Below are 142,778 nucleotides of genomic sequence, written 5' to 3' on the forward strand. Positions count from 1 at the left end.
TTCACTTGGAGGGATACAGTAAAATAGAGTCAAAAGTGGTATCTTCAATTCGATTAACGACAGTGAGGGAAAGAGTTACCTCATTTGTGAAACTATCAGTCAATAAATCAAACAAAGTAAACGGACTGATTATTTCTTTCAAAGTTCAAATCTGTATGTCTCTACTTTCACTTCTGTTGACTTTCAAGTAAGAAGAAACTCAAAGATAAGCAACGAATAAGAATTTCATTGGATTTTGCTTTACATCAAAAGTGAATGTATGTATGTTTTTTTTATAATCTATTCAGAAGTTATAGATTACCTGTTTCACACGAAGCGCCAGAATAGCCGGGATCACAAACGCACGTTACGGCGGTTGTTCCAGGAGTACAAGTTCCTCTATTCGTACACGACGAAGCGGGAACACAGTCAGCTACACATGTAAAAATTGATTTCCGAAGGCAATGAATTTGATAAAGATGACGAGAAGAAAAGAATACCCGTTTGAAAAGATTAATCTTCACTTGGAGGGATACAGTAAAATAGAGTCAAAAGTGGTATCTTCAATTCGATTAACGACAGTGAGGGAAAGAGTTACCTCATTTGTGAAACTATCAGTCAATAAATCAAACAAAGTAAACGGACTGATTATTTCTTTCAAAGTTCAAATCTGTATGTCTCTACTTTCACTTCTGTTGACTTTCAAGTAAGAAGAAACTCAAAGATAAGCAACGAATAAGAATTTCATTGGATTTTGCTTTACATCAAAAGTGAATGTATGTATGTTTTTTTTATAATCTATTCAGAAGTTATAGATTACCTGTTTCACACGAAGCGCCAGAATAGCCGGGATCACAAACGCACGTTACGGCGGTTGTTCCAGGAGTACAAGTTCCTCTATTCGTACACGACGAAGCGGGAACACAGTCAGCTACACATGTAAAAATTGATTTCCGAAGGCAATGAATTTGATAAAGATGACGAGAAGAAAAGAATACCCGTTTGAAAAGATTAATCTTCACTTGGAGGGATACAGTAAAATAGAGTCAAAAGTGGTATCTTCAATTCGATTAACGACAGTGAGGGAAAGAGTTACCTCATTTGTGAAACTATCAGTCAATAAATCAAACAAAGTAAACGGACTGATTATTTCTTTCAAAGTTCAAATCTGTATGTCTCTACTTTCACTTCTGTTGACTTTCAAGTAAGAAGAAACTCAAAGATAAGCAACGAATAAGAATTTCATTGGATTTTGCTTTACATCAAAAGTGAATGTATGTATGTTTTTTTTATAATCTATTCAGAAGTTATAGATTACCTGTTTCACACGAAGCGCCAGAATAGCCGGGATCACAAACGCACGTTACGGCGGTTGTTCCAGGAGTACAAGTTCCTCTATTCGTACACGACGAAGCGGGAACACAGTCAGCTACACATGTAAAAATTGATTTCCGAAGGCAATGAATTTGATAAAGATGACGAGAAGAAAAGAATACCCGTTTGAAAAGATTAATCTTCACTTGGAGGGATACAGTAAAATAGAGTCAAAAGTGGTATCTTCAATTCGATTAACGACAGTGAGGGAAAGAGTTACCTCATTTGTGAAACTATCAGTCAATAAATCAAACAAAGTAAACGGACTGATTATTTCTTTCAAAGTTCAAATCTGTATGTCTCTACTTTCACTTCTGTTGACTTTCAAGTAAGAAGAAACTCAAAGATAAGCAACGAATAAGAATTTCATTGGATTTTGCTTTACATCAAAAGTGAATGTATGTATGTTTTTTTTATAATCTATTCAGAAGTTATAGATTACCTGTTTCACACGAAGCGCCAGAATAGCCGGGATCACAAACGCACGTTACGGCGGTTGTTCCAGGAGTACAAGTTCCTCTATTCGTACACGACGAAGCGGGAACACAGTCAGCTACACATGTAAAAATTGATTTCCGAAGGCAATGAATTTGATAAAGATGACGAGAAGAAAAGAATACCCGTTTGAAAAGATTAATCTTCACTTGGAGGGATACAGTAAAATAGAGTCAAAAGTGGTATCTTCAATTCGATTAACGACAGTGAGGGAAAGAGTTACCTCATTTGTGAAACTATCAGTCAATAAATCAAACAAAGTAAACGGACTGATTATTTCTTTCAAAGTTCAAATCTGTATGTCTCTACTTTCACTTCTGTTGACTTTCAAGTAAGAAGAAACTCAAAGATAAGCAACGAATAAGAATTTCATTGGATTTTGCTTTACATCAAAAGTGAATGTATGTATGTTTTTTTTTATAATCTATTCAGAAGTTATAGATTACCTGTTTCACACGAAGCGCCAGAATAGCCGGGATCACAAACGCACGTTACGGCGGTTGTTCCAGGAGTACAAGTTCCTCTATTCGTACACGACGAAGCGGGAACACAGTCAGCTACACATGTAAAAATTGATTTCCGAAGGCAATGAATTTGATAAAGATGACGAGAAGAAAAGAATACCCGTTTGAAAAGATTAATCTTCACTTGGAGGGATACAGTAAAATAGAGTCAAAAGTGGTATCTTCAATTCGATTAACGACAGTGAGGGAAAGAGTTACCTCATTTGTGAAACTATCAGTCAATAAATCAAACAAAGTAAACGGACTGATTATTTCTTTCAAAGTTCAAATCTGTATGTCTCTACTTTCACTTCTGTTGACTTTCAAGTAAGAAGAAACTCAAAGATAAGCAACGAATAAGAATTTCATTGGATTTTGCTTTACATCAAAAGTGAATGTATGTATGTTTTTTTTATAATCTATTCAGAAGTTATAGATTACCTGTTTCACACGAAGCGCCAGAATAGCCGGGATCACAAACGCACGTTACGGCGGTTGTTCCAGGAGTACAAGTTCCTCTATTCGTACACGACGAAGCGGGAACACAGTCAGCTACACATGTAAAAATTGATTTCCGAAGGCAATGAATTTGATAAAGATGACGAGAAGAAAAGAATACCCGTTTGAAAAGATTAATCTTCACTTGGAGGGATACAGTAAAATAGAGTCAAAAGTGGTATCTTCAATTCGATTAACGACAGTGAGGGAAAGAGTTACCTCATTTGTGAAACTATCAGTCAATAAATCAAACAAAGTAAACGGACTGATTATTTCTTTCAAAGTTCAAATCTGTATGTCTCTACTTTCACTTCTGTTGACTTTCAAGTAAGAAGAAACTCAAAGATAAGCAACGAATAAGAATTTCATTGGATTTTGCTTTACATCAAAAGTGAATGTATGTATGTTTTTTTTATAATCTATTCAGAAGTTATAGATTACCTGTTTCACACGAAGCGCCAGAATAGCCGGGATCACAAACGCACGTTACGGCGGTTGTTCCAGGAGTACAAGTTCCTCTATTCGTACACGACGAAGCGGGAACACAGTCAGCTACACATGTAAAAATTGATTTCCGAAGGCAATGAATTTGATAAAGATGACGAGAAGAAAAGAATACCCGTTTGAAAAGATTAATCTTCACTTGGAGGGATACAGTAAAATAGAGTCAAAAGTGGTATCTTCAATTCGATTAACGACAGTGAGGGAAAGAGTTACCTCATTTGTGAAACTATCAGTCAATAAATCAAACAAAGTAAACGGACTGATTATTTCTTTCAAAGTTCAAATCTGTATGTCTCTACTTTCACTTCTGTTGACTTTCAAGTAAGAAGAAACTCAAAGATAAGCAACGAATAAGAATTTCATTGGATTTTGCTTTACATCAAAAGTGAATGTATGTATGTTTTTTTTATAATCTATTCAGAAGTTATAGATTACCTGTTTCACACGAAGCGCCAGAATAGCCGGGATCACAAACGCACGTTACGGCGGTTGTTCCAGGAGTACAAGTTCCTCTATTCGTACACGACGAAGCGGGAACACAGTCAGCTACACATGTAAAAATTGATTTCCGAAGGCAATGAATTTGATAAAGATGACGAGAAGAAAAGAATACCCGTTTGAAAAGATTAATCTTCACTTGGAGGGATACAGTAAAATAGAGTCAAAAGTGGTATCTTCAATTCGATTAACGACAGTGAGGGAAAGAGTTACCTCATTTGTGAAACTATCAGTCAATAAATCAAACAAAGTAAACGGACTGATTATTTCTTTCAAAGTTCAAATCTGTATGTCTCTACTTTCACTTCTGTTGACTTTCAAGTAAGAAGAAACTCAAAGATAAGCAACGAATAAGAATTTCATTGGATTTTGCTTTACATCAAAAGTGAATGTATGTATGTTTTTTTTATAATCTATTCAGAAGTTATAGATTACCTGTTTCACACGAAGCGCCAGAATAGCCGGGATCACAAACGCACGTTACGGCGGTTGTTCCAGGAGTACAAGTTCCTCTATTCGTACACGACGAAGCGGGAACACAGTCAGCTACACATGTAAAAATTGATTTCCGAAGGCAATGAATTTGATAAAGATGACGAGAAGAAAAGAATACCCGTTTGAAAAGATTAATCTTCACTTGGAGGGATACAGTAAAATAGAGTCAAAAGTGGTATCTTCAATTCGATTAACGACAGTGAGGGAAAGAGTTACCTCATTTGTGAAACTATCAGTCAATAAATCAAACAAAGTAAACGGACTGATTATTTCTTTCAAAGTTCAAATCTGTATGTCTCTACTTTCACTTCTGTTGACTTTCAAGTAAGAAGAAACTCAAAGATAAGCAACGAATAAGAATTTCATTGGATTTTGCTTTACATCAAAAGTGAATGTATGTATGTTTTTTTTTATAATCTATTCAGAAGTTATAGATTACCTGTTTCACACGAAGCGCCAGAATAGCCGGGATCACAAACGCACGTTACGGCGGTTGTTCCAGGAGTACAAGTTCCTCTATTCGTACACGACGAAGCGGGAACACAGTCAGCTACACATGTAAAAATTGATTTCCGAAGGCAATGAATTTGATAAAGATGACGAGAAGAAAAGAATACCCGTTTGAAAAGATTAATCTTCACTTGGAGGGATACAGTAAAATAGAGTCAAAAGTGGTATCTTCAATTCGATTAACGACAGTGAGGGAAAGAGTTACCTCATTTGTGAAACTATCAGTCAATAAATCAAACAAAGTAAACGGACTGATTATTTCTTTCAAAGTTCAAATCTGTATGTCTCTACTTTCACTTCTGTTGACTTTCAAGTAAGAAGAAACTCAAAGATAAGCAACGAATAAGAATTTCATTGGATTTTGCTTTACATCAAAAGTGAATGTATGTATGTTTTTTTTATAATCTATTCAGAAGTTATAGATTACCTGTTTCACACGAAGCGCCAGAATAGCCGGGATCACAAACGCACGTTACGGCGGTTGTTCCAGGAGTACAAGTTCCTCTATTCGTACACGACGAAGCGGGAACACAGTCAGCTACACATGTAAAAATTGATTTCCGAAGGCAATGAATTTGATAAAGATGACGAGAAGAAAAGAATACCCGTTTGAAAAGATTAATCTTCACTTGGAGGGATACAGTAAAATAGAGTCAAAAGTGGTATCTTCAATTCGATTAACGACAGTGAGGGAAAGAGTTACCTCATTTGTGAAACTATCAGTCAATAAATCAAACAAAGTAAACGGACTGATTATTTCTTTCAAAGTTCAAATCTGTATGTCTCTACTTTCACTTCTGTTGACTTTCAAGTAAGAAGAAACTCAAAGATAAGCAACGAATAAGAATTTCATTGGATTTTGCTTTACATCAAAAGTGAATGTATGTATGTTTTTTTTTATAATCTATTCAGAAGTTATAGATTACCTGTTTCACACGAAGCGCCAGAATAGCCGGGATCACAAACGCACGTTACGGCGGTTGTTCCAGGAGTACAAGTTCCTCTATTCGTACACGACGAAGCGGGAACACAGTCAGCTACACATGTAAAAATTGATTTCCGAAGGCAATGAATTTGATAAAGATGACGAGAAGAAAAGAATACCCGTTTGAAAAGATTAATCTTCACTTGGAGGGATACAGTAAAATAGAGTCAAAAGTGGTATCTTCAATTCGATTAACGACAGTGAGGGAAAGAGTTACCTCATTTGTGAAACTATCAGTCAATAAATCAAACAAAGTAAACGGACTGATTATTTCTTTCAAAGTTCAAATCTGTATGTCTCTACTTTCACTTCTGTTGACTTTCAAGTAAGAAGAAACTCAAAGATAAGCAACGAATAAGAATTTCATTGGATTTTGCTTTACATCAAAAGTGAATGTATGTATGTTTTTTTTTATAATCTATTCAGAAGTTATAGATTACCTGTTTCACACGAAGCGCCAGAATAGCCGGGATCACAAACGCACGTTACGGCGGTTGTTCCAGGAGTACAAGTTCCTCTATTCGTACACGACGAAGCGGGAACACAGTCAGCTACACATGTAAAAATTGATTTCCGAAGGCAATGAATTTGATAAAGATGACGAGAAGAAAAGAATACCCGTTTGAAAAGATTAATCTTCACTTGGAGGGATACAGTAAAATAGAGTCAAAAGTGGTATCTTCAATTCGATTAACGACAGTGAGGGAAAGAGTTACCTCATTTGTGAAACTATCAGTCAACAAATCAAACAAAGTAAACGGACTGATTATTTCTTTCAAAGTTCAAATCTGTATGTCTCTACTTTCACTTCTGTTGACTTTCAAGTAAGAAGAAACTCAAAGATAAGCAACGAATAAGAATTTCATTGGATTTTGCTTTACATCAAAAGTGAATGTATGTATGTTTTTTTTTATAATCTATTCAGAAGTTATAGATTACCTGTTTCACACGAAGCGCCAGAATAGCCGGGATCACAAACGCACGTTACGGCGGTTGTTCCAGGAGTACAAGTTCCTCTATTCGTACACGACGAAGCGGGAACACAGTCAGCTACACATGTAAAAATTGATTTCCGAAGGCAATGAATTTGATAAAGATGACGAGAAGAAAAGAATACCCGTTTGAAAAGATTAATCTTCACTTGGAGGGATACAGTAAAATAGAGTCAAAAGTGGTATCTTCAATTCGATTAACGACAGTGAGGGAAAGAGTTACCTCATTTGTGAAACTATCAGTCAATAAATCAAACAAAGTAAACGGACTGATTATTTCTTTCAAAGTTCAAATCTGTATGTCTCTACTTTCACTTCTGTTGACTTTCAAGTAAGAAGAAACTCAAAGATAAGCAACGAATAAGAATTTCATTGGATTTTGCTTTACATCAAAAGTGAATGTATGTATGTTTTTTTTATAATCTATTCAGAAGTTATAGATTACCTGTTTCACACGAAGCGCCAGAATAGCCGGGATCACAAACGCACGTTACGGCGGTTGTTCCAGGAGTACAAGTTCCTCTATTCGTACACGACGAAGCGGGAACACAGTCAGCTACACATGTAAAAATTGATTTCCGAAGGCAATGAATTTGATAAAGATGACGAGAAGAAAAGAATACCCGTTTGAAAAGATTAATCTTCAATTGGAGGGATACAGTAAAATAGAGTCAAAAGTGGTATCTTCAATTCGATTAACGACAGTGAGGGAAAGAGTTACCTCATTTGTGAAACTATCAGTCAATAAATCAAACAAAGTAAACGGACTGATTATTTCTTTCAAAGTTCAAATCTGTATGTCTCTACTTTCACTTCTGTTGACTTTCAAGTAAGAAGAAACTCAAAGATAAGCAACGAATAAGAATTTCATTGGATTTTGCTTTACATCAAAAGTGAATGTATGTATGTTTTTTTTTTATAATCTATTCAGAAGTTATAGATTACCTGTTTCACACGAAGCGCCAGAATAGCCGGGATCACAAACGCACGTTACGGCGGTTGTTCCAGGAGTACAAGTTCCTCTATTCGTACACGACGAAGCGGGAACACAGTCAGCTACACATGTAAAAATTGATTTCCGAAGGCAATGAATTTGATAAAGATGACGAGAAGAAAAGAATACCCGTTTGAAAAGATTAATCTTCACTTGGAGGGATACAGTAAAATAGAGTCAAAAGTGGTATCTTCAATTCGATTGAACGACAGTGAGGGAAAGAGTTACCTCATTTGTGAAACTATCAGTCAATAAATCAAACAAAGTAAACGGACTGATTATTTCTTTCAAAGTTCAAATCTGTATGTCTCTACTTTCACTTCTGTTGACTTTCAAGTAAGAAGAAACTCAAAGATAAGCAACGAATAAGAATTTCATTGGATTTTGCTTTACATCAAAAGTGAATGTATGTATGTTTTTTTTTATAATCTATTCAGAAGTTATAGATTACCTGTTTCACACGAAGCGCCAGAATAGCCGGGATCACAAACGCACGTTACGGCGGTTGTTCCAGGAGTACAAGTTCCTCTATTCGTACACGACGAAGCGGGAACACAGTCAGCTACACATGTAAAAATTGATTTCCGAAGGCAATGAATTTGATAAAGATGACGAGAAGAAAAGAATACCCGTTTGAAAAGATTAATCTTCACTTGGAGGGATACAGTAAAATAGAGTCAAAAGTGGTATCTTCAATTCGATTAACGACAGTGAGGGAAAGAGTTACCTCATTTGTGAAACTATCAGTCAATAAATCAAACAAAGTAAACGGACTGATTATTTCTTTCAAAGTTCAAATCTGTATGTCTCTACTTTCACTTCTGTTGACTCTCAAGTAAGAAGAAACTCAAAGAGTTTCCTTAACAATCACGTGTAATTTCTCTCTTTCTGTTCCCCTGTTCGCTCTGTATCTTTAATTTCTTGATAAGCAACGAATAAGAATTTCATTGAATTTTGCTTTACATCAAAAGTGAATGTATGTATGTTTTTTGTATAATCTATTCAGAAGTTATAGATTACCTGTTTCACATGAATCGCCAGAATAGCCGGAATTACACACGCACGTTACGGCGGCTGATCCAGGAGAACAAGTTCCTCTACTCGTACATGAATCGGCAAGACAATCAGCTAAACATGTAAAAAAAAAAAAAACATTTCCGAAGGCAATGAATTTGATGAAGATGACGAGAAGAGAAAAATACCCGTTTGAAAAGATTAATCTTTACTTGGAGGGATACGGTAAAATAGAGTCAAAAGTGGTATCTTCAATTCGATTAACGACAGTGAGGGAAAGAGTTAGCTCATTTGTGAAACTTTCAGTCAATAAATCAAACAAAGTAAACGGACTGATTATTTCTTTCAAAGTTCAAATCTGTATGTTTGTACTTTAACTTCTGTTGACTCTCAAGTAAGAAGAAACTCAAAGAGTTTCCTCAACAACTACTGTAATTTTCTCTCTTTCTGTTCCCCTGTTCGCTCTGTATCTTTAATTTCTTGATAAGCAACGAATAAGAATGTCATTGGATTTTGCTTTACATCAAAAGTGAATGTATGTATGTCTTTTGTATAATCTATTCAGAAGTTATAGATTACCTGTTTCACATGAATCGCCAGAATATCCGGAATTACACACGCACGTTACGGCGGCTGATCCAGGAGAACAAGTTCCTCTACTCGTACATGAATCGGCAAGACAATTAGCTAAACATGTAAAAAAAAAAAAAAATGATTTCCGAAGGCAATGAATTTAATAAAGATGACGAAAAGAGAAAAATATCCGTTTTAAAAGAATAATCTTCACTTGGAGGGAAACAGTAAAATAGAGTCAAAAGTGGTATCTTCAATTCGATTAACGACATTGAGGGAAAGAGTTAGCTCATTTGTGAAACTATCAGTCAATAAATCAAACAAAGTAAACGGACTGATTATTTCTTTCAAAGTTCAAATCTGTATGTCTGTACTTTCACTTCTGTTGACTCTCAAGTAAGAAGAAACTTAAAGAGTTATCTTAAGAATCACGTGTAATTTCAACCTTTCTGTTCCCCTGTTCGCTCTGTATCTTTAATTTCTTGATAAGCAACGAATAAGAATTTCATTGGATTTTTCTTTGCATCAAAAGTGAATGTATGTATGTTTTTTGTATAATCTATTCAGAAGTTATAGATTACCTGTTTCACATGAATCGCCAGAATAGCCGGAATTACACACGCACGTTACGGCGGCTGATCCAGGAGAACAAGTTCCTCTACTCGTACATGAATCGGCAAGACAATCAGCTAAACATGTAAAAAAAAAAAAATGATTTCCGAAGGCAATGAATTTGATAAAGATGACGAGAAGAGAAAAATACCCGTTTGAAAAGATCAATATTCACTTGGAGGGATACAGTAAAATAGAGTCAAAAGTGGTATCTTTAATTCAATTAACGACAGTGAGGGAAACAGTTAGCTCATTTGTAAAACTATCAGTCAATAAATCAAACAAAGTAAACGAACTGATTATTTCTTTCAAAGTTCAAATCTGTATGTCTGTACTTTCATTTCTGTTGACTCTCAAGTAAGAAGAAACTCAAAGAGTTTCCTCAACAATCATCTGTAATTTCAACCTTTCTGTTCCCCTGTTCGCTCTGTATCTTTAATTTCTTGATAAGCAACGAATAAGAATTTCCATAGATTTTGCTTTACATCAAAAGTGAATGTATGTATGTTTTTTGTATAATCTATTCAGAAGTTATAGATTACCTGTTTCACATGAATCGCCAGAATAGCCGGAATTACACACGCACGTTACGGCGGCTGATCCAGGAGAACAAGTTCCTCTACTCGTACATGAATCGGCAAGACAATCAGCTAAACATGTAAAAAAAAAAATGATTTCCGAAGGCAATGAATTTAAAAAAGATGACGAAAAGAGAAAAATACCCGTTTTAAAAGATTAATCTTCACTTGGAGGGAAACAGTAAAATATAGTCAAAAGTGGTATCTTCAATTCGATTAACGACATTGAGGGAAAGAGTTAGCTCATTTGTGAAACTATCAGTCAATAAATCAAACAAAGTAAACGGACTGATTATTTCTTTCAAAGTTCAAATCTGTATGTCTGTACTTTCACTTCTGTTGACTCTCAAGTAAGAAGAAACTCAAAGAGTTTCCTTAACAATCACGTGTAATTTCTCTCTTTCTGTTCCCCTGTTCGCTCTGTATCTTTAATTTCTTGATAAGCAACGAATAAGAATTTCATTGAATTTTGCTTTACATCAAAAGTGAATGTATGTATGTTTTTTGTATAATCTATTCAGAAGTTATAGATTACCTGTTTCACATGAATCGCCAGAATAGCCGGAATTACACACGCACGTTACGGCGGCTGATCCAGGAGAACAAGTTCCTCTACTCGTACATGAATCGGCAAGACAATCAGCTAAACATGTAACAAAACAAAAAAATGATTTCCGAAGGCAATGAATATGATAAAGATGACGAGAAGAGAAAAATACCCGTTTGAAAAGATCAATCTTCGCTTGGAGGGATACAGTAAAATAGAGTCAAAAGTGGTATCTTAAATTCGATTAACGACAGTGAGGGAAAGAGTTAGCTCATTTATGAAACTATTAGTCAATAAATCAAACAAAGTAAACGGACTGATTATTTCTTTCAAAGTTCAGATCTGTATATCTGTACTTTCACTTCTGTTGACTCTCAAGTAAGAAGAAACTCAAAGAGTTTCCTTAACAATCACGTGTAATTTCTTTCTTTCTATTCCCCTGTTCGCTCTGTATCTTTAATTTCGTGATAAGCAACGAATAAGAATTTCATTGGATTTTGCTTTACATCAAAAGTGAATGTATGTATGTTTTTTGTATAATCTATTCAGAAGTTATAGATTACCTGTTTCACATGAATCGCCAGAATAGCCGGAATTACACACGCACGTTACGGCGGCTGATCCAGGAGAACAAGTTCCTCTACTCGTACATGAATCGGCAAGACAATCAGCTAAACATGTAAAAAAAAAAATGATTTCCGAAGGCAATGAATTTAAAAAAGATGACGAAAAGAGAAAAATACCCGTTTTAAAAGATTAATCTTCACTTGGAGGGAAACAGTAAAATATAGTCAAAAGTGGTATCTTCAATTCGATTAACGACATTGAGGGAAAGAGTTAGCTCATTTGTGAAACTATCAGTCAATAAATCAAACAAAGTAAACGGACTGATTATTTCTTTCAAAGTTCAAATCTGTATGTCTGTACTTTCACTTCTGTTGACTCTCAAGTAAGAAGAAACTCAAAGAGTTTCCTTAACAATCACAAAATGGCGCCTGGATGACGTCATGATAACCTGATGACCTTGAAAAGGTTACTGTCACGTCTCATGACAATGACCTATGACTGTGTCAAAATTGAAAGAAATTGACACAACCGATCTTGAGTTAACCGATGAACAAAAAACGGGGAGAAATAAAAATAAATAATAACTAGAAATTTAATTCGTCACGAAGACGAATAAGGTGGTCTGTCTTCAAGTCTTATAATAGATTACAATATTTACTATATTGAAAAAGGGAGAAGTTATATAGACATGTAAACAATGATGATTATGATGATGATGATCTTGATAGTAATGATTATGATGATGATCATGATGATGTTGATGAGGATGATTATCATCATTATGATAATGATGATCATGAGCATCAGCATGATCCTGAAATCTGATTGAAAAAATGAGGAAATATTTAGATAGCAAATAGTCTCAGCTACAACATACTAAAATTTGGGAGAAAACTGTTGAATAATAACCGAGATACTGGTCAAAACACATTGTCATGCAGATTCATGTTTTGAAAAAAGTGACCTCCCATAGACATAACACGCAAATATGACAAATTATGCATTGTCGCCTTTAATCGAATATTTTTACTATGATGACGTCAGATAAATGAAAAATAAATAACATATTTCTGATAGAGAATTATCTCAGCTACAACATATCAAAATCTGGTAGAAAATTGATCCCTAATAAGTGAGATAATTCCAATTAAACAAAGACAAAAATGACGTCATCAACAAAATACATTTGTTTGAGTTTAGATGCCAATATGATGACTTTATTTCACTTTGTACGAGTCAGGGTGGTATGAAATCATATTTCCAACTCATGCTTTTTCCAACCATAATATAAAAATTGGGGGTCAATGGACTATCTGAAGAGCTATTTCGATTTTTAAAATGGCATGTTTTTGATCAAATTTGCATTATATTGCCCATAGCAGCACGCGCAGAATTTGAACTTTGACGCGCGCTCACGGCCTTATGAAAGGTCAAGAGTGACTGAAATTAATGTAAATTGTCATTTACGGTAAGAGGAATCTAAATCATGTAACAAAATTGAATTTGACCTTTTCCGCACGTTATGAGCGCGCGCAACGCGCCCGGTGACACGTACGGACGGAAAATTTTGAAATGCTTAAAATGACCTGATTCGTACTCTCGTTTAATAGTTAAGTGATTTTGAGCATTTTAAAATTTTGACGCGCGCGTACGTGCGCGTCATGACCTTTATGTGACCTTTGATGACATGACTTGTTGACCCTTGACCTGAAGTATATGTGATATGAATATGAATGACCTTTGCTCATGCATCATGAAGATATGATGGATAACGTGATTTAACAAAATGGCGCCTGGATGACGTCACGATGACCTGATGACCTTGAAAAGGTTACTGTCACGTCTCATGACAATGACCTATGACTGTGTCAAAATTGAAAGAAATTGACACAACCGATCTTGAGTTAACCGATGAACAAAAAACGAGGAGAAATAAAAATAAATAATAATAATAATAAATAAATAAAGAAAGAAAATTCTGACGAAAACAATAGGTGATCTGTCGAAAACGACAGACCACCTAACTAGAAATTTAATTCGTCACGAAGACGAATAAGGTGGTCTGTCTAAGTCTCATGATAGATTTGAGAATGGGAGAAATTATATATGACATGTAAACAATGATGATCATGATGAACATGATGATGATCATGATAGTAAAGGTGATGATGATAATGATAATGTTATATGATGATAAAAACGATAATGTTAATGATGATGATAATGATCATGATCATGATGATGTTGATGATGATCATCTTTAGACCATGATGATGATGATGATGATGATCATATTGATGATGATGATGACGATGATGAGTATGAGCATGATCCTGACATCTGATTGAAAAAATGAGGAAATATTTAGATAGCATAAAGTCTCAGCTACAACATATTAAGATTTGGTTGAAAACTATTTTGAATAACAACCGAGACGCTGGTCAAAACACATTGTCATGCAGATTCATGTTTTGAAAAAAGTGACCTCCCATAGACATAACACGCAAATATGACAAATTATGCATTGTCGCCTTTAATGGAATATTTAACTATGATGACGTCATCAAAATGAAAAATGAATGGCATATTTTTGATAGAGAATTATCTCAGCTACAACATATCAAAATCTGAGAGAAAAGTGATCACAGAAAAGTGAGATAATCTCAATTGAACAAAGACAAAAATGACGTCATCAACAAAATACATTTGTTTGAGTTTAGATGCCAATATGATGACTTTGTTTCACTTTGTACGAGTCAGGGTGGTATGAAATCATATCTCCAACTCATGCTTTTTCCAACCATGATATAAAAATTGGGGGTCGATGGACTATCTGAAGAGCTATTTCGATTTTTAAAATGGCATGTTTTTGATGAAATTTGCATTATATTGCCCATAGCAGCACGCGCGGATTTTGAACTTTGACGCACGCTCACGGCCTTATGAAATATGAAGAGTGACTGAAATTAATGTAATTTGTCAATTACGTTAAGAGGAATCTAAATCATGTAAACAATTTGAATTTGACCTTTTCCGCGCGTTATGAGCGCGCGCAACGCGCCCGGTGACACGTACGGACGGAAAATTTTGAAATGCTTAAAATGACCTGATTCGCACTCTCGTTTAATAGTTAAGTGATTTTGAGCATTTTAAAATTTTGACGCGCGTGTACGTAAGCGTCATGACCTTTATGTGACCTGTGATGACATGACTTGTTGACCCTTGACCTGAAGTATATGTGATATGAATATGAATGACCTTTGCTTAGGCATCATGAAGATATGATAGATAACGTGATTTCACAAAATGGCGCCTGGATGACGTCACGATGACCTGATGACCTTGAAAAGGTTACTGTCACGTCTCATGACAATGACCTATGACTGTGTCAAAATTGAAAGAAATTAACACAATCGATCTTGAGTTAACCGATGAACAAAAAACGGGGAGAAATAAAAATAAATAATAATAAATAAATAAATAAATAAAGAAAGAAAGAAAATTCTGACGAAAACAATAGGTGATCTGTCGAAAACGACAGACCACCTAATAAAGAAAGAAAATTCTGACGAAAACAATAGGTGATCTGTCGTTGACAGACCACCTAATAAATAAATAAAGAAAGAAAATTCTGACGAAAACAATAGGTGATCTGTCGAAAACGACAGACCACCTAATAATAAATAAATAAAAAAAGAAAGAAAATTCTGACGAAAACAATAGGTGATCTGTCGAAAACGACAGACCACCTAATAAAGAATAAATAATAAAGAAGAAAGAAAATTCTGACGAAAACAATAGGTGATCTGTCGAAAACGACAGACCACCTAATAAAGAATAAATAATAAAGAAGAAAGAAAATTCTGACGAAAACAATAGGTGATCTGTCGAAAACGACAGACCACCTAATAAAGAATAAATAATAAAGAAGAAAGAAAATTCTGACGAAAACAATAGGTGATCTGTCTACGACAGACCACCTAACTAGACATATAATACTTGTTTGGAACAAGTATAGGTGGGCTGGTCAACTAAAATTTGAGACAAAATAGAGCAAATATAAGCCAGATACTGCTAAAAAGACAAGGTCATGTAGATTCATGATGTGAACGGAATTGCTGATCATGATAATGATCATGATCATGATGATATCGATGATGATTATCATCATTATGATAATGATGATCATGATGATAATGATGATCATGATGATAATGATCATGATCATGATCATTAGCGTGATCCTGACATCTTATTGAAAAATGAGGGATGATTAAGATAGCATATAGTCTCAGCTACAACATACTCAAAAATCAACAAAATCCAAGCTGAAAGTATATTTTAATTCGTCACTTTGACGAATAAGGTGGTCTGTCTTCAATCTTTTAGATTTGAATATTTACTATAATAAAACAAAATGGAGAAGTTATATAGACATGTAAACAATGATGATCAAGATGATGGTGATGATGAACATGATGATGATCATGATAGTTAATGGTGATGATGATGATGATGATAATGTTAGATGGTGATATTAATGATAATGTTAATGAAGATGATAATAATGATGATCATGATCATGATCATAATGATAATGTTAATGATAATGATGATGATCATGATCATGATGATCATGATGATCATGATGATCATGATCATGATCATGATGATCATGATGATGTTGATGATGATCATGATCATCATGATGTTAATTGATGATGATGATCATCAGACCATGATGATGATCACATCATCAGACCATAATGATGATATTGATGATCATCACGATGATCATGATCATGAGCGTGATCCTGACATCTGATTGAAAAAATGAGAGAATAGTTAGATAGCATATAGTCTCAGCTACAACATACTTAAAAATCAACAAAACTCAAGCTGAAATAACGGCGATATTGCTCGCAAAAGACAGGAAGGTAGAATCTAGATTTGAGAAAATGTCATCTCCCATAGGGATTACACGCCAAAAGTAATGGATCAAGTCATAATAGGGTAAGTAAATATAGTTGTTTATTACATTATTTGCGATTATACCTGTTTTGATAATCAAAGAAGACGGTTGAGTGAAAGGTCAAAAAGACCAAAAAAAAATAAAGAAAAAAATTGTTGGAGACACCCGGACTCGAACCAGGGGTCTCGAGGACGGAAGTCAAGTGCGTTACCGATATACCAAAACATTTCCCATAGCGATTACACGTAAAGGGAAATTAGAATTCTCAAATCCCACCTTGCAAGTGAAATATGAGCATGATTCCGGCATCTGGGCATATAAGTGTTAGATTTTTGTCTCAGCTACAACATACTCGAAGTTCAGCGTAAACAAAGATAAAACGACGGAGATATTGCTCGCGATATACGGGAATGTAGAATCCAGTTTTGAGAAAAAGTCATGTCCCATAGAGAATACACGCAAAATGTGAAAAAATTGACATGCCTCCTTTAATCGCAAAAATACGCCATGATGCCAACGTCAAAATGAAAAGTAATTGTCTCAGCTAGAACATATACAAATTTGGAAGAAAATCGATCAATATATACAGAGATACAATCAATTTTCCAAAAATCTGCTGACGTCATAATATGCAAATTGAAATTTTGAGTTCGGAGGCCATTATGATGGCGTCATGAGTTAATTGAGGGTCGAATGAGACATGAAATCATTTCTCTGACTCATAATCTATCTAAATATGAAGAAAAAAATGGGGGTATTCATCTATTCTGAAGAGTTATAATGAATTTTGTATAGGCATGTTTTTGCCCATATATGATATGTACTACAAGAGCTCCGTTATTAATGGTCAGAGAAAGGTGAACAAGGTATCAAAATGCTTGAAAAAATGTGCCAAATGTGATGGCAGAAAAAAATTGGCGATTATTTGTTGCAAAAAATCAGTACGCACGAAAACGCGCGCGCGTTTTATGACTTGAAATTGACCGGACGGATATTAACCTTGACCATGATAAATATGAATAAAAAATGCCTTTCCGTTATGAAGATATGATCCTGAGTAAAAAGTACCAGAATAAAAACACAAAATGGCGCCTGGATGACGTCATGAAGACCCGATGACCTTGAAAATGTTCCTGTCACGTCTTATGACAATGACCTATAACTGTGCTAAAATTTAACGAAATTGACTAGACCGACCTTGAGTTATCCTGTAAACAAAAAAGGGGGTACAATAAATAAAAATAAAGAAATAAAGAAATAAACTAGACATGTAATACTTGTTTGGAACAAGTATAGGTGGGCTGGTCAACTAAAATTTGAGACAAAATAGAACAAAAAGAAGCGAGATACTGCTTACAAATTCTTAGAAAACAATGACCTGAACGAAATTCATCTTCTATGGGCATAACACGCACATTCTGAAATTTCTGATATGTGCCCTTTAATCAAATTTTTCACCATGATGACGTCATCAAAATGAAAAATGGTGAAACTGAGATTGTAGAAAATTGTCTGAGCTACAACATATCAAAATTCGGAAGAAAATCAATCAATATTAACAGAGATACAATCCATTTTTCATAAATATGCTGACGTCATGATATGCAAATTTGTATTTTTAGTTCCAAGGCCATTATGATGATGTCATGATACACTCAATGGCCAAATGAGACATGAAATCATATGTCCAACTCATACTCTATCTAAATATGAAACAAAATTGGGGTTCAGGTGCATCCCAAAGAGCTATTATTGATTTTGTATAGGCATGTTTTTTCCCATATATGGTATGTATTACAAGAGCTCGCGCGCACAGATATTTATCTTGAATGGATTCTCATCTTGTTATTAATGATCATAAAGAGATAAAAATGGAGTCAAATTGTTTGAAAAATATGAGAAATATCATGAAAGAAAAAAAAATGGCGATTCTATGTTGTGTAATGGTGTTACGTGCAAAAACGAGCGCGCATGCGCGTGTGCGCGATTTTTTATAAAATGATTAAAATGACCTGAAACGTATGTAAAATATATTTGAGACGATTTTGAGCATTTAAAAATTTTGCGCGCGCACTAACGCGCGGACGTACGCGCACGCGCGCGTTTTTTTACCTGAAATTTACTGGACTGATATTGACCTTGATCATGATAAATATGAATGAGAAATAACTTTTGGTTAGGACGATATGATCATGAGTTAATTTTCACAAAATGGCGCCTAGATGACGTCATCAGTCAAGGTCAAGTTTGAAAACCTTAACGTGTTTTATCCATATGCATATACATATGTGTGTCAAATTTCAAAGCATTTGATTAAACCGTTTTAAAGTAATCTTGCTAACAAAAAAGTGGGTGGAAATAAGAAAAATAAAGAAATAATAGAGGCAATTTTAACAAAATTATAAGGTGGTCTGTATTAGATACAGCCCACCTAATAAATAATAAACTAGAATTTAATTCGTCACGAGGACGAATAAGGTGGTCTGCCTTCAAGTTATATAGACATGTAAACAATGATGATGATGATCTTGATAGTAATGGTGATGACGATGATGATGATGATCATGATCATGATGATGTTGATGATCATCATCAACATACCATGATGACATCTGATTGAAAAAAATGGGACAACATTTAGATAGCATATTGTCTCAGCTACAACATACTCGAAAATCAACATAATCCAAATAGAAATAATGCCGATATTGCTCGCAGAAGATAGGAATGTAGATTCCAGATTTGAGAAAAGTCATCCCCCTTAGGAATTACACGCAAAAAGTAATGGAACAAGTGAAAATAGGGTTATAATAAAGTAAATATGGCTGTTTATTACGCGATTTGCGATTATACGTATTTTAGTATTCAAAGGAGATGGTACAGTGAAAGGTCAAAAAGAAAAAAAAGATTGTTGGAGACGCCCGGACTCGAACCAGTGACCTCGAGGTTGGAAGTCAAGTGGGTTACCGATATACCAAAACATTTCCCATAGCGATTACACGTAAACGAAAAATAAAATTCTCAAATCCCACTTTGCAAGTGAAATATGAGCATGATCCCGGCTCAGCGAAAACAAAGCTAAGACGACGGAGATATTGCTCGTGAAAGACGGAAATGTAGAATCCAGTTTTCAGAAAAAGTCATGTCCCATAGAGAATACACGCAAAATGTAAACAATTGACACGCCTCCTTTAATCGCCAAATCACGCCATGATGCTTTCGTCAAAATGAAATTCGTGGTAGCTGCATCTGTAGAGAATTGTCTTAGCTAAAACATATCAAAATTTGGATGAAAATTGATCAATATTTACAGAGATACAATCAATTTTCTAAAAATATGATGACGTCATAATATGCAAATAGAAATTTTGAGTTCGGAGGCCATTATGATGACGTCATGAGTTAATTGAGGTTCAAATAAGACACGAAATCATATTTCCGACTCATACTTTATCAAGATATGAAAAAAAATTGGGGTCATCTTGCATCCTAAAGAGCTACAAAGGATTTTGTATAGGTATGTTTTTGCCCATATATGCTATGTATTACAAGAGCTCGCACGCATGGACATTTACCTTGAACGGAGGCCATCATGATGACGTCATGAGTTAATTGAGTGTTACTTGTTACTTGTAGAGATAATCCCGATGGCAGCTATCATACAGCTAAACTGGGATGTCCGTGCAACGTGCTGGCATAGTGACAGTGCATGAAGTAATTCAAAACAGTGAATGATGTCTATTATTTACAATAAAACGGTGGACGTGCAAGTAAAAACCGAGACGTGGAGTCTACAGTAGCTTGGACCCAACAGGAGGAGGCAACGCTCTGATGATAGGTAGAGCAGCCTCCTGGAAGATGGTCACTGTTGGAGATGTTACTGCAGCAGCTGATAGGTGGTTCCACGTCCAGATGGTGCGAGGATAGAAGGAGTACTTAAAGCTATCAATGGAAGCTGGGGGTACTGCATACTTCAGAGGGTGATCATTTCTGCCCAGATATGTAGCTGGGATAATGTGAGTGGGAAAAGGCATGTTGAGTTGGTGATGGTGCATCTTGTAAAACAAAGTGGACTGTGCAAGAAGCCTGCGGTTGTGAAGGGTATCCCATCCCAGTTTGTTGACAAGTGCTGTGACTGATGTTATTCTCCGGTAGTCTTGGTATACAAAACGGGCGGCAGCTCGCTGTACTTTCTCAAGACTTTGTATTGATGTCAGAGTCCGAGGGTTCCAAGCTTCACTGCCATACTCAAGTTGAGGACGAACAAGCATTGTGTAGGCTTTGGATTTGATGTTCTTGGTGCACGGTGATAGAGTTCTGCGTAGGAGGCCAAGGGTTCTATTGCCTTTCTGGGTGGCGAGTTTACATTGGGTGTTCCATTTAAGGTCATGGGTAATCGTGACACCAAGATACTTGTATTGTTTTACTCGAGGAATTGACTCATTTAGTAGGGTGTAGTCCACTGTGACGGGGTGCTTCTTGTTTGTGATTGACAATGTAGCACACTTCTTGATGTTGAATCCCATCAGCCATTTAGTGGACCAGTCTGCAAGAACATGGAGATCTTCTTGCAGTATATGAGTGTCAGAGGGAGAGTCGATACGCCGATAGATGACACTGTCATCTGCAAATAGACGCATTGTGGACTTGATGTTGAGTTTGATGTCATTGATGTACAGGAGGAAAAGTACGGGGCCAATGACAGAACCCTGCGGTACTCCTGAAGTAACAGGCATCCATGCTGAGCGAGCACCATTGACGACGACAGCTTGATGTCTATTCGCTAGGAGTGACATAGTCCAGCGGAGAGAGTCTCCCCTGATTCCGTAGTAATGTAGTTTGGATCTAAGGTGTGGATGTGGTACGCGATCAAACGCTTTTTGGAAGTCGAGATTGATGGTATCAGTTTGGCCTCTAGATTGAAGAGAGGATGACCAATCATCGGTAGCTGTGACAAGTTGTGTTGTTGTCGAAAGATTCTGTCTGAAACCATGCTGTTCATCAATGAGTATGTTGTTAGCTGCAAGATGTTTAGAAATGTGGCTAAGCATAATATGTTCCATCACCTTACTGCAGATACACGTCAGCGATATAGGTCTGTAGTTACCTGGGCAACATTTATCTCCTGCCTTATAAATAGGGGCTACAAGTGCACGTTTCCAGTCTAAAGGCACTTCTCCGGTATTGTAACTCTGTTGAAACAGAAATGACAATGCAGGGGCTATTTCGTGTGCTAGCATCTTCAGAATTCTTGGATGTATCTCATCTGGGCCACTGGCTTTGGATGGATTCAGTTGAAGCAGTTGCTTAACTACACCAGACCGGTGGATGTGGAGATGCCCTATGTCATTGTATAGGGAAGGCCGGTTTATGCAAACTTGATCCACGTTGCTCTTGGTGAAGGTAGAATGAAAGTAATTATTCAAACATTCAGCCTTGTCCTTGTTTGTGATATGGAGCTTGTTATCATTTCTCAAGGGTGGTATACCAAAGTTTTCAGATCTACGCTGTTTTACATATGACCAGAAGGCCTTGGGGTTCGCATATAGGCTCTCACCTATTATGTTGCAGACGTAATTGTGATGAGCTTGGCGGACACGTTTGGTCAGTTCGTTTCGAAGCTGCCTGTAGGCCTTCCAATTGGATGCACTAGGCTGACTACGTGCCTTCTTGAACAAACGATCCCGCTTCCTCATTTGCCTTTTGAGGGAAATGGTGATCCATGGCAAGTTGCGTCTGGCTCTTGACATCTTGGATGGGATGAATTCATCCTTGCACTTGTTGATGAGTGATGTGATACGGGTCCAGTTTTCATCAACTGACTTCAGCTCTGGTGAAGATGATAGAAAATCCATTGAGAATTTCGCAACAGCCTTGCGGAGTTTCTGAAGATCAGCTTTGTGGAATTGGTAGATTTTTCTTGGCGGAATGCGGCAAGTTCTTGGATTCCCCGAGATCGAAAAAGCAACAATGTTATGGTCCGATATTCCTGGATGGACACAGACATCGGACACCAGTGTTGGATTTGACGCAAAAAGAAGATCAAGTGTATTCTCAGATACAGGGCGGGTAACTTCATTAACAAACTGGAGAAGAGAGTTCTCTAGCAGGATATCAAGGAGGAGTTGGTGGATGCTAGTGCGATTGCTGTTTTTAACAATGCATTCCTTCCAATCGATATCTGGTAGGTTAAAGTCCCCGCCAATAATAATATTTGGATGATTGCGTCGGTGTCTAGACATCAATGTGGCAATTGAGTTCCGTAGTTCTTCGAGTCCTTGTTCTCGGCCAGAAGGAGGGCGGTAATAGCTTGCAATGAAGAGAGGCTTGGCATTTGTGAATTGAAGGTAACACCATACTAGCTCGCAGTCTGTGTCAAACTCTGGACAATTTGACACGATGAGGGAGTTGTGAACAGCTACAAAAACTCCTCCGCCATGTTCATTTCTGTCCTTTCGAAAAACATTGTAAGAGCTAGGAAAGACGCTATATGTCGGGCAGGTGCCGTCTAGCTTCGATTCACAACCAAGTATGATATCAGGTCTGTGGTGATCGATCAGAGCCTGAAATTGGGACTGTTTCGTAAAACTCTTAAGGCCATTGCAGTTAATTATGACTGCTTTCAATGCCTTCCTTCTATTTTTCCTTGGTGAAGAGAACTGTAGGGGTGGTGCCTTGTCAGTGGGAGTGGAGGCTTGAGGACCACTTGCAACATCAACATCAACCTCGCTTGCATCGTCATGGAGAGCTGAGTAGCGGTTAGGACTAGTGAAATCAGCATCCAGAAGGGAAGATGATAATTCTGCATTGATGCTGTTACACTTACAGCATATCCACGAAAAACTGTTAAGACGGGTGAGAACACTGTACGAAGAAGCCGAGATGCCTACACATGAGATGTGACACCAGGCATCACAATTGTCACACAATATTGCTTTATCATTGACAGAGACATCCGACTTGCAAATAGCGCATGTAGGAGTGTCTGGACCTGGGTTGGGCTCAACTTGCCCACTGAGAAGTAGTAAGATGGCCAGGTGGCTGGTGGAACGAATGTTGAGGACACATGAAGAGTTACTGCGCTTCTGCTGGAATCTGAGAAAAAGGCAGAGGCTGCGTACACCTGCATGACTAAAATCACGAGAGCTGAAGTTAGGCAATATCAAAAGATGTTCCTGCTGATCTAGAAATCGTGTAGCACTTTCTTCAATGACGTATGTCTTCACAAGCACGTGCATAGAAGACATAAGGACAAGTAAGCTGATGAAGAGGTGATGTTCCTGCATGATGTAGGAAGGAAGCTAGGTTTCAGAGACACACAGCTCGATTTTGATGGACTATAGATTGGTGCAAATTTCGATAAAATGCTAGAGACTATAAAACAGGATTACAACTGAGAAAAAGTTGGTTTGGTCTCACTTGAATTGAGTTGAATTTGTGAGTGTAGCTTTTACAAAGTCCAGCAAAAATAACTGGAAAATAACTGGAAATAAAATAACTGGATTGGTCTTACTTTATCTTGGATGGTTAAGAAATCTAGATGCTTGTAATAAAATATCCACAGATCATGATGAGTGATAGGGAAAAGTTGACTAGAAGACTGACTTGATGTGTGTGTGTAGTTGTTCCTAAGTCCAGCAAGAATCTCAATGCATGGGACCACACTGTAGAACTTGTGCTGGGCCCCCCAGACCAAGCTTGAAAACTGATGAAAATATCACTTGAAGTAGGGTGTTACATGAAGATCAAAATGGTCTGGAAGGATCTAGAAGGCTGTTTGAAGATGATGATAGGGCGCGCATGACAAATAACTTAAAGATTATAGTAAAAAGTGAGATTTAATTTGGTAATGACAGGAGTACATGCACCACACTATGCCAACACTATGCCGTGTTCGAACGGACTTTACCTTGAACGGACGCTCATTTCGTTATTAATGGTCATAAAGATATAAACATGTTATCAAATTGTTCGGAATAAAATGGGCAATACTATGATAGACAAAAAAAAGGAGATTCTAGGTTGCGTACGACCATTACGAACACAAACGTGCGCGTAAACGGAAAATGGAATTCTCAAATCCCACTTTGTAAGTGAAATGTGATCATGATCCCGGCTTCTGATCGAAAAATAAAAGTCACACTTGTGATAGCTCATTGTCTCAGCTACAACATACTCAAAGCTCAGCGTAAACAAAGATAAAACGACGGAGATATTGCTCGCGAAAAACGAGAATGTAGAATCCAGTTTTGAGAAAAAGTCATGTCCCATAGAGAATACACGCAAAATGTAAAAAATTGACATGCCTCCTTTAATCGCAAAAATACGCCATGATACCATTGTCAAAATGAAATATCGTGGGCACTACATTTGTAGAAAATATTATCAGGTAGAACATATCAAAATTTGGAAGAAAATTGGTCAATATTTACAGAGATACAATCAATTTTCCAAAAATCTGCTGACGTCATAATATGCAAATTGAAATTTTGAGTTCGGAGGCCATTATGATGACGTAATGAGTTAATTGAGGGTCAAATGAGACATGAAATCATATCTCCAACTCATATTCTATCCAAATATGAGAACAATTTGGGGTTTCTGTGGACTTCCTAAAGAGCTATAATGGATTTTGTATAGGCATGTTTTTGCCCATATATGCTACGTATTACAAGATCTCGCGCGTACGGACGTGTATTTTAAACGGACGCTAATTCCGTCAATAATGGTCATGAAAAGATGAACATGGTATCAAATTGTTCGGAAAAAGTTAAGAAATATCCTGTCAAAAATTCGGGTAGGGAATTATTTTTCGTTTGGCCGCTACGATAGATAGTAATGGTGATGACGATGATGATGATCATCATCATCATGATGATATTGATGATCATCATCAACAGACCATGATGACATCTGATTGAAAAAAATGAGGGGACATTTAAATAGCATATAGTCTCAGCTACAACATACTCAAAAATCAACAAAAACCAAGCAGAAATAACGGCGACATTGCTCGCAAAAGAGAGGAATGTAGAATCCAGATTTGAGAAAAAGTCATCTCCCATAGGGACTACACGCAAAAAGTAATGGATCAAGTGATAATAGGGGAATAATAAAGTAATTATGGTTGTTTATTACATTATTTGCGATTCTACGTGTTTTAATATTCAAAGGAGATGGTACAGTGAAAGGTCAAAAAGAAAAAAAAGATTGTTGGAGACGCCCGGACTCGAACCAGGGACCTCGAGGTTGGAAGTCAAGTGCGTTACCGATATACCAAAACATGTCCCATAGCGATTACACGTAAACGGAAAATGAAATTCTCAAATCCCACTTTGCAAGTGAAATATGAGCATGATCCCGGCATCTGATTGAGAAATAAATATCACATTTGGGATAGCTTATTGTCTCAGCTACAACATACTCGATGCTCAGCGAAAATTGACATGCCTCCTTTAATCGCAAAAATACGCCATGATGCCATTGTCAAAATGAAATATTGTGTACACTGCATTTGTAGAGAATATCCTAAGGTAGAACATATCAAAATTTGAAAGAAAATTGATCAATATTTACAGAGATACAATCAATTTTCTAAAAATCTGCTGACGTCATAATATGCAAATTGAAATTTTGAGTTCGGAGGCCATTATGATGACGTCATGAGTTAATTGAGGGTCAAATGAGACATGAAATCATATCTCCAACTCATAATCTATTTAAATATGAAAGAAATTGGGGGGTATCTATCCATTCTGAAGAGTTAAAATGAATTTTGTATAGGCATGTTTTTGCCCATGTATTGTGGATACAGATAGCGCAGGTCGGCGCGTGCGTTCAACTTTGACAGCCGCTAATTTCGTTATTACTGGTCGGAAAAAGGTAATTAAGGTATCCAAATGCTTGGAAAAATGTAATAAAAATGATAACAGAGAAAATTTGGCGATTCTATGTTGCAAAATTCCAGGACGCGCAGATACGCGCGGAAACGCGCGCGCAAATTTTAAAAATGCTTACAATGGCCTGAAACGTGTGCAAAAAAAATTTGAAACGAATTAGAGCATTTAATATTTTTGCGCGCACACCGACGCGCGGACATACGCGCACACGCGCGTTTTTTGACCTGAAATTGACCTTGATCATGATAAATATGAATGAAAAATGACTTTGGGTTATGAAGATATGATCAAGAGCTTATTTTCGGAAAATTTCACAAAATGGCGCCTAGATGACGTCATCAGTCAAGGTCAAGGTTGAAAACATTACAGTGCTTTGTCCATATGCCTATACATACGTGTGCCAAATTTCAAGGCATTTGATTGAGCCATTTTCAAGTTATCTTGTTAACAAAAAAGTGGTTAGAAATAAAATAAAGAAACTAGATTTGTAATACTAGTTTGGAACAAGTATAGGTGGGCTGGTCCAACAAAAACTTAAGACAAAATGAAGGCCACATTTGAGATAGCGTATTGTCTCAGCTACAACATACTCGAAGTTCAACGTAAACGAAGCTAAAACAACGGAGATATTGCTCGCGAAAGACGGGAATGTAGAATCAAGTTTTGAGAAAAAATCATGTCCCATAGAGAATACACGCAAAATGTAAAAATTGACATGCCTCCTTTAATCGCAAAAATACGCCATAATGCTTTTGTCAAAATGAAGGATAATAGGAACTGCATTTGTAGAAAATTGTCTCAGCTAGAAAATATCGAAATTTGGAAGAAAATCGATCAATGTTTGGAGAGATACAATCAATTTTCCATAAATATGCAGACGTCATAATATGCAAATTGGAATTTTGAGTTCGGAGGCCATTATGATGACGTCATTAATTAATTGAGGGTTAAATGAGACATGAAACAATATCTCCAAATCATACTCTATTAACATATGAAAAAAATAGGGGTCACCTTGCATCCTAAAGAGCTACAATGGATTTTGTATAGGCATGTTTTTGCCCATATATGCTATGTATTACAAGAGCTCGCGCGCACGGAAATTTATGTTAAACGGGTGATCATTCCGTTATTAATAGTCATAAAGAGATAAACAGGATATCAATTTGTTTGTAAAAATATTTGCAATATTATGAAAGAAAAAAAATGGCGATTCTATGTTGTGTAAAAGTTTTACGCGCGAAAACGCGCGCGCATGCGCGCGTGCGCGATTTTTTATAAAATGCTTAGAATGGCCTAAAACATATGCAAAATGATTTTGAGACGATTTTGAGCATTTTAAAATTTTGCGCGCGCATTGACGCGCGGACGTACGCGCACGCGCGCGTTCTTTGACCTGAAATTGACCGGACGGATATTGACCTCAATCATGATAAATTTGAATGAGAAATAGCTTTTGGTTATGAAGATATGATCATGGTTGATTTTTACAAAATGGCGCCTAGATGACGTCATCAGTGAAGGTCAATGTTGAAAACGTTATTGTGCTTTGTACATATGCCTATACATATGTGTGCTAAATTTCAAGGTATTTGATCGAGCCATTTTTAAGTTATTTTGCTAACAAAAAAGTGGTTAGAAATAAGAAAAATATTTAATAAATAAAGGCAATTCTAACGAAATTATAAGGTGGTCTGTACGTTATACAGCCCACCTGATAAATAAACTAGACATATAATACTTGTTTGGAACAAGTATAGGTGGGCTGGTCAACTAAAACTTGAGACAAAATAGAGCAAAAATAAGCGAGATACTGCTTACAAATTCTTAAAAAACAATATCATGTAGATTCATGACTTCACCTTCTATAGTCATAACGCAAATTATGAAATTTCTGACAAGAGGCCTTTAATCAAAATTTTCACTCTGATGACGTCATCAAAATGAAAAATGTAGAGAAACTTGTAGAGAATTGACTTAGCTACAACATATCGAAATATGGAAGAAAATCGATCAATATTTACAGAGATACATTCAATTTTACATAAATATGCTGACGTCATAATATGCAAATTCGTATTTTGAGTTCCAAGGCCATTATTACGATGTCATGATACACTTAATGGCCAAATGAGACATGGAATCATATCTCTGACTCATACTTTATCTAAATATGAAAAAAAAGTGAAGGTCACGGTTCATTCCAAAGAGCTATAATGGATTTTGTATAGGCCTGTTTTTGCCCATATATGCTATATATTAAAAGAGCTCGCACGCACGGACATTTATCTTGAATGGACGCTCATCATGTTATTAATGGTCATAAAGAGATAAACATGGTTTCAAATTGTTCGAAAATATATGAGAAATATCATAAAATAAAAACAAATTGCAATTCTATGTTGTGTAATGTTGTAACGCGCGAAAACGCGCGCGCATGCTCATGTGCGCGATTTTTTATAAAATGCTTAAAATGAGCTAAAACGTATTCAAAAAAAATTTGAGACGATTTTGAGCATTTAAAAATTTTGCGCGCGCATTGACGCGCGGAAGTTCGCGCACGCGCGCGTTTTTTACATGAAATTAATTGGACTAATATTGACCTTAATCATGGAAAATATGAATGAAAAATGACTTACCGTTATGAAAATATGATCATAAGTAAATTTTCAGAAAATTTCACAAAATGGCGCCTAGATGACGTCATCAGTCAAGGTCAAAGTTGAAAACCTAACTTTGTTTTTTCCATATGGCTATACATATGTGTGCCAAATTTCAAGATATTTGGTCGAACCATTTCAAAGTTATCTTGTTAACAAAAAAGTGGTTCAAAATCAGAAAAATAAATAAATAATAAATAATAATAAAGGCAATTTTAACAAAATTATAAGGTGGTCTGTATTAGATACAGACCACCTGATAATAACTAGACATATAATACTTGTTTGGAACAAGTATAGGTGGGCTGGTCAACTAAAATTTGAAAACAAAATAGAGAAAAAATAAGCGAGAAACTGCTTAAAAATTCTTAATAAACAATATCGTGTAGATTCATTCAAATTGTGAAATTTCTGACATGAGGCCTTTAATCAAAATTTTCACTCTGATGACGTCATCAAAATGAAAAATGGTTAACATTATACTTGTAGAGAATTATCTTAGCTACAACATATCGAAATTTTGAAGAAAATTGATCAATATATACAGAGATACAATTAATTTTACATAAATATGCTGACTACATAATATGCAAATTCGTATTTTGAGTTCCAAGGCCATTATGATGATGTCACGATACACCTAATGGCCAAATGAGACATGGAATCATATCTCCGACTCATACTTTATCTAAATATGAAAAAAAAGTGAAGGTCACGGTTCATTCCAAAGAGCTATAATGGGTTTTGTATAGGCATGTTCTTGCCCATATATGCTATGTATTAAAAGAGCTCGCGCGCACGGTCATTTATCTTGAATTACGCTCATCTTGTTATTAATGGTCATAAAGAGATAAACATGGTATCAAATTCCTCGAAAAAATATGAGAAATATGATAAAAGAAAAAAAAATGGCGATTCTATGTTTTGTAATGGTGTTACGCGCGAAAACGCGCGCGTATGTGCGTGTGCGCGATTTTTTATACAATGCTTAAAATGACATGAAACGTATGCAAAATAAATTTGAGACGATTTAGAGCATTTAAAAATTTTGCGCGCGCACTGACGCGCGGACGTACGCGCACGCGCGCGTTTTTTGACCTGCAATTGACCGGACTGATATTGACCTTGATCATGATAAATATGAATGAGAAATAATTTTTGGTTATGAAGATATGATCATGAGTTGATTTTCAGAAAATTTCACAAAATGGCGCCTAGATGACGTCATCAGTCAAGGTCAAGGTTGAAAACCTCACCTTGTTTTGTCCATATTCCTTTACATATGTGTGTTAAATTTCAAGATATTTGGTTGAACCATTTTAAAGTTATCTTGTTAACAAAAGAGTGGTTCAAAATAAGAAAAATAAACTAGACATAATACTTGTTTGGAACAAGTATAGGTGGGCTGGTCAACTAAAATTTGAGACAAAATAGAGCAAAAATAAGCGAGATACTGCTAAAAAAACAATGTCATGTAGATTAATGATGTGAACGAAATTCACCTTCCATAGGCATAACACGCAACTTAACAAATTTCTGATATGTGCCCTTTAATCATAATTTTCACTATTCTGACGTGATCAAAATGAAAAATGGTGATTATTGAGCTTGTAGAGAATTGTCTTAGCTACAACATATCGAAATTTGGAAGAAAATCGATCAATATTTACATAGATACGATCAATTTTCAATAAATATGCTGACGTCATAATATGCAAATTCGTATTTTGAGTTCCAAGGCCATTATGATGATGTCACGATACACTTAATGGCCAAATGAGACATGGAATCATATCTCCGACTCATACTCTATCTAAATATGAACACAAATTGAAGGCCACGGCTCATTCCAAAGAGCTATAATGGATTTTGTATAGGCATGTTTTTTCCCATATATGCTATGTATTACAAGAGATCGCGCGCATGGACATTTATCTTGAATGGACGCTCATCTTGTTATTAATGGTCATAAAGAGATAAACATGGTATCAAATTGTTCGAAAAAATATGAGAAATATCATGACAAAAAAAATGGCGCTTCTATGTTGTGTAATGGTGTTACGCGCGAAAACGCGCACGCATGCGCGTGTGCGCGATTTTTTATAAAATGCTTAAAATGACTTGAAACCTATGCAAAATAAATTTGAGACGATTTTGAGCATTTTTAAATTTTGCGCGCGCACTGACGCGCGGACGTACGCGCACGCGCGCGTTTTTTGACCTGAAATTGACCGGACTGATATTGACCTTGATCATGATAAATATGAATGAGATATAACCTTTGGTTATGAAGATATGATCATGAGTTGATTTTCAGAAAATTTCACAAAATGGCGCCTAGATGACGTCATCAGTCAAGGTCAAGGTTAAAAACCTTACCTTGCTTTTTTCATATGCCTATACATATGTGTGCCAAATTTCAAGGTATTTGGTTGAACCATTTCAAAGTAATCTTGTTAACAAAAAAGTGATTCAAAATAAAAAATAAAAATAAATAATAAATAATAAAGGCAATTTTAACAAAATTATAGATACAGCCCACCTGATAAATAATAAATAATAAATAATAAAGGCGATTTTACCAAAAATATAAGGTGGTCTGTATTAGATACAGCCCACCTGATAATAATAAACAATAATAAAGGCAATTTTAACAAAAATATAAGGTGGTTTGTATTAGATACAGCCCACCTGATAAATAATAATAATAAAGGCAATTTTAACAAAAATATAAGGTGGTCTGTATTAGATACAGCCCACCTGATAAATAAATAACTAGACATATAATACTTGTTTGAAACAAGTATAGGTGGGCTGGTCAACTAAAATTTGAGACAAAATAGAGCAAAAATAAACGATATACTGCTTAAAAATTCTTAAAAAACAATATCATGTAGATTCATTACGTGAACGAAATTCACCTTCTATAGTCATAACACGCAAATTATGACATTTCTGACATGAGGCCTTTAATCGAAATTTTCACTATGATGACGTCATCAAAATGAAAAATAGTGATTATTGAGCTTGTAGAAAATTATCTTAGCTACAACATTTCAAAATTTGAGAGAAAATCGATCAATATTTACAGAGATACAATCAATTTTCCATAAATATGCTGACGTCATAATATGCAAATACGTATTTTGAGTTCCAAGGCCGTTATGATGACGTTACAATATTTGTAATAGCCAAATGAGACATGATATCATATCTCCAACTCATACTCTATCAAAATATGAAAAAATATTGGGGGTCCAGCTCCATCCCAAAGAGCTATAATGGAATTTGTATAGGCATGTTTTTGCCCATATAATGCTATGTATTAAAAGAGCTCGCGCGCACGGATAGTTATCTTGAATGGACGCTCATCTTGTTATTAATGGTCATAAAGAGATAAACATGGTATAAAATTGTTCGAAAAAATATGAGAAATATCATGAAAGAAAAAAAATGGCGATTCTATGTTGTGTAATGGTGTTACGCGCGAAATCGCGCGCGCATGCGCGTGTGCGCGATTTTATTATAAAATGCTTAAATGGCCTGAAACGTATGCAAAATAAATTTAAGACGATTTTGAGCATTTTAAAATTGTGTGCGCGCACTGACGCGCGGACGTACGCGCACCCGCGCGTTTTTTGACCTGAAATTGACCGGACTGATATTGACCTTGATCATGATAAATATGAATGAGAAATAGCTTTTGGTTATGAAGATATGATCATGAGTTTATTTTCACAAAATTTCACAAAATGGCGCCTAGATGAAGTCATCAGTCAAGGTCAAGGTTGAAAACCTCACCGTGCTTTGTCCATATGCCAATACATATGTGTGCCAAATTTCAAATTATTTGATTAAGCCATTTTTAAGTTATCTTGCTAACAAAAAAGTGGTAAGAATTAAGAAAAATAAATAATAAAGAATAAACTAGATTTGTAATACTTGTTTGGAACAAGTATAGGTGGGCTGGTCCAACTAAAACTTAAGACAAAATGAATGGCACATTTGAGATAGCTAATTGTCTCAGCTACAACATACTCGAAGTTCAGCGTAAACGAAGCTAAAACGACGGAGATATTGCTCGCAAAAGACGGAAATGTAGAATCCAGTTCTGAGAAAAACTCATGTCCCATAGAGAATACACGCAAAATGTGAAAAATTGACATTCCTCCTTTAATCGCAAAATTACGCCATGATGCTTTTTTCAAAATTAAAAACTGTGAACAGTGCATTTGTAGAACATTGTCTCAGCTAAAACATATACAATTTTGGAAGAAAATTGATCAATATTAAGAGAGATACTATCAATTTTCCAAAAATACGATGACAACATAATATGCAAATTGAAATTTTGAGTTCGGAGGCCATTATGATGACGTCATGTGTTAATTGAGGGTAAAATAAGACATGAAATCATATCTCCAATTTATATTCTATCACAATTTGAAAAAAGAATTAGGGTGACCTTGCATCCTAAAGAGCTACAATGGATTTTGTGTAGGCATGTTTTTGTCCATATATTCTATGTAATACAAGAGCTCGCACGCACAGAAATTTATGTTAAAAGGTCAATCATTCCGTTATTAATAGTCATAAAGAGACAAACATGGTATTAAATTGTTTGTAAAAATATGTGGAATATTATGAAAGAAAAAAATTGCGATTCTATGTTGTGTAATAGTTTTACGCGCGAAAACGCGCGCGCATGCGCGTGTGCGCGATTTTTTATAAAATGCTTAGAATGGCCTAAAACGTATGCAAAATGATTTTGAGACGATTTTGAGCATTTTAATATTTTGCGCGCGTATTGACGCGCGGAGGTACGCGCACGCGCGCGTTTTTTGACCTGCAATTGACCGGACGGATATTGACCTTGATCATGATAAATATGAATATGAAATAACTTTTGGTTATGAAGATATGGTCATGAGTTGATTTTCGTAAAATTTTACAAAATGGCGCCTAGATGACGTCATCAGTGAAGGTCAATGTTGAAAACGTTATTGTGCTTTGTACATATGCCTATACATATGTGTGCCAAATTTCAAATTATTTGATTGAGCCATTTCCAAGTTATCTTGCCAACAAAAAAGTGGTTAGAAATAAGAAAAATATATAAATAATAAATAATAAACTAGAAATTTAATTCGTCATGGGGACGAATTAGGTGGTCTGTTTTCAATTTTATGATCATTAAAAAGTCAACAACAAAAAAGTGGGAAACAAAATTGTTGGAGACTCCCGGACTCGAACCAGGGACCTCGAGGTCGGAAGTCAAGTGCGTTACCGATATACCAAAACATTTCCCATAGAGATTACACGTAAACGGAAAATGGAATTCTCAAATCCCACATTGTAAGTGAAATATGAGCATGATCCCGGCATTTGATCGACAAATAAAGGGCATTTTATGAAAGCTTATTTTCTAAGCTACAACATACTCAAGGTTCAGCGTAAACAAAGATAAAACGACGGAGATATTGCTCGCGAAAGACGAGAATGTAGAATCCAGTTTTGAGAAAAAGTCATGTCCCATAGAGAATACACGCAAAATGTGAAAAATTGACATGCCTCCATTAATCGCAAAAATACGCCATGATATTATTGTCAAAATGAATTATTGTGGAGACTGCATTTGTAGAGAATATTCTAAGGTAGAACATATCAAAATTTGAAAGAAAATTGATTAATATTTACAGAGATACAATCAATTTTCCAAAAATCTGCTGACGTCATAATATGCAAATTGATATTTTGAGTTCGGAGGCCATTATGATGACGTCATGAGTTAATTGAGGGTCGAATGAGACATGAAATCATATCTCCAACTCATGTTTTCTCTAACCATGATATAAAAGTTGGGGTCAATGGACTATCTGAAGAGCTATTTTGATTTTTAAAATGGCATGTTTTTGATCAAATTTGCATAATATTGCCCATAGCAGCACGCGCGGATTTTGAACTTTGACGCGCGCTCACGGCCTTATGAAAAGTCAAGAGTAACTGAAATTATTGTAAATTGTCATTTACGGTAGGAGGAATCTAAATCATGTAAAAAAATTGAATTTGACCTTTTCCGCGCGCCGTGCGCGCGCGCAACGCGCGCGGGGACACGTACGGACGGAAAATTTTGAAATGCTTAAAATGACCTGATTCGTACTCTCGTTTAAAAGTTTAGTGATTTTGAGCATTTTAAAATTTTGACGCGCGCGTACGTGCGCGTCATGACCTTAATGTGACCTTTGATGACATGACTTGTTGACCCTTGACCTGAAGTATATATGATATGAATATGAATGACCTTTGATAATGCATCATGAAGATATGATGGATAATGTGATTCCACAAAATGGCGCCTGGATGACGTCACGATGACTTGATGACCTTGAAAATGTTCCTGTCACGTCTCATGACAATGACCTATCACTGTGTTAAAATTGAAATAAATTAATATAACCAATCTTGAGTTATCCTATGAACAAAAAAGTGTAGGAAATAAATAAAAATAAAGAATAAATAAATAAATAATAATAAAGAAAATTCTGACGAAAACAATAGGTGATCTGTTTTCAACAGACCACCTAATAAAGAAATAAAGAAAGAAAATTCTGACGAAAACAATAGGTAGTCTGTCGAAGACAGACCACCTAATAATAATAAAGAAAATCCTTCAAAGTTCTAGAAAATGTGCAATTTCAACTTTCAATTGAAAATTCTGACATGATCCCAACATCTGATCAAAAAACAAAGTACACCAGTTTTGTAGCCCATGGTCTCAGCTATAACATACCAAAATTTGGGATAAAATGGAGCACGAATAAGCGAGATAGTGCTCAAAGATTAATGCCATGTAGATTCACGATGTGAACGAAATTCACCTTCCATAGACAATACACGCAAATGAAGAAAATTCTGACATGTCGCCTTTAATTGACATTTTCACCATGATGACGTCATCAAAATGAATAACAATGGACACTGATCTTGTAGAGAATTGTCTCAGCTACAACATATCTAATTTTGGAAGTACATTATTTAAAATTTACAGAGATACAATCAATTTTCCATATATATATGATGACGTCATCACATGCAGATTCGCTTTTTGAGTTCCAAGGCCATTATGATGATGTCACGATATATATAATGGCCAAATGAGACCTAAAATCATATTTCCAACTCATATTCTATCCAAATATGAGAAAAAATTGGGGGTTTTGTGGACTTCCTAAAGAGCTATAATGGATTTTGTATAGGCATGTTTTTGCCCATATATGCTATGTATTACAAGATCACGCGCGTACGGACATGTATTTTAAACGGACGCTAATTCCGTCAATAATGGTCATGAAAAGCTAAACATGGTATCAAATTGTTCGGAAAAAGATAAGGAATACCCTCGTCAAAAAGACGTACTAGAAAATTATGCTTCGTTTGGCCGCTACGAACGAAAACGCGCAAAAATGCGTGTTTTGCGTGATTTTTATGAAATGCTTAAAATGGCCTGAAACGTATCCAAAATGAATTTGAGGCGATTTGGAGCATTTTGAAATTTGCGCGCGCACTGACGCGCGGACGTACGCGCACACGCGCGTTTTTTGACCTGAAATTGACCGGACTGATATTGACCTTGATCATGGTAAATATGAATGAGAAATGACTTTCAGTTATGAAGTTATGATCATTTGAGATTTTCCAAAAAAAACACAAAATGGCGCCTGGATGACGTCATGAAGACTTGATGACCTTGAAAAGGTTGCTGTCACGTCTTATGGCAATGACCTATGACTGTGCCAAAATTGAAAGAAATTGACTGGACGGATCTTAAGTTATCCTGTGAACAAAAAAGTGGAAGAAATAAAAATAAAGAAATAAAGAAAGAAAATTCTGACGAAAACAATAGGTAGTCTGTCGAAGACAGACCACCTAATAATAATAAAGAAAATCCTTCAAAGTTCTAGAAAATGTGCAATTTCAACTTTCAATTGAAAATTCTGACATGATCCCAACATCTGATCAAAAAACAAAGTACACCGGTTTTGTAGCCCATGGTCTCAGCTATAACATACCAAAATTTGGGATAAAATGGAGCACGAATAAGCGAGATAGTGCTCAAAGATTAATGCCATGTAGATTCACGATGTGAACGAAATTCACCTTCCATAGACAATACACGCAAATGAAGAAAATTCTGACATGTCGCCTTTAATTGACATTTTCACCATGATGACGTCATCAAAATGAATAACAATGGACACTGATCTTGTAGAGAATTGTCTCAGCTACAACATATCTAATTTTGGAAGTACATTATTTAAAATTTACAGAGATACAATCAATTTTCCATATATATATGATGACGTCATCACATGCAGATTCGCTTTTTGAGTTCCAAGGCCATTATGATGATGTCACGATATATATAATGGCCAAATGAGACCTAAAATCATATTTCCAACTCATATTCTATCCAAATATGAGAAAAAATTGGGGGTTTTGTGGACTTCCTAAAGAGCTATAATGGATTTTGTATAGGCATGTTTTTGCCCATATATGCTATGTATTACAAGATCACGCGCGTACGGACATGTATTTTAAACGGACGCTAATTCCGTCAATAATGGTCATGAAAAGCTAAACATGGTATCAAATTGTTCGGAAAAAGATAAGGAATACCCTCGTCAAAAAGACGTACTAGAAAATTATGCTTCGTTTGGCCGCTACGAACGAAAACGCGCAAAAATGCGTGTTTTGCGTGATGTTTATGAAATGCTTAAAATGGCCTGAAACGTATCCAAAATGAATTTGAGGCGATTTGGAGCATTTTGAAATTTGCGCGCGCACTGACGCGCGGACGTACGCGCACACGCGCGTTTTTTGACCTGAAATTGACCGGACTGATATTGACCTTGATCATGGTAAATATGAATGAGAAATGACTTTCAGTTATGAAGTTATGATCATTTGAGATTTTCCAAAAAAAACACAAAATGGCGCCTGGATGACGTCATGAAGACTTGATGACCTTGAAAAGGTTGCTGTCACGTCTTATGGCAATGACCTATGACTGTGCCAAAATTGAAAGAAATTGACTGGACGGATCTTAAGTTATCCTGTGAACAAAAAAGTGGAAGAAATAAAAATAAAGAAATAAAGAAAGAAAATTCTGACGAAAACAATAGGTAGTCTGTCGAAGACAGACCACCTAATAAATAAAGGCAATTCTAACGAAATTATAAGGTGGTCTGTACGTTATACAGCCCACCTGATAAATAAAGGCGATTTTAACAAAATTATAAGGTGGTCTGTATTAGATACAGCCCACCTGATAAAGGCAATTTTAACAAAAATATAAGGTGGTCTGTATTAGATACAGCCCACTTGATAAATAAATAAATAAGAAAGAAGAAAGAAAATTCTGACGTAAACAATAGGTGATCTGTCTACGACAGACCACCTAATAAGAAACACAGAAAGAGAAAATGTTATAGTGCTCTGGTTCCTAATGTTATAAACCAGAGCACTATAAAACTGAGTTCCCATAAGACATATATTTATTCAGATGGTCATATCTCAGCCAATACTTGATATATTAAATCGGTTTTCGACATTCAGACATCATTTTCGATGCTCTTTTTGAAATTGAAGAAAAAAAACTGAGAAATCCTAAAAAATAGATTTTTGATGACGTCACACTTCACCACTCTATTCCTTTGTAGCCACTTGACCGCTGGAGGCTTTTTTCACACTTTACCACTCTGTGCTTAGGCATTTTCGGACACACATAAATCTGTACATACAAATCACATCTCCGATTCTTTTTGCTGAAATAGCGCTATCTACTGTTCGAATTCTAAAGTTTGATATTCAGGTGCATCGTAGAGGTATGTGCTAACAATTTGAATGTGGAGAGGACGTAGCACGTTATGGTACGTGCTTAGCACAGAGTGTCATATTTGCATGCACTTGAAATATTACGTGCTTAGTAGTCAAGTGGGTGTATTGCGTTCACTTATAGACCAAATGATATCGAATTATTAATGAGATCTGCTTTTTCAAAAAGATACATAATATTTCGGATGTTACATCAAAGATGATCTACAAATCAAGTATAAAACGTATTTCTAATGTATCCGTTTCATTTCAAAATCTGTCTTCAGACCACAATATGTTGATATGTCGATTCAAGAGAAAGAGCAGATCCATCTCAGACCAAGGCAATCTACCCTAAATAGCCGACTCCGAGAGTTTCAATTCAAACTATTGGACAATATAATTTACACAAACCATCACTGGTATCGTTTTCAGTTTACAAAAAGTAAAAACTGTTCCATGGGAAAATTAAAAAATATAGCCATGTTAAGTTTTGATATTATATTCATCAAGTTTTTAAAATTGAAAAAAGGAGGAAAATAAGTGTCATGACAGTCATGACATGTCATAAAAAGGGGGAGCCAATAACCAATAACCAACTTTCTAGAAATGTGATTTTTTTTTCTTCGAAATTCAGATACCGCCAGCCAAAAGTCTTTTTGGTTTCCTTCCTTCAAATTGCTTTTAATCACCCATGCGTAAAATATGCACTATATGAGTAGCATCACATGAAAGAAGAGACTCTAAGCTTTCCAAATACGTATCATTCATTAATTATAGTTGTGATTAAGTTATGATAGAACATCGATACTTCTCGGTTTCGTTATTTCTTAGACGCACTGTATATAAAGCAACAACCAAACACCCGAACATATAAATAAATAAATCAGAAAATAAAACAAACTCGGTGAAATGACCTCCTTTTATCACCTTATTAATCAATCATGGTACACTCCCATTCTATCTTTCACTCTCTATCACAGATTTCAATCTGAATTACGAGCCCTTTTTCATTTTCGGAATTATGAACCCTATTTCATGTTCTAAATTATGAACCCTCTTTCATTTTCGGAAATATGAACCTTCGGAATTATGAACCCTAGGTTTTTTTATTTTCGGAATTATAATAATAGTAATAATAGCTAGGCCTAGTTCTTATATAGCGCTTTTCAGGACTAAAGTCCCTCTCAAATCTCTTTACAGATATAAGACCAGAAGATCATGGGGAGATCGAGCATCTGCCTCAGCAGCTCCCCGATTGTGGAACAGTCTCCCTAACACACTTAAGGACTGTAAATCAGTAGATAGTTTCAAGGCCAGCCTGAAAACTTATCTAATGGCCAACTTTACCTAATATCATCTTCTTCTTTTTTATAACCATGTGTAATGTAATGTAAGCAAAATTGTATCTAAGTATATTATGTAGCTCATTGTAAGCGCCTTGAGCACCCTCTGGGTGGATATATTGCGCGTTATAAATGTCTGTATTATTATTATATATATATATTATTACCCCGGTCATCGGATTCAGGCTTACCCGCACGCAATGGGGAGCATTCCAGCTAGGCGTCTTTTTTTACTAGCGCACACTTGCTTATCGAAGCACATTAGCTTAATGTAGATTAATGTCTTGTCAAAGGACATTAGTGCCGCGGTGGGACTTGAACCGCGGACCTTGTGATCAGTTACACTCCTGTGACATATCCACTCTTCCACGACACCTCTACAATTATGAACCCTTTTTCATTTTCGGAGATACGAATATTCGGAATTATGAACCCTTTATCACTTTTGGAATGATGAACCGTATTTCATTTTAGGAATTATAAATCCTTTTTCACTTTCGGAATTATGAACCCTATTTTATTTTCGGAATTACGAACATTATGGCCTGAATTCACAAAGGAGGTTTGTCGACAAACCTAGGTTTATGTGCGTCATATGACGCAACTCGATTAACGACAGTCAGAGAAAGAGTTACCTGATTTGTGAATAAAAGAAAATGGAATGAATATATCTTTCAGAGTTCAATTCTTGTCCAAAATATGGCCTTTGAAATTTTGGAAAAAAGATAATTTAATCGCAAATCTTAATGAGTGTGCTCCTGATTGATCAAAAATAACAGAAAGCAAGTGATTTCTTAATTTTGGGTTGACATTAATGTGAAAATTGACGCAAAAATTACTTATACATTGGATGCGTTGCAAGACATGTTATCGCCCAAAGTGGAATCGTTATGATCACAATGACATATGTTAGTTTCAACGTATCCTTAAACAGAATATTTATCAATGGAGATCGTTGTTGGAATCACTATTTCAAATCTGCTGTTTTTTAGATGACCATGCACTCCCATGCTTCAAGTGTCTACTCGAAATCAAAAGGAGAGTAGTTTCTCTCAATTCCTAACAAGAATGCGAAACATCCTCGAACTGTACCTGGAAAAATCTTCAATTCGATTAACGACAGTGAGAGAAAGAGTTACCTCATTTGTGAAACTATAAGTCAATAAATCCAACCGAGTAAATGGACTGAATATCTCTTTCAAAGTTCAAATCTTTTCCAAAATATGGCCTTTGAAAAATTTATTTTTTGAAAAAAGGATAATTTAATCGCAAATCTTAATCAGTAAGGCCGCAGCGCGCGCGAAATTGAGGCATATCGGTTGGTTTCATTCAGATTTTTGTTGATCGTAACTCCCCCAAATTATGATCACGTGAACTGCGAGATTTTCAACGAGATATTGCAAACGTGAAAAGAATTGCATTGTGACGTCACCCGAGAGCTCTTCCCGTTTGCAGAATTGTTGGGTGAGTGTTTAGCAATTTCTGCTCTTGATTTTAGTACTAATATGTTCCGCGCCTAGAAACGTAGTATAAGGCGCATTATAAATGTGAGCTATTATTATTATTATTATTTGTTTCTCTATTTATCCTCTTTGGAGGGACTGTATTTGTTCATATCATAAAATAACAACTATTTACAACAGTGTTTAAATACAGAATTCATGTAGTTGTAACATATCATACATAGTACAGAACATGAAACTAATGTGATATAATCACTAACTAAAATAATGAAAACATTTTTGTAACTTCGTCTGTATTCTTTTGATTACATTTCAATTTGAGAATTTCTACCTTCAATTCTTTTATCGAATATACAGCATGTATCCTGTGCTTTTCACTTCCAAAACATTATCTTATATAGTTTTTTATAGATAATAAACTGAGCGAAGTTTAAAATAATATTGACAAGATTCATTTCTCTTCTCTCTATTCCATGACTTATTAAATCATTTTTTCGTTCAAAAATATGTTAAAATTAAACAAGGTATGGATTAATTTGGATACAATCTTCCAAAAAGCGAAACCTTCTTGCAAGCCAGAAGAAGGTGGTTAGTTGTATCTGGCTTCTTACATATATCACATAGATTATTATTTTTAATCTTCCATTTACATAAATAGTCTTTACTGGGCAATATTATATGAATATATTATTTAAAATTAAACTCCTTAATTCTGTTCTCATTCATGAGTAAAATTTATAATGGAGCACCGTCTTCCAGTTAAACTCATTAGGTAAATCAAAATAGGCGTTTCAATAATAAATGAACGGCAGATCCTGTCTATTTTGTTCTAACATCAAATTATAATAGTGTTTGGCTTTCATGACCGCTACATCAATGGAGTCACCTGTTACTATTTCTATTGTACTGGATTCCACTGCAGACGGTGGACTATTTACATATTGTAACTTATTACGTAACTTCTGCAACCAAAAATTCGGAAATGCACTTTTTTACTTTGCCAATTTGAGGGCTGAAAGTAATTAATTTTCTTGAAAATTAATACAAATAGAATCAACTTCTTTCCAGATACCGTTTATTAAGACTTGATTCACTTTAAGAATATTGTTTCTCATCCAATTTGGAAAATACAATACCTCATTCATATCTTTAATATTGCTATCATACCAAATCATTTCATTTTCAATATCTGTTACTTTAAACATATAATATATTTTAATTCAGCCCAAGAACAAAACATCTCAACATAAAAGTTAGGCAACTGTTTTTTTCTACAAATACGATACATATCTCTCTTTTTGCAATTAAAATGCAAACAAAGTGGCAAATCCTCAATTTTCTTGATCCAATATTTAAACAAAGTTTTCCAAGCACTTTGTTCATCTCTTAAATATTTATGAATCTATGAAAGACGGAGTGACCTGCATTTTTACTCTAAGTCAATCATTCCCAACCCCAACCCCCCTTCTATATCAGGATTGTGACAGATGTTTCATTTCACTTTTTCTGTTTTAGAATTTCATACAAATGTGTAAGCCAGTTCATTATACGTTTAATTATTTTAAAAGGGATCGGAATTTCCGTGGCAGTATGTACTATCTGAGACATAACTAAATGTTTAATCACAACAACTTTTCCGTGCAATGTAATTTTTCTCATTTTCCATAAATCCAAGGTATTCTTTATTTTCTCTACTTTACTTTCCCAGTTTATATTTTGAACGTCAAAAGAATTTTTACCTACATAAATACCAAGACATTTTATAGGGTCTTCGGTGAAATATAAATCTTCAACTTCATCGTCATTTATATTAGGTTTCATACGACTGAACCCCTGATTTATTACAAATCTCTTAAACTGTTTAGACCCTGTCTGTCTAATGAATCCAAATCTCATGTTATTTCACTAATGACTTTAACTTGTTTCTTGTCCCTCGACAAATCAAGCAATCAATCAATCATGACAAAAAAGATAGATACTTATAGAAATCGAATTTTCTCAAACTTTATGGAGAAAGAGGGAAAGGAATTAAGCAAGAAGGATATTTGTAAAGCGCTTAGAGACATTTGTATTAGGCGCTATATAAAAATAGAATATTATTAAATATTATTATTTATTATTATACTTGCCCATAACAATCTAGGCATAGTTGATTAACACTGATTTTTACAAATTATATTGTACTTGGCACTAATATCTAGTTTATCTACATATTATTTTCAACTATGGGAGGATGGATAGGCATGCCACACGGAAGGGGGTGCTCGTTATGACCCCATTACCAAGTGTGTACATTTAAATGTTTCACAGTGTAAATCCTGTCTATTATTTTAATATAATTCTCATTTATTCTGTCTTGATAATCGGTTTCTGTCACAAAACTATAAATTATAGATCTTGATTTATGACTAAATTATCTGGATTTATTTCGAAATTTAGAGGGGAAGAGCGGGTAATGTCAAAATTTTCCCTGTATCATTTAATTCTTCATGATCTATTTTTGAAATTAAGTGTACTTTTGAAATAAATGATGCTTTGCATCAGTATCTCTCATTAATTTTGAGAGTGTGTAAACGTATCGGATGGGATCATGAAGGGGATTGGCGTGTCACAGAAACGGAAGTGGCATTTGAATTGCAGGTTCTAATGACTTTCATCAATGTCTTTCAATCTAGCAAAAAAAATATAACAGGCGTACAAGTTTTGAACCAAACCGTCCAGTATCACCATTTTTTGTCTTTCTTTTTTTACTAATAGCTTCGTAGCTGTTGGATTATGCCAAAGTTTTGAGATGAAAATTATGGAGGGGGCGGGGCGGCAAGAAATATAAACCACTTACCGATAATTTCATTTTAGTTTACCAAGAGATTACAAATGCTGTGTGAAGATTATTTGAAATCTGTTTTGATTACAGCTTACTTTATTGATATAGCTTCGCACTAATTGCTCTAATTTTGATCTAGGAGATGGGAGAGGGTCACAGAAGGGGGAAGGGTGCACATTTTGAGCCCTACCACCCATTAAATTCAAGATTCAGTCTGAAATTAATGACTATCTCCTGGATCTAGAACTCATTTTTACTTGGCAGATAGCCTGCATCATTTCTGAACACACATCATGTCCTTAACAACATACTGCCCCCACCCCAAAAACTTGATGGGGGAGGGGGGGGCATTTCAGTGGAGGGAGGAGTAGGGTGCAAGTTCTGAACTACGCCATGCACTGGGAACATGTTTAAGACGGCAAATTATGTCTGTCACTTGGAACAGGTCTGATTTTATGTATTATTTGTCCCATATCCTAATTTGACTCTGAAAACACATAATATATCGGTTGCTAGGAATAATATTACCATAGCAACGGGAACTAAGCGATATGTAGCATTAAAATATGATGAAAATGCATCATTTGACATCATACTTCCTATCAAAGTAGTCATCTAATTAGTGTTAGCAATTTCTCGTGATATATTCTAGTTTTCAAGTAACTATGTTTTATCGTAGCTAAGGAAAAGATGGTCCTTAGTAACCAAATTTGCCTTTTTGGCTCATAATAAAGTATTAATTTTAGAGCACTATAACCTTTTAGTTAGAAAAGTAATAGACTTAAAATTTGAATATGATATTAACACGGATGCTGAACAGTTTTCAGCAAGTTTCAAGAGGGTTAGTATCATAATCAAATAAATATGGAGAAATATACATTTTGGCGCTATTCATATTTTTGGGGAAAAATGAATCCAAAAAAAAAAATCACATTTTGGGATCATTTTTGTTAATGCAAATCATCCCATAACCTATTGAATGAGATATCATATTGTATAAAATGTAATATGCTTTCATATGACACCTTACACATGGGGAAAATAGGTACTGTTAAAAGGTAATCCCCAGAAGAGTAAGTAAAAGTAGTTATACATGGCGGCCATTTTTTTTCAGTAGCATATTGCAAAGGTTGAGACCATCCAACCTTTTACAACACGCCATGTCTCCAGAAAACCCAAATTGGGGTTTTGCCCCCTAGGTATTAATATACATATGTATGTAAACTGTAGAAATATCAGCCTTTAAGAAAAGGTAAGTGCGTAACTTATGCCCCCACCCGCGCACAATATGGCCTTTTTTGTTGTTAATTAAATATCGTGATTTAAATCCCCTACGTACTGCAGGCCGAAGATGGCGTGATCCATGATTCCACTCGCCAAGTCTGGCTAACTGTGGCTATAAGTAAGTAGGGGGAAACGGTTTGGTGGTCTTACCCTGAGCTCTGACTGTTCGAACACTAATTACTATCACAGCGATTGCTGCAACTAGCTTTAGTATGGGCCCCATGCTTGAGGGCGTCTTTCCTTTACCAGAGGCAGCTCCACAGATCCTACATGAACAGAAAATGGTGTAATCGATTAAATTTACAAGGTGTCATAACTTTATGGGGTAAGGAGAGACTGGCATGTATGATTACAGCATCTATGAACTGATTTTTCAAAGTTTCAACACATTTTATTCATCATCAGATTTGAGAAACTGCTATAATTGTATATGAAACTTAAGATTAGGCATCAGCATTAAAGTTGACACCAGTTTAATAGTTGTAAAGCGTTTCAGGAAGCATTCAAGGGTTAACAAAAGCGGCCCTACTCTTGATAGTTAGGGTAACAAAAGGATACCCACATTTGGTACCTTACGATGGAAACGTCATGATCAATGTAACCTTGTAATATATTTCATGATTAAGAATAATATTCTCTGTGTAATGATTCCTCATTCATTTCCATTTTCTGAAACAATTATAGCAAACGAGCAAAACATTTTCTTCTGATATTTCTCCAAAATTAAATGCAAATACACTATGACACTCTTGATCAAAAATAGATCTATGTGTGATTGGAATTGTAGATGCTAAAAGAATGAACAAAGAGTGGCCTACTAGGGATACTGACTAAACACTGTTCAAGGCTCCGACTCGCAGGCCCAGGTTTAAAACCAGCTCACTGATCTCACATTATCATCCATATTAAACGAACCTCGCGACTCTTCTCATTCTATTATATCCCAAGTTGGCCACTCAATATTCAAATTTGCATCTTCTTTTTTATCTTTATATATCAAATTGAAATCCAACTACCACATACATCCGTGAATCTTGATGCGCATCCCCTCTTCTCCTTTTTTTTTTTTTTTTTTGCTTTTTTTTTTTTCTTTCTTTTTCCCCTTTTACCAATATTTTCCTCTATATTTGTATTATTATGTATCCTTTGAGGGTAGTCATGTCATGAAGCTTTGCTTACTCTGTCAATCCTCCTGTTTGATGTTTTCGATTAGTTACAGCCAGTATTACTTTATTCTTCATATATTCTATTGTCATGTGTAAACTTGCAATGCTTTTTTGTTACATATTTGTAAAAATACAAAAGAAAAAGAAAATCAAACAGAGATGAATAAATTAAATCAACTCAATAAATCAAGTATTCCAACGTTCGCAAAGTATACATCAAATTTTCACTTTGTTCAAACAATTTTTCTTTATCGGTTTGATAATGATGTTTTTCACTATTATTACAAGGTAATAATGATTTTAACACCTTCCAGGTGCTACCATCATTTACTTTAAATTTTAATAATTGTTCAGAGTAATATTTCTTCTTTCTTTTCCAAATGTTAAAAGTAACTTTGTTTCTTAATTTTCTGTATTCATTCATCTTTTTCTCATCTTTATTTTTCCAAGTATTCTGGTTTGATTTATCCCTCTTTCTGATCAATTAAAAAGTACCTGAATTCATTCATAGGGACTTCTTATTCCCAATTGTCTTGTTTATGATAGGCATATGGTGATAACAACATTGATAAGAAAACTTTCCCATGTATTGACTGCTTCACTGACACAGGTATAATCAAAGATTTCATGTCATGGCTAATTACTTAAATCTTCTTAATAGGATTCTATATTAGTATCAGATAATTTTCAATAATAATATTACTTACTCGGGAGTTTTCATTTTTCGACTTCCATATTAAATAACTCAAAGAATGATCACTCATTCCAACATATATAACACCGTGTGTTTTTATTTTCTCATTTGAGTTTGTTAACATATGATCAATAGGGACTTTTAGATTTGCACAACGACAACGTGGATTACTACGGTCGACGTCCTTTTAATGTACTGCCTTGAATGGACGTCACACGTATCAGTCCACGCAAATCTAAAAGTCCCTAATGAGTGTCATTGAGTTGGCTGTAATCCTAGTATAATATGTTTTGTTAATCTCTTGCAGTGAATATAAGTTATGTGTTTAATCCAGACGTTTTAAATCAGAAGACCCTGTTATTTTAAATGAATCACAATTTGTGTCCCCCATAACAATAATAGATTAGGCCTAATCAAAATTAGCAAGGAATGATAATGAATTTGTCATACTGTTGGAATAATTAAACATTGCTATTTTGCGGTCTATACCAAATAATAAATATCATTGAATTTGAAAAGTTCGGTCGAATCAGAATTGGTATAATTTCTAAGTATCTAAAAAAAAAAAGAAGACATTTCGAACATGTCCAATTAAAGAAATGTTGGGCTGGATCATCATACGATTTAATACCGATATCGGTACAACTTATATTGACCCATTTATAGCAATTTGTATATTGTTTTGCCCTTCGGTTATTTTTTTTTACAGTTTTAAAGCAACTAACACAATGGAACAGCTTTATCATTAACCTATAGAAATAATTCAAAACAACTTGATAATAACTAAAACAAAAACAACAAAATATTAAATACAAGTTAAACAGTAAATGCAAGAATAAATATAAGATTGAATACAAGAATGCATCAACACATGCATATATAATACACTAGAATACTACTCACCAAAATCTAATCATGTATGATACCTCAATGAGAAGCTTGTTTTTGAAAATAAATCAAAATGATCAGAAGTTTAGTAAGTACAGCGGAGTTGATATTCTATGTTAATTACTTACTCGACTTGAAAGCGTGATAAGCATCTGCCTTCTGACTTATGCTTAGTGGAGTGTTTTACACCACTTTCGTGGCATGAGCTACATCAAGGAAAAGCCTATTTTTGTGATTCTACATCGAATTCACTTCTCTATTGAATTGAATTCGCATTTATTTCATTCTCGATTAAAAATTACATTGTTACAAAAGATACAAAATTATTCATGAACAATGGGGAACTACATAAATAAAGCCCTTAGGCCTTTTACACGCATAGTTCCCAAATAACTCATAGCATAATGTAAAGCAAAGAAAACAAAAACAAAAAACATATAACACAAATATAAACATAAGATAAGTAACTATACATATTTGAGATACAGAAAGTGCTTCAACTTTTTTTTGAAGGAATTAATTGACTTGCAATCAGAAATATATTTGTGCTGACGATAGTGTCTTTCAAAATTGATTGAAGAAAGGCTTCCAGTGAACAATTATCAACATGTCTTTTACATGCTAATATTTCAATGCTTTTGTTTCAATGACTTAAAAATTACAAGTTGTTGTATTTATTTTACATATGTATGTATAGCGCCATGACCGTCCTGCTTGATATGAAGGCACCATTATTAATTTAACATCATTATCATCAGTATTATGTGTTGGTTGAATGACAGGTAGTCACTTGTATTTACATTAAGGTAACACGGGAAACATTTTTTTAAGTTCAATTCAAGAACCTAGGATACACAAATAAAAATTAAAAATTACCATGAAATTAACCAGTGTCATATCTAAAAATGGATTTAACAAGTAACCTCATTTTTAATGTTAGTATAAACAAAATTGTATGTATACTTACAGTTTTTGTAAAGAGTTTGATTTAAATACATGAACTTAAATTCAAGGCTTCTGGTATGTTTCACTTTAATACAACATTTATTTGAAAATGGTAATACTGACTGGAAAAGCAGTTTGGGATATGTGGATCAAAAAAGGTTAATTTGGAATATTTAAAATATATTATGTAAGATTTATCGATTGCTCATGCCCAAGGACACATGTCGGGAATGGCAGACTTGAAAAGGCGTCTTTATCAATGATGTAGGTCATTGGATAACCAATTTTTTTTTTCTAGTGCATTAAAAGACCGTTTCATTAGCATTTCAAGAAATAGTCAGTGTAACGTTGTTTATCCCAAAAGACACGGACAAATCAGGAATTATTTTCATTTCAATGAAATATAATTTCCGAACTCTTTTTCAGAACATGTAAAGTTTTTGAAACTGCACTGTCATTTGAATTGAAACTTTATCTAGAAAAAATGTCCCTCCCCCTTCATACACTGCCGAATTTTCCTCTTCATGAGGCTAATTTAGGTCTCTCTAAATCTGGTGCCAGCATATTTTCACCATCGCCATCGCAAACAATTTTTGAAAAAAGTCAGACCAGGCTTAAACTTTAACTAGGTGCAGTCTAAATGGTGTAGAAAGATAAAACCCGACTTTGACTAAGAGCCGATGTTAAACCAGACTGCACTGGTGACTGATTAAAAAAAAAAAGGTTTGAAGGGTTAATTGGGGGGGGACACTCAAACAGTGGTTTGTTTTAAAGTTCAATATGGTAATGGACCTATGTAAACGAGATTCATCAAAACCTTGGCATGAAATCAAATAAACCTAATTTAGTATCGACTTATGAACTGATTGTTTAAGAGTTGGTTTACTATTATATATTCGTACATAAAACACAGTATACCTTGCACTTTTTATATTTATATGATGAGGATGCTAAGGAATAATTTTCTTGCACCAGAAGGCTAACCTGACTAGATAAGACTTATGGAAAACATATATCATAATAGACAGATACACTCTTTACTTTATGATATAAAATAGGGCCGCTGTACTCTAAACGTACAGCGACGTTTATCAAGCAGGTAAGGTGTCTTACCTTGTAGAGCAGTTCAATTTATGAAAACTTCCAGTTCGTCACAAAATTGAGTATAATCAAGAGATGCAAAGAAAATAAGTCCAAGCCCGACGAATGCAGACCTTAAATTAAAATTTATGAGCTATCCAGTTTACCTTAGTACAAAGCGCACTCGTCGTTTGGCGACTCAGAACCAATGTTGGAGGGGGAGGGGGGGGGGGCTACCAAAGCAGACTAACGTTTGATTGGACGAAGCTACCAACCAATCATCTCGAACGTGGGTATGAAGCTCATGCGCAGGCTGTGTTATTTAGGACCCGTACGAAGAGGACGAAGAGGAAACACTGTTTATTTGTTCACATATTTTATTCATTCATTTTAACATCAGAAAACATGTTCAAAATACAAGTACAGTGTAGAAGGTTGTTTGGTTCATTTGTTTTACCTGACTGCTGAGAAAGCATGTGTAAGCTTGCAAGTAAGCGCCAAGGATACCTACGGCTTTAAGTCCTTTCCAAGGGACTTGGTAATGAGGATGAATGCCTTACCAAAGAACAATAGCGCATTGACTTAGTATCGAACCCGAAACCTCCCGGTTACGAGACCCAAATAATACATATATACATACACAGAAAGCGGGATGAACATACAGTGGACTAATACACGTACTATGCGATGTGGAATTTATTTTAGCAGTTGGTACATAGGTTCTGGTATGTAACTCGAACGACTGACATAGGTAGATAGGTGTAACAGTCCGGTCCCAACAAAGAGACAGATACAAAACTTTTTTCGTGCGTTTATTATATTTATTTAACCACAGTTTAAACACCTGCTATCAGCCGTAAGGCTGTTTGTCAGCAAGTCCGTTAAAAACATTTACACAATACAATTAAAATAACATGAATTTAAAAAAATGTGTAAATAACTTTTAATAACAATTATTAAACATCAAAGATTAGGAAGGAAAATGAAAAAGATACAATTATGTCAAATCTTAAGCATCAAGAAGCGAATCATGAGAGGTAGTAGATTAAGTGAAAGAGCGAGACAGCTAGAGAGAGAGAGAAACAGAGAGAGACAACAAAAGACAATAACAATTAAAACGTAGGGGGAATACCATCGATCCCCTTTATACAGTTTGAAAGCTGAGTTTCTTTTCTGGTGAACTGGGGTAGGTGATTGAATAGCAGAGATGCGATATAACATTCCCACCGAATGGCTATTAATTGTTTTTGTTTTTTTAAACTTTTTTTCCCTTCCACAGGGTTCTTTATTTTCAAAAAAAAATCCATCATATACAGTATATCCATATATTGTATAGAAATGGTCAGTTTGGATTCGGAGTGAATAGCTCCGTCTTATGTAAACATGTTCGAAGTTGTTATGTTTCAGATGTGAATTCTTTGGCCTGCACGTAGATAAATAGAGGATACTACAAAAGAAAAATAACATAACCTTAAAAATAAACCTTTATTTTCATGAAATGGTGTAAAACCCCAAACGCAAAACGCCCAACCTAGTTTGTTCACGTTGAAAGGGAAACAAATCAATGCTAAAAATGACAAAGGCCTTGATTCGCTGACGTAAACAGGTTGACCCTCATTTGGGGTCACACACAATTTTGATGGTTCAATATCAACATTATTGAGATTAAACTAAACTTCTGCTATTAGCTGCACGATTTTGTTATGTAAGCTGTACATTTGTTTTTTTAAAGAAGAGGACATTAGATTTGAAAAGAGTGTTTGTATCCAATAAAATATGATCTCATTTAACATGGATACTGTCATCGTAATACTGGTCTTCAGCAAAGCAAATTAATTAACTATGTACTATTGCACCTTAAGTTGGAGTAACTTTTCTTTTTTCAGGAAATTATCTCGACAAACTGGTCTATGACTCTTTATATTGGAAAAGATAAAACTTTATATATCAAGAATAAATCTTTTGTTTGGGGGGGGGGGCAACAGTATATAATTACCTCACCATTGCTGCTTGGTACCCATGAAATAGAATTGGTTCGAGGGGCACAAAATAATGTGGACGAAACTCTCGATCTCAGGATGTAAGCACCGCCCAAGAATCGAAACAACGGCAGCGTTTCATGAAACGGTCACTAGTACAAATTCGATGACATCCCATTGAAACATGTAAATGTATATGCAAATCAACACGTGTATAATGGGATGTCGGTGAACTTATACTTGTAAGGGTTTTTATCAAACGATGCCGAGTATGGAATTTCAGACCTCTCACCAGGGACGTCGGAGCGTATTCCAAAGTGGGATTACCTACAAAAGGGCACTTTTATGAGAAAAAAGGGGCACCGACAGGGGAAAAATGGATTACAAATATACCACTTTAGACATTGGTTTATACACTACATTGTGATGACATTATGAGGGATGATTTCAATATTTGTTTTTCTCTTACATGGTCCAAGATACTGGTTAAAGAAAAGGTGGAGTTTTGGGAAGAGGTGACAAATAATTTTTGAGCGTTATCATTGTATTATGCAAGTGTGGAAGAACATCAGATAAAATATGTTCCCTGAAAAGCATGGCTCTTCAAATGCCTTAATATTCTAAATATGGCATGTAACATCATACAAATCGGGACGGATTTTTATGCCGCATATTCGTGTAGTCCCATATACATCTGTCTGTGTACAGTGCTTGTAACTTTACCAAGACGAGGTCAAATTTCTTATCATTTTGATCATTCCAGAACCTTACAGTACACACGAATACTTATATGCTATACAGTGTGAGTCCCTAAAAAAGTTTACACCTAGAAAATTGTTAATTATTTTATAAATCATCTATGAATAGTACAGTATTATACATCTTAAGAAAGAGTGTATGTAATTCAAGCGACTGACATAGGTAGATAGGATTAACAGTCCAGGCACAACACAGAGACAGATCCAAAACTTGTATCGTGTGTTTATTATATTTATTTAACCACGGTTTAAACACCTGCTATCAGCCATAAGGCTGTTTTTCAGCAGTTCCGTTAAAAATATTTACACAATATACATAAAATAAAATGAAAATAGTTCATGATACAAGTTAAAATAACATGAATTTAAAAAATGTCTAAATAACTGTTAATAACAATGACACTTAAACATTAAACATTAGGAAGGAAAAGAAAAGGAAACAATTGTGATCAATCTTAAGCATCAAGAAGCGAATCATGAGAGGTAGTAGATTAAGTGAAAGAGCGAGACAGCTAGAGAGAGAGAGAGAGAGAGAGAGAAACAGAGAGAGACAACAAAAGACAATAACAATTAAAACGTAGGGGGGATACCATCGATCCCCTTTATACAGTTTGAAAGCTGAGTTTCTTTTCTGGTGAACTGGGGTAGGTGATTGAATAGCAGAGATGCGATATAACATTCCCACCGAATGGCTATTAATTGTTTTTGTTTTTTTAAACTTTTTTTCCCTTCCACAGGGTTCTTTATTTTCAAAAAAAAATCCATCATATACAGTATATCCATATATTGTATAGAAATGGTCAGTTTGGATTCGGAGTGAATAGCTCCGTCTTATGTAAACATGTTCGAAGTTGTTATGTTTCAGATGTGAATTCTTTGGCCTGCACGTAGATAAATAGAGGATACTACAAAAGAAAAATAACATAACCTTAAAAATAAACCTTTATTTTCATGAAATGGTGTAAAACCCCAAACGCAAAACGCCCAACCTAGTTTGTTCACGTTGAAAGGGAAACAAATCAATGCTAAAAATGACAAAGGCCTTGATTCGCTGACGTAAACAGGTTGACCCTCATTTGGGGTCACACACAATTTTGATGGTTCAATATCAACATTATTGAGATTAAACTAAACTTCTGCTATTAGCTGCACGATTTTGTTATGTAAGCTGTACATTTGTTTTTTTTAAAGAAGAGGACATTATATTTGAAAAGAGTGTTTGTGTCCAATAAAATATGATCTCATTTAACATGGATACTGTCATCGTAATACTGCTCTTCAGCAAAGTAAATTAATTTACTATGTACTATTGCACCTTAAGTTGGAGTAACTTTTCTTTTTTCAGGAAATTATCTCGACAAACTGGTCTATGACTCTTTATATTGGAAAAGATAAAACTTTATATATCAAGAATAAATCTTTTGTTTGGGGGGGGGGGCAACAGTATATAATTACCTCACCATTGCTGCTTGGTACCCATGAAATAGAATTGGTTCGAGGGGCACAAAATAATGTGGACGAAACTCTCGATCTCAGGATGTAAGCACCGCCCAAGAATCGAAACAACGGCAGCGTTTCATGAAACGGTCACTAGTACAAATTCGATGACATCCCATTGAAACATGTAAATGTATATGCAAATCAACACGTGTATAATGGGATGTCGGTGAACTTATACTTGTAAGGGTTTTTATCAAACGATGCCGAGTATGGAATTTCAGACCTCTCACCAGGGACGTCGGAGCGTATTCCAAAGTGGGATTACCTACAAAAGGGCACTTTTATGAGAAAAAAGGGGCACCGACAGGGGAAAAATGGATTACAAATATACCAATTAAAACGTAGGGGGGATACCATCGATCCCCTTTATACAGTTTAAAAGCTGAGTTTCTTTTCTGGTGAACTGGGGTAGGTGATTGAATAGCAGAGATGCGATATAACATTCCCACCGAATGGCTATTAATTGTTTTTGTTTTTTTAAACTTTTTTTCCCTTCCACAGGGTTCTTTATTTTCAAAAAAAAATCCATCATATACAGTATATCCATATATTGTATAGAAATGATCAGTTTGGATTCGGAGTGAATAGCTCCGTCTTATGTAAACATGTTCGAAGTTGTTATGTTTCAGATGTGAATTCTTTGGCCTGCACGTAGATAAATAGAGGATACTACAAAAGAAAAATAACATAACCTTAAAAATAAACCTTTATTTTCATGAAATATCGATTACAAATATACCACTTTAGACATTGGTTTATACACTACATTGTGATGACATTATGAGGGATGATTTCAAATGGTCCAAGATACTGGTTAAAGAATAGGTGGAGTTTAGGGAAGGAGTGAAAAATAATTTTTGAGCGTTATAATTGTATTATGCAAGTGTAAAAGAACATCAGATAAAAAATGTTCCCTGAAAAGCATGGCTCTTCAAATGCCTGAAAATTTTAAATATGGCATTTAAAATCATACAAATCGGGACGGATTTTTATGCCGCATGTTTGTGTAGTCCCAAGGCGCGGATCCAGGATTTCTTAGGGGGGGCCAAATTTGAAATTATGCGATCCAAATATTGGTACGTAATGGTGACACCGGCAGTGGCAAAAACGTTGGGGGTAGTCCAAAAAAAATCCCCATCACCCCACTCTTACATGCAGGCCCCGCTGAAAGTTTCGCGGCGGGGTTCAGGGGACGAAGCCATCAGAAGCACTGTACACATAAATATGTATATGGGAACCGCCGAACCGGCATGTGGCATTAAAATCCGGCCTTATTTTTAAGCCGTTGCTTGTCATATCTAGAATATGAAGACATTTGAAGTGCCATGCTTTTCAGGAAACATTTCTTCGCTGATATTTTTCCACACTTGTATAATAATATTGATAACACTCACAAAAGATTTTTCACCTCTCCTCAGAACTCAACCTTCTCTTTAATAATGCACACTTCTTGTTATTAGGAAGCTACAAATGTCACTTTATAAACGAACATTGACATTGTCGAAAAGCTTGGGCACATCCTCGATTTTGACTCAATTATTTTGATTAGTGAGGCACAGTTCCCCCCCCCCCCATCCCAACTTTTTCTACAACGCCAAAAGTACCCCTTTCTACTAGGAACAGGGTCCCCTTTAACTTCAGATAAATGACTCGTTTTCTTTCAAATAGGTTCCCGTTCGACATTCTTATAAGTGCAGCTTCGCATTTTTGATAGGTGCCCCTTTTATTTTGACACGTGCCACTTTTCCTTCTGATAAGCGGCCCTCAAAAGCGCCTCATCAAAATATAATGGGTGGCCCTTTAATTGCCTCAAATGCCCCTGTTCCTTTATTTTGTTTGGCCTTTTAAATTTTCTTAAGTGCCCTTTTTCATCGCTGGTGAATGTCCCTTTTTTTAAAGCGAGAAGTGCCCCTTTTCACCTCTATTAATGGCCTTCTTTTTTTTTTTTACTTTAACACGCGCCCTTTTCCCTTTGTAATAAGTGCCCTCTTTTCTTCTGATAAATGCCCATTTTGTTTTTCTTTTTTTATAAGAGCCCCTCCCCATTTGCCTATTTTTTTTCTTTAATTCTCTCAAAGCTCACTCGCTACGCTTCTTAGCATTTATAGTTAATGTACTCATGATTTCTTACTAAATTGTTTGTCATTCTTTCATGATTGGATTGTACTCAAAAACCCATCAGGATCAGCTTTTTTCTCTCGCATATGAACATTCAGATGATCACACCCAACTGCAAAGTATGATGTTTAAAGATAAAGTCGAGTTCTGGTCATGCGATTGCATTGTGAAAGAAACGGTGTGGAATCGATTATAAAAGGCTGAGCATCTATACTGTATACCATATAAGTATTGGTGTGTACTGCAAGGTTCTGGAATGATCAAAATGATAAGAAACTTGGCCTCGTACACTGTACACAGAAAGATGCATATGGGACTACCAGTGGCGGATCCAGAGGGGGGGGGGGGGGGGGGGGGGAGAAAAGCAATAAAAAAGAAAACACCAAAAAAAAATGTTCCTCCCCCCCCCCCCCCTAAGGTGGACGGCTGGATGCTAATCTGACGGTAATTTAATGCTTAAAACCCCTAAGCTACTGGGGTCTCGGCAACCTGGACCTCACGCCAATTAGTGTCCTGCCAGTGTCACAAATAAGGTATCAAAATATGTTCATCTGACCGTTATTAAATGCCTAAATGCCTAAATGCCTAAATGCCTAATTGCTTAAGTTTCCCGGGCTCCGCCCCCTCGACCCCACCAGGTGCACCAAGGCGAGCCTCTGCAGGCTTGTCTATCCGTTAGAAAATGCCTAAAACCTCTGAGCAGTTAAAGGAATTAACATATTGCCCTTCTACATTTATTTTTCACCATTAAAATTAATTAATCTCTCGACTATGAAAAATTGTCATGACATAGAGAGTAAAACAACGTTTCATTTAATATAAAAAGCATTGCTGTAGGCCAAATAATATCACCCTGCAAGTACAATACAGAGGCCCTACTTCGACATATTTACGACTCCTTCTGCTCGCCAAAGAAGCTGCCATTTCGTCGAAATTTCCCTTCAAAATCTCAGGATTATATGCAATAGGCGCCAAACGTGGTGTACCATATATGGTGTATATATATATATATATATATATATATATATATATATTTGTAATCATACAGAAGATCTGATTCGAGAGACTAGGTAGCTCGGTGGCGCTAAAGAGGGGAATGCTTGACGTTTAATCAACAATTTTAAAAAGTGGGATAGTATACAAATAAAGAATGTTTATGAGTTCAATAGTGCGAATATTTTCATGAGTTGAAAGATTAACATTCTATTCAACGAGGCGTCAGCCAAGTTAAATAGAATTAACGTTAATCTTTCAACGAATGAAAATATTTGCACTATTGAACGAATGAAAAACATTCATTATTTGTTTTATACAACATCAAAGAAGATCTAATGGAACGTTAATCAACAAATTATGCTTTACTCCTTATATTTATTAAAGTTGGAGTCAAGCCTCCTCGAGTACATACATTCAGATTGCCTTCGCGTCAGATACACACAGGGATACGCGCACGGCAGAGAGGTACGCAGTCTGCATATAACCAAAAATGCACGCCCGTGCAATATAACATCTATTGAATATCATGTGACCAACAATCCTCCAATCAAATGACAAGGATCCACGTAGGTGTTGTATAATTCAAAGTATACTATAATGTCCTGCTTTATGTTAGGGGCTTGCGTGGGGTTATCATCCCTACATTGTGTTGCTATCATTCTTGTGCTTTTCAGGATTTTTTTTTCTTTTTTTTTCTTCAAAAAAGTAACAGAGTGGCGGAGGAGATGATGGACATACGAAAGCCTGAATAAATGATGGCAGCCGATTATTAAATGCGCATTACTATTAAACATAAGACACATTATTTATCATTTACCCTATAAATTGACACCGAAACTTCATGATATTAATTCCAACCAGCTCTAACAATAAATGACTAAAAAATAATGAGTAACGAGCACATTAACCCCCCCCCCCCCCCCCCCTCCCATAATCTTCAATCTTGCACTTAGCCAATAACAAAGGCCAAGATAAATCTTTATCTCACACACTGGGCAAGTATCAGAATCATAGTAACGTAGAGCAGCAGAAGTGAGAGCAAGACGCCCTCACACACAGCCTGGTGGAAATCATCGAAATCGATGGATAGCGCCAACAAACCCAACAACAACAGCAACCTACACCTCATTTCACAAAGGAAGCACTTTTTATGATACTAGAAAACATATAATTAATTTATTATATTGATGTAGATGAAGGCGACTAGCATGTAGTGTGAACAAGAGACGACACTCCCTCTAAAAGGGTGTTTTGGAAAAACATGAACATGAACAATACATTCTATTCATTTCGGGTTTTTACGAGAGTGAGGTTAGTTTGGAAGCAAATATCAACTCCCCCCCCCCCCCCCCAATACAATCGAAATGACGTACTTTGAGGACTTCTAAAGTGTTCGACCTTCTAAAGTGTTCGACCTTCTAAAGTGTTCGACTGTATCGTTTTTATTGTGAGGCTGGGTTACATGTTATGCTCTTGGCCTACAATAAAAACACACTTCTTTTTTCGAAAGAATTGTATAGAACGAATCAAATTAAAAAACACATCTCTTTTGCTATTATTTTTGGAAACCTCCATTTTATATACATTTTCCAATATAATGGGTGTTTGTGGGGGGAGGGGAGAGAGGGGAGAAATGGTTCATCGTAGAGACATGAAAACGAGCAGAAGTTTGAAATAAATTAAATGTGGCTCATCTTTTTGACTCTGTCAATTTTATCTTAAACATATTTGACAAATTATGAATGGTGTTTGATCCGTGTGTTAACAAAATAGATTTAGATAAGATGTTATTTGCCACATCGTTTGGATGCAATAATGCCACCATTTGTTGGCGAATTCAGATCAGTCTCATCCCTCACTCAAAATTAATGTTCTGAAGTAGCGAAGAAGATTGTGTGTTTGTGTGTGTGCGCGTGCGTGTGTGTGTGTGTGTTTGCGTAAAAAGTAGTGTGCGTGTGTGTTGTAATAAGATATATATACGATATTGATATATATATATGTATATATATATATATATATATATATATATATGAATAGATATATATATATATATATATATATATATAACCCTACATTGTACATTAAGTGGACATCATAAAAATCCTAACCCTAACCCTAACCCTAAAACCTAACCCTAAACCTAACCCTAACCCTAACCCTAACCCTAATGTCTACTTAATGACTCATTTTTTCACTCCAAATGTCCTTCCAATGACGCCTTTAGTAAAATTACATATATAGAGAGAGATATATAACAAAATTGGGCCTTCCACGAGAAATAAAACGTAAAAAACGTTAAGAGGACACCAAATTGTCCTCCTAATCACAATGTCTACTTAATGACTCATTTTTCACTCCAAATGTCCCTCTAATGACGCCTTTAGTAAAATATATATATATATATATATATATATATATATATATATATATATATATATATATATATATAATATGCCTGTATGGATGAGGGTGTTCGGAAAACGATGAATTCAGTGGCCTTGATTGGATGCTACAGACTATGGCTACGAAATTTGAAAGGAATCGGGGGACGTGAATGAGCTTGATAATGGGAGTTTGTACAAATTCTTGACGCTTAAAGTTTATAGAGATGTTCTAGTTTAGTTGTCCCCACGCCGGCACATGTGATATTACAGTAATGTAAATAAGGCAAAATTAAACAATTGAACAACATAAACAACACTTTTTTAGGCAGAAATACACGTAATTTACAAAGAACACCGATGTTTTATGATATTTTGTTAGTTATATACAATCGATGATCCTGAAAGGATAAAGTGCCATCCAAAAGGATACCAAGAAATTTAACAGAAGAGCATATACGTTCAAATTTATATTGTTTATGAATATATATACATCATTAATATTGCAAGGACTAGTTTTATTATGAAAATAAAGTACACTTGTTTTGTCATAATGAAGCATTAAACCGTTCAACAACGTTTTTGATTCTTTATTGACTTCTGACATTAATTTATCAAAATCATTATGAAATGCAATCAGGTTTGTGTCGTCAGCAAATAAGACAACATTTTAAAAAAGATGAAGCACAACTAATGTCATTTATGTAAATTAAACATAGGAGAGGACCCAGCATGGAGCCCTGTGGGACTCCATACTGGATCCTCTCTGTGTCAATAAAATTGTTGTATGATGTGAATTGACTACGATCACTTTGAACCATTCCCAAGCAATACCGCGTATACCAAATTATTGTAATTTAGTGAGGAGAATATCGTGGTTAATGACATCGAAAGCTCATGTTTTCGATGTAATCGAATCGTACAATTTCACGAACTGAAGAAAGTAATTAATTTATGATTTTCCAAGTTGCTTTAATATTTTTTCGAACATCCTCAATTTTGTTAACAATAATAATTCCTTTGGTGACATTATTTCTTATTGAAATATGTATTGATTTCCGGTATATGCTTTGAGTTTTGATATCTTTCTGATACATAATATTTTTCTTTTTTTCACATTTTTTAAAGTTCGGAGGTTAACCAAGGCTTATGAATTGATTTATACTTACGTTGGGTATTTACAAATTAATGGAAAACATTTATTATAGTTGTCATTCAAGATACGCATAAAACAATTTCATACCGTACATGTGATAAATTATCTTCAGAAAAATATTAACTATTAAAATTTCTTCGGATTTTTAAAAATAATTTAGTAGCAACTTATGCTTTTTATCAGTTGTGGCTCTAATAGTCTCTTTATTTTTTTGTTAACACAACAGAAATATATTAGAGAAACTGATTTATTTTCAGACAAAATTTCCAGCTTCACATTGTGCATTGCTGCCCTCTAGTGTTCACAACGCACAATATATATTGAGAAATGATTCACAGAGATTGCAAGACTGACAGTCAGAAATCCCATAAATTTCTCATTTGATTGAGGACAATCTTTCGTAAGAATTTTATGTCTATTTTCAAATTTGTTTATCTACATTAGTGGGTAATTTAGACTAGCAATAATGTATATTTTGTGTGAAAATGGTGTTAAACTGTAATGTTTGGAAGCAGTTCTTGGACTTGGTCAATTAATATGGTCCCATGTATTTAATAATTTGGGGTTATTTGTGATTTATGATCAAAATGAGATGCAACATTATTAGGCGTGGACTACAAGGAAATGGATTGGGTGTTTAAGGTTTAAGGGTTAGAAATGCAAGAAATCTACTGCTAAAGAAGACCAATTTATCAGATAATCTGTTTTCTATTTCTTGCGTCATGTTTTATTGTCACTGTTTTCTCTTCTTTTTTTTCTAAGGTGGGCCTCGAAAAATTTTGTACAGCCAATTATGGCCTAGAGTTACAAATAAAAGTCTTAAATTTGAGAAGCGCCATTGCTAGATATGTGATAACAGTGATATATGTGATATCTCTTTTATCTTTCTCTCTCTCTCTCTCTCTCTCTCTCTCTCTTTCTTTCTCTCTCTCTTTCTCTCTTTCTCTTTCTCTCTTTCTCTCTCTCTTTCTCTCTCTCTTTCTCTCTCTCTTTATCTCTCTTTCTTTCTGTTTCTCTCTCTTTCTCTCTCTCTCTCTCTCTCTCTTTCCCTTATCCCCATTCTTCTCTCCGTCTGATGTCTCTGTACTGTTAATCTGTTTTTCTCTTTTTCCCTCTCTGCTCGGGTCTTTTCCATCCCATTATAAACAGGTGGACAGACGGACGGTAGCAATGGCTGAAGGGGGTTCTGAAAGTCCTTGCGATGAAACTGATGGTGAGTAAATGATCTAAGCTGCATCACACACTAAACCATTCGTCTATGATCCAATAATAGGTTGTCTGAATGATTTTTTTTTTCTTCCCCCGTTCACCTGGCACTGTCCAGGCTGATGCTTACCCGTGTCCGTGAGCTAGCGCCGGCATGGTACCGTGGGTAAAAATGTTTCAAGCTCAATCACTGTCAACTCACCACTCAGAAACTGGGACCAAATGTCCGGATTTCTGTTTGGACTCGGAGGAAAAGTAGTCTGTCATCTTTGGTTTTAGAAAGAGCATTGTTTACTCTTATTATTATTATTTAATCGGCACCTTCAACTACAACTTGAAATAAAATCTTCTTCATTTGGTATTATAATGGCTATTAGTCAAATTTGACTATTGTTGCCAATTTCATCACATCTCTTTCTTTTAATTTTTTTTGGTAAAAAAATTAATTTTTCTTTCTTTTTCCAATCTCATTTTAGATATTTAATATAATATTAGTCATAGTCTGCAAAAAACAAAAACAAAAAATTATTTCAAATTAAACCACGATCCGCACACAGTTCCAACTCACGCTGGCCCTGTCCTTTCTATGATGCCTTCTTACCAGCCCAGCGAGTTACGTTACGCCGTACGCTTCTCAATTGATAAACTCAACCTAGGTCACTCTTGTAATGTTATAAGCTGAAGTTATGCAGCACTCCTAATTTGAATATAACTTACACCTGTATGTGCTCATTGTTAAACAGCCATGCACATTCATTCAGAAGCAACCATGCAGAAAGCACTCTTCAATACAGTACTCTTGGCACACAGAGTGTGTGATGTATTTAATGAGTAATTAGCCATGCACACATTCAACCCTCATACACTGCCTTATGTACTGGACATGTGAGAGTGGTAAGTTGCACTTGACCACTAGCATGCACAGCATAAGCATCATGTTTTAGTTACACCAATAAACTCCTGAACCTCAAGCAAAGATATGTGGAGCTTTATTACTTTCTTGACCCAGCTACATTTAGTAAAGTACTAACCAAGAAGTCTACATAACAAACCCACTATTTTTGACATGGTGGCAAGCGGTGAGTGCAAGTCACCAACATGCCAGTTTTTTTGTGCCAGTCTACCAGTACAGTACCATGTGCTACACAGCAGCAGCCATCTTGGATTTTGCAACACAGCAGCAGCCATTTTGGATTTTTCCTTGTTCGGGAGAAACACACAGGAATTTGTAGACACCATTGTTCCATGAACAGTTAGTTGTTTGATGCCTGAGGGTTAGTGGTGACACGTTTCAACATTTTGTTCCTTATTCTGAAGCACAGCATTGAAGTAACATTAACATGGCTGATCATATTCCACGAATGGATTGGGGTGCACCAAACCTTGCTGAAGCTTTTCGTATGTTCAGACAAAGACTGAGCCTATACTTTTTGGCTAAGCACACACCTAAAGAGGATGAAGTACCTATCATTCTACTTGCTGCGGGTGAAGAGGGCCTTCAGCGATACAATTGTTGGACATTATCAGAGTCTGAACAAACAGCAAAGGTCATCCTAGACCGTTTTGAGGAGCAACTAGAACCGCAAGACAATTTTCGAGTATGTCGTCTGAAGTTGTCGAGAACAATGCAGAGGCCAGATGAAAAGTTGGACGATTTCATAAACAGATGTCGACAAATAGCTCGTAAATGCGAATTTGATCACAAGGAGTTGGATGAGCGAATCCTTGAACAGATTATTGCCAGCACACCCATCGCAGATTTCCGGAAAGACCTACTTACTACAAAGAAGGACTTTACACTACAGGGTGCTCTACAGCTGGGAAGGACGTATGAAGCATCAAAGTCACATGTCCAAACCCTCCAGTCTCTGTATCATCCAACACAGAGCATAGATGCAGTGCAACAGCAGAAACAACCTAAGAGTTTATGTAAGAACTGTGGGAGACAACATAGATTCGGCAAGGAGTATTGTCCAGCAGCGAGTGTTACATGTTTCTCGTGCAATAAGCAAGGACATTATGCTCAATTGTGCCTATCAACCAAGCTCAAACCATCACAGAAGTATCATAAATCGTATGCATCTTCCCGGAAGAAGAGGGGAGTGGGTGAACGCGAACGCCCATCACGACGTTCCAAACAGGTGGATAACGTGCGAGAGGAACACACCGAATCTGAAAGTGAACTGGGTACATTACCACAACGATTTGACAGGTTTCATTTTGACACGATTATCATTGACTCTGTGAAGAGGAATGAAGCTATTGCACACTTGGACATCAAATTGGACGACAAACCAGGTGTCCATGACCTGAAAGTAAAGGTGGATACAGGAGCAGAAGCGAATACACTGCCGCTTCGAACTTTCAGAAACATGTATCCAGAGCAGCTTGATCGTCAAGGTTTTCCACGAAATCTACCAGATGCAGGCACAATCCTTTCAGCTTACAATGAAACGCTGATTGGTCAGTATGGAACAGTTGTTATTCCCTGCAAGTATGGAGACACAGCATGGACTGATACCTTATTCTACGTGGTTCAGTCCAACGGCCCAGTGATACTTGGTCTCCAGTCATCTGTAGAGTTTGGACTTGTTACTCTCCATTGCTCTTTGAACATTGAAACGCAAGTCAGTGGTGTCCAGGCTCTAGTACAACTCTTTCCACAGCAGTTCGATAGGATTGGAGAATTTCGTACCACACATCACTTGACAGTTGACCCCAACGTTCCAAGTCATGTCGACGCTCCTAGAAAGATGCCTATTGCCTTGAAAGACAAAGTCAAGGCAGAACTGGACAGTATGGAGAGCCAGGGTGTGATCAAGCAAATCATTGAACCAACCGAATGGGTGAACTCAATCACATATGTCACCAAGAAGGATGGAAGCATTCGCATTTGCTTAGACCCTCGCAGATTGAACAAGGCACTTATCAGACCTCACTACAAACAGCAGACCTTGGAGGAGTTGAATCACAAGTTTCACAACATGCAGCACTTCTCCAAGTTAGATGCAAAGTGCGGCTACTGGTCAGTCAAGTTAGATGAGGCCAGCCAAAGACTTACCACATTCCAGACACCTTTTGGAAGATATGTCTTCTGTCGCCTACCATTTGGACTCAGTGTAAGTCAGGACATTTTCCAGTTGGAGATGGACAGAGTTCTAGAAGGCTGTAAAGGGGCAGAATGCATAGCAGATGATATCGTAATCTTTGGGCGTACAGTAGAAGAGCATGACTGCAACCTTCTCAACTTCATGCAAGTAGCAGCAAAGAGAGGCCTCACACTGAACTCAAACAAGTGCCATATCAGGCAAACGAGTATCAACTTCTTTGGTAATCGATACTCAAAGGATGGTATCCAGCCAGATCCCCAGAAGGTAGCTGACCTCGCAGGAATGCCGACTCCCAGCACCAAGGCAGAGTTGCAGCACTTCCTAGGTTTCATTACTTACCTATCTCACTTCATCCCAGATTTCAGCACAAAGACTGCAGTTCTGAGAGATCTCCTTAAGAAAGAGGCTGATTTCATCTGGGAACCACATCATCAAGCAGCCATGGAGAAACTCAAGCAAGAAGTTTCAGAGAAATCACTACTCCAGTTCTTCGACACAACATCCCCAGTGTATTTGCAGTGCGATGCAAGTCTTCAAGGGTTAGGAGTTGCACTCCTACAGCATGACCAGGAAGGTAGACTCCGCCCAGTAGCTTACGCAAGCAAAGCCCTATCTTCAACTGAAACGCGCTATTCGTGTATTGAACGAGAGCTGCTTGCTATTGTGTTCGGAGTAGAACGCTTTCACACATATCTCTATGGCAGGCTATTCCATGTAATCACAGACCATAAGCCACTTCTGATGATTATGGACAAACCTCTCACAGCAGCCCCTCCAAGGCTACAAAGGATGTTGATTCGACTACAGGGATACAACTTCCAGATCACACACCGTCCAGGACTAGACAACCTGCTCGCAGACAGTCTCTCACGATTACCAAGCACTCACAACAATGAAACAGTTGAACTTGATCTGAGAGTAGATCTGGTGCAGTTCTCGTCAAGGAAAGTAGATGAACTGAAACACACTACAAGCCAAGACAAAGTCCTAAGTGCACTGATGGAAGTTATTGTGACGGGCTGGCCTGATACGGTGAAGCAAGTGCAACCAGAGTTGAGAAAGTTCTGGAGTTACCGAGATGAGTTAACAGTAAGCGACGGTATAATTCTCAAGGGAAACAGAGTGGTCATTCCCAAGCAGATGCAACCAGACATCTTGGAAAAGCTCCATACCAGTCACCTAGGCCAACAAAAAACCAAGTTGCTGGCCAGAGGAAAGGTGTTCTGGAGTAACATGAACAAAGACATTGACAGAGTGGTGCAGTCATGTGTGAGATGCCAGGAACATCAACCAGCACAAACGCCAGAGCCACTCCAGCCGCACGACATTCCCACGATGCCCTGGAGCACGGTGGCAACAGACATGTTCGAACTCAAAGGCAAACAATGGTTAATTGTGGTGGACTACTACAGCAAGTACCCAGTGGTTCGCCAGTTACCAGACCAAGCAACAAGCAGTGCTGTAATCACTATGATGCAACAAGTGTTTGCAGAGCATGGCATACCAGCAAAGGTGGTGAGCGACAATGGACCCCAGTATGCCAGTTACCAGTTCAAGTCGTTTGCAGAATCATGGGGTTTTGAACATGCTACATCGTCCCCCAGACGACCACAAGGCAACGGATTTGTAGAGAGACAAATCAGAACCATCAAGGGTATCATGAAGAAGACTTCAGACATTCAGATAGCACTACTTCTTTGGCGTACAACTCCCATATCAGAGAAACTACCAAGTCCAGCTGAAGTTCTCATGAATCGCCAGTTGAGAACTACACTTCCAGCCAAGTTGCAGAGAACACAGCCAGATGCTGATGACATCTACAATCAGCTGCAGGAAAGACAGAATAGTCAAAAATTCTATTTTGACAAACATGCCAGAAGAGCTGACTTGCCAGAGCTTTACCTTGGGCAAGATGTAAGATATCGCGACCCAGTGTCCAGACGGTGGTGTCCTGCGACAGTAGATACCAGGGCCGAGGGACAGCGCTCCTACATTCTCCAGAGCCCTGAGGGAAGTTACCTACGAAGAAACAGGCAGCACATACGACCTGACCATACCGACCAGTCTACAACTGAGGTTCCCAGGGGTGATGATAGCAACGGTCCAGGTGATGAAGGTGCCTCATCCACTGACCACGATGAGCAGTTGAGCACTCCACATCGTGCATTCCCCGAGACTCGAAGTAGCCCAGGACGGGAGGAGGCTCCACCTCGAAGCCCAGGACGGGAGGAGACTCCACCTCGAAGACAACGTTCATCGCGAAACACTCAACGCCCTAAAAAGTATGATGATTTTGAGATGTAACTGATGAAGAAGCACAAATTCAGACTGAACTTGAACTTTTAAGACAATAATGACTCAGTTGACATTCAGTTATCAACCAAGTTCAACATTGGATCACATCAATGTAGGGACACGGGTGGTAAAGACCTGTGATCGAAGGTGAAGTTCTGGAACCTCTCCCTTCTTAGTCGCGAAGAAAGTATATATCTATATATATGTTGTTGTTTTTTTTTGCTATTTATTTCAGTACAATATATTGTTCCATTGTTTTCATACAACCAAAAAGATTGAAAACTGTTGTCTATCATTGTGCAAACTCACACAGGAAAAGAGATAAATGCATCAAGTGTTATGTAAATCTTAATTGTGCAAAAATGTTCACATTGACATGATTTGAAAGAGGTATTACAAACATACAAATCTAATACCAAGGTTCACATGAATTACATGTAACTGTGAACTGTATACTAAACAGAAGTAACTTTATTTGTTTTGGTACTTATACATGCTAAAGGAAAACAATGTGTTGTGTATAAAAGCAAAGTGAATTTTATTTCATTGATTTATACAGTTTGGTATACAATGTGACAAACCAGTCGTTAGAAAATGATATAGTTTTAAAGAATAATGAGAAAAACTGTATTTATGCCGATGATCAAGGTAACCCTTTCCAAGTGAAAAGCATCATTTTTGTTTTACGACTTGTATACTGGATGTGTAAAACCAGTTGATAGGTATCATCCTCACTCTTTTGAGGATTCTAGTTTTTTTAATTTGTTTAAATGGGGAGTAGGGGAAAGGTTGAACAGAATTTATTTTCAAGACATTTGTCAAGTGCTAAACTTGTAAGTAAAACAAGAAGCAAAGATGGACGGGATGAGAGGATGAAAAGTTTTTAACTGTTTAGAGTAAAAACTTGTATTGTTTATTTTGAAGAAAGGGAGATGTAATGTTATAAGCTGAAGTTATGCAGCACTCCTAATTTGAATATAACTTACACCTGTATGTGCTCATTGTTAAACAGCCATGCACATTCATTCAGAAGCAACCATGCAGAAAGCACTCTTCAATACAGTACTCTTGGCACACAGAGTGTGTGATGTATTTAATGAGTAATTAGCCATGCACACATTCAACCCTCATACACTGCCTTATGTACTGGACATGTGAGAGTGGTAAGTTGCACTTGACCACTAGCATGCACAGCATAAGCATCATGTTTTAGTTACACCAATAAACTCCTGAACCTCAAGCAAAGATATGTGGAGCTTTATTACTTTCTTGACCCAGCTACATTTAGTAAAGTACTAACCAAGAAGTCTACATAACAAACCCACTATTTTTGACAACTCTGGCATAGACAAGGGGGCGTCGTGTACCTGTATGTTTAGAGGGATTATTTATTTATTAGGAGAAAAACAACTGCAAAAACAGGCATAAGCAAAACACTTGTGGGCTTTATTAGTTTATATATGAGTTAGTTCATGAGATTATTTATATAGTACATGACTTTTAACTACTATAATTATTGGGGGTGACATGCTTTCGAGTAATAGCAAGTTTTAATTGCTTTTGTCACCCTGGCCAGCAGATTGTATCCTTCTCTCTCTCTCTCCTCTCCACTTCCCTAAAGTTGTGTGTATGTATTAAGATATGTTTTCCGATTGGTCAAATAAATAATAATAATATGTTTCAATTATTTGTTTGTTTTATTTTTTTTTTAATTAAAAGAGGCCTAAATAAGATATACATGTAGGTCTATACAATCAAAACTTCAAATAATCAATACACTAATAGGCCTATATACACAAAATACCTATTTTCTCTTCTATTCAGTTCAAATTGATTGCGGTTTTTGTTTTTCATCTCTTTTTGATTTTACTCTTTACATAATCGCTTCGTTCTAAAAACGTAGCGAGCAATTGCCATTTGTACACGAGAGTCACTTTTTCGTAAACATATCATAATGTCCTCTTTCTTGGGAATATTAACTTCTGACATTAACATGGCCCTTTCTATTACATGTATATACTTTGGACATTCTATCAAAAAATGTCTGACCGTTTCTATTGTTGGACAGCTGTCACAGAAACCTGTGGACTGGATGCCCAAACGTAGGAGGTCTTGGTTGAGTCCAGACACTCCCAGGTGTAGTCGCCTAAGAATAGTTTCAGTTTTTCTTCCCAATTTACAAGAATATTGTGAGATAACATTTGGCTGAAGAATTTTTAATGCCAATTGGGTATCATTCCACCTTTCTTGCCAAAGTAACTTTGAACTGTACAAAATTAAACTTGTCTTTTCAAATAACGTTAATTTATTATGCATTTCAATTTCCTGAGTTTTTTTTGCATAGAAGTCTGCTTTTTCATTTCCCACTATCCCACAGTGGCCTGGAATCCATTCCAAAGAGATTTCCATCCCTCTATATTTCAATTGGGTCGTTATTATAAATATTTCTGTGACAAAGAATTTGTCACTAAAATATTTCAAGGCTGTGAGGGTACTTAAGCAGTTGCTAAAAATGACTGCACCTGTATAGATATTTGTTTGAAGGGCAAGAACAATGGCAGCCAACTCAGCTCTATTTAATGAGGTAAAATTCGCTAATCTTTTACATCGGTGTACAGAAAAGTGTGGGATATAGAAAGCAGCCGAGCATTGGCCCTTCCCCGGAAACTTAGATTCATCTGTATGCAACTGGTTCGACCATTTTGAATTAATCAATTCTAAGCTTTGTTGCTGTAGTTCATTCGGATGGTCGGCTTTTGAAATCCGAGAGCTCAACTCGGTCAAAACCAGTGGGGGTTCAAAAAGCCATGGCGGGAATGGGGATGGTACGGCAGTTTCTGTCATGAAGTTTTTTATTTTACTCTGGGTTCTATACCCGAAAGGTTTACTAAGAAAGTCTTTTCCCTTTAGATAATCAAATTGCCAACATGGCCCTATGTTTTGTGATAATGGGTGGTTTGGGGATGTTTTGATACTTTGTCTATATTTACTTGACACAATTTGTCTCCTTTGATCCGAGGGAAATTCACCCATTTCCACTTTTAATGATTGTAGGGAAGTGAGAGGTAGTCCTCCCGCACAAATCCGTAGCGCCTGGTATTGCATCGAATCGATTACTTTTTTTGTGGTGGTAGTAGTGCTATCGTAAGCCTCACATCCATAGTCGAGTAAAGATCTTATGAATGCCCTGTAAACCTTTCCGAGGGATTTAGAAGAGCTCCCCCATTTAGTTCCTGTTAAACATCTTAGGATATTCAATTTTCTTTTACATCTCTTTACAACATTTTCCACGTGTGGCTTCCAGGTCAATTTCTTATCAAAAGTTACCCCCAGAAAATGATGAGTATTCTGAAAGGGCACTTTATTCCCGTCTAATTCTACTTACAGTGGTGACAGATTCATTGTACTTTTTGTAAAAAATATAGGGACTGTCTTATCAGCCGAAAGCCGAAATCCCCATCTGCGAAACCAAGTCTGGAGCCTATTCAGGTATTCCTGTAGTTTGTTTGATATTTGAAGGATATCCCTACCTCAGTCATGCCCATATGACAAAATCATCAGCATATACAGCTAAAGGCACTGAAGGATCTGTAGGGATATCACTAATCATTAAATTAAATAGCAGTGGACTCAAAATACTTCCTTGTGGGAGTCCATTATGCATATCATATGTTTTTGATTCAGTATTATTAATTCTTACCTGAAAAGTTCGTCCTGTCAAATAATTTTGTAGATATTGTAACAAATTTCCTTCTATTCCTTTTTGGGCAGTAGTATGGTGGTGGCAAAAAAAACAACATTGCGTCCGAGTATTCGAGTATCCGCCTGTAAGCTTGGGAGTGTACTCGAGTACCTCATTACACGGTTCATAGCCTTAATGGAAACAATGTTAAAATCACCGTCTTTATATTTTTAGAGTTCTGAGACGACCCCCTTTGGGGAATATGGAGATAAACATGCTCTTTCATATGACACCTCATTTGTTGTGCATCGCCTTCAGGATCACAAAAAATAAAGGTGTGAATCACAATTTGGTAATAAAAACATTGACCAATTTTGCATGAGCGTGCAATGCACATGAACTGCATAGGGATGTGTGCAATGTCTGAGGGAAGGGTTTAAGCACACAAAACCAGGTGCGCGATCAGACACCCTACCAATAGACGGGTTTACTTATTGTACGTATTCAAATGTATGGATGTTTCTTTCCTGGGGACCTAGTGATGAGTTATTCCATTCAACTTTTTTCATTGAATGAATTACAACCAAACTTGGAATCCACACTGCATACATTACTGGCGCTTGTTTAGAACTGTGACCATACTTTGGACCCGTGACTCTACTTGTTGCTATGTTGACCAAGCATTGGGCAAGCTTCCTGGTTGTTCGGAACAACCGTCGTTTATAAAGTATGCATACAATTGAATATATTAATCTTTTAAAGTCCACTCCAAATTTCATTAAGTTAACGGTCTGTTATCCAAGAAATTGTTGAGGCATAATTATGGCAATTTAAAGAAACGTCATCTTCCAGACTGGGGTTCTGTATAATGATATTAATACTAATGTAAACTAATCAAAATTAACCTCTTGCCAATCCTGCCCCCCCCCCCACCCCCACTCCGTGAACGGAGGGATACCATGCATATTTCCAAACCCTACAGCTCGTAACAAAAGAAAAAGGTCTACCCGTATTGACGTTACACCCCAGACTTTTGCTGAAAAGGGGGGTCACTGGGAACACGCATATGCGTACCCTAAATAACACTGAGTGGGGTGCCAGGTTGCCAATTTATCACTGTGACACCAATCATACAAACCACTGCCAAACTCACATATCCTCTCCTCAGTCTCCAACTTATAATAATAACAGAGCCCTAAATCAACACAACTCACACAGTTTATGTCCAGTCGAGGTCTGTATGTGTTTTATTTTACATGTCGCATGCTGTCCATGTGCAGCCTCATGCAAAGTATATTCAAATGAAATGCATCATCAACCAATAGCAAAATAGGATTTGAGAATAAAACTGAATATTCATAAGGAAAAGGAGAAGAGAACCAATGATATTAAGTAAGAAGTGAAAATATGTAAAGTCTACACACAAGAATAAGAAGAGAACTTACCAGCTGTCCGGCCACCTGTTTTAAAACTTGATACATGTATGTGGAGGAGATGAATGGAGGAAATGAATATGTAAATGATGTGAAATGAATATGTATAGAGTGAGGAGCATACAGAAACAAATAGTAATTGTGACAAATACAAGTAGGGAATGAGTCTAATTTTAACTCTTACACTAATAATCAAAATATTTCTAGTTGGCTTAGAAGCCAAATAGACGGTCACACAACTGAAATACTTCATGACGATTCTCAGTCGAAATGAGATTTCCTTCTTCAAGGAAGCTTGCAGTCCCTCAAATTTTGTAATATACCGGTACTACATGTATTTACATTCCAAACTTTGATTTTGAAGATTTTACATGTTTCAATGTTCATGTTGAATGCATTGTCCGACTCTTCCAATATGGGATGGTAGTGAGGTCATGTAATGTGCGGTTGGCTTAAAGGTACTACAAAGTTTTGGGAAATTTGAAAATTTGGTTGATAGTGATTCTTTACAATTTTGATATATTTGGATGCCCCTGTGGATGTATTATAAGCACTAGAAAATTTATCCCCTAAAACACTTCTGCTTTTGAGAAAAATTGAATATAAAAATTTGTTGGTACTCCCGGTAAATTTTGATAAATTTCAAATAGCGCCTACGGCCGTACAATGGTAGCTGCGACCATGAAAATCTCAGAATATGTAGTTGTGATATATAATATCCAAACGGGAATAACTATAAATCGGTCAATTTTAGTCAAACACATTGTTTAATAGCTTAATTATTTTTTTGACCTTGAGAGGGAGCTATACATCATAAAGAGTTTATTATTTACAATTTCATAACTTTAGAATCGATTTATACCGCGGCAACGATCACTGAATATTGTCGGATCGCATATACATGTACTTCCAATATGTTCATTTGAACCAAATTTATGACCCCATACCAAAACTTTGTATTACCTTTAAATTGATCAGAACTCTCTCTTCCAAAGTTTAGATTTGTCAGGAGAGTAGTTCAGTAGATGAATGAGTGATATATATATTACTTGTGTAAAAGGAAATTGCAAGTTCAAATGCTCTCTTAACTCATATCCTGCCATAAGGCTGCTTGCACGCTACCGTAATAGTGCTTTGTACACGTGAGCGCGCTATTGATTGGTTGCTTCATTCATGCGAGCGAGCTACCGCTTTATATCTGCTTTGTCCATGCATGCTCGCATTCGTAATAGCAGTTATTGTTCATGTCCATTGCACTGTGCCTAGTGTTTTGCACGCGCTACTGATAGTACCATCCCATTAATCCGATTATCTCAAAATTAACTTGGCACAGGGGGATTTGAGGGTTGGCACAATGTGGATTAACCCTGTGACATTAAGGCTGTATTCATTATGGCAGGATAAGAGTAAATGAAGCTCAAGGTAACACAACTCATCAGCAGGCTAAATGTTGCAATAATATGCTCATGCACAGAACTCAGGTCCTCCTTGGGCTCTGTCTTTTGTACCTGAAGTTGTAAATAAAAATAGTGATCCTAGATTGTATTTGGTTTTGCCTATTTAGAGACTTCAGTGATTATATTTGATGAAATTACTCATATTTACGGCACAATGTACTGCAACAGAAATTGTGACTCATGTACATGTACAGGTGTACATGTCATTCAGAGCATTCTGGATCAAAAGATATAAAACATTACAAAAAGAAAAGGTGACACTAAATTGCGATTTAAGGGTCTGGGCCGGTATTCAATTCAATACTTAGAATAAGTAAGTAATTTATTAAGTAAATCAAGAACTTTACTTACCGGTATCTCCTATTCAAATCGCATTTTAGAGTACTTTTACATATGTACACTGTAAGACAAAATCTAAGTAAAATACTTATGGATAAGTATTGTGACATCACACGGTCGATCGTAAGAAATGCGCAAATAATGCGTCGCAATAAATACGCACTAACATAATTGTTCCCAGGCTATGCCTACCTATCAAGGCCTCCTAATAATTGGCTTAAGTCTGGTAGGGAACTGTCTCAGATGTAGGGTAAAATACTTAGCCAAAAGTTTGAATTGAATACCAAAATTGGCTAGGTGAATTACTTGAGCCAAATACTAAGTAAACAGCTTAAATTTTGTACTTAAGTATTTAATTGAAAACCGGCCCTAGTCAATAATAAAATCTACAGTGATTTAAATTGGAAAACATATCCAATGATATTTTTAGGTTCATTCATTCGTTTGAATCTTTGATTTCAGCAACGACAAGTTTGCATTTTGAGCAGACACGTATCCAACTTGAACGCCAAGTGAGCCGTGATGACGTTGGGGAGCAAGCGACTGTTCTCCTTCAGCATTTCATCGTAGAACGATTCCAGCAGGATGGTTTTGCCGATGCTCCGGGGCTGGATGACCTGAGGGCGGGGCTCGCTGTGCCGAGTGAGCAAGAGGTTGTCTGGTCAGAGGTCGGGGTCATGTTGAGGTCAATCGGAGACACGTTAGACAGGGATCGAGAGCTGCAGAGGTGAGTGCTTGGCTTACAGGAGACTGATTGCACAATTGACTATGGAACTTGGTATTCGACATAATCGAACTATTGGAATACCTGTTTGCATGAATATTCAAATAGTAACAATTAGTATTCGTCCCAGAATAATATTAATGATAATAAATAAGACTTGACAGGTGCCATATTGACCTGGAATCGTATTCTCAAGGCACATAAGTGCAAAAGATAATTAATCACATAACAACACTTTACACAAAAGTACAGTTTGAGTAGGTAGAACTTTTTTTTTAAAGCCATTTAAGTAAAGTAAAACAGATATATGCTGCTATAGGTATCGGCTTGAATGGTGATGTAGATATACATAAAGCTTACGGTTGCACCATCCTCTCCTACCGGCTCTATAGTTCTCTTTAGAACTTTAAGCTCAAGAAAAATCTAAGCAACAGTCCTTCTGGGGACTACCAACAATCAGGACTACACACACTCTTTAAAGATTACCAACAGTCCTTCTCTGGACTCCCCAATCCTTCCCCTCTTACATGGAGCAACCGTAAGCCTACTGTATCAAAAAGATATGTAATCGTTTTTTCAGAGTTTCAAATAACCGGATGTTCTTGTCTCTCTATTACAGGATGATAAGCTCTGTTCCAGTCGACTCACCCATCGAGGCCATCATAGCAGTGGCACATGTCATCTTTGGAGATGGTGATATCACATGGGGTAGAATAGTTGGTCTCTTCTACTTTGCTTACAGGATGTGTGCTAGGGTAAGTATTCATAGTAGTGGAAGTGGTGGTGGTGGTAGTGATGATAGTGGTAGAAGTAGTAGTGGTGGTGATGGTGATGAAAGTAGAAGTAGTAGTAGTAGTGGTGGTGATGGTGGTTGTTGTTCAATAGCTGGTCTCTTCTACTTCACCTAAAGGATGTGTGCCATGGGACGTTGTAATGGTGGTGATGGTGGTGATGGTAGTAGAATAGTTGGTCTCTTTTACTTCACTTACAGGATGCGTGCAAGGGTAAGTGGAAGTGGTAGTGGTGGTGGTGGTGGCGATGGTAGTAGAAGTAGTGGTGGTGGTGATGGTAGTGGTGATCATGGTGGTGATGGTGGTTATAATGGTGGTTATCTAAATGGTGGCGGTGTTGGTGGTTATAGTGGTGGTGATGGTAGTGAAGGTGGTGGTGGTGGTAGTGGTGATGGTGGTGGTGTTTGTGGTTGTAGTGGTGGTGGTGGTGTTGGGTTATAGTAGTAGTGGTAGTGGTGGTTGTAGTGATAGTAATGGTAGAGGCATTTCTATTTGTCTAGAGTTGTACATGTACGTATCCTGAAAGGGAATATACATTTTCATTTCATTTGTCAATCTATCTCCCTCTCTCTCTCTCTCTCTCTCTCCAGGCAATAGAAACAATTATGGATAAGAGTTTTCCTAGCTGGATCAACAAGCTGATCAAGGAAGTCGTCAAGTTCCTTGTTATCAAATTCGCCCACTGGATTGTTAACAAGGGTGGATGGGTAGGTTTTTGAAAAAAAGTTCATTGTAGTGATTATAGTAACCTGCTTTAGTGACCACCTGTCTACAACAAGCACATTTTTTGTTTCCCTTGAAAATGGTTTCTCATTGAAACATGTACTAAAGGAAACCTGTCTAAAAAGACCACTTTTTGTTTTTCCCTTGGGCGGTCGCTGTAGACAGGTTTGATTGTAATTGGATTTATATAATATAATACCTTTTCCAGAGGTATCAAGGTGCTGTCACTTAGTTTATTTAACAAATATTGACAGCTTTTAGCCTTGGAGGAGCATGGTTTGAACAATTGTATTAATATGAAAAAAGTGTATGTGCTTTTCTACAAAGTGGAGGGGCAAAGTGCAGTCTCAGGATGGTCAAGGAGCTGTACTGTTGCTTTTTCATTGACCTGAAAAATAAGCAGTCAATAATTGTTTTATAAAGTGTATTCTGCATGTCAATTCAACAAGAGAGATATTTAAACGAAATATGAGACTCGGATTTTGCCAGAGTAGCCTTTATTTTTATCTTATGAGACTATGCTTGCTTCATGATAGGCCATTTTCGTAATGTTACCAAATTTAATACATAAGTCTTAGTGAAGTGCCTCAATACAAAGTATTTCATTCACCTGATATTAAAGAATAATAGTATTTCAATAGTCCGAATGCCCATTATGATCTTGTCATATTAGAAATACAAAACCATTCCTTTTCATTGGACAATAGACCTGTTAGCTAATGTATTTAAATTTATGCATGATTCTCTCCAGAATCCATGTTTTCTATCTATTTGATTGACCTGCTATAAATAATGACATCTCTATGAAAGCAATCCACTTTACATCTATCAGCTGTCACTGTGAATATGACGGACAAAGAAAGCGGACAAAATATACAGTTCCTCAGGTAGACAAAGGAACATCCCTTCACTGCTATTATGTAAAAATGTGTAGAACGGGTGTCACATGCATATTCACCTGTTCTACACATTTTTACATAATATCAGTGAAGGGATGTTCCTTGTCTACCTGAGGAACTGTATATTTTGTCCGCTTTCTTTGTCCGTCATATTCATAGTTTGTAGCTATATCTGGAAATCCCCTGGCAACCATTTGAGTTGTCATGGGAAACTTTTCTTCAAGAAATATGCATAAAATCAGTAAATGGGTCTATTCGGGATACAAACAAAACTGATAAAGCTCACAAAATATTGTTTTACATGTACCTTTTCTCAACCTTCTGTTTTGACAGCTGGCCATCCGTGAATATATGGGCTCACCGACCTGGATATGGGGGACCCTCATGACACTCTCTGCTAGCTGTCTCATCTTCTCCTTCTACAAGCTAAGTAGATGAAGATTCATTATCACAAACCTACATGAGACATAAGATGTGGGACTGTGGGGAAATATTTGTGAAATATTAGAACTGTCAATCGACTGACTCGTAAACAAAAATGGTCTTTCTTCAAGTGAGATACTGTACTATGGATCAAATTTGTTTTGTTTCTTTATCCAACTGAGTAGATACAGATTCATCATCACAAACCTACATCAGATGTAAGATGTGGGACTGTAGGCTAATGTTTGTGAAATAATACAAATGTGAACTTCATCGTAGAAATGGTATTTATTCAATTTGGATATGGTGGACTTTTGTCATGGAGGTGGAACAGTAGAATGCATACATGTATGATATGGTAAGGCATCAGATATATGAGAACTGTCGATTAGAATAAACCATCGAAAATAATATTGCTATTGACATTTGTTTGTCTCGCAATGTATGGTCAACAAGGGATATGAAAGATCACGACGTTTTGTGTGCCGCTGCTACACTTCGTCAGGTGATATATTTAAGCATTAGAATAAACCAGTTTACTCCCATATATAGAAATTTATGGATGTTTCTTTCCTGGGGACCTAGTAACGAGGTATTCCATTGATAATGAATGAACTACGATACTTGGAATCCAGTCTGCTTACGTTACTTGTTGCAGTGTCTGGCAAGCCTCGGACAAGCTTTCAGGTTGTCAAACCAACCTTTCTTTAAACAGTATGCGTAAAATTGGAATATGCTAGTAAACCGGTCTTTTGTAAAAATGAGATAGAGTAGACCTTCGTTAACGGAGCTGCATCAGCAGAAACATACATGAGATGCAAGGTATTGCACTGTTACGACTGAAACATTGTTCTACAAGTTTTCAGCTGTGATATGGTCTAGTGAGTAGAGAGAGCTACATTTATCAGAGGCATACACAGGATTCAAGGTGTAGGTTTGGAATGATTCCGGAATATTGAAACTTGATTGTGGGAAAAATCAAGGAATTTTGTTTTCCTAAAATGCTGAAATCCCTGAAATAGCTAGATGTACATTTGTTTTATTATTACCATCTATATTTGCTCTGTTTTTAAATTTAAAAAATTAATGTTTTTATGATTTACCATTGAATAGTGAATCATGCTGCAAGATTATTAACTCAACTTGACATTGTTTGGATTACTATGCACCTTCTCTGAAAGTATTAATAGTTAACTGCATAAACCATTCATGATGGAAAAAATTGTATGCGGGAACCTTGTCTCAATCAAAACTGTTGTGAGATTATTTTTGACTGTATTACTTCTTTTTATTCATTTATTTATTTGTATTTATTTTTTTTCTTTATTTTTTTTATCTTGCAAGAACTTGCCATTTACATGTGTGCCCTCGATGCCAATTTGTTGTATTTATTTATTTATTCATTTATTATTTATTTATTTATTTGGGCTGTTATGTAGCAAGATTTAATAAGCAAGTTCGTAATTAGGATTTGCGCATGGGCAGATAAAAGGTCATTCGTACCCAAATTGTAAAACCATTGAGACGAATACTTGGATCGTGCTCATGAAAGTTATGTAATCAGTATTCATTTATGCACCAACAGTACATTTATCTGATACTCAGGTGGAAGTATTCTTCTGAAGAGGCAAACAAAAGGTATTCATGAAGCACCTCCATCACTTCGGCAGTGATTATTCTAAAATGCACAGGTGGGAAGTATCCATCGTGTCTAAGATCTGTGGATATTTTGGGGTCATGCGTTCCAAAGCTATTTACGAACTCGCTTATAATAACAAGGTCGTTTTCTGGGGACCGTGGTACTCTTTACTTTGTTTTTAAACCGGTTTCCCTGTATTGTATTCAAGTTTTCCTTTTATTTTATTTTTTTACATCACACAGTCTGAATTTTCACTTTTGTTTTTAATTTTGTAGGACTTAAATGGTTCATGTACATTCCTATTTATATTTTACAACTCAAAATAGGAGGTACTAATTCATTGATATACTCTGTAATAAATGCTGTGTAAATGATATTTAAGCATGCCGCATAGTTGTAAAGCATTACGGGGCGGAAAGTGCATACACATGTACAACAAGATGTTTGTTAAAATTATGTCAATTCTCTTTTAAATTATATTTAAAAAACATTTTGGGGTCAAGTTCTTCATGCATATAGATCTACTGTTGCTTACCTTTCGTATTCTTTTCAATAGAAGAGGCTTTAATGTCAAACTGTAGTTTTAGTAGAAATGACACAGCCCATGAGCTGAACTGTGTCTTATTCAACAACAAAAAATTTGAATCAAAGTTATTTATGTAACCAGGTTTAGATGTAGATGGACAGTACTTTCGCTGTTTTTTTTTTGTTACGTGTCAGTGTGATACATTGTCAGTTTGACACGTGGTAAAATTGTTACAAATATATCTATGCATATTCATGAATATGTAACTGTTGTGGAGGCGGAGTCAGATTTGGTGAGGGGGAAATATATCAAACCAGCCAAGCATGAAGTGCAGCACTGCATGAAATTTTTTTTTTTTGTTTAGCTTAGAATAACCTGAGTTTGCTATAAGGTATCATCAAGGTGCATGATCCTCGGGCCATAAGAATATGTGTATTCCAGATGCAACTAGCGGTATGTACCTATACACTTTAAGTGTACATGTAATAGGGCTAAATGGAAGCTGAATAGTATACATTACAAGTTCCAACAGCACATTGGCACTCGTAATTCATTTACACATAACAGAAAAATTGATTAATTAAAAAAAATTGAAAAAAACCCCAGCAAAACAAAATGTTGTGGAGTTTACTGCATCCTTTGCGAACAAACCTTAATCCCTGCTATTCATGTCATTGTAGGAATTAGTTTAGACTTGGTGAAACTTCATTGATATTGAGAGCAGAGAAACGACACTATTACTTCAAAGAGACATATTGGAGTTTCTAAGCTCATTTGTGTCATCTTGTAACTTGCCAAAAGTGGTGAAATATTTTGTGTGAGATACAATCCAAAATGTTATGTAGTAGTAATGAAATCCATTTTTGTATTTCTCTGAGTTTAAAAAATAACCTTTTTTACTGCTTTTTGGACATTTTGGTACTGCTGTTTTTCTTGTTTCTTTTCAATTTCTTGAAATTCACTAAGATAAGGCTTTTTCACTGCTACGAGGGACCATTTTTGGTGTCTCTATGTATTGGAACATCTCTTTTGTCAAATCATACCACAAATTGACAAGATACATTTCTGTTCATTTATATGTTTTCATTTATTTCAAATTGTGGTGATGTTTTTAGTACATGAATTATATCTGTGTATTCATTTGATATTTCATGCTCGTGTGATTTTAATGTTTCTTTTTATAAATGTGGGATGTACATGTGATATTACAGAAGTTTATTATGAGCAATATGATTTCCAATGTGATTATTGATAATCAGGGCCACTGGATTAAGGTGGTTTTTCGGGGGGGGGGGGGGTAACCTTTTTTCTGAAAGTTCTTTTTTTTCTGAAGGTTCATAATTACAAAAAGCACGTTTCTCATGTCAGGGGGCTTATAATTCCAAAAAAGAAAATAGGGTTTATAATTTTAAGCATTTCATGCATTATTCCAATGGTTCGTAATGCCGAAAAAAAATTTCTGAAAGTTCTTTTTTTTCTGAAGGTTCATAATTACAAAAAGCACGTTTCTCATGTCAGGGGGCTTATAATTCCAAAAAAGAAAATAGGGTTTATAATTTTAAGCATTTCATGCATTATTCCAATGGTTCGTAATGCCGAAAAATGAAACAGGCTTCTGTTTCACCTTTGAATTATGAACTGTCAGAATTATGTATCCTTTTTTTCTCTCCAGAATTATGAGTGCTAGCTATTCAATTTTCAGAACTATGAACCCAACTTCATTTTTGGAATTATGAACCCTACATGAACTTCATTTTCAGACATGTCATTTTGGGAATTACATGTACAGAGCTGCCGACCAATACGATTTGTTATTGTATTTCGTACGATTTTTAGAAGTAAATAGGACAGTACGATTTTTCCTCAATAAAAATACGATTTTCCAACAATAAAAACTGCCAATTCCCTCCTGTAAAGTATCCTTACAAGCATCTCACATCAGCAATTTGGCGATGTTCGTTGGTTCATCGAACACACCATTCAAAAATCATGCATATTCAACCAATGATCTTTAAAAAAAAAATTCTTCCTGTATGTGGCAACCTATGAATATTGGAAACCCCCCCCCCCCCTAAAAACAACCACACACAACAACAACAAAAACGCATGTTCGCGGAAAGAAAGTATTTATCAGTCAAAAATAGGATATTTATTTTGAATATGGGATTTGGGGGGGGGGGAAATAGGATTTTATTTTAGTTGGGGTTGGCAGCTCTGCATGTATGAACCCTAAGAAATATGAACATTATTAAACAACTAACATTCAGAAAAATTGCATGTACCATAACCATTCTCTTTTATTGGTGCAGTGTGGGAATCAGTTGAATTGAATTCTATTTATTTCATCTTGTATAAAACATGTATCTCAATTGATGGAATCCACTCCACATATTCTAGTTGTTGCTATGTCTGGCAAGCTTCTGGCAAGCTTTTGTGTTGTGAAGAGCAACTTTTGTTCAAGAAGTATGCATAAAGTTAGTAAACAGGGGGGTGTTTCATAAAGCTGTTCTTAAAGTTACACATGACTTTAGGAACGACTTGAATATAAAGTGCCAGAGAGGATGCCCAAAGTTTTTTCCTAATGTTTTAACAAAGTGTGACTATATTTCCAATAACCTCAATAAAATTATGGCAAAAAATATACTTTGCATCAAATTTTTTTGTTATGATAAGAATGTTCATCTACATCTGCACAGTTCAACTTTAGTTGATGCAGTTAAAAATGATTGAGCTTCCCATTTGGCTTTTCATATATAAGTCATTCGTAAAGTCATGCGTAACTTTACGAACAGCTTTATGAAACACCCCCCAGGGTTGAACTTACGTTGAACTGTGCAGATGAAGATTAAAATTCTTATAATAACAAACATTTTTAATGCAAAGTATATTTTTTGCCATAATTTAATTGAGGTTATTGGAAACATCAGGAAAAACTTTGGGCATCCTTTCTGGCACTTCATATATAAGTCGTTCGTAAAGTCATGCGTAACTTTACAAACAGATTTGTGAAACACCCCCTGGCCAGATTAGCCTTTTCCATACCCTTGTGGAGTCATATCAGGGTTCACTTTGTTTGGAGAGGAAACCACTCACAAAAGAGTTATTCAATCACCACTTTGAAGAGGGTTCAAATTCAGGTCAATTCAAAAGTACAAATGTAAATTGGTCATGGACCAAAATAATACAATTGGTATTTTGTCTGTTTATGTAAGCATTGAAAATGTCCAATAAACGTAATATTAACATTGAATATTTCATTATAATATGGAGTAAATTTCCAATCTTCTGCATGAAACAGTATTTAGATACACATGTGTAAGTACATACTTGTTTGTATTGTTGTGTATCAACCATGGTAAAGATGGAGTTAGGATATGGATGTAAAATAAATATTCAAAATGATTAAATATGATACTATTGAACAGTTTCTCGTACATGACTGCTTTATATCTTTACCGTGTTAAATCTGGACCAGTTCTCTCTTGTTACATTTACTGCAGGTGTATTGTTCACATCTCTCTCCCCTCCTCGCTCTCCCTCTCCTTTTCTTTCTCCTTCGCACTGAAAATCTTTTAAAAATCTTTGATCTCCATCTACCCCCTCTCTCTCCCTCCCTCTCTTATTCTGCCACCCTCCTCTCTCTCTCTCTCTCTCTCTCTCTCTCTCTCTCTCTCTCTCACACACACACACTCTCTCTCTCTCTCTCTCTCTCTCTCTCTCTCTCTCTCTCTCTTTCTCTTCTCCTCTATTTTACCCCTCCCCTCCACTTTTCTCTTTCTCTTTTCTGCCTGCCAGCCTACTCCTCACTCTCCTCTTTGAATTTCTCTGAATCTTGAAATATCTTACTTTCCATCTATCCCCTGTCTCCCTTTCTCTCTCTTTCTACCTCCCTCTCCTATCTCTCTCTCTCTCTCTCTCTCTCTCTCTCCCTCCCTTCTCTCTCCCTCTCCTCTCTCTTCTTCTCTCTCTCTCTTCTCCCTCTCTTCTCCCTCTCTTCTTCATCAACCTACTCTCTGAATATCTCCGAATCTAAATGTATCATAAGAAAGAATGTGCATGGTTGAGGGAGAGTGGGAGAAAGAGAGAAGGGGCAGAAAAGCAAAAAAGCAATGAAAGGGCAAATCAAAACAAGAAGCGGTGGATCACTTTTCGAAGTAAAATATTTTATTGAAATAACACTAGGCCCACAGATATCCCCAACCCACGGTGAAAGGTATTTCGATTATATCAAGCTCTAATTTAATATAGTCACTCGGAATTTAACAGTTTTTACCAAATATTACAACAATCCCAAAACTTACACCCACTCAATGTTAAATTTAATTATACACATCAGTCCCTGTTTAATGAAATGTAAAGGCCCAAAACGATTTAGGTTTAAACACTTTGACATCAGCTGGATCTTCTATCGAGTATTCAGCCAAGAAAAACTCTTATCGGTGTCAAGATGGTGTTAGAGGGCTACAGATCAACACCGGGTGCTTGACACCGAACATCAGCCGAAGCCTCGATTGAAGACCAAGCCACGAACAACCCGACACCCGTTACTCGGCGCACGGCTGGTGCTAAATCATAAACCTGTTGAACAAAAAAAGTTATACACCTACACTGTACACCTTGCCTTATTCATGTCCAGTGGAAAGTCATGAATTTGTTTGTAAAATATTTTTGATGACTTTTTGATGCTTAGATACTGATTCGGAACATATCATCAGTGAAAGAATGGGGTAAAGTACCAGTTGAGACCAGTTCAAACCAGTAGATATACCAGATGGAAATCCTTACTGCTTTCAGCTGGTATCAACTGGAATTTCTACCTGTGATTATAGGTAACAATTAAGGGCACAAAAGAAAGTCCTATCAAAACGAAAGCGCCGTTAGAAATATAAATAACAAAATTGAAAGATAATACAAAATGTGAAGCTTTTGTTTGTCCTATATGAGTTTCTGCTTAGATGACACCAATGCAATAGACTCAAGCTGAGTAATCAGACTTGCAATAAAACGTATTGATTTTGATGAATGGGTGTTTTTATAAGAAAAATTGAGAACTGTTTCATCCTGTCCTATGATATGCTTTGCAGAGCTTCATCCCTCAGTCAGCTTCTGCGTTAACTTCCTGCAAGAAAAAAGAGTGAATAAATGAATAAATGAATAAATTATTAACACTCTCCCCGCCCATATCTAGGAATGAATGAATAAATAAATAAATTATTAACACTCTCCCCGCCCATATCCAGGACTCACCCATCATTGACATTTTCAACAAGAATCTAAAAACTCACCTATTCCATAAACAATCCAAATAACTATTAAGTAAGTTTGAATTTGTATTACAATGATTACATTATGTCTTTTTTTTAATCGTTGCTATTATTAATATATTATTTTCAATTTTCCAAGGAATTTACATGTTATGTTAATTTCTTTAGTAATGTGAGTATTGTTTGATCTTCTTGGTAATTTAAGAAATGTTAATTCCATTAGTAATATTGATTTTTCTTGAAGTAATCTTGATTTGTGTAAAGCGCTTTGAAACTTTTATGTCACAAGCGCTTTATAATATTTTCGTATATTATTAAATACATTAAATTATTAATGAACAAATAAACGAATAAACAGATAATTCAATGAAAATTAAACAAATAAATCAATGAATAGTTTAATGATAAATACATAAGCAAAATACTAATTATGCCTGGCTTTTGAGCAGATGTGATTTCTAGGAAGTTTATTCTAATTTCTCTATATTTCACTAATCCATACACTGTATGGCCATTCAAGCTAATTTCTTTCGAAAATGAAATTTCATTATCAAAGCTAAGCTTCAATATATTTGTATTCTATATTTTTATAATCGGGGAAACGAAAAATAGTAGATCTGATTTTGTAATTAGCGTTAAAATGATTTCGAACTTTGCTTAGAACAACCTGTTCTCCGAAAAAGTTGTTTTTTTCTTACCCCGAAAGGGATGTTAATTTTTTGAATCTTTCCGTCTGCACTCTTTGATGCTTTCAATCTAAAGGGAAAAAACAAAGAATGTCATATCGAAATGAAAAAAAAATCTGTGGGGAAAAATCTCGAAAATCAACTTGTACTGCGTTCAAAGTGAATGGTTGAAACACCAAAGCACAAACCAACCTACAGTTAAGGAAATGTCAGTTGTGCTTGAGAGGGGGTAGGGGGAGACGGCTCAGTGGTATAAAGGAGTGGGCTCTTAAGGATCCAGGTTCGAAACCAAGTGGATTCGTTGGTGCCCTTGAAAACACATTAATAATCCTTTTCAAGTTTCAAGTTTCAAATTATTTGTTTCCACTTTTTCGAAAATAACTTAGTCGAACATAATATACATGGTAATAATTATAACTAACCATACAATATAGAAACATAATGGTAATAGTTATGACGAAAGACACAATCATAAGTAATATAAATACACTGAAAAAGAAGAGCAAAGTGGGGGATCTACTGAAAGGCAAAGATTGTCTTATGTAGGTCCCAGTTAATGGATTGTGTAAGTTAGGATATCTGAATAACATAAGGTATTTACAAAAGGATTATATGATTACACGAGGGTTATCTCTAAGTGACGTATTTTACTAAAAACATACAACGTTAACAAGTATGAAAAAGGGAAAAGTTCTTTTCTTTTCTCAGCATAACCAAATGTATATTAATTAAATAAAAGGATCAGTGCTTATTTTAGCACTACTTGTGAGGAAAGAAAGAGTAATTGCAAGGAAACCAATTAAGAAAATAGAAATGGTACGTTAAGCCTATGTGCCACACAAATTGTATAGCACTTTTCAAACAGGGCTGAAAGGTTTTTAAAACAAATTTGTTTTAAAACAAATGTTTGATATTTCCATCGTTCCACAAATGTTGAGGGTTAAATGTTTTGTTTTAATAGAAATAAAATGCTATTTCTTCTTCTAAGGGTAAGTAAAATGTCATGGTAAAATGGGTGTATTCGCAAATATTATAGTTTATAAGGTTTATGGAACTGCTGAGTAAGGCTTGACACCTCTCAAATGCGTCAATTCCGAACAGTCATTTATCACTGTTTTAACTGCTTGTATAATATTGTTATCAAAATGAATGATTTAGATTTGGAAAGGATGAATGTTTTGAAAATCAAACTTACTTTTCTTCCTGGATTGATTCGATTCTTGTTGTCAGCTCCTTGATCTGGAGAGTAGAAGAGAGAGAGAGAGAGAGAGAAAGAAAGAGAGATAGGGATATTATGTGATGTCTGGCAAACCTTGGGGAAGCTTTTGAATATTCTAGGAAAAAAGTTATCGAGAAATATGCATCGAATTAGCATATATACCTTGCACCATAGCGTATTGAGGGAGATAGTTGCGACACGCGCATCTACATGTATGCGAGATGGGTCATTGGTTATAATTGCTCCAAATAGTTTCCTCATACGTACATCTCTATGAGAGGGAACTATATGAAGCACAAACGCATTACCGATTCAGCCAATTGGAAGAGCCCATACCTGATTACATCTTTCAAAATTCATAACTTTCTCCCTTTTGGGCTGAAATCATTCAAGCTTTTACCAGCTGGAGTCTACTTTTTTAAATTTCTGCTTTCCCGTATATTACTTTGTTATCAAAGTTGGATTTCCCTTTTAGAAGAAAGTGAACAACTTTACCATGGGCCCAGTAATTAACTTACATCGTACTTCTGACGCTTCTCCTTCTCCTGAAGATCAAAGAGAGCTCCGAATGCTTTCATGATCCTGGTATGGATCTCAGTAGCTAGGGTCTTCATGCCCTCATCTGATGACATACTCTCTGGGTCAAGCACCGGGACACGCTTAGCTAGGGTTTCCTCTTTCTCCTTCCTCAGCTCGGCTGGTGTCATCTTAGCGAAGCGGACACGCTCATCCTACATGGGGTGAATATGAGATGAGATGGAGAGGGGATAAAAGAGAAGGGGAAAAGAGAAGGTGAAAAGGGATGGAGGGAGAGAATCGAGTCGGTGAAGGAAAAGATAGGAGGGGGAAAGGAGGTGGAGGAGGAGGAGAAGGAGGAGGAGAAGGAGGAGGAGGGGAGGAGGAGGAGGAGGGGAGGAGGAGGAGGAAGAGGGGGAGGAGGAGGAGGAGGAAAGGAGGAGGAGGATGGGAGGAGGAGGAGGAGGAGGAGGAGGGGAGAAGGAGGAGGAGGAGGGGAGGAGGAGAAGGAGGAGGAAGAGGAGGAGGATGGGAGAAGGAGGAGGAGGAGGGGAGGAGGAGGAGGAGGAGGAAGAGGAGGAGGATGGGAGAAGGAGGAGGAGGAGGGGAGGAGGAGGAGGAGGAGGAAGAGGAGGAGGATGGGAGAAGGAGGAGGAGGAGGAGGGGAGGAGGAGAAGGAGGAGGAAGAGGAGGAGGATGGGAGAAGGAGGAGGAGGAGGGGAGGAGGAGGAGGAGGAGGAAGAGGAGGAGGATGGGAGAAGGAGGAGGAGGAGGGGAGGAGGAGAAGGAGGAGGAAGAGGAGGAGGATGGGAGGAGGAGGAGGAGGAGGAGGAGGAGGAGGAGGAAGAGGAGGAGGATGGGAGGAGGAGGAAGAGGAGGGGAGGAGGAGGGGGAGGAGGAGGAGAAGAGGAGGAGGAGAAGAGGAGGAGGAGAAGAGGAGGAGGAGAAGACGAGGAGGAGGAGGGGAGGAGGAGGAGGAGGAGGAGGAGTAGGGGAAGGAGGAGGAGGAAAGGAGAAGGAGGAGGAAGAGGACTCGGGAGGAGGAATGGCAGGGAGCTAAGTAGACGGGGAGCAGGAGAAACGGGAGGAGAGGAGGAAGAAAATGTGACGAGGGAAGGATGAATAGGAAGAGGAACAGGGGGAATGGGCATTAAGGGAAGGATGGAGGGAGAAGGGCGGTAAGAGTAAATTTGGAGGAGATGGAAGAAAAAGGTCGTTGAGATGGGAGGGATAAGAAGAGTAGGATAAAGGGAGAAGGAGGACGAGGGATTAAATTCAATTATCGATGTCTCATGTATTGTCCTTATCATCCATTACAGCAATAATTATAACGAAGCAAGTGATATTCTTAAAAATGCACCAAAACCATGACTAAAAAAAGAATAAAGGAAAATACAAGAACGAAAATAGAAAATGAGGCTCGTGTTAATGTTGTTTAAAACTTGTAAATAATTTGATTGTGATTAGTCAATGCTACCAAAGTTTTGTTGGATTGATTCTGATTGGTCAATGTTACCAAAGTTTTGTTTGATTGATTCCGATTGGTCAACACTATCAATTGTAGCACAACTTATGTTAAATTGACTCTGATTGGACAAATTCTAGCAAATTAGTGTATTATTGATTCTGTTAGGACAATGCTAATTGCTAGCAAAGTTGTATTAGATTGTTTCTGCTCGGTCACTATGTTAAATTGATTCTGATTGGTCAATGATGGCAAACTTTGTTAGATTGATTCTTATCGGTCAATTAAATTTTCCGTTTGATTGATCATTGAAATCTAGTTGTCAAAAATCCTACTAGTGAAATTGTGTTTCAACGTATATGATTGGTCAATCATAATGCTATGTGAGATTTGATGACGATTGTTTAAAGCCCCTATCATGGATTTGCAAGCACTTAAAACTTATCGCAAAATGTATATGGAGGTGCAATATAAGTTTATAAAAGTATATGCTAAAATATCACATCACATTTGCAGACGATTTGTGTACCTGAATGATTGGTTGGAATTTGTTTGGGTTTTGCATGGCGCGCTTTCGCTCCTCTCTCTCCTTCTTCTTCTTCTCCTGTGCTTCCTTGATACGACGGTTCTCCTCCTCGTGTCGTAGGCGGCGCGCTTCTTCATTCTTCTTTATCCTATCCAGCCACATTGCTTGCTCGGCACGACGGCTAGCCTGCCAGAAAAAAGAGAGCAGAGAAAAGAATAGAGAAGCAATTTCGCAATTTTTATTTCAGAACTATATACACTCTTTAAAATGTTGTGAACACCTCATAACACTTCCAATCTAGATCATTACTTCCTTCCCGTTTTTCTTTCCATTTCATCCGAGTTTCGATTATAAACACTAATATTGTTGATATCATTATTATCGATATCACTCATAATCATTATCACAATCATCATCATCATCACCACCAACATTACCATCACCATATTTTTCTTTCTTTTATACCCCTTCCTCTTCTTTCCCCTTTTTTATGTGCAATAAACCTTATGTATTTCACTTCACATTGGGCATATTTCTTCTTATTATTATTTATAATTCACTTATCATAATTATATATAATAATAATAATATTCCGTGTTTATATAGCGCTCAATACATCGATCCGACGATATGCCTAAGCGCTTTGCAGATATATTATTACCCCGGTCATCGGATTCAGGCTTACTCGCACACAATGTATGCACTTTTTCCACTCCCTGGGGAGCATTCCAGCCAGTCGCCATTTTACAAGCGCACACTTGCTCGTCCAACCACATGGATATAATGAATATTATATAAATATATACTTAATATATATACTTAATTATATACCTAATTGATATTTTTTTAAGGGGGGGGGGGCTTCATCCCCAAGCCTTGCTCTCCCCCTCTCTCTCCCACCTCTCTCTCTCTCTCTCTCTCTCTCTCTCTCTCTCTCTCATGCGTATATACCAGACTACAAACAGACTTATATTATCGGCCATTGCTTCCTATCCGAGGGGCACTTACCTGTTTTTCCCGGATAACATTGATCTCCTCATCATACTGATCTATCACCTTCTTCAGGTCACTCCGAGCCTCTTCAACCTCGGCTTCAAACTCCTTTTTCTGTTTCAAAGATAAACAAAAAACACACAGCGGTATAAGATTCTTGACTCTCATACAAGAGGTCCTTAGTTCGAGTCTTGCTCAGCGCTCTCATACAAGAGGTCCTTAGTTCGATTCTTGCTCAGCGCTCTCATACAAGAGGTCCTTAGTTCGATTCTTGCTCAGCGCTCTCATACAATAGGTCCTCAGTTCGATTCTTGCTCAACTCTCTCATACAAGAGGTCATTAGTTCGAGTCTTGCTCAGTCCTCTCATCCTTGAATAAGGTGTTTTACCCACAGAGTTTTGTTACTCCCATACGAAAGGTTGCTGGTTCGATTCTTGCTCAGCGCTTTCATCCTTGGACAAGGTGTTTTCCCACAGTTGTTATCACTCCCGGCCCATTTTCATTGGAAGAATATCTGGCAAAGCAGCCCTGTATACCATCCCATGGATTGTGGTTATCGAGTTGGCGGGGTCAAAGCACCCTTTTTCGAGTCGCCCCCCCCCCCCCCTCCTCTCCCCATTTATTCCCTATACCCCATCTATCATTCTATTTCTCTCTGTGAATCTCGATTCACAGAGTTAATAAACATGATGGGATGCATGTAAATATATACGAACAACATAACTACAAACGACTTCTAGCTTTCATCCCTCTATCAGCATGCACTACTAAAAGGCCCAAAGGAGAACATAGAGTGGAGTCGACCTCTCTGAATACATGCAGGGAATGTTGACCTTCTTTGACCGTGAACTTCCAAATTATTAGCAACATCAGCAAATGAAACAATATTACAGTGGTGTTTTTGATAATTACGCCATAGATGGGCATTCAAAAACATTTTCTTTATCATGGACCTACTAAGGAGCCAGAGAAGACAGTTGAAAAACAGGTAAATTCATTTTTTTTTTAAAGCGAGCTAACAAATCGGCATAGGGTTTTGGAGGGATTGAGGGGGGGGGGGGGGCTGGGGCGCAGTCCCCTTATTGTCTGACAATATGAAATGTGACCCTGTATATCTAAGGTATCATCATGCACACATTTTACACGCGCATGCACACACAAGAGGAATAAGTAAAGATCTTTGCAACCAGAAGGCATACTCTCTAAAAAAAATCGAGTGATCGCGAACGTCACTCCTCTGGAGATAAGAGTGAAAATGTAATGAAAATAGAGTGAACATTCACTCTTTTCTTCTTAGAGAGCACTCTAAAATCAATCGATTTTCACTCCTAAACAAGTGATCACGGACGTCACTCCCAAGAAAGTGAAAATAGAGTGAAAATTCACTCTTTTTTTTAAGAGAGTACATTAGCAAACATGCAACATGTGCAACGATTATTAAAACAAGTTGCCCGAAAAAAATAACAAACAGGGTCCTATGCAGTAACAATGAGAATAATGTATCATAGGAAATGATCAAGGAAAATGTCATTTTGGTGTGCAGAAATGTACATGCAGATAATGTCAAAAACATCGAAATAATATTCATCTTATCGTTCACACCATTGAGAAATGTCCTCATTTTGCAGACGTGTATGATTTCATTATAATTACAGAGAGGGTTATACATCGTTAGTGCAGCATTCATATAGTTTTGTTAGAAATTTAACTTACACACTTATATAATCTAAATTTTGTAATTAGTAAGGTGGTCGGCCATTTTAAGCAATGCAACCTTCTACATCTAAACTATACAGCGGACATCAAGTACTTTAAAACAGGACTTCACTAGACACTACTCGTACATTGTTAGCGGTTATTGTTCTATAAAATTCAAACCTTCTCTTCCGCTTGTTGTCTGTCCTCATCAGTCATTCTGTTTCATTCAAAATAAAAGGCAAATAAATGAACAAACAAAATGAATGGACATACAAACTGATCAAAGACCAAGGCAATGCACAAATTTTACTCTTAGCCATACATCATCATATTTATTTTTTATTCTTAATTTTTTTGGCGGGGGGAGGAGCTGAATTATTCCTGGGGAGTGTTTCACAAAGATTAAGATTGACTTTGAGTTGGACTTAACTATGGCAGGCCATTCTTGCTCTCACCATTGGTCTTTCAATTATGATCTTTAGATAATATTTTTCCTTTAATAATGAACTATCAAAAAATGTAAATTATGTAGATTTGTGACCATGATTTGTACGTTCCTTGAGAGACAAATGCAAATAAATGGTGAGAGCAAACAGTGGCATGAACAGCCTGCCATAGTAAGTCCAACTTAAAGTAGATCTTAGTCTTTGTAAAACACACCTCTGACACACAATTCATTTTCAGTTAGCTATTTTAATATTTTACATGTAGATTCCCATCCTTTAATTCAATGAAGTCACTAGCTTACTGAAACGCAAACAATAAATAATCAAACAAATAAACAAACACACACAAGAACAGTCAATAAACAAGCAAGAAAGTTGGAGATTTGCAACAAGAATGACTTAAGAGAAACAGTGTTCTTCATCAAATACCTTTGGGGTGAGGGGGGTGGGAGTTGACTTTTTTTGCCAACACAGTACATTTCATTTAGCAAAATTCTTTAAAATTTATGGGAAAATATGACCACTTTCACGGTATAGAAAACAAACAGAACGAAGGATGAAGTTGATGAAGAAATAGAAGAAAATGTAGAAGAAGAAGAAGAAAAATAAGAGACGCAATGATAAAAAAAAAATATAGAAAAAAGGAAAAGACACAAGAACGACATACTTAGGTACATGAAGAAGAAAAAAAAATTGTGAACAATTTATTTAAAACAAAAAGAATCATGTACGATTTCGATGCATAAGCCTAAGAAAAGGAACAACGATGACAAAGAAATAATAATAAGAAAAGTAAATGGCTAAGATAACCAAAAAGGGGTAGGAAGCAAAATAGAATAAAGAAAATTCATGTAAGAGGTGTTTAGGTATAGAATAAAAGACGGTCTCATTCTAAAAACAACATTATCATTTCTGAATAAAACTTACGTTTCTGGATCCGTTTCAGCCATGGTTGGAATGTCACTTGTCAAGATAAGTCTGTGAAAGAGACAGAGAGATAGAGAGACAGACAGACAGACAGACAGATAGAGAGAGAGAGGGAGAAAGAGAGAGAGAGAGAGAGGGAGAGAGAGAGAGAGAGAGAAGGGTGGGGGAGAAAGAGGAGGGGAGGGGGTATAATATAAAGGTATATATATAGAACAAAAAGAGAAAGAATAATTAATTGAATTTTGTTGTTGTTATTTGCGGATTGTTTGGTTTTTTGTTCAAATTTTTAACACACAAGAAATATTAAGACAACGAGATGGAGAGAGAGTATGTGTGTGAGAGATAGAGAGAGAAAGAGAGAGAGAGAGAGAGAGAGAGAGAGAGGGGGGAGAAGAGGATACAAGATAAAGGTATAGAAAAAAGAGAAAGAAGAACTAATTGAATATTTTGTCGTTATTGTTTACGGATTGTTTGGTGCTTTTTTTAAATTGTAACATACAAGACAACGAGATAGAGAGAGCTGAGAGGGAGAGAGAGAGAGGGGGGAATATTTATACAGTCGAATCAGAAAAAAGGGAAATAGTCGTGATTATTCTTTTTTAAATTGCAACCACAATAAACACATACCAACATTATGATAAACAATAAACATTTAGAAGCAAGACTTAATTAGCCATCCAAAACAACCGAAGAGGCAGAATCGAATAACTTTTACGATTTGCCGTGAACTTGTACCTCAACACATAGTCATGTAGCTATGCCTATATAAGGCGGTCATATGACACCGCAGGTATAATGCTTGACACGGCTGTAGTATTATACTAGCCTGCTTATCAGGCTCTGTCGTGTTTTCATTTCCATGATTCAAACTCAAGAACATGGGCAATATCAAGGAGATCACTTTAGTCTGTCTGGAAAATAGACTTAACCATCATAGAAATGATGTATATAAATATGATTATTCACAAGCGAATGTTTAGCATCCAACATAATTATCAACATCTCGGATAGGCATACATACCTCTAAATATACCTTTGGGTAATTCTTTATCGATATGATGTGGCACGCCCCCCCCCCCCCCATCTGATATTTTAACTTAACATGGATTTGCATGGTCTAAAACAAAATCTATACAAAAAAAATATTTTAAAAATCAAAATTAAAATTAAAGGTTTTCGGAAACTGGAATATTATACGGTGGTGCGAAAACATGCCGTCTCTAGGCATAATTACTCCTTCTACTTGCCTACTACTACTACTACTACTACTACTATACTACTTCTACTACTACTACTACCACTACTACTAATACTACTATACTACTACTACTCAACTACTACTATATACTACTAGTACCAGTGCCGGATCGTATATGTGGGGGGACGACGGGGAAAAGGAGAAGAGAAAGAGGACATAGAAGGTAACATAAATAAAAACTAGAGGAAGAGGAGAGAGAGAGAGAGAGAGAGAGAGATAGCCACCCTGAATAACGGGTCCGGAAACCCAACCCCAACGCAAGCTATGTCTCATGATTGCATTAATGGCGGATCGGGAGGGGGGGGGGGGCAATCGGCCGCGGCCCTCCCCTTTAGTTTCTGGCCGCAAAAAAGGGGAGACAAGAAAGAAAAAGGAAGGTAAAAGAGAAGCAGATGGAGAGAAAGAGAGAGAGAGAGAGAGAGAGAGAGAGAGACAGACAGAGAGACAGACAGACAGACAGAGAGAGAGACACAGAGAGAGAGAGAGAGAGAGGGGGGGGGGGGGGACTTCGGACGGAAGTATAGAACAGTATCAAAATAATCCAGTCCTATATGCAATCATCTTCAAGAGAGAAAGAGAGATTATTTCTAACGACATGAAATAGGGGCTATGTGAATTCAAGGAGAAAATTACAATGTCAATCGCACCTGACGGCCATCTTGAAGGGTTTTCATTGTTAAAAACTAAAGAAGGTCCTGCAACCATACAGAGGCCCAAAGGCTGGCCCCTGGACCCCATCCGTAAAGACAGAAGACTGGTTCCCAAGAAAACCCTTTGTTTTTTATTCTAGGGGCAGTGCATAGATTGGAGTTTTTATCGATCACCTCCTCACCATCATGGAAAAATAGCTTGGCAAACAACATCTTGCAAGAAGGAACTAAATGGAGAAGAAATAGGAGCAGTCCAACTAGGACATGTACTGAACATCAAACAGTGAAGCATCCAACTAGAACAGCACTGTTAAAGAAGGGAAGTTATGGAGAAGCTGTGTCTCAAGGTCCATTTCATTGTCGCCCCAAACAACCTCCAAGGAGTCCACATAGATTGTAGATCTTGCAGGTTCTGAATTGCTAAAACTCAAGAGTGTCCGGGGGCTCATATGAGATCAAATATGACTTGTATGCGAATCTCAATTGACAATTTTGTCAGTGGATTGTGACGTAGTCACGAACAACTCTCCCATTTATCATGTTTATCATTAGTTTCTGTTTTTGTCCTTCCTAACTGCCTTCTCTTTTGCGGCACTACTCAAAAATGTATTCTGGAGTATGGATAGGATATTATTATAGGTACTTTAGTTTAAAAGGAAAAGACCATCGCAAGTCGTTTATTTTAAAATTGTAATATTTGTAGCTAATGGAAGGAAAGTTGTCAGGCAATACGTCACAATGACATTTCAGATACGGTCAATCTGAATTAGTGCCCGTACGTATAGTGAAAGCACCGTTGAAATATTTTCTTGTATAAGATTTCATTAAAACTTTTACCCCTCTACACTTATGATTTTCCTGCTTTCTTGAATAGTTGTTTATGAAGGTTGGACAAAGGTAATACAAAGTTTTGGGATATTTTGAAAATGAGGTGGATAGTGATTTTTTTTTACAATTTTCATATATTTGGATGCCCCTGCGGATGTATTATAAGCAGTAGAAAATTTAGCCCCTGAAACAATTCTGCTGTCGAGAAAATTTGAATATAAAAATTTACCGGTGCTCCCGGTAAATTTGGATAAATTTCAAATAGCGCCTACGGCCGTACAATGGTTGCTGCGACCATGAAAATCTCAGAATATGTAGTTGTGATAAATAATTTCCAAACGGAAATAGCTAATCGGTCGATTTTAGTCAAGAAACATTGTTTTATAGCTTAATTAATATCTTGACCTTGAGAGGGAGCTATACAACATAAAGAGTTTATTATTTACAATATTATAACTTTAGACTCGATTTCAACCGCGACAATGATCACTGAATATTATAGGATCGCATATGCTTCCAATATGTTCGTTTGAACCAAATTCATGACCCCATACCAAAACTTTATATTACCTTTAACTCATAATATAGAGGTATTAATGTCCTTCTGGCGTTCAACAGACTATTAGACTATTTTCAATTATATAAATATCATATCATCTAAAATACACCGGTTTTACCGTTTACCAAAACTCAAGAGATTATAGCATTTAATGATAACTTCCCCAGAGCAAGAATTTTATAATGACCCACATAGGGCCTACTTTAGATCATACATTCATTTTTAGGAATATTTCTGTAATGCATCATGATAATTTTTAATCCATGTAAATTTTATTCGAATATAAAATTAATATAAACTTTAAGATTTGAAATAGTTTCTCTTTCAACAAGACAGCACTATCCAGGCTACACGCACTGGATGGCCCGTGGCGTGGCATGCATCCAATAGTACAAGCCGAAGTGAATAGACGTATCGAAACTCATTTTTCCATTTCTCTCTTTAACCATGGATATACTAGCTGTGATTTATAATAATTCACAAATTAGAGATGTACAAGCAAGAAAATGTACTTACCAAAAAATGGTTGAAATATCGACGAAGTATTATTCTCCAAAACAGCGACTTGGTGAAGTTGAGCTCGCTTAGAATGAGATGCTATCCGATCCCTTGTCTCTTCACGAACTGATGGGAGAGATTTGGCAGTAATGTATTCACGAATACCATGAATTCCTTGAATTCCAAAACGAAGACAAGCAAAGCATAACATTATCTCGTTAGTTGCGAGCGCAGTAAGCCTACCAACCAGCATCTCTCGTGCGCCTGCTCTCTCATCGTCTCCCCTATCTCCTCTTCTCTCTCCGTCTTCTCCCCGTCTCCATCTCTGTGCTTTCCTCTCTCTCTGTCTCTCTGTCTCTCTGTATGTCTATCTGTCTGTCTGTCTATCTTTCTCGCCCCCTCCATTCTCTCTCACACTCTCAGTCTTCCCTCCTATCTCTCTCTCTCTCTCTCTCTCTCTTTCTCTCCCCCTCCATTTTCTTTCACATTCTCTCTTTCTCTCTCCCCCCTAGCTCTCTCTCTCCCCCTCTCTCTATCCCTTCCATTCTCTCTCCTCTGCTCTCTTTGTCTTCTCTCCTCTCTCTCTCTCTCTCTCTTCTCCTGCATTTTCTTTCACACTTTCTCTCTCTCTCTCTCTCTCTCCCTCCATTCTCTCTCATAGTATTTCTTTCTCCCTCTTTTCTTTTTTTAACTGGATCTGTGTACATCTCCCTCTCCCTGTCCCTCTTTCGCTTTTCCCTATCCCTTTTCTTACTTTCACTGTCCCCCCCCCCCCCCCCCCTCTCTCTCTCTCTCTCTCTCTCTCTCTCTCTCTCTCACTCACTGTTGCGGTATTCTACACAAGGATACAGGAGTGTTTTTTTGTGGGATACGGTTCTTATTTTTCTTTTAAAAAGAGCAAATAATCACCTCCCTGCATGTTTTAATATGATTAGATTAAACGTTTACATTTTAGTCCTCCTCCTCCTCCTCCTCCTCCTCCTGTTCCACTACAATGATGATTATCTCTCTGTCTGTCTGTCTGTAGCCCATGTCTGTATGTCTGTCTCTCTGCCTGTCTCTCTCTTTCTCTCCCCTCCATTTTCTTTCACACCCTCTCTCTGTCTTCTCTCCCCTCTCTCTACCCTCTCTTTCTCTCTCACACTCTCTGCTCTATCTTTTCTCTTTCTCTCCCCTCCATTTTCTTTCACACTCTCTCTGTCTTCTCCCCACCCCCTCTCTCTCTCTCTCTCTCTCTCTCTCTCTCTCGCCTCCTCTATTCTCTCTCACACTCTCTGCTCTATCTTTTCTCTTTCTCTCCCCCTCCATTTTCTTTCACACTCTCTCTGTCTTCTCCCCACCCTCTCTCTCTCTCTCTCTCTCTCTCTCTCTGTCATAGCATTTCTTTCTCCCTCTTTTCTTTATGTATTCATCTCCCTCTCCCTCTCCCTCTTTCGCTCTTTCTCTTTTCTCTATACCCGTTTTTTTAAATTTCTTTCACGCTCCAGCTCTTTCCCTCTCTCTCACTCATAACTGTTGCGATTTGTTACACAAGATACAGGAGTGTTTTACGGGGAAACGGTGCTGATTCTGATTTTAAAAAGAGAAAACAATTAGGTTCAATATAATGGTTTAGATTAAACATTTGAATTTTACTCCTCCTCCTCCTGTTCTTCCTTTCCCCCTTCTCTCTCTCCCACCTTCTCTCTCTCTCTCTCTCAGTCCCTCTCAAATTTTGAGATTTGTGACGTTACAATGCGAAAAATTAAATCTTACAAAAAAGAAGAAAAAATACAATCCTGATAGGGTTTCCAGCCATGAAGACTGGAAATGCCTTTAATAAGTAACATATAATCATGCCAATTATAAATGGGATGAAAAAAAAAGCACGTATGGTAATAGAAAAGGGGCATAATGTCGAAGAACAAGGGGCATCTATCAGTATCAGATGGCATTGAACTGAAAAAGGAAGGGGCTCTTATAAAAAAAAAGGAAAAGCTGTGGACCCTTATCAAAAGGAAAACGGGTCATTATCGGAGGTAAAAAGGGGCCCCTATCAACGAGCTTTATTATTACTAATGTGTATTGTATGATTGCATGTATTATAATACGTTCGTTACGCCAACGTAAGTGGCAGCATTCAAAAATAGATTTGGAAAATTGTGTTTCCGTAATTTCCGGAAATTTTTGTGTCGTGTAACCAGGTAAACACTTCCTTTTAGCCTCGAATTTTGATATTTCGAATACATTTTCGTATTGTGGTATGAGCATAGAATGTGAAGAGTATGGTGTTGCTGTGTTTGTAGTCTGTGATTGTAGGAAACTGAGCTGATTGACTGAAGTGTCATGGCCGGTGATAATTTATACAATCGCTCTTGAAGCCGGCGAGTCTGCTGCCGATAGGCCGCGGCCGATGAAGTTGTCGGTGATACCGGGCTGCAGTAGTACTGTGTGGAGTATTAATTATGTGGGGTGTACCGTGTACCGTACTGGACAGAAATAACCGGCTGGTATCGGGAATTCTTTTATTAAAGTGACATTTGTCAACCTTCCCCAGATGTGAGGTGGTTTAGCACACACATAGGCCTACTATCCCATAATCATCCCTGGCTGTGTATGTATTAAAAACTGTTCTAGATCTAGATTTAGATCTAGATCTAGGCCTAGTAGCCTAGTCTAGATCTAGATAGACTATTGATTCTCAAAATTTCAAACACTGTAAGATTGAACAGTAGGATCTAGATCTATGGGCGCTGAAACAAGAATAAGGATTGTCCTCATAAACGTGGACAAAATGCATCCTCAAAACTAAGGATCGTCTGCATTTTCGTGGACGTTTCTTTTCATTGTGGGTTTCGGGTTACTGAACCGCCTGCTGGCGATGTGAAAAATGGATTCCGCCTTAGAGAATAACCCTCGTCTACTTTTATGGGTTATCCGTCTTCCCAAGGATCTATTGCTCATAATGTGAAAGTCTCTGTACAAATTCAACGTAAAATGCATGAAAAAAAATCATTGCATAATCTGTTTTTCGCATCCCCAATGCGCCAATCAAAAATATGAAATGTCTGCGAAAATGCAGACGATCCTTTTTTTTTGGAGGAAGTATCGGTCCGCTTTTACGAAGACGATCCTCGTTTATGCAGACAATCCTTATTCTCGGACTAGCGCCCCTACTGTTGAATTAGATCTCTAGATCTAGAGGTCTAGATCTAGATCTATAGTAACTCAACTGAGTTCATGCACTCAAAATCGGTACTCGTCTTTAGTGACAATTGATGACACCTCACAGTAATATACAATCTTTTCAACTTTAACTGATGTTAGAATATTTTGACAATTCAAATCATGAGTCTACTGTCAAACTAGCCAATCAGTCACATCGTATTGTCATGATTGTCTGCAATTGTGTAATTGCTGCCTCTCAGTCTCAGCACGTAGTACAGCGCTAGAGGTCAATACGCATTAGCATTGACTCTATGCCTTGCTGGAGTGGTTTTAGCAGCAATATCTGTCTCTGTCTACAAACTGACTCGGCCTTGGCGGGCCATGTCTTGGTTCAAAGGCTGAGTCACATATTTTTGGATGGCGACGTTAAAACTAAAAGTAAAAGTTGGTCGTCAGAGTCGGATGTAAATGATCATATCTAATTGATACATGTCTATACGTTGTCAAATGCCGCACGCTCAAGTAAAGTATACCCTTAATCAGTTGACATTCTTACTTTACACATATCTGTCCAATGCTTTCTTGGAACCTGCAAGCTGAAGTGTTCCATGTTCAAATTGTGATCTTTGACCTGGCTGATATATTACCTGGACAACATACCAACAGTCAATGCCAATTGGATCATTCCTTTGATATTGGGTTCATGAATTAATACTAAAATATCATTGGGTCAGATCGGCTGGACCCTTGCATAGATGCCATACCTACATGTACATGTACATGTACATGTAGGCTACGGACTCTTAAAACGTTTTAATGCATATATTATACTCGAATCCTGCCTACAACAAGTTTTTCTCAAATTAAACGTTATTTGGGTTGCAATTTGCATTTTATTGATCCAAACTTTGAAAATTATTTTTGCTGCAACTTTGCTTTTTATTGATCCCAACTTTAATTTTTTTTTCTTTCTTTCACATGCTCAGACTTTTACTGACTTGTTCCTCTGATGTTTCTGCATCTATTGAAATTAACCTTACAATTATTTAAAGGTGAAACAACAGTTAGTTTGTAAGAGTGCTATAGAAATGACTTTATTGTATTGTATTGTATCCATGCGATTGCATTGTGCAGGAAACGTTGTGGAATCGATCAGAAAAGGTTGATCATCTAGCTTATAGGTATTGGTGTGTATTGCAAGGTTCTGGAATCATCAAAATGATAAGAAATTTAGCCCAGTCTTCGTAAAGTTACAAGCACTGTACACAGAAAAATGTATATGGGACTATACGCACACGTGCGCGACAAGTGCGTTTATCTCTCACAGACCATGTAGATAAACTAATTTACCAAATATATCAATTAGTAGGCGGTTTCCTGGCAAAATTGTTATCATCATGTATTAGTCAAAACACATGATTGGTAATAAGAGCTTCCATTTCATTTTTTGAGATTTGGGCATTTCCAATACTGGTCTTTACCTTTAAGGGTGATCTTCCTTTTTAAGTGAAATTTCTAACTTTGATAGAAGAACTAAAGTTACATCAATAAATCCATTAATGTTTCTCTTTTGAATATGTGTAATGTGTACATTTTGTATTTACGTCTGGGGCCCAACACAAGATGTTGTCATCCAAATGACGATCATTTCTTTCAAATTCATTGATTTCTTGGGACTGCCATTTTAGGGCAAGGCCACTTTTCTGAAGGGCACATTTCTATAATACAGCACAAATAGGAAGAATTGGAAAGGGCACAAAAAATCCCCAAGGCCAATGAAAGGGGCATTGAGGCCCATCAAAGGGCATCCAAGGCCATGGCCTTGGTGGCCTTGGATTAATTTAAGCCCTGACTGGAAAAAACTCAGAAGAACCATTGATGATTGCTTAATGACGATGGAAACGCCACTAATCTCAACAACAACAACAATCATACTGATTTGTTGGTACATACAATGTTAGTACAATATTAGTGACTTGTCACTTCTCTGCATGTGATTGCACTGCAAAAATCAGTGAATCAAGACCGGGGGGGGGGGGGGGGGGGGGGGTTTCACAAAGATCCCAAATATTTTAGACTTTTTATAAATTCCACATCAAGAACATGAAATCTCCTTGATAATAAAAAAAATATGAACGATTTGAATCAACATTTCATGCCTTTTAAAATAACTTTTACAAATAATTTCATAGATGCTAACGGCTTTCCATAGTTGTTAAGTCCAACTTAATAGAGATAAGTTCAACTTAGGATCTTTGTGAAACACCCCCCTGGAATGTGAGAACAATTAAAGATTTTTGCTTGCAGTGTGATTAGGGAAAAAATTGCCCTAAAATATTTGGGGGCTATTTTTCAAGCTTGCTTGCATGAAAATAACACTCTTTAATTTGTTTTGCATTGAACTCTATGCAAAATTTGGGTTCTCTTTCAAGACTTTTGGGGGCTCTTTTGGGCATTTCGGGGGCTAATTCGCCCCCGAGCCCCTATGTATTTTTTCCCCGAGTGTGAATGCAGCTCATGTTGATATAGATCAAGCAAGGATCATTAATAAATGTTTTATTTTGTTTTCTTGTCAGGGTCACCAGTATCATCTGTTTCTGTTGTTGGAACTCTTCACTAAAGCGACATTACTTGGACTCGTTTGTTGATGATGAATGAACCGATGGATGCAACAGACCAAGAAGTGGCAGCTATCGTGGTCAGTATATATACCTCACTAATCATCAATTCTTACAGTACGACAAACCTACTGTGTATGACGATCAGCTGAAGGCTGTTAAAACGGGTCATATTTTGAAATCTACATGAAGCGTATCTTATATTTTATGTTAGCGAAACAATGTTAACTGTCATAACAAACTGAATTTGCAGGAAATCAGTACACAATTGTCATTGGTGCCTGCGCAGATTTCTCTTTTAACTTTATGTAAATGGCAGCCAGCTTTGCACAACCATTAACCAATGACTTGCTCTAATATTGATTTGTTTTTATGTTGTTTTACTAACATTCATGTACAGGTATGTAAAAGTTTACTTTTTTTAACAATACAAATGCCAGCTTTTAAATTAAGAGAAAACCTCATATTTTGAGACAAGTTAGAAAGAGAGAATGCTGTCTTCCTTACAAAATCATCGAAACTTCAATATTTTTTTCAATTCTCTCTTTCAATCTTATAAAATCTTTAAAATTTCTTAATTATTTAAAAGAACAAAGTATATACCTGTAAGAAAAGAGAAAAGAAAAATGCTAAAAATTGTAGTGGATTTAGGCCGTTATTCCTCTGATATATTTGGTTTCTAGAATGTAATAGTTGGGACTAATCAATCAGCATTAATAAGAATGTTCTAGCCTTATGTACATGTATAGATCTGCCAGCAAATGCCTATTAAACATGTTGCTGCAAGTGCCCAGTGTAAAGATAGTAATGTGTGAACACTCAAAAAAAGTCTTATCAGTGTACAACTGTACATACATGTACCTGTATGTATTTACAATGTACATGAATGGCATGGCACTGCATCCAAATTATACTTTTGTCTCCTCTCCACCACCTCCCAAAACAAAACAAAACAAAAGGAAAGAAGGAAAGAGAGAGGGAGGGAGGGAGGGACCGAGGGATAAATAAAGAAGGAAAGAAAAAAAGATCAAGAATTTTAAAAAATAAAGAAAAAACAAAATTTACAGATGAAAGAAGAGTTGATACATGAACATGTATCTGGAATATGTTTATGCATTGTTTATTAAAATATGTGGGAACAATCTGATACACCACTAGTATAAGAATTTTCTTGTTATGTTTGTTGATATACTTTTTTTCAGGCTGTACATTTTCAGAGTTTTTAATTTTAATTTTTAGATTTTGTTTTCCAAATTGCTCTATAACAGGCATGGTGCACCCCACTAATTTGCATCTTATTAACTGCACTTTTATTATTACAAAAACCAATGGACTTCTTTCAGCGTGAGTGCTCGCAAGTGTTGAAATTGCAGAATACGGTAATGCATCTAAATTGGGTCACTGTTTTTTTTTTGGGGGGGTGGGGGGATTTGTGAGCTCAAACTTTCCACATAAGTATACAACTGCAGTAGTAGTTACTAGTTTCAAATGATTGTATGAAATAATCATCAAATATGATGTTTGTTTGAGGTGTCTGTATATATTGAATCATGATGAAGTAAAATCATCGGAAATGTCTTTACCCAAAACTTCATGTAATGTTTGAGTTTCTGTTGTAAAATAGGCAAGTATTACAGTTTATATACACACAGACTTTATATTCTCTTTATATAAATTGATTTTCCTTATAAATTTTTTAATAAATACATACAAATGTACATTGTACATTAAATGTAATTATGTTAATTAGAGACATGTACATGTAAATGAATATAAATATCATTTGCACAACTATGCATGCATGCTGTGTCTTAGGTTAGCAATGGACATGTACTGTATAATAATAAGAATAATAATAATCTTTTAAAGTCCACTCCAAATTTTATTATTAAAGTTATACCGAAAATGGAAATTCTTTTTGCCCAATTGATTGTGTGATTGTGAGCCCGGCAGCCACTGAGCAGCGCCAGATCGACGTTGCTCTATCCCTTATTGTTGAACGCCAAATAAGGTAGCAGCAACTCCTGTCTTTTAACGTCTTTTGGTATGACGCGGCCGGGGTTCGAACCCACGACCTCCCGGTTGTGAGGCGGATGCTCTACTTACTGAGCCAACACACCAGTATTTAATGTATGGATAATTATTGCCCCTTTATCATGCAATAAGATACTGTACATGTACATGTATGTCAATCAAATACCTATTGAGATGAAATGATAAACAATTATATAATTATAACAATTTCAAAAAGGTCATCACAATTTGTTTTTTTTCTGAGGGAGAGGGGGGGGGGGGGGGATGTTTACAAAAAGCATGGGGGACAAATGAATGGGAGATTTTTTGTTTAATTGTGCAATTAAGATTAGATATTGCCACCAGTACATGCAGGCTACTATGGTACCCGTATTTGCTATTCAGCTAGTCACCATCAAATGTATTTGCTATTCAGCTAGTCACCTAAATGTATGAGGGTCTAATGTATGCAAAGGATGAGCCCAGAGAATGGCAGAGATAGAGAGCGGCCGCTGCATGCATTCCTGTACAATGTATGTACAGGCAGTGTAATTCTGTGCAGTCACTTTAAATAGCAAATTGAATAGATTGAATTGATTGACAGTATTAAATGTGAGCCCTCATCACCCTCCGTTACATGTTTCTGTAGTCTACACATTCTAGGCCCACACTATGACTTTGTAGTCTACACATTCTAGATTAGCATTGTAGAAGGCCACGTCGCCAGTTGCGAAAACTCGCTAATACTACATGTAGACCCTGTTAGTGTCGTGCACTGCTAAAATGTCCTCAATGACTCGATGTACATGTACATGAAGCCTAGCTAGCATGTGGGACGAATATGGCACATAGATTACTCCATCCCCATGTGCATGTAGCATTGATGCTATTCAGTCCCCACCCCCTTCTATCTTTCTTTTCTACCTCTCCCCTACTATTTATCACTTATTTTCTTTTATTTTTAATTTTGTGCCCAAACATACAGTGGACCACCATGTCCCATGGCATGAGTGTATTTTAAATCCTTGAAATGCTCTGTACATTTATACATACGGGATGTGTTAGAATTATAATTGAATTGACCTTTAACAGAATCCCACTGCGGCCTGCCGATTTCAAAAGTGGTATGTGTTTTACATGCAGAGCTCTTGAAAGCCATAGTGTGCCTACATACATGTACATGTATTTATCATTTTAAGTATTTGTACGACTTCCTTACCATGACTAAAGTCATCTTTTTATTGTCTTTTTGTGTTTCATATTGATTCTTGCACAATAATCTAACAATTCCACAAATAGTGTTTAATTTTTTTTTTTTAAAGTATTTCCCAGTTTTCCCTGTTTTCTTCAAAATTTGCAAGGCGGTATTTTACCACCCACTATATCTCGTCTTGGTATTTACTGGCTAACCTTGCCAACCTTGCCATAAAAGCATACAGCCAATTATAACCCCATTGTCCACAACACTTTAGCCAGTATGAATTCCTTTTCATATGATAATTAGATTGAATTTTGCGTTTGCAGTACATGTACCTGTACATAATACTAAATCATATCTGTAAATAGTGTGCTCTGTTGTAATGCCTAGAATTATAATAGCACATACTGTTTGTCTGTACACGTCTGTATGGTACATGTAGAGTGGCTATCAGACTATTGATTAGTACAGCGTTCAGTCATGTAATTGATTATTTTGCAGACAAATATATCCAGATGGTTTATTTTATAAATGTAGGTTCATTTTAAAGGGGAAGTCCACCCTAATATTAAGTGTTGGTTTTGTTCATATTAAAAAAAGATATAAATTGTAGTACATTTACTCTTTATGAACATGGTTCCCTCAGTGTACAGTGTCATCATGTTGTACCACAGTGATTTGATTGATGAAAATGTACTACGTACTGTACATTTTGTAGCTTAGACACTTTTGCGCCTTGAGCACTTAATTCATGTGGAGTTGGTAAAATAGCTACTCTATATTATTATTATTATTATATTATAATCACATTGTACATGTACATGTGTTGCATGCAACGTTTTTAGTTCATTATTATCCAAGCAGTGTGAAAAATGTCTGAAATGTATGTAATTTTTTTGTACATATATCTAGTTTGAAAATGTCATTAACATTTTGTTCCTTGTAGATATGATTTGAATGTACATGATGTACGTACAGGTGTAGCTATCTAAAAATATTCAGTCAAATGTAATTTACCAATCTAATTTGAAGGAAGCCCAATTAACATGATATACATGTACATGTATACATGTATTGTATGTATCCCAAGTTTATTTTTTTATCTGCAATGTATTTGAATAACTGTTGAGAGCCAGGAGAGTGTTAACTCAAATAATTTTTTACAGAGTCTCTGCAAATAATATATGTAAAGTACCTTTAGTTTTTGTTTCCCTGTTTGCATGCCCCATGGTCCATTCCCATGTTAATTTTAACATCAACCTTGATTTTATCTCCCCCAATTGTGACATCGGTACTTGACTGCACTTCATATGGAATGCCCCATCGCTTGTTGAAATTTGCATGACAAAATTGAACCCAATTGGGTCGCAATTTTTGGTGCGTATGTTTGAAAAACAATTTGTGTTGGTTGTCAAAATAATCTTGTGTGACTGAATTAATTTTCTGACACTCCTACCCCTCTTTTCATTGTAACCTGTGATTGCTGTGATATTACCTGTAACTTACTTTACATATTTTTTATTGAACACATTTTCTTCATATAAATTCTACATGTACTAATGTATGATACAATTGTACAATGTATTTCTTGATGTATATTGGAATATCTTTTTCACTTTTCTTAATGACAACGTCTAACTCATTTTGAACCTTGATGTAATATTCTTGCTTGATTTGTCTTACGGTATTTGTAAATGCTTTAATACTAATGCTTTTCTCCTGCTATTCTTAATTGACATTCTTGCTGTACGTTGGATGTGTGTCTATATTCTGTTTGGGTATTTTAACACTGGTATTCTTCTCTATGCCTCTTGTACAACAATGAACTAACCAACTTGGCTATCTAATTGCATTGTGTAAAATGGATAATATTTGTGATGTGTTGTGCTCCGATTCTTTGCTTACCGTGTGGTGGCTTTATCTATCATTACTTCAAATTGCTAACAATCTCTAAACATCAACTTCGTACTAAAAACAAACAAACACAAAAACAATTGCTACAACTTCTAACACCTTGACACCTTTCTTTTCTTGCTTTCAATGTCTTCTTTATTAAACTGTCCAATGAAAAAAATGTCCAATAACTTTACATTTATTGCTTCTCTTCTTGTTTTCTAATACATCATGATCAACTCTCAATAACCATTTCAAATGGTGAAACACTCACTTAATTCCAAAACACATTGCTATCTAAAACTTTTGCCATCATTTGTAATCACACCCAACTTTTTATATTTCTTCTATAAACTGAACTATTGGTTATTGATTGCTTAACAAATCTTCTTCATGGACATATGACATACATGTATGATATTTCTTAATGTGTAAATGGAACTTCCCTTCTCTATTACTTAATGACAACTTTAAACTTATATTGTAATTGATAATAATATTTGATTTGTTGATTTATTGTCTTGATTTGATATTAATATTTGTGTGGATGTCATAATTTTGGAATATACTTGGGACCTTTGATAACGATTGACTCTTTGTGATTTCTTAATAACATTATTTGCTGTGACTTGTGGGGATACTCATTAATACTTCATATATTTGTCAATGCGTAATTCTGGAATTTAGAATGGGCTGTGTCGCTTGAGGTCACGAAGCCGCCCCGACATTGGCAACTTTTACTACCCTGGTATGATTCAATTCTCATTATAAACAACAACAAAAATCTTATTTGTTTTTTTTGTGTGCATTAATTAAATTATTAATTTATTTATTTTTAAATTGTATTAATATTTATTTATTTATTATTTATTACAATTTATCATTTTAATTATTTTTATTTTATTTTTTTCTCGTTTTGTTGAGGGGGGGGGCACTTTACTGTGCGTGGTCTGCATAACTATTGGCAGATGAAGGCAATTTTGTCCCATATCTAAGATTTATTTATATATTTCAGTATGGCACTATCAAGCTGATAGCCCTACTATTAAAATAGGGCTTGATTTCAATGAAAAATCAGATAGATCATTGTTTGTTTTTTTAAATCATTTTTTAAAATGTCTAATTGGGGAAATCATTGGTCCCAATGTACTCTTGTATATTTCTTCTCATGTCCCAATTATTAACTGGTCAAAGACACACATCTATCCTACTGGAAATTTGAAAAATATAATAAATGAAAATTACAACAACAATTGCTAGTTTAGAGACTTTAATGATTGTTTTATATTAAATCACACCTACGGTACAATGTGCTGAAAAAGAAATGGAGTCAATTTTTCCAACAATTTCTGCATTTTCTCAGCGCATTCTGGATCAAAAGATTAACAAATAAAATGTCACTAAAAGGTTACAATAAACTGCTATGGGTGAACAGTCAGATTAATCATTATTTTATAAAGAGGAGAACATTTCAGAAACCTTGAAAGAAATATTTCGTGCCTTAGCAAAAAAAGATCACATGTACATGTCCACAAAGGGGTTAGCTATGAGGGACTACATCATGATCTGTTTCAAAAGTGATATGCTGCCCTCTGTTGTTTAGTCTACAACATATTAATACAAAGTGTTCTCCAGTAGCTGTTGCACCAGTTAGAATGAGTTCTAAATGAACCCATATTCACTCCCCAAAAGAAGCCATATCAAAAGTCAACAAGAAAATTATTATTTGGTATTTTAATGAGGGCAGGGAGATGAGAGAAACATTTTATTTGTGACAGTTTTATGAAAAATTAGCAAAGGATTAAAACAAATTGTTAATTTGTAGTTAATTGATAACTGTGTATCTTGATTAAGAAAATGATAAATGGGCTATGTGGTGGGGAGGGTGGGGGGGGGGGGGGGGTGCATAGCTTGGGAGAAAATTGATTACATGAGCACCACAGTGTTTTTCTCTTGAGATAGTTTTACATTCATTACATGTATGCTTTTATAATGCTGATAATACTGTCAAACCATAATATTTGGTGTGCATTAAATGTTTATGATCATATGATTCACAAAGTGTTCATGGGGCATTATACATATAATAAAACCACAACTTAATTTTTGTGTTTCATTAAAGGTTGTGCCCTGAAAATATCTCTCATTTACAATGCACTCAAGATGTTGTTTGTTTCTGGCCTTGTAGTAATGATTTATCCTCTCATACATGTAGCCCATAATAAAAAGATGACTCTGTGAATACTTCAAAGTAAAAAAGAAAAAGAAAAAGAAGTGACAGAAATAAATTATAAAATGTCATATTATAGGACAGATATACATGTAAGGCTTAATGTTTGAATTACATGATTAATTATGCTACAAACCCTGTATACACATGTACAATTTCATTGTAGTATGCTAAACATTACAGTAGCTATGCTATTTATACACCTAGCAAACAATATTAGCTGGGTTCCGGCTATGCTATAAATCAGAGAAAACCTGAAAAATTAGCTTTATTTTTCCAGTCGGGCTATTAAGGGATTTTTGAAAAATCACTTTAATCAGGAAAAAACAATTAATTTCCCCCCCCCCCCAAAGAATGTAGTCATTATCATAGTTTGTCTTGTTGCTAAACACCATCCATTCTGTTATTGGCTATGGTATGCTGTAAATTGTTAAAATGGGTTTGCTGTGTTGAAATAGTATTAATCAGTGCAAAAATCTGTGAAAATGTGTGAAAATGGGGGAGAGGCAGGGAGAGGCAGGGGGAGGCAGGGAGAGGCAGGGAGAGGCAGGGAGAGGCAGGGAAATGCTAGGAAGTATTGGGACTTTGTTTGAATGAAACAATAGGAATCCTGTAAGTGCGTGGGAGACTATCACTTTGCTGATTGGCACTAATTTAATTTCTGCACTGATTAATTTGGAGTGGACTATTAGGCTATTATTATTATTTTTATTATTATTATTAATAATTAATATTTTTGAAGTGTGCTATCTTTTGACATGACTAATACATGTATTTTAGAGGAATAATAATCCGCTTTTTTATAGCGTTTAATACGAATGCCTCAAAGCGCTTTACAGATATACTAGAAAAGAAGGAGGAAGAAGAAGAAGAAGAGAAGGAGAAGGTAGTAGAGGAGGAGGAGAAAGAAAAACATCAAGAAAAGTGAGCAAGAAGAAAGAGAAGAAGAGGGAGGAAGATTCTGATGAAAGAAGAAGAAGATCAATCCAAAAAAAAGGAATAGGGTATGAAGGAGGAAAAGGAGGAGTAATAATAATAATGATAATACTCAGTTTTTATATAGCGCTTATTAGAATCACTAAGCGCTTCCAAACTTGGAGATTATTACCCCGGCTTAGGGAGGAAGAGGAGAAGAAGAAGAAGAAGAAGAAGAAGAAGAAGAAGAAGAAGAAGAAGAAGAAGAAGGAGAAGATTGATAAATGTCCATGTAAGCATAATGTACGCACAGAAGAAGAAGATAAAAAGAAAGGAGAAAGAGACAAATCAGAATACCGGTAGATAAATCAAGGGGAAATCTTTTTGTCATATCCTTTGATGCAGTATTTGTTAAAAGATTAAGATAATAAATAAAATAAAAATGTACTGGTACTGGTTTCTGTCTGTACTTTGGAAATTACATGTATGTGATTAACAAACTCCCTATTGTCAATATATGATAAGGCCCAACCCACTCATATAGTGTTGTGAAGTAGTACCATGCCTTTTAGCATGTAATGTGTGTAGTAACTTCAGTTTACGACCTATTCTGTTAACCTTGTGTTAATTGGTAATGAGTTTTGGTCAAAGTCCAAAGAGACCACAAACACTAGAGTAAATCGTAGCGTTGTGTTGTAGATCATTCTACCGTTACTATTGTTTTATGAGGTGATAATCCTTGTTTGAATTTGGAAATAATTTGAAATCATCAGCTGGGATTCTTTCATATAGAGTGTAAGGAACTTGCAGATTGCCTTTTTCATTATTTCAACAACACAAATAGGATTATGGATTCATTATGGCTACGGGACATCTCATGTGCTTTGTCTTCCAAGATTTGTTTCTGTTTTGATTGTAGTTTTGTTTTGTTGCTGTGGAGCTTTTGATAAATGGTGTTAATCAGCCAGTGCAGTATGTGCTTGCAAACTACATGTAACTGGACGATAATGTGCTTTCTACTGCATATTGCTTTTCTTGTGGAATAGTGTCGGAATACATGTTCTTTCTGGAAGTTTCAAAGACCTTTTCTCGCTGACGTTGAATCAAGGTCATAGGTGCTATGGTCTAGTGGATAGGTCACCGACAGTGAATCACATGGTTCACAGTTCAGTTGTGGCTCTCGTGTCCTTTGGCAAGACATCTATCTACTACACTGCCACTCTCCACCCAGGACAATTTGGGTACTTGTGAGAAGTGCCAAAAGCCAATGTTCAGTTCAACACTACATAATTATAGGAATTACTCCCCAAGGAGTGGAGATGGTGAACATATGTGTTACATCTATAGGCTTTGAGTCCAGAGGCCAGGTGTAATAAACATTGTAAAGTGCATTGGAGCATTTAGGTTATGAATATTAATAATAGTAAATACCGTTCCTGTATAGTGCATATGATATACATGTACATGTAATGTCTCTATGCGCTTCCAAAGGACTTTGAGTATTATTACCCTAGCTTTAGCTCTGGCAATCGTAGTGCGCAGTGTATTCAAGGAATGTATCCTACCTGGTACTCACCTACTACACCTGGGTCGAGTGTGGCAAATGTAGATTAATGTCTTGCTAAAGGACATTTGTGCTTTATTATCTTTAGCTTGACTCTTTCAACCAGATCAATTGCCGTGGCTATTCATATTATTTTGTGCAGTGAGTTCACAAACTTGGGATGAAGTCAATTTACCTCTAGAGCCTAATGTGGTTCAGGATGAATTTAGTTTTGATATTCAAGTTGAACTTGAGGTTATTGTGTAATTCAGGTAAAGCTGTTGTGAGCAGTTTTCAAAAGTCTTGACTCGGTTGGCTAAACTTTCATATGTGGTATTGTATTGTATTGTATTACTTCAGGCATTCAGTAAAAATATAACAAGATACGTGATCATAAAAGACGAGATTAGAAACAAAGTAATACATCAGTAAAATAGTAAGGGAGGTAAAGAGAAAAAATTTAGTAGGTAAATGACTAGAACACCAATCGTTATGGAAGGATATGCATGCCTTGTCTTGTATTTCTGTGATAAAACGATTTGGCTGTCGAAAACCCCTGTTTACCATCCAAAGCATGTGCCACGTATTGTCATGCATACCATTAGTGGTCAGGGATAGAATGGGCTTTAGAATGCCACATGCTTGACCGATGTTCCACATCCGGCTTTGAGGGGGCTATCATTTGGCCATTTCAAATGCGCTTGCCCACTTTCAAGACAATTAATGACCAGGGGGGAATGAGGCAAAATGAGTGGCCTGCTAACTAACGTCTTGTAGCACGTGATGTAACGATTGGGCAAAGAGTCCCCCTCCCCCCCCCCCCCCCAACTAAAAATTTAAAAATAAATAAATAAATAAATAAATAAAAAATAAAAAGATAATAAAAAAATACCTGGTAAATAAATTTATTGAAAAAATAAAACAAATAAAACAAATTATATATGAAGAATACAAATAAAATACATACAAATGAAAATGAAACAAAATCAATAAATGATTATAATACATAAATTAATTTATTAATTAAAAATCTTGGATAATAATGCTTATTCACTGTAGTCACACCTGGGACCCGTTTCACAAAGCCTTTTTTCAATGACAAATGACAAAAATCAGTGACAAATCTGCTGATAACAAATTAGAAGCAAGGATTTCAGTAGCTTATAACGAAAAGTGTCATTTGTCACCGATGACAAGTTTTGTGAAATGGGGCCCTGGAAGCAGTTTTATGCATGAGTTATCAACCTACCAGCAATAGATAGATGAATATGATGGTGGGTATTATAATAAAGACATGTACATCAACAAGTCCAGTGAAGAAAATATTTAGTAAAGGTCAGTAATTTCCTTTTAGAGACTCTTATTTTCTTTAAAAATATAATTTCTGTCTTTCTATCATTGACCTCTACATCTAAATCGATGCTTTCCTGACAATAGACCAATTCATAGTAAAATTTTGTTACGGTTGGCACGATTAAATCACCTTTATTTATTAAAATCAAGAATTTTGTTTGTTTTGCTAGTTGAACAGTTTCCTGTTTTTACCTTGACCCTTTTTATTTGGGGGGAAGTTCTTGATCAGGATCATGACATACCTGACTTCCTGTTCTGTGTTTTATATCAGTATTGTGATGTCGACACCGGGGTTTTGTTATGAATTACAATATTGAATACCGGATATTTGGATTGGATGTGGTCTGATCATCTGATGTTTGTTTGTCTAATATCATTCCTTCATATCATTCCTGCCATGAAGAACATAGTTTGAAGTACTGTCCTCAGCTCTGGAGAATATTACTTATGGCCCGTTTCTACAAATTGTTTCTTGCAGTTTTTCCACCATACGCAATGGTTTGGTTCTATCAAGCTATTAATCTGTGTTAATACACCAGAGTTTGATTTTCATGGTGGACTAATTTGTTTTTATGTTTGACCTAAATACCTATCAGGAATCCCAGTACAGAAGTTCTTCCATGCGTTTTGTAGCTATTGTTTTGACCAGAGGACTTTGTACCATGTATGAACTTCAAGGCTGCTTTAGAATTGATCATATGTGGTTTTAATATTCAAACTAATCAACAAATGTTGCTGTGCTGTGTTCAGTTTGGAGATAATTCTGCGCATGGATTAATCGATTTGTGAAACATCATCTTGTAATGCTGTTCCACTCAAACTGTAATCAACTTTGTACTTGGATGAATGAAGTCTTCGTAACTGTCCTGAGTTGTAGTCTGAACCAGTTTGGAAGTAAAGCTGCACAAGGTCGGACCGGCCTTCAAGACTATCCTCTTAACATCTTTTAACCCATTCTGCAATAACTCTTCACATTAATAGGACCATGAGGTGTCTAGCTGTAAGGTCTAGAATGAGTTGCTCTGAAATACTCTAACCAACTTTGCTGTGCCCGTGTGCCGTGCCTAATTTGGGATCTAACCTCGCTTGTAGAGGGAAAGGACTTTGAAGCTATTCTGTAACGTTGTCCACTCCTCCTTGTCCCTTCTGTTGCTATGCCTGGAATGCTACGGTCAGCTCTGAACAGGAGCCTTCGTACAGGAAGCGAGAGCAGCGGTGGGGAGCTCAGTCCAGTGAACCACCTGGCAGAATGGAGAGAGCGATTGGAACGCTCTTACCAAGAGGACGATGACGGTAAGCGTAAAGGTCATATCAGAGAATCGGGAGTCTCTAGGAACCATGTTAAACCCACATGTGTATGTATCTTGGTGTGCCCAGAGATACACATACAGTACGTACTGTACAGTGTACATGTAGGTCTTAGCTTCTATAAAGGTACTCTAATTATTATGGTGTCAAAGGCACATAACACTATGAACATAACTGACAAAGAAAGCGGACATAATATACAGTTCCTCGGGTAGACAAAGGAACATCCCTTCACTGCTATTACATGTATGTACAAATGTGTAGAACAGGTGTCACATGCACGTTCATCCGTTCTACACTGTATATTGTGTCCGCTTTATCAGTCATGTTCATAGTGTAAAGAACCTGAGAACACTGTTGAGCAAACCTGTCTTTGAAAATCTGTATGAGCATTGTTGAAAAACAAAATAAGTTTATAATTATTCATTCTACTTGTTCTGTATGTATCCCCTCGTGTAACTGTTTATCTTTTAAAGATGAGAGTAATATTGAAGCTCTTCTTTTGCTCAGTTCCAAGATGATACTTTCAGTATTTACTCATGTACAAATCATCTGGGTATGAATGAATGTACAAATCTGTTGGTTCATAATATTGACAATGACACGTTTATACAATGTTTCTCTTTTTAGCGCAGTATTTTTTACTGACTACTGTACCTGCTAACTTTATCAACTTCTTTATGTATTCTTCACAGATTCATTGTTGCTAATTTGCATGTTGTTGTATTGAATGTACTATACATGCATGTCTTCTCTAATAATAATAATTCTCTAAAATAGTTTCAATGTGGTTATTGTATGCTGTGTGCATGAAAAGTAATTTGCTCTCTAATGGAATACCCTTCCCCCTTCTGATCATAACTCATAGTATATCTGCTTGATTTTCTTGATAATACTGGATATAATTCTTAATACAGTGAAGCCTGTCTATAAAGACCACCCAAGGGAGACAAGAGAAGTGGTCTTTATAGACAGGTGGTCTTTATGGACAGGTGCCTATAGTACATGTTTCAATGAGAAACCATTTTCAAGGAAACAAAAAAAATGTGGTCTTTGTAGACAGGTGGTCACTAAAGCAGGTTTAACTGTATACTATATATATATGTTATATATAGTACATTCTTAAAAGTAGATGACTTATTTTCTACTTTCTTCTTTATGTACTCTACACATTAACATGTAGTACATTGCAAAGACTTTATTACAGAGAATCACAAATACACAAATTACAAACTTCTTTGGTAATGCACTGGTTTACTACTAATACATTATCTGATGCTTTGAAAGAAATGTTACAAAATACACAATTACAATTCAAGGAATGCCTCTAAGTTTCACCAGTAGAAAGTATCTTCCAGCACTGTTGCAATTTCTCTTCGCCATTTTGGCCATAAACTTTGGAACACATTACCACATTCTTTACAATCAATTCAGTTCACCAAATCGTTTAAATGTAAACTTAAGCAGCACTTCTTGTCATTGTATAGTTCTTCTTAAATGATGTATTGTATTGTATGCATTGTTTATTCCTTTACTCTTTTCCAGCAGATGTACCTTTTTATTGTTAATTATATTGTGACACGCTCAGGGTGCGCCCATTCATCATCAAGCCCCATTGGCTATTACGGATGCACCCCCTTTTTTTTAGAGTAACATATTCATCCAAAGTATTTATATTTAGGATATCGAGGACCAATACAAATTAAGACTTTATTTTTATTTATTAAATATTAAAATAGAAAGATGTTTCAAGAGATTTTAATACACATTTTCATTTCAACTTTGTTTAATAAATGCACAAAAGAACAGAAGAAAGAGGAGAAGAAGAAGAACAAGAAAGAGAAGAGAAAGAAGAATGAGGAGGAGGAGCAGGAGGAGCAGGAGGAGAAGAAGAAGAAGAAGAAGCAGGAGGAGAAGAAGAAGAAGCAGGAGAAGAAGAAGAAGAAGAAGGATAGAAGAAAAGGGAAAGAAAGAAAGAAAGAAATAACTGAGTCACCTGTCTATTTATTTGTAACCATACTTGCTACTGTTCTTTTGGCCTGAGCTTTTCAATACATCTTATCAAATGGTTAATAAATAATGTTCAATTTTCAACAAGTGTTTATACCTTAATGAAAAAGTGATAAAAAAGAAGTACCTTTAGAATGTTTAAATATTGATTTAAGACTGTTCATTAAATTTTGTACAGTTATTGACTTAAGATCTGGGTCCTGTTTCTTAAAACGTGCTAGTGATAAAATTATATGACATATTTGCTATCAGCCAATGAAATGCAAGAATTTATAGTAGCTTATATCTGGGCTTGCGACGTGTCTCTGATAGCAAGTTTGTCTTTTAAACAGGGCCCTGGATATGTATCCAGGCTTGAGAGTTGCATAGCTTAATGTCCCCCCTCCCCCTCTTAATGTCCCCCCTCCCCCTTTTAATGTCCCCCCTCCCCCTTTTAATGTGCCCCTCCCCCTCTTAATGTCCCCCTCCCCCTCTTAATGTCCCCCTCCCCCTCTTAATGTGTCCCCTCCCCCTCTCAATGTGTCCCCTCCCCCTCTTAATGTGCCCCTTCCCCTCTTAATGTCCCCCTCCCCCTCTTAATGTGCCCCCTCCCCCTTTTAATGAAAATAAAATGAGACTGCAATACTTTGGGTACATTCTTGAACCAATTTTTAAAACCTAGAATCATGATTTTGAAACACAAAGTTTAAAAAATGGTTGCGTTCATGCATTTTTGCTGGATGTAAATTTGAATGTTTAAGCTCTGGGATATGAAATATGGAAAATGGTGCTCTTTGAAACATGGTTTGTCTAAATCACTGTTTCATGCATGTATGGAACAGACCGTGAGTCAATAATACAGAGCCTGAATTAGTATAAGTGCAGTCTATCTTCAACGGAAGCCTTACCACCCCCCCCCCCCACCCCCTCCCCACAATCTTAGATTTGTTTGAGATACCGGTACTTATCGCAAATATTGTAAAACTGGTTATCAGTAAGCCAACACTCAGGACACATGTAGTGCAAATAGTCACTATAAGCCAGATCTGTGTGAATAAAACAAATTGTAGTATCGCAGAAGTGCTTATTCATGTACATGTAACTTGAAGACTAAGTTGAACTTTTTTTTTAAAAGAGGGAAAGGCAAAAAGGTGCTATCGATGACAATGCTGTATCAATTGTGATCCGGTGACAATTACTCCCGGCTTCAAATCATTGAAGATACAGGGTTAGTGTTAAGGTAGCAAGTTGGTGTTAGATTAGATTTAGGCCCTTTAGGGTATGCACCAATTATGCGTTGACTAGTCTACTCCACAAGTCATTTTTAATCATTACTGAGAGTGTATTTAAGCAGTAATATCTCTTTGTAGTAATATTTGAAGCTCATACTTTGAATAGAGTGAAACGACATGGAACCCCTTACATCAAGAGAAAAATATGTTAAAGCTTATCTGCCATAGTTTACAGGAGGGATTAGATCGCTCTGCAAGGTCACTGGACAGGTGGTTATCTCATCAACTCAGCTCTCAGTTAACATAAGAAAAAGAGGATCATGGGGGACCAATGGTCACCGATTAGGCATTGTTTGTTATATAGAGGGCGCAAGTAGCTACCAGTAGTGCAGTGGGCCTTGATTGGCACAGTTTAGTAAAAGGGTTATTTACATACATGTATGTAGTGTCTGTTTCAGTGTTGATGTTAAAATATTTTTAAGTTTAGGATATTTGCTGTGAAGCAAATATAGCCAGAGCATGTGTCTTAGAACCTTTATAGCTACTGTATGTAGCTTTGCAAGTTTGCATTGTTGAACAGTTTGAAGCCATATGTTGTCTTTATTGTTATGTCTTTACCAGGTTCCCATTTAAACCGTCAGTCTAACTCACCGGTTAGAATGCTTGCATCAAAGCCCAAGGAGCGGGAAATGTATGACAGCTCTCCTAACTACAGCCCATTGCCAGGTAAGAGCTAGGTCTATGATAATATTTGTATGATAATGAAAAGGAGGAGATGGAGGATGATGATGATGATGATTAAGGGGGACTGGGGACTATGATGAGGATGATGATACGATGAGAAGGGGGAGGAGGATGATGATGATGATGATGATGATGATGATGATTAAGGGGGACTGGGGACGATGATGAGGATGATGATACGATGAGAAGGGGGAGGAGGATGATGATGATGATGATGATGATGATACAATGAGAAGGGGGACTGGGGACAAGGATGAGGATGATGATACGATGAGAAGGGGGAGGATGATGGTGATGATGATGATGGTACGATGAGAAGGGGGAGGATGATGATGGTGATGATGATCCGATGAGAAGTAGGAGGAGGATGATGATGTTGAAGATGATGATGATGATGATAGTAACAATGATGATAATGATGATGTTGAAGATCATGATGGGAAGGAGGAGGATGATGTTATGATAATAGTGATGGTGGTATTGATGAATAATGGAGACATCATGGTGAAGATCTTACTGAAGGTAAATGATGGGTGAGTCGATGATGATAATAGTGAATGGTGATGATGAATGATTAATTTACTATGATCAATGATTATGATGATGATGATTGTATTTATTGCCATTATATGACATCTATTGAAACATATTTCAGCTAAAAATTATTTAATCTTTGCCTGCCTCATCAATCATATATTACATCTATTCATCATCTTTAATTTGAACTCTGTAGGACAAGTAATTAATCTTCATTTGTATTTGAAGCAGATTGATAAGCAGTCTTTATGGCAGATTATATACCTCACTTAAGTAATCCAGCCATCTGATTGGTCGAAATTGCATTCATAAACTTCAACTGTTCCTGTAAAATTCCCGGTAACCATGCTTAAAACATTTAATATTTTTAATAACCATGGTTATTAAAAAAATAGGTCAGTCTCCATGGTTACCCCATAGGTTTACATGTTAAAAAATGGTTTGAGCGATGGAGGATACCGTATGTGTGCGAATAATTGGTCGGTAATTTCAATACAATTGAATCTCGATCGATCTTACCAACAATTTTATCTTGCATTGTTGACATGAAGACGAAAATAAACTTCCAAAAACAAAAAAACAACATCTGCCGATAGATCTTGATCTAAGTTCATGCCAATATGCATTGCAAAAGTAAAAGAAGAGTCCGTATATGGAGCTTTTGCGAAGCATTCATCACACGCAAAGCCGGTTTCAATCCATTTTAATGTATATATAGTACAAAACTGCCATGCATGTTAATAACGCGCGATGGCCGAGAGGTCTGAGGCGCTGACTTTGGATACACCACCTTTTGTACGCAAGAGTTCGAATCTCATCTTGGACCAAAAAAAAAAGTATTTTTTATTTTTTATTTTTTAGTCTATTTTTTTTTGGCATATAAAAGTATTAATGACTGCTTTAATATTCGAGAAATAGTTGTTTTTATACGCTCTCGGGAAGGTTACAATTGGGCTATTCCCCTCGGCACGCCTCGGGTAATAGCACAATTCTAACCTTCCCTTGAGCGTATAAAAACAACTATTTCTCTCAAAGCAGTCATTAATACTATACTAATATCTGTTTATCAAGAGATGTTGCTCGCTATAAATAATTCGCTTCTAATGAGTTATTCATTAACTTCATGAAGATGCGCTAATGTCCTTCATGTACAAAGAACCTTGCAAACTCATTATCTACCCACTATTCTTATAAAGGTTTACTGCTACTTCAATCAGTGAAGGATTAATAAATGCTTGTTGCTTTGAGATAAAGGAGGAAGAGCGAGAGAGGCATTGAGTAGGAAGAGTGAAAGGCCATTGAGAGAAAAGACGAGAGTTAATGGAGTGGGAAGGAGAGAGGTAGGGAGAAAGGATAGGGGAAGGTGAGGTAGGAGGGAGAAATTAAGAGAGAGGGGGGGGGGGGGGATGGCGAACAGGGAATGAGTTTAATTACAGTGGCTTTCAACTGTCGTGTCAGTTTAATTCATGTGTTTTTGACAGATCACCATTCTTTTTTAAACAAATAATTTATAATTTTGTCACCAAAATATTATGAAATGTACTAAGAAACCGGTTTGTGTATGAGGTGATAGTACAGAAGGGTCAATTTTAAAACATGTTTAGGGATATGTTAGCGACTGCACCCCTCCCCCCCCCCCTCCACATCATACACCATAGTACGATTTTTTTTGCGATATCGCCTTTAGCTTGACAAATCCCAAATCGTTGATGTATTAAGTACTTTATAAACGCAGAATATTATCATTATTAGCAATCTGGAGCGAAATCAATGCTCTTCCCTTGGATTGCCCTTGAGGCTCTCAGATTCATCTTGTCAGGTAGCAGTCACGTCTACAATCGTACCATCGGTGGTTCGTATTAAAGGTGAAGTAGTTACCTTCATCTTGTTCGGTAGCAGTCACGTCCGTAGACCATCCATCGTACCGACGGTTTGGTTCGTAAGATGAAGTACATGTAGTTGCCTTCCTCTTGGCTGTGTTGATTAGAAGAGTCTTTCACACTAGAGCAAAATTACATGAAACTTGTATAATAGAATGTACATCGAAACCTGTATATAATAATATTATAGGCTGGTGGTCTTTATGTATAGGTTCCTTTTAATAGTACAAGTTTCAATGACAAACACAATTCAAGGGAAATGATAAATGTGGTCTTTATAGGCAGGGGCTTTTAAGTACAGGTTCCTTCTGTACAGTGTCAATGAGAAACCATACTCAAGGGAAATGATAACGTTTTGTCTTTATAGACGGTCAGTCTTTCTATACAGGTGGTCGCTAAAGCAGGTTTGACTGTAAAAAGAATCCTTGTATGTAGTTTCATCTACAGTACACTGTTGCCCTGTAAAGTTGGCATGAATTTTGAAAATCTCTTTTCATGAAGAGATTGAGAAGATATAAACTTAAAGGTAATACAAAGTTTTGGGAAATTTTGAAAATTGGGTGGATAGTGATTCTTTACAATTTTAATATATTTGGATGCCCCTGTGAATGTATTATAAACACTAGAAAATGTAGCCCCTAAAACAATTCTGATTTCGAGAAAATTTGAATATAAAAATTTACTGCTGCTCCCGGTAAATTTCGATAAATTCCAAATAGCGCCTACGGCCGTACAATGGTAGCTGCGCCCATGAAAATCTCAGTATATGTAGTTGAGATTTATTATTTCCAAACAGGAATAGCTAATTGGTCGATTTTAGTCAAGAAACATTGTTTTATAGCTTAATTAATATCTTGACTTTGAGAGGGAGCTATACAACATAAAGAGTTTATTATTTACAATCTCATAATTTTAGACTCGATTTCAACTGCGACAATGATAACTGAATATTGTAGGATCGCATATGCCTCCAATATGTTCATTAGAACCAAATTCATGACCCCATACCAAAACTTTGTATTACCTTTAATCTATGAAGAATAAATCATATTCTCACCATCACTTCATAAAAAGAGGTACAAGGGTTTATTCCGACATGATGGGCAATAATGTATATGATAGGAGCATACACACTGGATAAGAACATCGTATAAAGAAACGTTGTGTGAAGAAACTAGTTTTAAAGAGTTCTCTTGGCATGACAGCTGGCCAGTCATGAGTGTGCACTTACAATAAGCTCCGCCCAGTTATACCGTTTTCAAACGATGTTACATCCAGCCTAGAACGTGACACACATTCTTTGAGTTTTGTTTGAAACAATGCTCGCTCATGTCTTCCTTTATACAACATTTATTATATCAAGTTCAACTTAAAGGTTTTTGATCAAAACGATATTCAAAAATGCATTTTGCTATATTAGGTGTTTTATTATCCAATGTCCAGACTAGAAAAGAACAAAATGAATTACTTATCATTATATACATACATGTAGCTGTTAGGTTTTCGTCTAGCCATACAATAGATTTTGGGCGTCTGAACTGGGTGTACGTCTAGCCTTTGAGCATGGGCCCTGGTAAATCTACATGTATGCTTTAAAGTGAACCAGTATCATTGTTGAAGATTGATGAGAAAACTGGAATTTTTGTAAAAAACGTTACATTAACCCTCTACTGTACTAACCCTCTATTTAAACATGCACACAATTCTGGCAAAATTATCAAACCACTAAGATATTCATGGTTTTCTTTGAAGGAGTCACACTAAAACTGAAACTGAAACTGTGCAACACCCTCTAACGGTAAATTCTCCCAACCAGTTTTTAAGTTTTCCCAAACGTTTTTCCATGAAAATAGGATATAAAACGGGCTTTTAAAGATCTTTCAACACTTAAATGTTTGGAATGCTTAATAATTATAAAGCCAATTCATTGTTTTTGTGTCAATTTACATTCACCTAAAATTTAATTAAATAACAATAATATAGTTTGGAGAATTAAGGAATCGATCACATAAGTTTTTTCCCAATTTATATCATTAATAATGGTCTGTTTTCACTCAAACTTTTAGATCATTTTAATTGTACATCTACATGTAGCATTGAAGTCACTTCCTTAGCACCATTTTCTCTCATCTGAACAATGTTACAAAGTCCCTTTAAGGTATCTTTGATGTATTACAGTGTACACAGCAGAGGTGAGGCCTTCTAAGTTGTAGCTTGCCTTGGACCCTAGTAGATCTACATGTATGCTTTGGGGTATCTTTGATGTATTATGCATGCATAGCTTAGCAGAGATGAGCAGAAGAGAATCAGATTGAAAATGCCTAGGGAGAAAAATGGGCAAGGGTAGACATTAAAGGGCAAGTCCACCCTGATATCAAATTGGTTTTAAAGGCATCGTTTAACAATGTTAAATCTGAGATGCACGACCCTACATTTTATCAGTGTCTGTGATATGGTGTAATATTGAAGCCCTAAAAAAATCGCACTTCAAAATGATCAAGAAGTGCCTCAAAAAGTAAAATTCTTTGAGTGACCAGTTTTACCATACGTGTTTTCCCCAATAAACTGTAGTGTTATGAAAACCGTTAGGAAAACGCAAAATTTGGTTTCAATTTCCAATCATAAATATCTTGAAAATCAAACAGGCGATCGGCTTGTAAAAGTCATGGACCGTTCCTGACTGACCTAAAGGTTTATAATTATCATTGCAGCATGAGCTAAATCCAGGATTTTCTTTCAGAATCTGAGACAAAGTTACCGGATCCCTTTAATAGGAGACATTCATGTAGCTCTGGAATACATCTGTTGCCTATCTACTGTTGGATCCCCCGAAAGAGAAGGAAAAAATGAAAAAGAAATAAAAGATGAATAAATTATGATTACAGGTATGAAATTGAATGAATGCATGAATTAATTAATCAATAAATGAATGGTTGATTTTAAAAATGAATAAGTAAACATAAAAATAACATAAAAGAGAAGGCGCTTGTGGTTACAGCAAACAATATCATTCATATGCAATATTAATGAACTTTTTCTCCTGCCTGAGCTTGTTTTATAAAGATCTTTTACTTTTAAATTCTTGCCCTTATCCAATGCCATTTCTCATGCTTCTGATTGAAGGCCCCTATGTGGGCTTACAATCTCATTTTACTTGTTGGACTGGACATAACAAAACAATGCTCAACTATTTGAATTGGATTGGAAGTTTGCCTTAATTTTTGCATGTAAAGAGATCATTCTTTCCCTTTGCAATTGCTGAAGCATCGATTTTGCTGAACCCTCACAGATTAGGGATAATGAAGGTGCATATCAGCTATCAGTTTGCAGGCACAAATCCTTTTTAGTCTTAGAGTGTTTCTGAAAGAAGAGACTATGTACCGACTGTATGGCTTAGCTATGCCACATCCAGAGATTGACATAACTAGGCTCTGCTCAAGACTTTATGGAATTGTGGTTAAATGTTAACTTGGAGTCTGTACTTACAGACTAATCAACCACTATCAGTATTTAGTAACCGTAGCTCTTGTTTTTAACAAGGGAATAATAGTGTAGTTTTGCTCTTTCACACTCCTTTTTGAAAAAGTTGATACATGTTGGCTTCAAAATGATACCAAAATGTAAAGACTGTATTTGCCGGTGTAAAGGCCACAGTATTTTTGAAAGAGAAAATATCAAAAAGTCTGCGGCTGGAGAAAAAGCTGAAAGAAGCCGACATCTGGCTTGCTGCCTATGGTGTTGAAAAAAAAGCAAAACAAAATTATTATTATTATTATTTTTTTTATTTTTTTTTTATTTTTTTTATTATTATTCTTTTTGTGTCTACGAAATGTAAAAATCGGGGTGCAGCCTATACGGCGCTGCTGCCTTAACGCCGGCAAATATGGGTAGGCAATTATCTAGATTCAATGTATACATCTTTGTGCAGTGCCTCAATACAAATTTAATTCACCTGTATTTAAATGGTCGGAATGTGAAATGCATTTATTTACATTATTTGTTGCTGTGTATCAATCAAGTCAATCTCAATTTATTGTCCAATATTGGAAATTTGTTTTGCTCACATTTTACAAACATACAAAGAATCAAAATAACTTTACATACATAATATATCCTATACTTTGACATAGAAATCCTTCAGAATATTGCTATACAGTAGTTCTTTTAACGTTATTTTTAAACAAATTGTGAATTATTTTAAGTGTTCGGGTGAACGTGATGGCCAGGAAAGGTTGCAAAAATAACATTACAGAAATAAAGAAGAACATAAAATTCAGGTAGCACTTTACTAGGTTGGACAAATATGGCTTGCCCTACCGAACAACAATCTACATGCTATTTGTATTCATAGTATTGTGTTACAATTATTCATAACAGGCACTTCACGAAGACGTATGTATTAAATATGATGATTACATTATGAGAATGGCCTACACGTACTGGCCAGTATAGTGTTGAACCTACACTCAAGATTGTAGACGTTCTCTGTTTTGAGTGCGTCGTCGCCAACTCTGTTGATTAAAGGAAACCTCACCCCAAGAAACAGCTTTACTTACTCTGAGAGATTTATTATATTCTTGCCCATTAATCTAAAAGATTCCCCACCAAACTGTATGAGAGAAGCATAAAGCAAGAATAATGTAATAATAACCAGTTGCCCAAACTATACATGTACTTCTATTTGGTAGTAACATGTATTATATAGCTTTTATATCAAAATCCTTTTTTTACCACGCTTTTAGAAACGGGATAACTCTGGACAACGAGATGCCCTAATGTCCTCATATTTCAGTATCGGGTAGCCAAACAATTTGTTGTATTCCTGGTTATTTGGATGAGAGGCATACATCATTTTATATCTTTTATCTTGATTACAATTTTGTTTGTATCTGCTGAGCTCGTTTGCCAAATTTAGAAAGAAAGTAATGTGCACATACGTGTGTACTTGACGAAAGCCAGAGTAATGCACAAGTGGGTTGACACCAATTATTTAATGTCTTAAAAAGGTGCTGTGCCTTTTAATAGTAAAGGTTACAAGACGCTGTTGTTGTTTTTTCAAAGCAGCATCCTCCTTCGCTCTCTCTCCCACTCATTAGTGTCGTCATGATCATCATCAAAAGGAAAAAGGTCTGTTTTGAAAGTTTAGCACGGTGCTACTACTAGGATGGGAAAGGAGCTGTCGCTTTGAAGATACTTTTCTTTCTGATGCAGTGGCCTTCTTTGCTCTCTCTCTCTCTCTCTCTCTTTCTCTCTCTCTTTCTCTCTCAATGGTCATTCTCATCATCCGCATAGCACGGAATGAAAACAGGTCTGTTTTGAAGGCCTAGCACGATTAATGAGAGAAGACTCATCTCAATGCCAAAAGTTCTTTCTAAAGCAGCGGCCTCCGTCTGTCACTATCTCTTATCATCATAGAATAGAAACAGGTCTGTTTTATAAGCCTAGCATGGTGCTACTATGAGAATGAGAGAAGACTCATCTCTATGCCGAAAGTTCTTTCTGAAGCAGCGACCTCTCTCTCACTATCTCTTATCATCATATCATGGGAAACGGGTCTGTTTTGAGAGCCTAGCATTGTATTACTGCTAGAATGAGAGAAGGGAAAGTTATCTCATTGCAGATAGGTGCCTCCTTCGCTGTCCGACTCTCGTCATTATCACCGCTTGCTCGCTCTCTCGTAGATCCATCGTAGTCAGTAGTAGTCCAGCTGTTGAGATGTAGAGTGGGTTTGAAGAAGACTCAAGTATTATCTAAAAGTCCTTAGTGATCAGTTCATTGGGAAGCAGCATTTCTTCTCTTGTGTTTAGAAAGAGGAATCCTATCTGTCCTCCTTTCTTTGCTTATTCTGTAAATTTGGAGAATACGGTTGGATCAGATAGACGGATGTGATGATGACGATGTGAAACACCTTTTCTTTCTTGTTTAGAAAGAGGAATCCCACCTTTCATTCTTTTGATTTCTTTGCACATTCTGTAAATTTGGAGAATACAGTTGGACCAGACAGACGTGATGATGACGATGTGAAACACCTTTTCTTTCTTGTTTAGAAAGAGGAATCCCACCTTTCATTCTTTTGATTTCTTTGCACATTCTGTAAATTTGGAGAATACGGTTGGACCAGACAGACGCAAAGATACCGATGTGAAACGCCTTTTCTTTCTTGTTTAGGAAGAGGAATCCCACCTTTCTTCTATCTGTTTGATATCCTTCTGCAGTCTTTAGAGTTGGAAAGCCGTGGTGGAGAAGACACATGTTATTTGAGAATAAATGTTTTATTTGAGAAGACAAACTGTTTATTTCCAGTGAGACCTCACCCTCTTTATTCATGTTTCTCAAAGATGCAGCCCTCTTTCTTGTAACATTTCCATGGTCTTTCAGTTGTGAAGTCGATGAGTCTCAATGTGGAGTCTTCACTTCTTCTTTCTTGTTTCTCGACAAAAAAAGTCTTCAAAAGAAAAGTGTCTGTCTGCAAAATGTCATTTTCTTCAAAAGAAAAGTGGTTGTCTGCAAAATTTCATGTTTTTGATCAACTCCTTGGAATCTAACGGCCTTGTTCTCTTTGCTCTCAAAGTGCCTGCTCGTCTTATCTTTTGTTCTTCACTTACGGATCACTTTGCTTCTGTCATGCTTATACATGTACATGTATGGCATTCATGCTATGATGATAATGTGTGTTCCTACTTCCTAAGATGTCTTCTCACTTGTCTCCTGAAAGCATCATGTTTCATATCAGGCAAACATGATCTGGGGGGTGTTTCACAAAGACTAAGATCAACTTTATGTTGGACTTAACTATGGCAGGCCATTCATGCTACTGGTTGCTCTCACCATTAGGCTCTCAATTATGATCTTTAGATGATATTTTTTCCCTCAAATGAAGTACCAAAAAATGTAAATTCTGTAGGTTTGTGACCATGATTTGTACGTCCCTTGAGAGACCAATACCAGTAAATAGTGAGAGAAAACAATGGCATGAATGGCCAGCCATAGTTAAGTCCAACTAAAAGTCAATCTTAGTCTTTGTGAAACATCCCCTGGAATTGCTTATCATAGATTGTTGCATAACAAATATAATGTAATAACTTACATCAGGTTTCATATCAGGCAAACATGATCCGGAATGGCTTGTCATAGATCGTTACAAATATGATGGAATAAGTTGCATCAGATTTTATAGGCAAATGTGATTTAATTAAAATTGCTTGTCATATATCGTCGCATTAAAAAACGTGATGGAATATCTTGCCTCATTACAGGAGGACGCTTTTCAACTGTGTGCAGTAGCTTACTGATAATAAGTAATTTGGAAGTATTAGGAATTTATTCTACTCATACACAATGGATTATGAGCATTGTTTGAGAAACCATTCTCATATCTCTACTTTTCTAGGGGTACACGTACGTTGTAATGTGCATGGAGCAATGTCAGTTTTACGCTCTCTCTCTCTATGAGCGCGTTTATCTAGGCTTGCCACTAGATATGTACATATCGTACCCCACTATCGAACCCCACTATCATACCCCACTATACGATCGTGATTTGCGGGATGTCGCGTTTATCTACTCTTCACGATTCAAAATAAAGGCCTTGTGTCTGCCCAGCTGTTTTGACCCGGGAAGCAGACAGTTTCTCGGAGGTCAAATTCACACACATGCTTGTACACAACACCTGTGTGGTCCTATTTGTATGTGACGTTCAAAACAGCTTTGCGTTTATCGACCTCTCAGAAACGTGATTCTGGCTGTATGTCACATACAAAACGCACCTTTTTGTGTCTTTTGATATGCCCATATCTAAAGACGTTTGAAAAAGGCTTTGCGTTTATCTACTTCTAAATTTGCCTGAAAGACGTTTGAGAAACCTGATTCTAGCCAAAAATTTCCTAGATAAACGCAACCTATGTCTCTGGTTATACCGGTAATGAAGTGGTTTGGGGTTACATGTATATTGTTTATGGCTGCTTCTCCGAGCATATTGATTTAAATTAGATTTCTTGAGAGACAGGTGCATTTGGATCTTCTAGTCATAAGGGGATCCATTAAGGTGTACCATTAAATGTTTGCTTAGAACCAGAATGTATTAAAGCCCAAGTCCACTCCTAAAATAACTTACTTTCAATAGAACCAGAAAAATCAGACAAACCAATCAAAAAAAGTTTGAGCAAAATCGGATAACTAATAAGAAAGTTATGAATTTTTAATGACATGAAAAACTTTGAAAATCACTACACAAATTGGCAACTCACTCATGAGTCTGTGACGTATGGTCCTCACTATCTACTAATTATTTTCTGTATATTAATAATATAAATTTCCTATTTTCACCCTAAGAATCCTATTTCTTCACACCAGCATCCAAGTTAGATTGTTAGTAATATGTGTTTGTGTGGATGCACGAATAAAGAGTAATTTTTTTCCAGTTAAATCGTGAAAAAAATGAATTTTGATAAACTATTTATATAAAAATCAATAATTATGAAATACAATATTCAGAAAATAGTATCAATTTTGCAAAATTTATTAAAAAAATTGGGAAATGTCATGCACGCAATATGATACAAATCGTATAACCTGGGCAAAGGCATGGGGAAATCAAGTTTTGGGGGATAAAAAGGGAAATTAATGGGATTAACCTACATGTATGTAAAGCAATTGATAAGTTGTGAGGACATGACATCAGAAACTGATAACCATCTTGGCAATTTGTGTTGTGATTCTCATTGTTCCATAGGTTTACATACTTTTTCAAAAATTCATAACTTTCTTATTAGTTATCCGATTTTGCTCAAACTTTTTTTGATTGGTTTGTCTGATTTTTCTGCTTTTATTGAAAGTAACTTATTTTTCAAGTGGACTTGTCCGTTAACTTTCATGCATAAAGGGAAGGAATACAACGCTTTTCATGAGCAGAACATGCGGTACATCTAGACATACATTTTAATCATAAAAGTTTAAATTGTTTGTTAGTCATACAGTCAATTAGGATTCGATCATTTTGCATCTGCTGTTCAGTAGTAATTTGAAAGTATATCTATTATGACTTTGTAAGATCTTACAATTATGAACCCAGCGTACCATTTCCACTCCCGTATTCTGTACTGTAAGATGCATATAGAGACATGCAATTATGCCTATGCAGTGTACATGTTTAAAAGGCGCTATACAAAAATGATTTTTTATTATTATTATTACTGTTCTCTAGCATTTTGTTATACGAAGTTCAGACTACAAAATAATTTACAGCGGTACAATAAATCTTTGTAGTGTGAAAGTGGATGAGTTATGATTTCTAGTAAGCCTAATTTCTAGAAAGGTCAAGCATGTTTGTTTCACACTGGATAGTAGTATAGTACCATATTTCATTCGCTCTGTCAATAAGACAATCTGATAACGAACGAAGGACTGAATCTAATTCTACTTTATGACCGAGGTACGTTGATAGGGATCTACTGTAGTCCATATTTTAAAATTGATAAGTATGCTGGTACCTGTAGATAATGTCTCATCTATTTGTTTAAGTTACTAAGTAACTCAATATCATGCCATAAAATCCAGTGGATCCTACTTAGTGAAAGATGGCTGTACCATCCATTCTGAAATGTCCATCGTAAAAGTCTCGTCCACTTCAAGATCTGACCTTTTGACGTTTCTACGAAATCTCTGTGTAGTGGTTAGGCAAACAAGTTCCGTAATGAAGTTTATCTACTTGTAACCCATATACATGTACAACTGGGACAATGCTTGAAAGGAAGGGGCCTATAACCATCTATAGAGGAGGAGAAATTAAGAATAGGGGCAGAGAAGGTGTTCAACCACACATGGATTTTTAATATCGCCAACAAGATGGAGTCTATATAGGTATAGCGAAAAAGTAAACCGATGTAAGGTTCAGGATTAAAAAAAAATTTCCAAGGCCTTTTTTCATATCTTCCACAAGCATTTAGAGTAGAACAGTAGAATTTGAATTTTATCACAAATCAATACTAATAATAATTGAACGTTCTTGTATAGCGCACTACACATCTAGGCACAATTGCATGTCTTTAAGCGCTTCACAGAACAGAAGGAGCGGAAAAGGTGCATTGTTTTCATAATTGTTAGATCTCACAAATTGCTAAACAAATATATGTTTGAAATTACTTCTTAACTTTTTATATGTTTCTATATTTCTAAGGTATTCCGGCAAGTTATTCCATAAATCGGTGGCTGCATATGCAAATGTTGATTGAAACCTCCCCCAGGCTGTAGGCAGGTGGGGCTGTAGACTGTTTGCGATGGATAGTGATAAAAAGCGTTTGGATACGGCTCTGCGGTTACTCTGAAAATTTGATTAAAATCAGTGCAGTTGATCATCCAAACGGTCCCCTAGCACAGTAAGGAAGATTTTAGTCTGATGAGACAGATTGCTTGAAAATCAATTTTAGTGGGTGTGTAGTCTTCAACTTCAGACCTCAAAACATGTTTGATTGCTCTATAATCAATCTTAGTGGGTGTGTAGTCTTCAACTTCAGACCTCACAACATGTTTGAATGCTTGAAAATCAGTCTTAGTGGGTGTGTAGCCTTCAACTTCAGACCCCAAAAGACATGTGTGATATGCTTTGAAATTATAGTCTTAGTGGGTGTGTAGTCTTCAACTTCAGACCTCAAAACATGTTTGATGCTTTAAAATGAGGCACAGTGGGTGTTTAGTCTACACCTTCAGACTCTAAAATGCATTTTTGTTTTCAACATGGCTCATTCATACATGAGGCAGAGAACTACTTCAAACAACCCACAACAAAATAAGATGAGCTAAGCATACCGGTATCCATGTACATGTACATGTAGTACCTTATACACTTTTGTAGCATAAATCATTGATTGCACATACTGTACATGTACAGGCAATTACTATGGGCAGTTTTTTTGCAACCCTTAAGATATTGCCTCCCTTAAGATATATTGCCTCTTGACATGAGCTTAAGGGGAGACATCTGAGTAAATGTAAGGAAATGGAATCATACAGGATTTGCAAAATAATTTTTAATCATTGAGCTTTCTTCTGAAGATATGAACATGTTGGATTGTTTTAATTTGGTCTATGGTTTAAATTTCTACTACTATTACTACTACTGATGCTACTACTACTATTACTACCGCTCCTACTAATGAATATAATGAAACTGAAGGAGAAGAAGAAAGGAAGAAGGAGGAAGAGGAGTGAGGAGGAAGAGGAGGAGGAGGAAGAGGAGGGGGGGGGGGGGGGGGGGGAGGAGAAAGAGGAAGGAGGAAGAGAAGGAGAAGGAGAAAAAGAATTATGAAAGATGAAGTACGTCCAAGTTCCTAGGCAAATTTTTGTTGTAAAGTGTATCATCAGGACAAATTTGTGCAACAAGAAGTGGAGCTCTGTGTTATTAGATACAGAAAAGTGAAGCATATTACTAAATATTACACTTTCCGTCATCTTAAAGCAAACACAGGTTTTGTCGTATCATACATGTATCTGCAAAATACGACAAAACCTGTGTTTGTTTGAAGATGACGGCAAGTGTAATATGCAGTGAATCAATATTCCAAGCTGTATCTTGAGATTAGCATTGCATATTAGTCTTGTCAGCCCATATGTGCAGTGAATAGTCTCCCCTATGCAAAGAATTACTTGTAGCTCCACATGAAGTACAGTCAAACCTGTCTTAGTGACCATCTCTCTATATATTAAAGGCCACCTGTGTATAGTGGTCATGTATTCAGTCATCCCAGACATAGAATTATGCATTGTAGAACCTGTCTACAGTTTCCCTTTGCTGGCCTCAATATTTTGATTGGAGCAACGGCAGGCCTTACGATATCAGGTGTCCCTGTTTTGCAGTTGTTTTGAAACTTGGGGAATAATCATTATACTTAGTTACCATGGTAACATGTTGTATTTTGCACTAGAAATTGTGAACCTTGTTGTTGCATATTACCTACAATATGTCTCTAAAAAAGGGCAAGATTCATACTACACTACTACTAGAATAGAAGTGAAAGATACAATTGGAACCTGAAGAAAGTGTTTTTAGGTTAAGAAGTGTTTCATTTTTACTTCCTTCTTGACAAATCATTTGATATACACATGTACACATCACTATTGGGGGAACTGAGTCTATTCACAATCTTCTAATTCTTTTTTTTGTGGCAGTCTATACAGAGAAAAAAAAAAATTTGTAGAAAATTATACTCGTACATGTAGGAGGTTTAATTTAATCATCATCATCGTTTATTAAGTTGCCGACTTCCATGCCATGATGACACTCCATCCTTTATCTTAGGCGAGAGTAGAAGAAGAGAGAAAAACTTAATTATCATTGATGTGTGAGTTAATCTTTGTTCATGCATAATGCTGTGCACTGACGGGAAGAAATGCTGAGTCAAATAAACAATGTACATGCAGTGTGCTTCTCAACTCTGTATTTCAAACACCCAAGAAAGTGAGAAGACTTTCATGGTGGAGCGCCAGGAGTGTCAAGTCTGACAGACATGAGCGCTATACAAGAGCCCACTATTGTTTTCATTAGTAGTAGTATAGTACAGCCAGGTTTTTTCTATCCTTTTGCCAGTCGTTAACACAATGTGTGTTATCAGTAGTAGAAGTAGAAGTAGAATTTATAATTTTGTATCATTGGCAGATTTTTTCTTTATTATTTGAGCACTGAGTCGAGGAGTGTGGAAATCTAGAATTGCCATTCAAGGTGAATCTATTGCTTTTTGCTAGATATTTACCATGAGGGACAGGCCATATTCACAGCATCTGCCTCTACTCATGCTGTCACTTGAGAACCGCAAGAGTGCTAGTAGATGCACTTATCATAAGGAACATGCTCCACTGCAAGCAAACACCATCTGTTTTCTAGAGTTTTTTTTGAGGGTTGCTAGCGAACTGCCCTTAAACATGACAGATTTTTGTTGTTGAAAAACTCACCTTTTGAGTCTGGACTCTCTGGAGTGTTTTTCTTAAATGCTGCCCGAAACTCCACTAAAACGCCAGTGAATTGTTCTGGTTTTTTATGACATGACCCTCCTCGCTTTCGTGCTAACCCATGCAGAGCATCGACAAGTGGCGCGTGTCCACCACTCACAAAAAAAGAACAGAATAATCAAACAGCACTGGTTTTTCTAGGCTTTTCAAGTAATGTAAATGAAAGTCAAAAAAAGAAATCACATTGTTTTTCCTGCAATGTAAATTGGTATAAACCCTTGTGGCTGATGCTACATGAATGCTGATACTTATTTATTATCTGTTTGGAGCCAGAAGGGCATTAATAACATTATATACAGAGCTAATTAACACCCAACTGGCTCTAAACAGACGTTCATATGAGAAAGACTGAACATTTGATTCAAACTACCGTAAATCTCTGTGTATAAGATGCACCTATGTATAAGGCGCACCCCTATTTTGAAGACACCAACAAAACAAAAAAATTGTTGTTGTTGTTGTTGCCCCAACGAAAACACATGCGGGGAAGGACTTTCATTTAACATCGAGGTGCAGTTGAAGGCGCCGATTTGTGCTTGTGAACTTGTCACGAAAGTAACAATGTTGTTTTTAGAAGAATGTGTAAGATCATTAATGTAAATTAAAAACAGTAGAGTACCTAAGATATAATGCCGAAGCAAAGTTGGAGGAATTATTGGTTTAAACTACATATTGAGATCTATTAGAAAGATTACTTTCAAACCAAGATGACAGACAAATTTGAGTGTTGTTCTAGTTTCCGAGTGGTGAGTCAACACGCCGATTACTGAGCTGGGAGACATTACCGGGCATAGCGCCATAAATCGAAACTACACAACAACATAATTTTGTTTTTTGTTTTTTTGTGTGTACCTGTGTATAAGACGCACCCTCGACTTTCAATTTTTTTCGGCGGCAAAAAAGTGTGCTTTATACACGGAGATTTACGGTACATGTACCAGGCTGGTTACCTGTAAAAGATTGGGGGGGGGGGGGGGGAGGTATGAAGTAAAGTAATTGACAAGAAATTAGGGAAATGAAACACTTTGTAATATTACTTGTAGTCATACATTGATGGAATTATTTTATGTTTTGAATGATACTACTTCACCTTATTATTGTACTAGGACTTAGAGATTGAACTAGACAGGTTCAGTGGTACCCAAGACGAATATTGTTGAATGATTGTTAACCGAGAATTCTCTCAGAATTTGTATCATCTTGATCTACATTAGTGCTGTAACATCACGGATATCTCCAATTCCGTTTAACCGCCAGTCAAAACCGGACGGTTTTCGGTTAAACGATTTTTTAAAAAAAATTAAAAAAATCTTTTTTTTTTTTTTTTTTTTTTTTTTTACCGACTCTGTCGGCAACTTTCATTTAACTGCGAGGTGCATTTAAAGGGGCCGATTTGTGCTTGTGAACTTGTCACAAATAATAATAACAATGTTGTTTTTAGAAGAATGTGTAAGATCATTAATGTAAATTAAAAACAGTAGAGGACCTAGGACAGAACCTTGTGTAAAAGTTGGATGAATTATTATTATAAACTACATATTGAGATGATGAGATCTATTACAAAGATTACTTTCAAACCAAGATGACAGACAAATTGGAGTGTTGTTCTAGTTTTGGAGTGGTGAGTCAACACACAGATTACTGAGCTGGGAGACATTGCCAGGCATAGTGCCAGGTGGAGGGGCATAAATCGAAACTTTAAAAAAAAAAAAAAAAAAAAAAAAATTAAATAAAAAAAAAATAAAAAAAAAATCAGGAAAACGAAACCGTCCAATTGAAAACGGAATCCGCCATGGGCGGTCGGATACCGGACGGTTAAACGTTTGACTACATCCAATATGAACAATCCTTTCTTCTACCTCTAGAAATTGTTGCCTTAGTTCATTTGGTATTTAGAATAATCCACATTCAGGGTCAAACCCGACTTGCTTCTTTAAAACCAATTAAGAAATGAATTTGAAGAGTCATCTTGTCTTGCCTTCTTCTCAAAAAAACAAGCAAACACACAAACAAAAATTGTTCATAATTAAGAGTCTGAAGCACTACATGTATAGTCTTGACGACGGATAGTCAACCTGTTCAAAACGTCGAGCCACCCCCCCCCCCCCCCCCCCCCTTCATTCTCTCCAAGAGCTATAGTTCTGCTTAGAACTATAAGCTAAGAAAGATAACCAACATTCTTTTTCAAGACTACATGAACAAACCCTCAAGAAAGATTACCGAGAGTCCTTTTCAGGACTCCTCAATCCTCCCTCTCTCTCACATGGTGCACCCGCAAGCCTACTGCATAGTCTTATATCATTCATTCAGCTTAGATACATTGTAGTACTTTGGTTAATAATAATCGCTTTTTGGTCTACAACCGGTTTGTCTACTTCCTATTTGGTCTATTGCTCATTTAGTCTAATTTCTATCCATCTGGTCTAATAATCATTTAATCATGAATAATAATCATTAAATGATTATTAGACCTTATGGGTAGTAGAAAAAACTGGCATTAGACAAACTGGGAATTTATAGACCAACTGCAAATTATACTAAATGAGCAATAGAACAAATGGTTTGTAGACTTATTGGAGATTAGTATGGTGGCCCTGAAGGGACATCGCGAATAGACTAAATCGTGACAAATATGCGATAAAATTCACGATATCGTCAATTTTATCGCATATTTTTCACGAAGAAATTCACGAAATTGACGATATCGTGAACTTTATCGTGAACTTTTCACGATGAAATTGACGATATCGTGAATTTTATCGTGAAAAGTTCACGATATAAAGTTCACGATATCGTCAATTTTATTGTGTACTCTATCGTGTACTCTATCGTGTACTCTCCTAGCTGGGGGAGACAGAGAGAAGGAAAAAAGGGAAAGGGAAAGAGAAGATAAAAGGAAAGAAAGAATAATAAGAAGAAAAGAGGGAAACGGGGGGGGGGGGGGGGGGGGGGGGCGAAGGGCTCTTGCCTCCTCCTCACCCCCCCCCCCCCCCCCCCCCCCCCGCCAAAAAATAAATAAGGAGAGAGAGAAGGGAAAGGGAAAGGGAAAGAAAATATAAAAGGAAAGAAAGACGGAAAGAGGGAAACGGGGGAAGGGCGAAAGGCTCTTACCCCCCCCCCCCCCCCCCCCGCCAAAAAAATAAATAAGAGAGAGAGAGAGAGAGAGAGAGAGAAGGGAAAGGGAAAGAAAGAAGAGGAATAAGAGGGAAACAGGGGAAGGGCGAAGGGCTCTTGCCTCCTCCCCCCCCCCCCCGCCAAAAATAAATAAGAGAGAGAGAGAGAGAGAAGGAAAAGGGAAAGAGAATAAAAAAGGAAAGGAAGAAGAATAAGAAGAAAAGAGGGGCTCTTGCCTCCTCCCCCTCCCGCGCCAACAAATAAATAGGAGAGAGAGAGAGAGATAGAGAGAAGGGAGAGGGAAAGGGAAAGAAAATATAAAAGGAAAGAAAGAAGAAGAAGACGGAAAGAGGGAAACGGGGGAAGGGCGAAAGGCTCTTACCACCCCCTCCCCCCTCCCGCCATAAAGGGAAAGAGAAGGGAGAGGGAAAGAAAATATAAAAGGAAAGAAAGAAGAGGAAAAAGAATAAGAAAAGAGGGAAACAGGGGCGAAGGGTTTTTGCCTCCTTTCTTTTCTTTCTTTTCCTTTCTTTCCTATTCTCCCTCTTTTTCGTTTTTCTCTTTCTTTCTTCTCTTTCCCTTTCCTTCTCTCTCTCTCTCTCTTATTTATTTTTTGGCGGGGGGCGGGGGGACGAGGCAAAAGCCCTTTGCCCCCGTTTCCCTCTCCTCTTCTTCTTCCTCTTCTTTCTTTCCTTTTATCTTCTCTTTCCCTTTCCCTTTCCCTTCTCTCTCTCTCTCTGATTTATTTTTTGGCGGGGGGGGGGGGGGGAGGGGGGGGGCAAGAGTCCTTCGCCCTTCCCCCGTTTTCCTCTTTTCTTCTTCTTCCTCTTCTTTCTTTCCTTTTATCTTCTCTTTCCCTTTCCCTTTCCCTTCTCTCTCTCTCTCTGATTTATTTTTTGGCGGGGAGGGGGGGGGGAGTAAGGAGGAGGCAAGAGCCCTTCGCCCCCCCCCCCCCCCATTTCCCTCTTTTCTTCTTATTATTCTTTCTTTCCTTTTATCTTCTCTTTCCCTTTCCCTTTTTTCCTTCTCTCAGTCTCCCCCAGCTAGGGCTGGTTTTGTTTACGAAGCGCCCGTCAGGAGAGTACACGATAGAGTACACGATAAAATTGACGATATCGTGAACTTTATATCGTGATTTTTTCACGATAAAATTCACGATATCGTCAATTTCATCGTGAAAAGTTCACGATAAAGTTCACGATATCGTCAATTTCGTGAATTTCTTCGTGAAAAATATGCGATAAAATTGACGATATCGTGAATTTTATCGCATATTTTTCACGATGTAGTCTATTCGCGATGTCCCTTCAGGGCCACCATAGATCTCCTATTGGAAATTAGACCAAATGGCTTTAAGCCTTCATGGTTATCAGACCAAGTGATAAGTGGACACATTGATTATTAGACCATGTGGATATCAGACGGGCTAGATGTAGACCACATGGGAATAGACCAATTGGGTAGTAGATGAACTGGTTGTAGACCAAACGGCAATTCATGTTACTTCATACCCTATTATTCCCAGCATATGGATTGTATTTATGCAAGTCTTACTTTGTAGCTCATATAGTAATGCATCATATTGCATTGTAGATTAGGAATTGTTGATTAGCAGTACTTAGCAAGTTTTGTTATGTGTTGAAGATGATGACGCACATCAAGGGTTTCTGACATGAAGTTAATGGTAGTTTTGATTTAAGGACTTGGCTGAAAGTAAATCATTTTGTGTCTGTCACTGCCTTTCTATCCTTTATCATGTAGTCATTAGTGTAATACATCATTCCTCCATCGCAGATTATGAATTATTGATTAGCAAATTATATTATGCTATTGAAGATGATGACGCACATCAAGGCTTTGTAAGATTAATGATAGTTGTGATTTAAAGGCTCGTATGATAGGAGATCAGTAGATCAGGAAATGATTAAAAGCAGATGCATCACCGGCTTTAGGAACCTCTACATTTACACACACAACATTCATTACAGTGTACCGGGGTAATAACAATAAGAATAATCATAACGATAATAGCAATTATGGGGATGATAATAATAATGATGATAATAATAGTAATAATGATAATATTGTAGATATATATAATGTGCAACATATCTATCCAGAGGGTGGTCAAGGGGTTTTATGATATTCTATCACGTCTTCAAAATCCTTCACACCAATGGTAAACACTTACATGCACCCGGAACATATTCGCGCCCAAGGTGAAAGTCAGGACCCCAAAAATTTGCAATGTTTATTATGGCTCATGCATACAGACTGTAAAAACTTCAGTCTGGAACCCTTCCAAAGGAGTTAGTGAGGAGCTCTGTATCAGTCCTTGAAATGCTAGGTAAAGCTTTTTTGAGGTCGGTTTGATTTATTCTAGCTGTACACAAATTACTTTTTAGGAAATTGGTACACTTTCAAATCAATCATACCACCTTTTCCCACTGATTTGATACATTACAAGTAAATGACAATTTAATCTCAGTTATTTGATATGGAGGCTCGCCCAGCTTGGCACTCTTTTCAAAATGATGTTAAGAGGAATAACAAATCAAGCATCCATTTATCCATTAATAACCATTAGCGAGATTAAGTGGATGGGAAAGAAAAAGTGTTGGGAATAGAATGCATGTACTGATCAGGCGTTTGACCTGTCTATTAATCATAGAAAGGGATTCCGCCCACACAAAAAGGAGGAGGAAATGAGATCTATAGAATTTCAAAAACATCTCTATGATTACTAATTAGGTTCATATGACATTTTGTCAAGTTGAGGTCCTGGTTTTATACTTAATAATAATAATAATAATAATAGAGTATATTTATAAAGGCAAGCGCATAATAAATTGTAAATTTCTCTATGCGCTTTACAGTTCTGTACGGTCATAACAAATTTGAATATATAAACAACATTAAAACAACAATAAATGACAGATTTATCTTGTAGATCGGGACCGTGTGGCTGCACATATGGTTATAGAAATTGTAAGTTAAAGAGAAGGTTGGGTTATGGTAAAGGTAAAAAAGAAACAATGTCTGAGCTGAGGCTGCGACGAGTTGTAGTCAAATACTCAAGTAATTTTTTTTTTTTTTTTTGGGGGGGGGGGGGGGGCCAGTGCCTTGCACTGTCCAGGCCGACGCTTACCCGTGCCCGGGAGGCAGCGCCGGTATGGTTTCGCCGGTAAAAATGTTTCCCAGCTCAATCACTGTCAACTCACCACTCAGAAACTGAGACCAAATGTTTGGATTTCTGTTTGGACTCGGAGGAAAATGGATTATTCTGTCATCTTTGGTTTTAAAAATAGCATTGTTCACTATTATTATTATTATTGAATCGGCGCCTTCAAGTGCAACTCAAAGTTAAATCGCTTGACGGACTTGGGATACTTCTCCCGTAGTATGGTGGTGGCAAAAAAATATATAAAAATAAATAAAAAACATGGCGTCCGAGTATTCGCCTGTAAGCCTGGGAGTGTACTCGAGTACCTCATTACACGGTTATGCACAGTCTTAGTCTGAGCTATCTTAATTTGTTTATGTCAGTTTGTCATCCCTCACACTCACTTCAGGCAAATCAGATAA

General features: G+C 36.5%; 3 protein-coding genes across 7 annotated transcripts; 2 read left to right on the forward strand and 1 right to left on the reverse strand.

The window, feature by feature from the left end:
* Positions 1-62,007: 62,007 nt before the first annotated feature.
* On the forward strand, positions 62,008-80,227 carry LOC586236 (apoptosis regulator BAX). Of its 2 annotated transcripts, none has more exons than XM_030989123.1 (6): positions 62,008-62,100; positions 62,825-62,913; positions 75,685-75,949; positions 76,566-76,701; positions 77,328-77,444; positions 78,693-80,227. In XM_030989123.1, the coding sequence occupies exons 2-6, from the start codon at positions 62,871-62,873 to the stop codon at positions 78,795-78,797; spliced, it is 666 nt and encodes a 221-aa protein (XP_030844983.1). In that variant the 5' UTR covers positions 62,008-62,100; positions 62,825-62,870; the 3' UTR covers positions 78,798-80,227. The 2 variants fall into 2 exon arrangements, with proteins under 2 accessions (XP_030844983.1, XP_030844984.1); XM_030989124.1 differs by having other exon boundaries at positions 62,021-62,100; positions 62,850-62,913.
* A 4,856-nt stretch (positions 80,228-85,083) lies between these two features.
* On the reverse strand, positions 85,084-98,618 carry LOC586258 (troponin T, cardiac muscle isoforms). Its single transcript, XM_786046.5, has 9 exons — positions 98,499-98,618; positions 94,688-94,738; positions 93,495-93,531; positions 91,632-91,730; positions 90,627-90,809; positions 88,635-88,847; positions 88,093-88,136; positions 86,910-86,967; positions 85,084-86,066 (listed from the first exon to the last, which is right to left on the reverse strand). Exons 2-9 carry the CDS (start codon positions 94,708-94,710, stop codon positions 86,043-86,045), a joined length of 681 nt encoding a protein of 226 aa, XP_791139.2. The 5' UTR covers positions 94,711-94,738; positions 98,499-98,618; the 3' UTR covers positions 85,084-86,042.
* A 1,960-nt stretch (positions 98,619-100,578) lies between these two features.
* On the forward strand, positions 100,579-120,736 carry LOC115925397. 4 transcript variants are annotated; one of them, XR_004064685.1, is made up of 5 exons: positions 100,579-100,663; positions 104,204-104,325; positions 110,037-110,097; positions 116,372-116,683; positions 120,541-120,735. XR_004064685.1 is itself a non-coding variant. In XM_030989125.1 (5 exons), exons 2-5 carry the CDS (start codon positions 104,275-104,277, stop codon positions 120,654-120,656), a joined length of 345 nt encoding a protein of 114 aa, XP_030844985.1. In that variant the 5' UTR covers positions 100,579-100,663; positions 104,204-104,274; the 3' UTR covers positions 120,657-120,736. The 4 variants fall into 4 exon arrangements, 1 of the variants encoding a protein (XP_030844985.1); XM_030989125.1 differs by having other exon boundaries at positions 116,567-116,683; positions 120,541-120,736; XR_004064687.1 differs by lacking the exons at positions 100,579-100,663; positions 104,204-104,325; positions 110,037-110,097 and adding an exon at positions 112,717-113,223 and having other exon boundaries at positions 120,541-120,734.
* The last annotated feature ends 22,042 nt before the right edge of the window (positions 120,737-142,778 follow it).

Source organism: Strongylocentrotus purpuratus, unplaced genomic scaffold, assembly GCF_000002235.5.
Source record: "Strongylocentrotus purpuratus isolate Spur 01 unplaced genomic scaffold, Spur_5.0 spur5_scaffold_18, whole genome shotgun sequence".
Taxonomy (NCBI): Eukaryota; Metazoa; Echinodermata; class Echinoidea; order Camarodonta; family Strongylocentrotidae; genus Strongylocentrotus; species Strongylocentrotus purpuratus.

Coding starts and splice junctions, on each gene's coding strand:
- LOC586258 (XM_786046.5), bottom strand. CDS start 94,710: ATGGCTGAAACGGATCCAGAAAC. Junction 93,532..94,687: donor GCTGAAACGGATCCAGAAAC/GTAAGTTTTATT, acceptor TGAATGAAACAG/AATGACTGATGAGGACAGAC. Junction 88,137..88,634: donor AGAAGCGTCAGAAGTACGAT/GTAAGTTAATTA, acceptor TCTACTCTCCAG/ATCAAGGAGCTGACAACAAG.
- LOC586236 (XM_030989123.1), top strand. CDS start 62,871: ATGGCTGAAGGGGGTTCTGAAAGTCCTTGCGATGAAACTGATG. Junction 76,702..77,327: donor CTTACAGGATGTGTGCTAGG/GTAAGTATTCAT, acceptor CTCTCTCTCCAG/GCAATAGAAACAATTATGGA. Junction 77,445..78,692: donor TTGTTAACAAGGGTGGATGG/GTAGGTTTTTGA, acceptor CTGTTTTGACAG/CTGGCCATCCGTGAATATAT.
- LOC115925397 (XM_030989125.1), top strand. CDS start 104,275: ATGATGAATGAACCGATGGATGCAACAGACCAAGAAGTGGCAGCTATC. Junction 104,326..110,036: donor AAGAAGTGGCAGCTATCGTG/GTCAGTATATAT, acceptor TCTGGAATTTAG/AATGGGCTGTGTCGCTTGAG. Junction 110,098..116,566: donor TGGCAACTTTTACTACCCTG/GTATGATTCAAT, acceptor TGCTACGGTCAG/CTCTGAACAGGAGCCTTCGT.